Source organism: Danaus plexippus, chromosome 5 (genome assembly GCF_018135715.1).
Source record: "Danaus plexippus chromosome 5, MEX_DaPlex, whole genome shotgun sequence".
NCBI lineage: Eukaryota > Metazoa > Arthropoda > Insecta > Lepidoptera > Nymphalidae > Danaus > Danaus plexippus.
The window spans coordinates 7101500-7245678 of NC_083539.1; the positions used below are offsets into that span (position 1 = coordinate 7101500).

At 33.5% G+C, this 144179-nt stretch overlaps 9 protein-coding genes and 2 long non-coding RNA genes across 26 annotated transcripts in view; 6 read left to right on the forward strand and 5 right to left on the reverse strand.

Annotated features, from left to right (window-relative positions):
- LOC116769270 (double-strand-break repair protein rad21 homolog) overlaps window positions 1-5027 on the reverse strand; it is an 11553-nt gene extending 6526 nt beyond the window's left edge. For both annotated transcript variants that reach the window (XM_061527544.1, XM_061527541.1), the window contains exons 1-11: window positions 4899-5027; window positions 4380-4679; window positions 4020-4135; window positions 3526-3709; window positions 3260-3437; window positions 2893-3005; window positions 2453-2595; window positions 1811-1898; window positions 1411-1552; window positions 837-1057; window positions 417-533 (exon numbers count right to left, since the gene is read on the reverse strand). In XM_061527544.1, the coding sequence (XP_061383528.1) occupies window positions 417-533; window positions 837-1057; window positions 1411-1552; window positions 1811-1898; window positions 2453-2595; window positions 2893-3005; window positions 3260-3437; window positions 3526-3709; window positions 4020-4135; window positions 4380-4637 (1560 nt within the window). In that variant the 5' untranslated portion in view covers window positions 4638-4679; window positions 4899-5027. The remainder of the gene's footprint in view (window positions 1-416; window positions 534-836; window positions 1058-1410; window positions 1553-1810; window positions 1899-2452; window positions 2596-2892; window positions 3006-3259; window positions 3438-3525; window positions 3710-4019; window positions 4136-4379; window positions 4680-4898) is intronic.
- A 1713-nt stretch (window positions 5028-6740) lies between these two features.
- Window positions 6741-8972, forward strand: LOC116769094 (large ribosomal subunit protein eL15). 7 transcript variants are annotated; one of them, XR_009753613.1, is made up of 8 exons: window positions 6741-6871; window positions 7114-7306; window positions 7418-7554; window positions 7637-7747; window positions 7975-8320; window positions 8391-8424; window positions 8620-8656; window positions 8903-8972. XR_009753613.1 is itself a non-coding variant. In XM_032660093.2 (5 exons), the coding sequence occupies exons 2-5, from the start codon at window positions 7135-7137 to the stop codon at window positions 8167-8169; spliced, it is 615 nt and encodes a 204-aa protein (XP_032515984.1). In that variant the 5' UTR covers window positions 6741-6871; window positions 7114-7134; the 3' UTR covers window positions 8170-8972. The 7 variants fall into 7 exon arrangements, 1 of the variants encoding a protein (XP_032515984.1); XR_009753610.1 differs by having other exon boundaries at window positions 7975-8424; XR_009753612.1 differs by having other exon boundaries at window positions 8620-8972.
- Window positions 8973-10228: 1256 nt separating this feature from the next.
- Window positions 10229-18455, reverse strand: LOC116768991 (transmembrane and ubiquitin-like domain-containing protein 2). 4 transcript variants are annotated; one of them, XM_032659947.2, is made up of 10 exons: window positions 18315-18454; window positions 18101-18191; window positions 16100-16277; window positions 15698-15754; window positions 15412-15546; window positions 14260-14421; window positions 13447-13651; window positions 12626-12785; window positions 11565-11695; window positions 10229-11057 (listed from the first exon to the last, which is right to left on the reverse strand). In XM_032659947.2, the coding sequence occupies exons 3-10, from the start codon at window positions 16275-16277 to the stop codon at window positions 10910-10912; spliced, it is 1176 nt and encodes a 391-aa protein (XP_032515838.2). In that variant the 5' UTR covers window positions 18101-18191; window positions 18315-18454; the 3' UTR covers window positions 10229-10909. The 4 variants fall into 4 exon arrangements, 3 of the variants coding, with proteins under 3 accessions (XP_032515838.2, XP_061384468.1, XP_061384475.1); XM_061528484.1 differs by having other exon boundaries at window positions 14221-14421; XR_009753737.1 differs by having other exon boundaries at window positions 11039-11057; window positions 11565-11780; window positions 14221-14421; window positions 18315-18455.
- Window positions 18456-27718: 9263 nt separating this feature from the next.
- LOC133320347 (uncharacterized) lies at window positions 27719-29915 on the forward strand. Its single transcript, XR_009753734.1, has 2 exons — window positions 27719-28141; window positions 29580-29915. It is a non-coding gene; the product is annotated as an uncharacterized LOC133320347 (long non-coding RNA).
- A 457-nt stretch (window positions 29916-30372) lies between these two features.
- Window positions 30373-32920, forward strand: LOC116769271 (uncharacterized). Its single transcript, XM_032660312.2, has 5 exons — window positions 30373-30405; window positions 30489-30746; window positions 30869-30992; window positions 31110-31780; window positions 31860-32920. Exons 1-5 carry the CDS (start codon window positions 30373-30375, stop codon window positions 32442-32444), a joined length of 1671 nt encoding a protein of 556 aa, XP_032516203.2. The 3' UTR covers window positions 32445-32920.
- A 1203-nt stretch (window positions 32921-34123) lies between these two features.
- LOC116769204 (eukaryotic translation initiation factor 4B) lies at window positions 34124-42091 on the reverse strand. The gene is made up of 14 exons (XM_061528465.1): window positions 42026-42091; window positions 41447-41557; window positions 40474-40667; window positions 40277-40384; window positions 40117-40202; window positions 39083-39198; window positions 38258-38360; window positions 37232-37294; window positions 37074-37153; window positions 36793-36955; window positions 36460-36544; window positions 36338-36377; window positions 35490-36259; window positions 34124-35128 (listed from the first exon to the last, which is right to left on the reverse strand). Exons 1-14 carry the CDS (start codon window positions 42036-42038, stop codon window positions 35066-35068), a joined length of 1995 nt encoding a protein of 664 aa, XP_061384449.1. The 5' UTR covers window positions 42039-42091; the 3' UTR covers window positions 34124-35065.
- A 2382-nt stretch (window positions 42092-44473) lies between these two features.
- LOC116769203 (tyrosine-protein kinase Fer) lies at window positions 44474-73556 on the forward strand. 4 transcript variants are annotated; one of them, XM_032660233.2, is made up of 14 exons: window positions 44474-44963; window positions 45494-45684; window positions 63182-63278; window positions 64537-64738; window positions 66045-66182; window positions 66848-67102; window positions 67966-68152; window positions 68422-68604; window positions 69436-69636; window positions 70597-70773; window positions 71137-71350; window positions 71495-71770; window positions 72030-72152; window positions 72250-73556. In XM_032660233.2, the coding sequence occupies exons 1-14, from the start codon at window positions 44768-44770 to the stop codon at window positions 72384-72386; spliced, it is 2577 nt and encodes an 858-aa protein (XP_032516124.1). In that variant the 5' UTR covers window positions 44474-44767; the 3' UTR covers window positions 72387-73556. The 4 variants fall into 4 exon arrangements, with proteins under 4 accessions (XP_032516124.1, XP_032516125.1, XP_032516126.1 ...); XM_032660234.2 differs by lacking the exon at window positions 68422-68604 and having other exon boundaries at window positions 44476-44963; XM_032660235.2 differs by lacking the exons at window positions 44474-44963; window positions 45494-45684; window positions 63182-63278; ... (3 more) ...; window positions 67966-68152; window positions 68422-68604 and adding an exon at window positions 68795-69140.
- A 390-nt stretch (window positions 73557-73946) lies between these two features.
- Window positions 73947-76647, reverse strand: LOC116769206 (translation initiation factor eIF-2B subunit alpha). Its single transcript, XM_032660243.2, has 7 exons — window positions 76465-76647; window positions 76279-76380; window positions 75711-75850; window positions 75016-75132; window positions 74760-74872; window positions 74453-74597; window positions 73947-74259 (listed from the first exon to the last, which is right to left on the reverse strand). The coding sequence occupies exons 1-7, from the start codon at window positions 76475-76477 to the stop codon at window positions 73981-73983; spliced, it is 909 nt and encodes a 302-aa protein (XP_032516134.2). The 5' UTR covers window positions 76478-76647; the 3' UTR covers window positions 73947-73980.
- Window positions 76648-77142: 495 nt separating this feature from the next.
- Window positions 77143-98996, forward strand: LOC116769205 (NADP-dependent malic enzyme-like). Of its 3 annotated transcripts, none has more exons than XM_032660242.2 (12): window positions 77143-77204; window positions 86915-87122; window positions 93350-93508; window positions 94322-94503; window positions 95277-95437; window positions 95589-95793; window positions 96037-96163; window positions 96421-96646; window positions 96787-96929; window positions 97428-97601; window positions 97755-97878; window positions 98223-98996. In XM_032660242.2, exons 1-12 carry the CDS (start codon window positions 77158-77160, stop codon window positions 98357-98359), a joined length of 1893 nt encoding a protein of 630 aa, XP_032516133.2. In that variant the 5' UTR covers window positions 77143-77157; the 3' UTR covers window positions 98360-98996. The 3 variants fall into 3 exon arrangements, with proteins under 3 accessions (XP_032516133.2, XP_061385099.1, XP_032516132.2); XM_061529115.1 differs by lacking the exon at window positions 77143-77204 and adding an exon at window positions 81641-81653; XM_032660241.2 differs by lacking the exon at window positions 77143-77204 and adding an exon at window positions 82920-83158.
- A 225-nt stretch (window positions 98997-99221) lies between these two features.
- On the reverse strand, window positions 99222-114023 carry LOC116768941 (uncharacterized). The gene is given in 13 exon segments (XM_032659862.2): window positions 99222-99453; window positions 100039-100069; window positions 100631-100778; window positions 101131-101236; window positions 101464-101608; window positions 101856-101985; window positions 102406-102585; window positions 103293-103383; window positions 103824-103937; window positions 104257-104323; window positions 104768-104849; window positions 112092-113092; window positions 113095-114023. Coding segments are annotated over 13 exon segments (2940 nt in total). The 5' UTR covers window positions 113933-114023; the 3' UTR covers window positions 99222-99446.
- Window positions 109404-111718, forward strand: LOC133320541 (uncharacterized). Its single transcript, XR_009753812.1, has 2 exons — window positions 109404-110131; window positions 110225-111718. It is a non-coding gene; the product is annotated as an uncharacterized LOC133320541 (long non-coding RNA).
- Window positions 114024-144179: the final 30156 nt, after the last annotated feature.

Consider the following 144179-nt stretch of genomic DNA (forward strand, 5'->3'; position numbering starts at 1 on the left):
ATGAAGTAATATAAATTATTATGCATAAACACGTTTTATTTCAACACTATAAAATGGCAAATAATAAGGTATGATCAAATAACGGATATTTGAATCTTACAAACCCGTAAAATCAGTCAATCTTGTATCAGACTGTATTATATGATTCTTTTATATGGGAACAGACAATAAGCACCGTGTGTCTGTTAGAAAACTGTCTGTTAAAAATATCTATAACTGACAATCTTTACTATTTTTTTTACTATAACTTATAAACTACATACTATTTTGATGTCCAAGCTGAATTACTTTAAAGTTCAATTGAAATCTGTCACAGTTTTTGAGTGAAAGGTTAACAAACATATATACATATATATACAAAGCTACGCGTTTATAACATAGGTATATAAAAGAAATATATAAGGAGTGACCAGTACATCGTCATGTCTCCGCTTCCGCCCGGCCCTTCTCGCGACAGGCGGCTCGGGATCAGGTGAACGTACCGCCTCTTCAGGCTCGGGTTCCATACGTTGTGCTAGATACTGCTGGTACTTCTGTAAAGTGAACACAATCAATTATTAGAACATATGTAAGACGGCCCATACATCTACAATAATATTGCACAATATAGTTGATTGTACTATATTTTTTAAGTGTAGGGATAATATTGAAAAATTGAACAATGATTGAACAGAAGTTTGAGCGAGCTTATATTTTATTTCGCAATATTTTTTCAGTTCAGTTTTGAGCGATTGTGATCAGTTCGGTCCGTGAATGGATTGTCTATCTTATTGCATTAACTGAAGTTAGATGATGTATTGTTCACAATAAATTATGTTTAATATATAAAAGTTTACCTTAAACAACACTCTGGAGGGTATAGGGATGGCGGGGAGAGTGAACAGTTTCTCTACTCCTCCGGATTCCTTCCAATGCATCAGTCTTCTGGTGGGCGGAGCCAAGTCCAAGGTTATAAGGATATCTGACGTGTTACTCAATTGATTCTTCATTTCTTCCCCTGATATGTTTTTAGTGTCGTCTACAATGAGCTTGCGCTTGCGTTTCGTTTTAGTAGCACCTGGAAATATCATAGACTTGTTATCACATAATGTTGCCAAAGAGAAAGAAGCGAGCGGAACGCTTAACTGGCGCGACTCGGATAATTCATCCATGGAGATGATCTCGGCAACCGAATTTCTGATCTAGTAGAGGTTTTTTGTTCGACAGCCAAATTATCTGAGGTGGTTTTTATCTCAAAAATTTTTTGATCAGACCGCCAATTTAAATTTTAGCTATTGTCCAAAAAGCAGACCGCTTCAATCATATTGCACTGAACGTAATTTTTTTTGTCCGATGCGAGATGGAATTTCAAAAGTGCATCTTATAGTATATATTAGATGCATATATAATAAATAGATAACAATTACTGACCTTTAACCACAGTGGCGTCTACAGGCGCTAAGGCAAACGATTCTTCATCATTCTGTTGCTGAGCTGAAGACTCTGCGGCCGGCGCGGGAGGGACGGCTTCCTCGTTTGGAGTTTCCTCCGCGGGGACCTCTTGATCCACCTCCTGTTAAATGATATAACAAATTATATGTTGGCGTTTTACCATATATTATATTATATAAGAAATTATGCTTGTTTGAATCACAGACATAGCCATAATAGTTTTATAAATATTATTGTCAAGTATTATTAATTGAAATTAAAATATCATCACAGTAGTACATAAAAAAAATTATGCAAATAAATTAGCTACGTTTTTTAAATATTCGAGACAGGCATGAAAAATTAAAAAAAATAATCACTACAAATTTATCAATATTACCATAGGGCGGACGGAACTCGGTCTCGGCGCCGCTGGTGGCGGCATCAGTGCGTCGTCACCTCTCGCCTCCTCGCGGGGAGACGTCCATCTGATAAACGAATAAATTATACATTTTATGCAATTTAAACATTTAGTTTCGTCACACGTATACCGTAAACCAGGTATTCCACGTCTTTGTCGCGGAATCCTCAAGTATGTTAATGCTCTGGGGCTATTTATTTTTATACGTATATTAATAAATTACTATGAAGTTTCATAAAAAACGTCTAGTATTTTAATATATTTGTATATTTTCATATTAATAGTATTATTATAATTGCTACCCATCAACGCTTTGATCCCAATTTGTGTTAAACGTCACATCTTTTTGTTATTCTACTTCTATTATTGGAGCCTTCTCTTTAAACTCTCAATTTTAGATAAGAATTTCTTGCTCGTAAAATCAAGATTTACACTTCTGTGAATGTCATAATTGTTTTCCAAGGTTTCATCTTAGAGCTAAATATGGATTAAGGTAAGCTGGTAATTCATGCTGCACAGGTCCTGACAATGATAGCTATATAGTATATACGAATAGATTGTTTGTCTGTTTGTGCACCATTTTAGGAAAATATATATATACATATATATTAGTGTACAGACCCGTGCTGTTCGTGTTGTGGCGACGTCCTATCGTCTCCATGTTCGTCGCCGGTGGAGTGTGGTGATGGTGGTGCATCATAATGCATATCGTCATCCGAATCCGCTGCCTCCGAGCCCACGCCCCCCGCAGCTTCTATCTCCGCCTTAACAAATAAATACTTTAAAGAAACTCAGAAATTCATAATAACTTGTAAGTATTTATCTTTACAAAGATTTCCCTTTATAAACTAACGAATCTTGATTTTTGTTAGGACAAATGTATACAAGGCGATTGTACTATTCAGTATATTGTCTGAAGTTATTAATCCCCCCAAATATGTCTGGACAATATGGCGGTAAGACATATTGTGAGTATACCTAAAATATTCTTTTTAGAATTTTGTTGCCTCTAAATACATTTTTGTATCATTATCGTTAATAACATATATAAATATAAACACCTGCAATGACTGTGGTTGTGCAGATGTGCCAGGTAGACCAGCGTTAGCACCACCGGCAGAGCTACCGGCCGTTACATCACCAAACAAATCCCCTTCAAACAATCCACCAGCATCTGTAAAGGGATTACATTTGTGAACATTTAAGTATTGTATGTTAGAAATATTTTTAATATATGGGTTTAGTCTAATTAATGTATGAATATTTCAGGAACATCATAAACTAATGATATCAAGAATAGAATTGGCAAAAAGTAGTCTTTATATTAAGATTATATTGTAAAGAATTGCTTTTATTATAGTGTACATTGTATGTTAATGACCAGCTTTAACATAATAATTATTTTATAAATATATCAATAAAACTCACGTCCAAAATCTCCCACATCTCCAATAGTGCCACCAAAACCATCATCCATGGGTCCGTTTGGTGCAGCCTCCATACGCGGCTCATGAGACGCTGGTGCTAATGTTGGCACCCCTGCATTATTACTTGCGTCTTTTCCACCCAACTCTAAAGATGAACCATCCGCAAACAGTAGATTACTCTATGAAGTGAATTTACTTGTTATTGGGCCATTCCAAAATGAAATATAACAAAATAATGTTTATTATATGCTGGTTGAATAGTATTACCTGTTCTAAGCCCCCTTCATTGCCGATAGCTTCTCTCATAATATCAGGGTTATCAGTATCAAAACCCATATCACCGAATCCATCATCATGAGTAACAAGGTTCAATGAACCATAATCCTCTCTCATAGTAATCTCTTCAGCTCTTGATTGATTTAGAGAAAACTGGGCCTCAATGTCAACCTCACTGAAAAATAAAATGCAATTATTAGGAATACTATTTTTAATATTAGATGTTTTGAAAAGAAACATATGAAGTACATTTTAAAACTTTAAGACTGTCAAGCCCAAATCAGCACAATCATGTATAAGGACAATTTACAAACACAAAACATTATGAGAACTAAATATAGAGTCATAGAAATATATATTTTTTTGCAAAATAAAAAGAAAAAAAATATTTTTAACGATACAACACTGCCTGTTCACTTAGGTTTATTCTATTATAATCAACTTTATCAAATAGTTAACTCTTATTGGAAATAACAAAAACTTACTTTAACTCGGGCATAGCGGTGTCAAAGTCGTGGAAGACTTCAGGCAATGTAATTGCATTCATGGCTGCCTCTCTGTGTTCTTCGGGCAAGTCCACCATTCCCGGCCTAAAGGCCATCTGAAAATTACCCTCTTCAATATGCAAAAACAATGCTTAGTATTTGGTCATCCTCAACAAGACCATGGGAGTCCATAAGGACAATTTTGCTGCAGATTTGTGGTATAAAACGTTTTAATACCCATATTTCAAGTGCACTTACAACAAATATAAGTTTTCTTATGTTTGATTTCTATGACTAATACAAAGCATTAATAAGAATTAAAACTAATGTTCGGGTGTTCTACAATAACTAACAACTAACCTTGATCTTAACGAAGGCTTCATTACAGTCCTGCAGTAGGTACTTGGCTTTCCTAGAGTAGATTCTCACCACACCCAATAATAAATGGCCAGATGTACGCAATGCCATTTTAACTTTTGGCTTCAAAATGCCGTCCACCGACTTCTCAATATTCGTCTCGAATACATGAGCTTTAGTTAATTTCTTATCCCAGTGAGCCGCCAACCAAATTTTGGCCAATGGGCCTTTTTTGGCCAGCACAAAATGTGCGTAAAACATTGTATCACCTCACTTAATGTGAACAGTTACATCAAATCTGTTCTGGAAATAATAATTATCGCTTTAATAATGTAATTCTTTACTAGATACCCATTAACAAAACACAAGTTGATGAAACGATTATGGCCAATTTGGCGCCCATTCTACTTTTTTACCAACTGCAACCTATTAACAATATTTAAAGGGATAGTTATAAGATAATTCACTCTCTCCAGAAATTTCACAATATTTATAGAAAGTTTAGCAATAATTAAAACTCACTTTCAGCTTAAAAATAATAAAAGTGTTATTTCACATACAAATGAATAAACGTAAACATGACAACAATTACGCTTTCAAGATGGCGGCGTGCCGTTCTTAATTCATCGAACCGTTGTATTCGTTCAGAAATCTTGGATAAAGAGGGGGTATACAGATATCGATTACATTCGTCACTTTAACTTTGTAGCTAGATGTGAAGGGTATTATTTAAGGTTAAAAAGTGCGTATAGCCCATTCTTCAAAGACTTCGTAAGTTTATTGCAGCAATTCTGTTTTTGCTAATATTTTTGTTTATATTTTGTTTTATAATTTTATTGTTTTGTTAACAAAAGTATATAAGGAAACGTATTTAATTTCTCCAAAAACATAATAATACGCGCAAAAATTTAAATAAACAAAGCGCTTACCATTTTAAAAATATATATATATTAATTTTACTCACTTCGTATAGACTTTGAACTAATATTCTCGCATTGTAATACATCAAGTGTAACCGTCTAATCGATAGAAATGGACGCTTACATGATATACATTTTATGTCTATATAACCGTCAGACACTATACAAAACCAGAAACATATACATTACTTTCCAGTTACAAATATTTAGGATATAATTGTCTCTCGCTTTTTCATTTAAATGAAAATAATCACTCATTTCGTTTTATAAAATTATTTTCGGTAATATAAGTTTGTGAAACGATACGCCTACAGATGGAAGGCATTTTAACATGCGCTATTTTGTGACATGCGCAGAAAAACCTGGTACTTATCGATCCTGTAAACGCCTTCGACCATTTTTGTGGTATGATATAGATATAACAGTCTTCTCATATTGAACTTAGAACTCAATACAGATGCACCATCAAACACATTTTCCTTCTTAACCTACCCTCAAAATCTGATTTTGTTTCCATGAAGGTGTCTCTAAGGTCTGTATTTTGCGTTTGCGAATATTTTTAGATGCATCAAATTATTTTTGAATTCAAGATTAATATAATAAATTAGAAATAGCTAAAAAAAATGCTAGTATTAACGCAAAATATCTGGGTTAGAAATTTTAAAATGCCATTCATAAAAATAATATATAATATCATGAGAAAAATATCATTAACTTAATAATTATATATTTAGAAAAATGAACAGGCAGTTGTATCGTTAAAGTATTTAATAAAAATATAAAAAGATAGTACTTATAATTATTTTTTTTTTTATAAAATTTAAAAAATTGTTAAAAGTACTCACCTATTCCTAATAATATCATCGATAAATTCAATCACCTCTTCTTCAAGTAGCATAACGAAAATTTAATCTTTTCCGTCTTGTTAATGCTAATATAAGCCAGGAATAAAATTTAAGTGAAAACAAATTAAGATTCATTTAAGCTACTTTAATTTTAAATACTCTCTATCGTATCTATCTCTTATAAAGCCATAATTTTCTCAGGATACCGCTGTTGTACCGTCCGGTCCGTCGAAGCTCATCAATCGAAAGGACCGTAAATCATATCATATTTATTGAACTGCATAAATGTTGCCAATTTCGTTTAAATTTTAAAACTATTTTGAATATCGTGGACCACTAGAAACCATTTTGTTTTGTGACGTGACTGTTTTATAACGCAAATTTCCCATAATTGTTAATTTATTATAACTATACAATTTATATTTGTAATATGTTTTCTTAATTAAAGGGATTTTTTATAGAATGTGAGCTATATAATATGTCTTTGCATATATAACATAAAACTTTAAGTAATTAATTAAAAGAAAGAAAAATAACATTAATCGATATAATTTGTAAAAATGATCTTAATATTTGCAATTGTAGATATGGCTTAATTATAAATTTATAATATATTATAACTATGGCAATAAAACCATCAACGTCAACTTGTTCTGACAGCTAGCGTCCTCCATTTTTATATAGATTTGGTCAGTTCTCTTTTCCGGTTTACCTGTGGAGTACGCGAGACGTATGTGAATTTCTATCTTAATTTATCACCGTTTTGATATGAATTATTTCACTTTTTCTTATCGTTTTGGTGTCTTTGTTAAACATAGTTCTTATTTTAACGTCTATTTTTATTATTATTCTAACGGATAACCTCGATTCCAGAATGTTTCCATACGGCATGTCATTTGGAAAGGGTGATCCCTTTCTGTGGCCAGACCGATGATGTGACTTCTGATCAATTTGTATTGATTTTGTTGCTAGGTCTGCCACAGGCACGCCAAGATGGGCGCTTACAGATATATTCAAGAGTTGTATCGTAAAAAGCTGAGCGATGTTATGCGTTTTCTCTTGCGTATCAGAGTTTGGCAATACCGCCAGTTGACTCGCATGCACCGCGCTCCTAGGCCTACTAGGCCCGACAAAGCCAGAAGATTGGGATACCGCGCTAAGCAAGGTCAGTTATCTTTAACTTCAAAACATAGTCTCGGGATTTACATTTACGTTCTTTGAGGTTAAAGATGCTTCTTACGAAGATTTGTAGCTAAAACTAGATATTATCTTTCAGGTTTCGTCATCTTCAGAATTCGCGTTCGCCGTGGTGGCCGTAAGCGCCCAGTCGCTAAGGGAGCCACCTACGGCAAACCCAAGAGCCACGGTGTCAACCAATTGAAACCAACCCGTAACCTACAGTCTATTGCTGAGGTTTGTCGATCTCGATTGTTGGTTATTGTTTTATATAACCTATTGTCATAAAAGTATTTATGTTATATTACTTAATTCACAGGAGCGTGTCGGCCGTCGCTGTGGAGGTCTTCGCGTACTTAACTCATATTGGGTAGCACAAGATTCCTCATACAAATACTATGAAGTCATCCTCGTTGATCCTTCACACAAGGTAAATATTGGTAGTGCTTAACTTCCCACCAACAGTATAAATAAAAACTTGTCGGAACCACGTGTTAATTACATGGTTTGCGATATTTTTAATGATGATCAATTTGTCATGCACCAATCTGAAGATTCTTGCTGAATACTCACCTACCTGTATATCTGATACATCAAAACTCTAAAATCTTTATAAAATTTTGTCTTTTCCATACTATAATACCTCTATTATTACAGGCTATACGCCGTGATCCCAAGATCAACTGGATCGTGAACGCGGTTCACAAGCATCGTGAAATGCGTGGTCTCACTTCCGCTGGAAAGAGCTCACGTGGTCTCGGCAAGGGTCATCGTTACTCTCAAACCAAGGGAGGTTCACGCCGCGCGGCCTGGATCAGACGCAACACATTGCAACTGCGTCGCAAGCGATAAACAAACACACATTGTGGCTGTTGACTTGCTATTTGATTATATTTGTATCATCGAATGGCAAGTCAATGGTGTAATAAATATAATTAAAAAAAAATCGCATTTTCTTTATCAGCATCTCCTAATGTTGTATCCAAACTAAGAGGATGATATTGTAAGTATTCATAAAGCAATTAGTTATTTTATCTTAAGTATGTAGTATTAAAGTGTATTTATATTCACAGATTTTCAACACTGAGCTGCGAGGCTTCATTAAAGGTGAATATGAAGTTTTTGATGTATGATAATAATAGTTTTTTTCCTCAATCAATGATGATACAATGCGTTATGACTGCGCAACCATGATTACCACGCATTTTGTAACTTCCTTGGATGGCTGATTTTAAATTTAATACAAACAAAAAACTTACTTTGAAATATTACACACTTAATCTTTATTTTTATTATTTTCAGATTTAAGTTTGGTGTTTCGAGGATATGCATTGAAAAGGTAATTTCCTGAATTTACTAATTAATATTTAAAATAATGGCTATTTGTTCCAAATTCACATCAACATTCCTGTTAATGCTATGTTAATTCGAAACTGAATTTGGATAGATTAATTCCCGTCTAGGTGAGGCTATTGTTACTCTCATTTCCAATATTCCTCAATCCGGCGAGATACAAGAGTCTTAAATTACTTTTCTACATATTTTCTAATAACATCAATCTCATACAAGTTTTCTTTTTTTGCAGGTTTCACAGCATCTGCAGAATATTTCTTTTTCTTGTAAGCCATAGTACTAAATAAAGATTATTTATTAAATTGTGGGTTTTTATTGCCTCCACTCCTTATACCCGAAACATTTCATTTAAATGTATACTCGCGAAAGTTTTAGATATCATTTTGTGAACTACTAGTACGGACTCGCAATCGCTAGTGTAATCAGACATTTTCATTTCGTCTGCCCTAGGTCACGGATGCTGCAAAGTAACGGAAACATGGTGAATATGTAGCTAAAAATATTAGATTTATTTAAATGAATTATTAATTTCAAAAGAAAAATCTTGAAAAAAAAATTAGCTCCTTAATAGATCCGCACTGTTGGTGTTTCATGTGACATGCAAAGCCGAAGCTCAAGTTCGATGCTACTTATAAATCGTCTGGTATTGTATTAAATATTTTTTTTCTCATTTACCACTTCAAGAAAGATCATTCCAGTGCATTCGTTGTTGCAGCTATATTTCTCAAACCCGAGGCAAAAAGTACCTATATAATATTGTAATTTGTAACTGCCTATGGAATATGGAAACCTGCTTTGTGAGCTGAATGTCAAAACAGAATTTATTTATTATTATCAAAAGCTGATTCTGTCCGTCAAAACTTGACATCTACTCCATAGACAAAGGAAGAAATAATTCTTGTTTTATTTTTTATTCTATATCTTCATTCGCTCTGTAATCGTGGAATATTTTGCCACTGTCACTTGTTTTTTCAGATAATTCTCCATTCTAAGAAGTAAAAATAAAAGGTAAGGTATGTATAAACTCTATAGTTTCAATTTATGATATAAAATTTCGTGGACTTGCATATCTTTAGAGTCCAATTTTTTGTCATATAAACGAAAGCCACGGATCAATTAGACTTTAGAGAAACAGTAGACTAGAAAATATGCCTTTGATACGATCATGCACGAAGAATTTTAAATGTAAAACTAGGAACTACTTTCACAATTATTTTTTTTGGTTTTAATCTTGACTGTAGCTGTTAGACCTATTGGTTTTGACAGCGTCACCGGGAGGGGTGGGTGGCCCGATGGGGCAAACACATTTAATTCGGGCCCGAAGGGCCCACTTTCACAGTGCAAACACGTAGTAGTATGCATGAGAATAATGAATTTTATATGAGCAATATAGATAGTAAAATTCAACATTATAGAAACAGATTTGTGTTTACAAATTGCAATTCAAATAGACGTCAAATCTAAATAGGTGTCTAGTTAATTTGTAATTATGTCATCAAAATACACATCATTCCTTAACTTTAATTCGATAGTAAGTTTTTGTCAAGAAAAAACAACATCAAAAATTTTCAATTTATTTCATTACAACCTTATAAAATAAATAACGATAAAAAGTTAAGCTGAAATAAACATGAACTATCAATTTTTAACTATTTATGAATCAATAGATACAAGGTATAAAACAGAGTAAGTTTACCCTAACCATTATTTAAAAAATAAAATAAAAATATTAACGTAATAGTATTTACATTCAATCTAACACAAATTTTTTCGATATTATAAAAGCGACCCGGTTTTGCCGGCAAGTAACAGATAAGAACACCTATTATTCTTAATAAAAAAATAAGTCTCCAAGCTAATGTTGCAAGATGGTTATTTGGACGCCATTTTGTAACAAATGAAAATAATTAAATTGAGAACTTTGTGCTTGTTCGGAAACGGATATTATGTTGTACATTATTTTTACATTTAATTCTATATAAACTATTATACTATTCACATTTCAATATACTAATATATGTTTAATATTGTAGTATTACATCCGGAAATTACATCTATCACAAGATCTTTTAAGACATTTACATAAAGCTATGAAAGCGACATTAAGTATGTTATTGGGGCAGATTATATATATTGAATTACGTTAAAAATCTTTCACATTACAAAAAAAAATATTGAAAGTAATTTTAGCCCATGGTATAACATAATATAATTTTCTTAGGGATACTAAAATTTAAATTCAGTTGTTCGCTACTGGCTGCGCGGGACGTCGTTCGAAATAGAATGAATCGGATAAATAAAGACCGAATATAGCAACACTGTAAAACACCGTCAGACCGAATAAAGCGACGCTGGCGCTGGCAGTGAACATGTTCGAATACTCGCACCTGCAATTATAGATGTTATTATATTATGTTACATGTTAATTATATTTCTTGAAAATTTAAGAATTATATACATAAGAAATACAAAGGAATCTTTTCTGACTTATTTATATGTTCACATAAATATATACATATTTATATATTCGTATCTCCTTCACGCATAAACTACTAATTAGATTTTGACGAAACTCGATAGTTATGTACCTTAGATATCGAGATAGGGCAGAGTATAACTTATCCTTAGTTAATTTCGTTTAGTTGCTACGGGATCGCAGAATTATAGATGAATATTGAATGAAGTTACGTGACACGAGCTATAGAGGTCGCTGCCGATTGGTTAATATATCTATAGTTTTAACACCTAATAATTTTCTCTGTACTTGTTGAATTCCAGGAATAAGAAATCGCGGTCATAAACTAGTAGATTTATAAACATCTTCACAAGTTTATAATTTACGCAGCAGTTTTTTTTTACTAGAACTAGAAAAATAGATGTGATGACGTAATTACCTGAAAAACCATACGATAGTAAGAGCAATGGAGACGAGCGTCATTAGAATGTTCTCCAAATCCCAAGAACGTTCCGGGGCAGCCTCCGAGCCCACACTTTGACCCTCCACTGATGTAGGGTTAGACGTTTGCTGAGGGGATCAAAATTACCAATAGATACTTCTTAATTATTGTGTTAGGAGACCTGTTGCGGTGTTGTGTGCTATCCTGTTCAATCTTGCCTTGGAGATACCCAAATGAGAACAAAAATACATTTCATATGTAATAGGGAAATATAAAGTTTTCTAATAAAATTAAGAAGTACCCCAAACAGGAGACTGTTGTTATATAACTCGGGACAAATTTTTGTATTTAAAAAAACATCTCCTTTGACCTTACTGTAAGATCATGTCGAATGCATACTTTTTCTTGGGATGTGTTTTGTATATGCAAATGTGGAACAATAAGTCCATAGAAAGAAATATTACATTAGAAATAAAACCCACGAATTGCAGACATGCAAAATATAGCCATATGCAAAAACCATAATCGGGCAAATTTTTTATAAAGCTCAGATATAAGGAACTGATATTATTTATACAAATTTAATATGAGTCACTGGTGAATTTAAAAGACTAAGAAGCAATAGTTTTATTTTACATATTTTAAATATTTATTGACGAATAGCATAAAACAGTATATAAACACAATAACAGTCACATTTAGTGCAGTTAAAATATTGAGATTTTCTCTTACTCTAGCATTATTTTCTAGAAATTTTTGCTTAATCATTTTTAATATACAAATACATGAAACGTATCATAGCATAGGCAGCCTACATTATGACTTGGACAGCAAAAAATTATTTGAGCTGAAATAATAAATTTATTAAGTGCCACAAATATTATGTTACCGTCTGTAACTTTTTTGTTAATTTCGATAAACTAGATGCTCTTAGCGACACCTTAACACTATCCCAGTCTAACCAATCCATTATGCTATGGGTTACAACCTGTATAAACATATCAATTAAGCTCAACCAACGAATAGATCTACATGGAGGGTACATTAAGAGGTTCTACCTGCGCTGGTCTCTGTCTCTTTGGATGTACGAGGCAGTGGACCACGGCCCGGTGATGAAGACCACAAGCACGCAGCGTGGCGGCCTCGTCACCCAACACACGCCCTCGGAAGATCAGACGAACGACGCGCTCTGAACACAACTCCTCAGCGAAATGACGTCTTCAAAGAGATATATACACTTGATGAACTCGGAGAAGAATGTTCATTTATATAAAAAAGTTATCAAGCTTGGATCCGCAGAGAAAATTATGAATTTTTTTTATCATCATGGGCCCAAGTGTTTCATTGTCATGAGGCTTAATTTAACTACAACTAACTGTTTTTTTTTGTGACAGCTTCACTATTGTTTTCCAAATAGCATCTATTTTCACTAAATTATAATAATAAAATTCTAACTGCACATCAAAGCTGTTTTTGTGAGAAAGTATAACTTTTATTTTACAACATACTTAAGAGATTGTTAAAATAAAAAAATAAAAAATTGTATTATGAATCCATTTAGAGATCACTCATGGGTCAGAGAGTACGTAATAGATAATATTATTAGATAATTTTGCTCAAAAAATTTAAATTGAGGAATCTATTAAACCATGAAATGCATCAACAACGAGCTATGAGGCGAAACCTCTCGTCCATCGCGTTGCAGGGAGAGGAGCTTCAACAGTGGCTGGGACTTGCAACCCAGATGTAGGTTTAAGGGGCCCCTATGTAACGCGCGTTAAACGCTCACCTCCACCGTTCAAGCTCGTCTCTCTATCTAACCGAATTTGAAGCTAGACATTTAAGTAAACGAAACGTAAAAATTCCACGAAGTACGAACCTCTTAAAGTCCTTCAGGGGCTCGTCAAGACTACCCTCGACTTCTTTCAATGTATCATTCAGATATTTCAGCTTGATCAATATTCTGCTTTCACCTGGAGTGTCATCAACTGAGGTCCCAGCAGTTTCCTGTTCACCATTGCCAGATGTCGGTTCAATATTTTCATTATCTTCCTTCTTAGGTCCTTCTTTATTGGCATTTGGTTCTGGAATTCAGCTATTTCATTTACCATTACCCAAAAAAACGCCCAATGGATATTTACACAACAATCTAGAATTATTTATACTTGAAGAACCTTTCAGTTATAATGAGTTCTAAGATTTTTGCGAGTTATATTCATTTAAATGAAACTAGTATTTTTCGGATAAACTACGGGTGATTTATTTTTGTGAAATTCACATCTCGTCTGCCCGTGATCACGGTTGCCGAAAAGTAACCGAAACGTCGGGAGTATGTAGTTTTTTACATAAATAAATCACGGGTAGTTTATCCGAAAAATACTAGTTTCATTTCAGTTATGTTGGCACTGAAGTAGAGTCAACTTTCTTGTAGGTCCCATGTATGAAATAAATCATGACCAACTCATTATTACTATGAAATCAACATGAACAATCAATTTTGCAACAATATGACTTAAGAACATCTTATAGTTCAAGAAATAATAAATCATAGCACCTCTAAGCATATATCTCAATTTTGTTATTGCCTAGGTCCTAAATGCTTTTCTATATAACAAACCCTCTTCCTAGGTTCCAACAGGAGGATTAATCTTACTAATGTACCGATCCCAGAATAATACTAGTGTTGCCCCACCGTTCCGTCTGTAACATGTGCATCCTGGAGGCGCGTCAGCCTCCATAGCGCTGACGATACTGTTCATTTCTCTTATCTGATCGCTGCTCGCTGGTTCCGGTTCTTCGAGGCTTTCGTTTTCTTCACTACGGTTTTCGGACGTTGTCTGATTACTCGGTGGAGCTGGAAGACAAAATTACTCTTTATAACATAGTTACAATGAAAGTTATGTGATCTAAAATTTTCGCAAGTTTTATTCATTTAAGCACAATGAAAATTCCCTATCAGATAGATAAAAACAATTGATTTATTTGATAAAATCACATGCATAAATACACTCGTTAGCTCTATAGATACTCTGTGTTACTAACAATAAGAAGTACATCCATTGATCTGCCAGCAAATATTTAGAAAAAAAAAAAAATATGATGTATTTTAAATTTCTGAACTATAATAATGGAAAGTTTTTCTTAGCCTACGGCATACAGAGTATTACGAGATGAGTTCAACGTAACAGAAACTTAATTGATCTCACCTCATTCATGATGTAGCGATTAACTTATGTAAACGTTAAATATATCTTAAACTCGTAACTATTAGTGCATACAAAATTAATCAACAGTTTTAAGTGTCAACAGTCAAAACTATTCTTAATTAATATAAAATGTTAACTTTATCGCTTTAAATTGTTGTTCCAAACAATAAAAAAAGTTTAACTTTCACTGAACAATCAAATCTTATCTTAAATATAATCTTTTCGACAATTATTTTTTAAACTGTGGTTCTAAGAAAAATGTACGTATTAAATTTGAAATATTTTAATGCGTATTATTGGAGTTCACTACAAATACTACATTACCACCTATCTAAGCACCTGTTTACAAGTAATGTGGCAACCCTCACAATATTTCCAAATAAACTTACCGTTCCTACCAACCACATATTATCATGCTTAAAGAGGAATAACATATAATTTAAAGACATATGTGAAGACTAGTGCTTTAAGTGTTTAAAAGTAGGCTCATCAAGTTATATTACCAAAGTTAGCATAATATATTTAGTCCCCATTTATGATAAATGAACCTAAATGCCTATGCCTATTCACCCCGTCTGACGTCATGTGACGCCCGTTATTTGTTTACTGTGATGTAATGTCTATGGTATTCCACTAACAATGTATTCTGCGGTAAAAGTGTAGCCGATGGTTATCCAACATGGCCATATCAGCGTCAACAATGCTGTCCATTTCCTGTAGTGGTATAACTCTATTGTCTCTGGTAACACTGTTCGAACTGACGTTACCTGCCACTGGCGATAAAAAAAAAATAGTTATTCAATCAGCTCTTATAATATAATAATGCAAAATATCAGCCATTTTTATTTTAAATTTTTATAAAAGATTGAAGTGGAAAGGATATTAAAAATATTAATGATTTATCACAGCACAAATCTTACATACCTACAGCTGTAGATGTCGACGCCTGATTGGTGTTCTGAGACGTGGTTACGTTAGTTCCTATAAGCAAGAATATTTTTAACACAATTAAGAGTTTAATAATATGTATATAAATAAATAAAAATGGGACGTCTGTTCGAAGTTATAAATAAATGTGGATAAAACAAGGACATACAACAAAATATTATTTTTTTATAATTTTTGACTGTCTGTCTTTGTTCTGGCTTTCTATAGCAGATGGACTGATTTGAACGACATATTCACTGTCAAAACAGCTGATATAACACGTAACTTATATCATAATTATTTAAGAAAATTTTAATTGATATACAAAAAATAATTACGAGCGAACAAGTAGCGGGCAAACGGTAGTATAAAACATAACAATATGACGATGATACCAACGTGACAACATATTAACAGTGACAGGATGGGCACGGGATCTCATAACCAGTACGGTCCGGTATCTATTAGGTCTTGCGTTAGTCGACCACCAGGCTAGCATGGCCACCACCACAACCAAAACCACAACAGCAAACTGCACCACCTCATCACCAACACCCTCTATAAGAGGCATTTTCATCTAGAAGCGCAACAAACACATTTTTAACGGCATTATTACATAACATAACACCCACACTCCAAGAACATTTCTTATTACTAACTAATTTCCTTTGTTCCATATTTGAAATTTGTTTTTAAATTACATAAACAGATGGTTCAAACAGATATAAAATATATTTATATATAGTAAATTTAAACTTCATTTAAGTTATATTATGTAAATAAAATGTAGCTAGCAATTACACGCATCATATAAATGAAGGGCAGATCCCTAATGAGCAGTACTACTTTGGACATAACAACATTCCTATTATAAATAAATACCATTTAAATATTGCTAGAATATTCTTTGTTTAATGTTTATAATAATTAAATAAATTTCTTCAAACAAATAAAATATATATATTAAAGTAAACATTTTTATGTAATTTGTCTAACCATTTATAATGATATAATTTTTTACTATTATATGCTTTATGATGTAGCAATAAAGTATAAATTAAAGTGAAAATGATAAATCCTCTACACAAATTAGTTTCAATATAAACCACCATATAAAATCTCATAATTACAGCAAAATTAACTTGAACTAAGCTACTTTTACAAACAATTGATTTCAGAGGTCTATATTAATTTTTTGTAAAAATTAGTTTATGGTAAACGGAAATAACAATAAAAATTATTTAAAGGTCAAGATATGACAACAAGAAATCCCTAAAGCTGCAGAAAATATATTTAAAGTAGAAAATTATGTGACGAATTTGAGTTTTTAAAATCAAATTTTAATTTAATTTATATGAAATATTAAATTTAATGGCATTTTATATAAATACTTTATCTAATGCTGAAAATCTTTATTACTTGAAAAGCCAATAATAATGATTAAATATTTGTAGCCTACTCTTAATCACAAATTAAAGAAAAGTCATTGAATTTATTACCAAAAACTTAAAATTTCCAACATAAAATAAGCGGTACTAATAATTTTTTTTTCTATAACTTATATTAACATATATATAAAACTTTGGATACCAATTTGTGTTAAATTAATAGCCATCTGTAATTTTTTTTTTTGAAAAGCACAAAGGCGGGAGTCATTAAAAAAAATTAAAAATTATTGTTTAAATTTTATTATGCGGTTATCAAATTACCAAATTAAATGTCATGTTTCATTAAAACAAAGATCAAAAAATTTATGTTAGAATTTATAAATTTAAAACATTACTTAATAGTTACTCGTTAACAGAGCAAGCGAGACCATTATTGTAAAAAAAAATATTGAATATGTAAGGAAAGAAATTAAAATATTGTATTAATTATTACAACATATGACAGGAATATTTTAAAGCCAAGGTGTGATTATTACATTATTTTTTTACATACAGTAACCTTGAATTGGAAGTAAATTGTAAAAATGTATTTGTGACTTATTTGGAATGATCTTAATATCAGAATTTTATCACTTTATTTTAAAACCAATAGATTCTATTCATTTTTATAGCCCTACAATCGGTTTGTAATGATGCTATTTTACATGTATATACTTTTAAAATAATTTCAAGGGTCACTTCTAGAAAAATTCTCCAATACAATTAAATGTAAGCAAAGTTCAAAGCAGACATAAATACATTTAAGGAACTCTAAAAAATGTCTTCATATAGCAAAGGGTTAACCTTATCAGGAATGATTGCTACATAATTACCAACCAATAGATATCAGCGAAGACTACAAAATAGAAATTCGTCCATCACTTTTAACTTTAATGAAAATATTTGCATATTCAGCAATTTTGCTTTCAAGGTCAGAATCTTGTAAACCATACTATAGGTAATGTATACATACCTGTTGACTACAGCTTTATCAGTTGATGAGAAAATAAGACTTTAGTATATCCGCTTCAAATCAGTAACGTAATATGAAAACATCTCGGATTCTAAAAACAAATACACGAATAAGTGAGTTAGACCTTTACAAGTAGTGATGCTATAGGCCATAACAGACACATTGCGATTTTAATTAATATTCATTTATAAATATAATTCGCACTAAAACTCACTTTAGCCAACAATAAATATTAAAAATTCAATTACAATATGCGCAAAACTATTTAGTACTACCCTATTGACAAATTAAACAAATTGACAAATTGACAGTCCGACTCTCGGGACATAGAATAAATATATAAAAGAAATGCTTAATCAATTATCTTCGACTATATAATTTGAAACGTAATTAAAACCGTTTCGTGTATATTAGAGATTTTTGTTTCTATTCTTGATATAAACTTTTAGTAAAATTATATAGATATATATGATTACTATAAATGCGTAGGTTGATTTATTTGTAAGTGCCTTTGTTTACTTTAAGCAGTAATAATGATAAGTGTTAAAGACTTCTTTATATTTATTTCCATTTGAGATTATTAAGCGACACCCTAATCTAGACACTACACAACTATTTAAGTTATGGTCACGATCTTTTTATTACAAATGCAGTGGTAGCCCTAACCTAACTAACATCTTATCCTTATACACCCAAGGGCCAAAAATATCATTTTGAAATTTTCAATTTAAAGTTTTTACTCAACAAGTATTGACCAGCAATCTTTTATAAAATATTTTTATACCTTACCTCATGTCTCTCAAAGCTGAATTACATAATGTGTCTAGGTGTTATTTTGCAGAATTTAATAAGGTTGCTAAGAAGAAGAAGAAGAAGAATTTAATAAGACCGCTATTACCATTATCAAGTATAGTAGCTGAATTACACAACTTTAGTATGATCGAAGAGTTCCAATGATTTTAAAAGTTTAGAAAAAAAGTCAAGCCGAGTCTAACTTTTTACTTTACACCTACGGCCGGGCCTGATATTTCTGTCTCTATAATATAGAATAATAAACGGGAGTTATATCTTAAATATTTTCGTAAAAAAAATTAAAATAGGTTTTTTGGACTTTTTGTTGATAAACAAATTTTCTACTCTCAAGAACTATTCATAATAACATGTTGTATCTTCACGATATATACGTATGTTATTCGTATGTTTTGCTATAATGTTTTAAGCACATTGTTAATTTTACATAATATATATAATGTAGCCAGTATTAATTTTATCCCATAATTTCCACCAATATTGCATCATCTCAAAACGTGCTACAAACGAAATCTCTTTAATGTTTATTTCATTTTACGCATTTTCTTATGCTGACAATTACATTGTAATGGAATTTTTCAAAGCGATATAAATTAAAAAAAAGATTAGTGTCAATATTTTTAGATCGTAACATTACAGTATTTATTTATCATAAAATATACTTTCACTCAAAAGTCACCTACTGTAATATCACATAAATTGAAACAATTTATAATAGGCATAAAACAGATCGCAATATGTCAAAACGTCATTCTTGTGAAGCGATTATGTATAAGGTCTTCAAATAAGACGTCACATCGAATATCTCACTTCCACTATACTCTTTTTACATAACTCTATCTCATCCCGGACTTGTTACTAAAATAGCAGTGTCAAATTTAAAACGGTCAATACTGATATAACTAAAATTCTAGACTCTTATTTCGCATTTCATCACTTGAGTTAAATCTCTTGTGCAGACGAGTTATTGAATTTATACATACGTTTTTTGAGAACATAAAAGTGCGTTTTGGAAGTTAATTATTTTAAGTTTCAAATAATTTAATTAATCCTTAATACCGAAAACTGTTTTGTTTGATCATCGGTCTTGTGACTGTTAAATTGATTAGATCTCTGTGACTAATATTGCGAAAAGAAAGACAGGAGGACTTAAATGAAATTAAGTCGGAAGATTAACATGAACTTCTTTTACACACGACTTAACACATATCCAGCGGTCTACTTTAATCAGTGTATATTGAACATCAACCAGCTACTTACACATAACATTCGGAATCTAATTAAGTTTCATTTTAAGACAAAGGGCGGCATTAAGAAATTTAAGACAACATTTCTTAATAGAAACAACAAAATGTGAGTACCAAACTTTATACTCATTTTTAGGTATCAGATATTTTGCAAGTTATTCATTCTAATACTTTCTAATTATTATGCAAAACCCATTGGTAAAGTACTGGTTATATTCAAACAAAAAGTTCAATTATAATCTGAAAAGCTTGTAATTAAATAGATTTTACACTAACAAATATTTTAATTTTTAATTGATCAGTCAATGATTTTTTATAATTTTTCATTACACTATATGGGAAAATGGTTTTAAAAGTCTTTAAAACAATTCAGTTTCCATATGAGTAATTTAATAACAAAAAAATGTTATTAATTACTCTATTGTAACATTCTTTTTATGTATGTTCTGTATTTTTTGTGGTTAACATAATGACATATTTCTAAAATTCCTCATTTCCTCATTTTGTGATTGAAATCTATATAAAAAAAAATGGCTGTTGCTAAGTGCATACCTTGAAAATGGCTCGACCAATTGAGCTAATTTTTGTTATATGTTCTTTAAGGTCCACATAAAGTTTTTATGTTAAAAAAGAACCTAAAATAATATATATATATATATTTTTAATAAAAATTTACTATCAAACAGTTGATATAAATTGTCAATGTCGATATATAAAGAAAAATACACTTTTTTATGGAATTTACATTGAAGTTGATTGAATACACTGTTTTATATAATTTTAACGTGTAAAAACTGTTGTGTATTGTAGTGTTAATGCAACATAAACGACTATTGTTTCCACTGCGGTTTGTTTTTTCAATGATCATAGCAAATCCCAGGGTCAGTCGTCAAGTATTATGTTGGTTGCACACCAAATAAGCAAACAAAAAATATTGCATACCAATACCATAAAGCATTATTGTAATCTACAAAATGTAAAGCTTAGTTTTGCTTATTGTTGGGACATAAATAAGGTGATCGCTCGAAAAATTTTACATTTATTTAATTTTTTCTATTAATGTTTGACAAAGTCTGTCTGGGCAGGTAGTAATAAATAAAAATTCCTATAATCCATAACAATTATTTCAAAGCAAAATTATAGAAATAAATAAGGCTTTTGAAATAATTTTTGTAGTTTTGATGGAGCTTTAAATTAATTGTTCTATATTAGATTACAGTTCAGACTATCTTATGATCAAGTTAGTAAAGATTTCCGAGTATCTAAGATTGAAGAATTAAGATAATAAGTGTTTGTACCAATATTTATTATATCATCACTGTATTTAAATTTGTATTAATATGAAAACCTCTTACTTAAATTATTTAGTTCATAGTAAATTATTTCAAAAGTTTTTTGTATATAAATATAATACTCATAAGTCACTAGGAAATGCACCTTCACATTTTTTCGTTTGAAAAAAAAGCTCTCGGTATAAGTTGAATGAAGCATGTATTCTGTTTTCTGGAACTAAAATCGAAATTGGTGGTTCAATTTTTTTTTTTTTATTAAAACCACCCTCGAAGTTGTCAAACAAAAAAACCTGGACTTGATTGGACAATTATTTACTGAAATCATCTCCATGGATGAATACTCAAACTAATAAATATAGATTATAATTTGTTTCTAGTACAAACATAGATTATGTGGTGAGATAATATAAGGAGATGCAAGATTTTCGCGAGTTTTATTCATTTAAATGAAACTAGTATTATTCGGATATACTACGCAGATTTTATTATTTAAAAACTACATAATCCCTACGTTTCGGTTACTTTGCAGCAACCGTGATCACGGGCAGACGAGGTGTGAGGCTACTATAAGGCTTACATCTCAATGTACTTACAAAAAAAAAAAAAAAATAGTAATAATGCAAGAGACTATTTTCAATATAGGAGTATATGTTATCAGTGATGATTCATATCACTCATGTGACTGCAGGATGGATTTATTTTGCCTACAATATAATACAAGCATTGTGCATTAAATGTGTCATTGAATTTATCGTTACAATCTTGTGTATTTTATATACCTACATGAAAATATTGAAGTTGAATTTAAAGTTAAGTTAAATATAATTGATTAGACATTTAAGTGGAAAGTCACCACATATATATTTACTTGTCATTAAGAAAATAGAAACTATTTTATTTTAAACAAACCGGTTTAATGTTGAAATTTCTTAGTATAGAGGAGGCCTTTGCCCTTACAATGTAGATATATATTCTCAAAGCCAAAGTTCAGACTTGAGAATACTTTGTAATAAATCAGAGATGAACTAGTAATCTTTCACTAGCTCTTTGGAATATTATTAGAATTTATTTCATTATAAACCTAATTTCTACGATATGAAATGAAATCAATCATATAAATATAATTATTTGTTTTGCTTTAGAGGCAATATAAAATAAAAAAAAATTGCATATAGAAAGAAACAAAAAAATATGTCACGATTTCTAACAAGATACAATTTTCAACGGGAAGATGACATTTTTGTATTGAAATACAATATTTAGCCGATATTTAGCCTTGGGCATACGGGTACGCGACCCCGGATCCTCGAGCCACCACTTTCATACCTCTATCCTCAGTCCATGAAGGTGGTGTCCTGTACCTCCCCTCATTCCCCTTCCTAACCTCTTTTCCCCCTTCTCTATCTTTTCCTTTCCTGGTTTTACCCGTAAAACGGGGTTTTGGAGGTCAGACGGCAGTCGCTCCGTTAAAACCATTCCCGCCACTCTTATGGTTGCAAAAGATTATGGACTGGGTACGGCTAGGGCGTCGCCGATAAACGATGCGCAGGCACATCGCCCTACACCTGCGATAAGTGGGCAAGGGCTACCGTGTCAAGTACGGGCACGGCTAAAGACGTTAGTACCCCAAAGGAAACTCCGCTTTGCAACGTGGAATATTGGCTCTCTAACCGGACGATACAGAGAACTCGCAGATGTACTCATGAGACGTCGGGTCCAGTGTGCGTTCCTCCAGGAAACTTGCTGGAAGGGCAATAAGTCTCGGAACATCGGACAGGGTTACCGGCTGATATACACTGGGTCGCCTTCAGGTAAAGCTGGTGTAGCGGTAGTGCTATCTGAAGAGCTTCGGAATGGTCTTCTTGAAGTTGATCGTCGTTGCGACCGCCTGATGCGGGTGCGGGTACTCATCGAGGGAGTGATTACTAACTTGATCAGTGCTTATACTCCTCAGGCTGGATGTAGCGGGTCCGAAAAAGAGTCATTCTGGGAGCAATTTGAAGAGGTTCTACGTGCTATACCAGCTGCTGAAGTAATCATAGTTGGGGGGGACTTAAATGGCCACGTAGGTAGGGCTGCAGAAACGTTTGACCGTGTACACGGTGGTTTTGGTTATGGTCGCCGCAATGCAGAGGGAGAAAATATTTTCAGAACCTGTATTGCGTCTGACTTAGCCGTCGTGAACACGTTTTTCCAAAAGACTCCACAGCACCTTATCACGTATAAGAGCGGGTCCCACTCAACCCAAATAGATTATCTGCTGACCAGACGGTGTCATATCGGCAAGGTGACTAACTGTAAAGTCATTCCTGGTGAAAGCCTGACGGCCCAACATCGACTTCTTGTCATGGACTATGTCGTTACCCCGAAAAAGAAAGTGGCCGAGAAACGTAAGCCTCGCATCAGGTGGAGGTTGCTGAATGGAACGATGCAGACCAGCTTTCGGGCAGAGGTTGAGAGTCAAAATCTGTCGACTAATACCGAAACTGCTCAGGAAGTTTGGGATCGAGCCCAGTCAGCAATTATCACAGCAGGTAAACGAGTTCTAGGGCTTTCTAAGGGAGGACGGGTCATTGACAAGGAGACATGGTGGTGGGATGACGAAGTGCAGGAGGTGATTCGTGAAAAGAAGACTGCCTTTAAGAAGTGGCAGCAATCAAACTCTCCTGAAGACAGACTAGAGTACATAGCAGCGAAACGTGCCAGTAAAAGGGCTGTTGCCAGAGCCCGCAGTGATAGGTTATCACCATTATATGATACACTTGAAACTGCGGAGGGGCAGAAGCTCATTTACAAATTGGCACGAGCTCGGGATAAGGCGACGCAAGATATCGCAAAATGTCTTAGCGTCAAAGATTCCCAAGGCACGTTGCTGTGTAATCATGCCTCTGTGAAGGAGAGATGGAGATTCTACTTCAAGGAGTTGCTAAATACTCAGCACCCGTGCAGTCTTCCAACCGAAATACCTCCTAATCTTGGACTTATTGCCCCGATAACACCTGACGAAACTCGGAATTGTCTTCGACGCATGAAGAATCGGAAAGCGGTGGGACCTGACGATATTCCGATCGAAGCGTGGAAATCATTAGGCTCTCTTGGTGTGCTCATACTGACGGACCTTTTTAACCGCGTCTTGAACACCGGGACTATGCCACATCAGTGGCGTTATAGTTACATTACCCCTATATACAAAGGCAGGGGCAGTGTTCAAGATTGTGGTAGTTATAGGGGCGTTAAGATCATGAGTCACACCATGAAGCTCTTTGAGCGTATGATCGATCTCAGGCTCCGCCGAGAGTGTACTGTCTCGGAATGTCAATATGGATTTCAGCCAGGATCGGGCACCTTGGACGCCATCTTTGCCATCAGAACTCTGATGGAGGCATACAGGGAAAAAAGGAGAGCTCTGCATGTCGCATTCCTAGATCTGCAGAAGGCCTTTGACTGCGTGCCTCGTCAATGTATCTGGTGGGCATTGCGATTCAAAGGGATCCCTGAGGTCTATATTGACATCATCAGAGACATGTACCGCGATTCCGTTTCAATGGTTAGGACTGCTGTTGGCGATACAAAACCCTTTCCGATCTCAGTAGGGCTTCACCAAGGCTCGGCTCTTAGCCCCTTCTTGTTCAATATAGTGCTGGACACTGTCTCGGCTAACATCCAGGATCAGCCTCCATGGCTGATGATGTATGCCGATGACATAGCGCTCATTGATGAGAGCAGGTTGACGCTAGAGCGAAGAGTGAACCTCTGGAAGGGTACGCTTGAGAACGGTGGTCTTAAACTAAATGTGACGAACACCGAGTACATGGCTTGCGGAAGCCCGGACTCTTGCACTATCCATATAGGTCCTGAACCAGCCGTTAAGTCGGAAAAGTTCAGGTACCTTGGATCTATTCTGCATGAGTCCGGAGGCATCGATCACGATGTCCAAGCCCGGATCAGCGCTGCTTGGGCGAAATGGCGTGAGGTCACAGGTGTGGTCTGCGATCGCAGAATACCTACCAAGCTCAAGGGAATAATATACAAGAGCATAATCCGACCGGTTCTCTTATATGGAAGCGAATGTTGGCCAACACTGTCCAGGCACACTCAGGAGCTTCACGTCACGGAGATGAAGATGCTGAGGTGGATGTGTGGCGTAACGCGGGCTGACAGTATACGTAACACATTTATCCGAGGTAGTCTTGGAGTCCGTGACGTAGCGGATAAGCTTCAAGAGAGTCGCCTGAGATGGTATGGCCACGTTGCACGCCGGCCTGAGAATTACGTCGGAAAAATTTGCCTTGATATGTCGGTCCCTGGAGCAAGACCCCCAGGACGCCCAAGAAAGCGATGGCTGGACACCGTGAAGCAGGATATGAGAGCCAATGGACTTACCACCGCGGATGCTAAAGACCGTGCAAAGTGGAGGAGTTTGAGCAGGAAGGCAGACCCTGGCTAATGCTGGGATAATTGCCAGGAAGAAGAAGAAGAAGAAGACAATACACGTGGTCACTAGTTTCCATTGAATGCAAATAAAGATAATTATTTGAAATATATCAATTTTTCATAGTTAAAACTTCTATTTTTATGTTTTACAGCCAGCGTTCGCTCTAAAAAAATCAATAAATATAAATTTTAAATGTTATAACTATTTTATGTATATTTTTTTCTCTTTTTACATAACCATCTTTACCAATCCAATCCCATGAGTTATCAGTTATGCAGCGGCAAAAAAAAACATCGCATAAAATAAACAATTACATATTTTTAAACACAAGCCATGGTAATACAGAAACCTTGACATTTCAGGGGCCCGGATGGGTTAGAACGTTTACCTCTGAGACAATTATTATTTTTTATTTATCTTTTTAGGTATATGCCATTTTAGTACCTACGTCATATTTGCTAGGTAATAACACATAATAACTATATATGATATCTAGCGGAGGTCATTATGTGCTGTCGTTTCTTTGTTTGTAATTAAGAATTAGTCAGTTATTTAAGAAATAGTCACTTTAGCAAACAGTCCAGAAACTACATCTAGAAAAGTATGAACAAAATTTACTTATATAAGGATCGTAATTGAAACTGCCGGTTCTTTGACATCTTTTTTTTTTTTGTTTTTTATCTAGTAATATAAAATTTATCTAAAGTCTGTACCAACTTTTTTACGTTGCTGTTTTTTTCTATTACCTAAGTTTAGTAACTGATATTTAAAGATTTCGTTTCAAAACACGCCCAACATTTTTCTTTTTCTAAAGAATTCAAGGACATGATGAAGCTTTTTATATAATTCTATTGTTTTTACTTTACTTGGGCATATATCGTGTGTATGATTACAATTATTATAATTAACGTTTGCTCATGATTATAGTTATATTTTTTTACTCTGTATTTATATTTTCCATGATTATGAAGCACGCTAGTTTTTAATCGGCATATAAAACTAGTCTGTTATTTGGTAACAAAAAATAAACGTTTTAGACTGTCATTGAACTTTGATTTAGAGTGAATCATTTGTTTGCCGCGGTCATAGTCTTAATAAGTTTAAGCTGAATCACTGTTGTTGGTGTTAAGTAATACGTATTATTTCAATGACGCTTTTAATGCTGCGCTTCTTTGCGAACACTTATGGTCTTTTAGCAGACCGCTGAACGTTCAACTGAACTCTAGTCAGATCTGGAAATTGAAGACGGCCGCATCACTTTCTAAAATTAATGCTTATAAATTATAATATTAAAGCCAGCTCTCAGTTAAGTGAAAATGGCATAAGAGAATAAAACAATACGAAAATTAATATATCATCCTAATTTTTTATTGTCATGAGATTCCTTAATGGGCGTTATAGAATTTCAATTGTAATTAATTAAGGAATGTTATGTTAAACGCTTAATTATCTAATCTTATATCACTTATATTTATATGCAAATAGTTTTTCACTTATAATAGCTATACTTAAATGACGTATCAGTTATCTCTGGAAAATCTAAGAAGCGATTATCGAAAACAATGTTTTTCAGATAACATATATAATAATACATACCCTTTTAATAATGTCAGTCACTACTTACATAGTTAAGCATGTTTTTTTTTTGTTATATAATCAATGTGAAGAAAAATCCATTCTAACAAAGTAAAATAATATGCATTTAAATAATTTTTCTTTGATGATAGCCAATAGCAATATAAATATTTCAATATTTTTGTATAGCTTGGTAGAATTGCATAGTGTAAAATCCCAATGAAATCCCCCTCCATTGAGACATTCGTGAAACATGGAATTTGCAAGTTAAAAGTACATATTATAAATGTCTACATGTATAAGTAAAACGCGGTTGTCTCGTGATGCTTCTAACGGTGCTGTCTTATTGGTCGCTTTTGTTGACGTCATGTTAAGTGACCAATAGGAGATCGAGTATAATTTATTTTTAGAACATGAACGTGAATGGTGGGGATTAAGGAAAACTCTACGTTGTACATCGTTATTGGAGCCACCATTGTTGCACAACATTTTTGGAGCTCGCACAGGGCGATTGTGGTTTTCGTTGTGATTGAAACACATTAAATATTTTACTACAAAATCTATCAATATTATTAGTATACAACGGCTTTATATGTGTGTTAAAGTTACTTCTTTTTCATTAATTTTAAAGAGTAACTTGATATCTTTAGCGCTTGAGCCTACAAAAAGAAGACTTTTTGAGGTAAGTAGATAGAACAACATTCTAAATAAATATTGCGCAAGATAGTATTAATTTTAATATAATTTCTATTATAAATACTAACTATGTGGTATTTATTTTAATCTTATGTTAAATGTAATCCAGGTTAGATGGTTATTATATTAAGTTTCTATAACTGTACACGTGAACAAGTTCCGACTTGTCGCGCACATGTTGATGCGTATTCGCCTTGGTCCGATCAAGTATTTTGTAATATATGTTTTCTAGAACATCATAGAATGGTTTTATAACGTATGTTTGGTTTAAACGTTCCTAAAATATTTAAATTACTTTTACCATGGCTTTATTTGCCTAGAATGATAATAACTTTTTCCAAATGCCATTATCTTGTTAATTAATAAACTATTGTTACCACTAAGTCATTAGGCTAATAAGAAGTTTTTAATTGGCATTTACTGTGTAACGATCTCATAATGGTTTTTGTATACTAGTTTTGGTTCAATGCTTGATAGTTTTTTTTTCGTTTAATTAAGTACATATTATAGTGAATGTTGTATGTTATTGACGGGAATTACCGCGTACGTCACTCGTGACCTTTTGACGATACAATTTTTTTAAATAAGTGAAAGTGGTCTACGGATATTTTATAAACCAACTTTTTTTTAATACTGGAAACTTCTTTTCGTTTTTGTATTGTGGTTTCAACCATCAGTCCAACGCTGCCTTGGGTTAAATCGTGTTCTTTTGGATTTATCTAATTCGTGTTTGTGATAGATTTTTAGATTTAATCTTTATATTTACGATTTATTTAATAACTGCAGTATTATTCCCAACAATTGTACGGTTTTTAGTGATTCATAGGAACTGTCGATAAGGGCTATTCTGAAGTGGTTGTAATCGATAGACGTGGGTTGCTAATCGTCGGTTAGTTCGAGGTCGACCAAAAGTTTTCATGATTTTTATTATGATGTTTAATAGGAACTAATATACTCATTTAATATTTGATTTTACGAATCTTGATTTGTACAGTTAAATAGTGTAAATTGAAATAGAATTAAACTTTTGGTATGTGAGCTTGTTTGAATATTTAAAATTTCTAATATTTAAATTTTAAACCGGATTCCAAATTTCGAACGGTATTTCTAATGGGGTTTTTATGTGGGTACAACTGCATTGATTTAAATATATATTACATCGTCGGACTACCTTATTCAAATAAACATTCGTTAAAACTTGGTTCTGGTTACGTGTGATGATGCGGCAATTAATTTTTTACTTTAAATATGTTTGACTGACACAAAAAAGGTTTATTTTACCCAATAAAAATTATAAAACATTATTATGAGATACGAAGGAATTATTTTTTTCTAATTTATTGAGAACTGAGTTACTTTACTGCTATAACTAAGTTTTAATAGCTTAATCTTAATGTATAACGTATGATTTTCTTTTGTTACAGGCCTATTCCTGTTAAGAGAGTTGCTTGGTTGGGAGCCTAAAGGTTTACAATTTCCTTAGGGACTCAAGAAGAGTTCAATAAAGTAAGTACCACCGCTGTAGCGGTTCTGTTCCCCCTAACCCCATCTTATGTTACAGGATACAAACGTCGTACGAAGAAAGTCTAAATTGAAAACTACCCACGACGGCTATCAATGAATATAATTTGTCCTTCAATAGAAAAAAATAGGGGCGAAATTTGATAAAAAATTTTAGGCGGATATATCAATATTATTCCGATCAGTTTCCATAAATTTTTGTTATTGTTTATCGGTACATATAAACTTAAAAAATATAATACCATATAAGTAATTGTATTGTTTCAAATTGTTGCTATTTAAATCTGTTAGTTAATTAAAACCTTTGTTATTTTCCTTTAAAAACATGATAAAAATTTCTCTTCTTATCAACTCTCTGAATTCGCCTAAATCAATTAACTGCGTTAAATCATAAAATTTTCACTAAGAAATAATTCGAAACGGTGTTTTCAAGTTTACAGAGAAATAGCAACCATTTCATTAAAAAACCGGTTACATGACTTGTTAGAGATATTAATTTACCATTAAAACTCTCATTTTGTTTCTCGGAGAAATAATTATATTTATTTTAATCATATTTATGCCATCCCATACATTGTCATGTAAACGAGATTCTGTGTATCTATCTTTGTTTATTTGCAACTCGTATAGTTACAAAGATCATTTTCACTAATTCCTCTATACGGTTGCATTTAAACTTGCATATATTTTCTATAAATGATCACCATTTTCTTCTATCCCATTCACTCTGTCTTCCTCTGTCTCACCACCACAATCCTTGCTTCATAATAAAACAACCGCATTTTGTTACGTCGTGCCATTTTTGTTTGTAGTTCTATTCAAAATGGTTGCTCAAAAGATCACCGTCAGTCCGCGTCAAGGAGACGATAACGGAACAAAGTTCAATTCAAACCAAAGACAAGGTTTTTTCGCAAACGAGTCTCAAGGCTCGACGTTCTCTGAAACTAATAGACATAGATCGCTTAAAGTTCCAAAAGAACCAACAGGTGAACGGTCAGCGCGGAGTAATCCCCAACGCAAGAACAGAATTGCCAACATCTACTCCAACGCCAACAACCAGCTTTTCAGAGGTAAGAGGGGTCGTCGCCGGTCGTGAGTACTAATATATTACATTATTATATTAGTTTTACATGGAATTATATATTGAAAAATAGTTAATTCGTCAATTAACATATCGTATCATCGATTTCAGGAATTTTTGAAAACGGACCTGCTATTCACCAACACAATGTTCCACGACATGGATTGCGAGTTCTTCCAAGATCTGGTGCAATTGACTTCAGCATCCGCCGAGGAAGGAATAGTACAGTCCATTGGTAAGGTTTTGATTAAATTAAAAAAATGCAAACCACAATGACATTAATATTTCACTTATTAAAATCTATTTATGTTCCTGTCCAACATCTTATTGTATTTTATATGATTATCCACAGATTCTCAAAAAATAACCGAAAAGGCAAGGGCATACCACACAGACACACAGCACACACCATTCTCACCGCAAGGTTGGGATGTTTCGGACGCTAATTCGCCGTCAGCTTCGACTCATAATCAAACGCAGAGCTATCCCGTCTCTCCCACCGACGAGGGGATGGCTACTGGCTTTAATACTGATGTATTTTACAATTCAAATGCTATCAACGAAGTTAACATACCGTTCCAAGAACAGTTCTTAGACATCAGTACACTGCCGTTGACGATAGGTGATTTAGCGCCGGATAGTGTTGCCGAAACGAATCCGTGGCAGGCCGCGGAATTCACTTGGCAAAACACTGACGACTTAGACTACACAAAACCAACATCGAACATACACACTATGCCCTTCATAGACCAAGAGGACTCCCTGGACACGAAATTCATATCTGTTATACCTAGGGAGGTTGAGAGCAATGACGTAGTTATATCAGAGTACATCATTAATGAGACGCCAGAAACTAAACCGGCTGCCGCCCACAACTATACTGTCCAAGAGAGGCGGAGTGGTGGGCTGTCGCTAGATGTCGCCAGGTATCCACACAACTGGCAAGGAGAAGTCATCAGCACACCAGAGGTTCTTAGTTTTGTCGAGCAATTGGAGAGAGAGAAATGTACACTCCCAAGCTCGGTAAGAATGTTTTAAATTGTCACAAAATTATTTTTATGTATTTTGTAACCGTAATTGACATTATTTTTTTTATCCACAGCATACTTTGGCCACTGATCATACAGCCTTCACGGAGAACACGATTATTGAAGATTCCCCTCCGGCCCCCGTCGACTATGAACCTATCACACCCAAAAGTGAACCGCAAATTGATTCGGACGAGGATATAAAACCAGGACCGAGGAAGAGAAGGCGGAACGACAGCGAGGACTCGGACGTATCATACACTCCTTATTCTGTTAGCAGTTCACCTAGAAAGTATAGGAAACGAAAGCCTAGCATACCAATCAAAGACATGATCAGAGCTCTAGAAGGCGCCCAGCAACAAACCAAAGCTAGAAGGGGCCGACCACCCAAGAGGAGGGAAAGCGACGTGTCGGCTGTAAGCGAAAACTCGTCATCCACACACGAGATAAGTTACAGGAAACTCCGGGACAAAAATAATGAAGCATCCAAGAGATCGAGAATGAACAGAAAGCTGAAAGAACTGCAAATGGAACAAATGGCCGTCGACTTGGAAGAAAGAAATAAGAGACTGCGAATAAGGGCAGAACTATTAGAAGAAGCGACGAAGAAGCTTCGGGATGCCTTCATGTTAGCGGTGTCACAGAAAAAGGCTGGTTAACTGCTGTCGCGTGCGGGACACGATTGAAAAGATAAAAAATCTATATAAATAGATATTTGATATTAGATTGGCTGATATAGCTAGGAGTACAGGCCTTAGCATGTAATGTATGAGTTTTCCTACGCCATTCAGTACTTGGAATCCGATCACTGCAGCCTCTTGGTTCTGACATAGATTCCTGGATTTTTAACAAATTGATGTTGTAGATATAAGAATTGGTTTTATTAGGGTATATTGTAATGAACACATGAATTATTTCACTAGAAAAGTTAAAAATCTTAAGTTAGTTATGGTTAAGTCTAATGTCTTAGTTTGCCACAAGCCACAGCCATAGCTTGGCTTGAACTATGAATACAATATCTACACTTAAATAATTATATTCTATGCCTAAATCTTTAATATCCAGTCGGGTAATGCATGTTATTTGACTCGTAGAATTTATTGTTTTTTTTTAATAAACACTACATCTTGTTGTATTTGTCGTATCATTATTTGAATATTCTATATTTAAAAATATGTCTATCGAAACGGTGACAGAATCAAAGGTGGAACTCTATTATGAATATGAATTTTTGAGCAGAAGATTCTTGTATGAATTACGATCATTGTTCCGTTGGCGGTGATATAATAGAATATAGATAAAACTTATAAATCTTGAAGTCTACAGGCAGTCCTCGACTATACGTCAATAGTTTCGATTTCCGGCATAGGAAAAATCGCTTGTCGCGAGGTCAATGTCCACAGCCGGTGCGGCCCGGTGTCGGGGATTTCCCACACGTGCTTGTTTAGGTTGTTTAAAGAACAGGCCATCGAGACAATACATTTTTTTTTGCATCTGACAGTTTTTGTTTTTGCATACATACTTATTTAAATTAATTTAAGTCTAAACAAGACAGTCATATTAAATGAGAGAGAAAGTAAGAAAGACAATTACGATGGAGGTTAAGTTTAAGATTCTAAAGCTCAAAGATCGCGGTTGTGCGATTTCGTCTATTGCACGAGAACATAATTTATCTCGCACGACTGTACAGATTAAAAGATAAAGAAAAACTCCTAACAATAAATTACGTCGCTTCCAACAACACTATTTCACAAAAAGAATTGCTTTAAGGAATGGAAAAACACTTGTTCATCTGGATTCAAAATAAGGAACTGACTGTCATCAACACAGAATGCTATGAAATTTTTTGAAGTAAATAATGCTAATTTTGAGACATATTATAATGTTAATTAGTGCAGCCTATCCGTGGAACCGAAACCTGTATGATAGCAAGAAGCAATCTAGAATTGGTAATTTCTTTAAGTCGAGAGTTTATTATTTGTCATAACATATTAAAGATTTCTTATCATATATTATTGGAATTAATCCAATCATTAAATAATGAATCTTCGGCTGTACCTTATCCCTTAACCCACAACAAGTCCCGTAAGAACTCCTGCGCTGTTAATAAATTGTGGTAGTTATAAACAAAAAACCTGAATAAAATCCTTATACCATACATTCTTGTCGTTGTATAGGCTACGGTTTGTAGATGTTAGAGTTATACTCTGCGCTCTGTTTCTAAATTATAATAAGATTTTATTTCAAATGTTGAAACCGAAACATTGTACGTCACAGAAAATAAAACGACTAATCAATTAATACGAGGGTCAAAATAAAGAGAGAAATAAAAAATATATTTTGTGGCTGTAAAAAGAGTAATTTATTTATAATTCACAATTCGACAATAATATGTACCAAACAAATTTTGAAGTACACAAACAATATATAATATAAAGTCACGAAGACAACAGCGGTAGATCCTTGCGATCCATCTTTATTCAAATAATACAGTAACTTTCAATTTCTATTTCTCATTTGTATGTAGTAAGGCACTAAAATTTCAGAAAGCATGTTCGCGATCTGTCTATTCAATGCCTTAGTTACACTTGGATTGCTTTCACGAATTTTGAGTGTAAAGATAAATAATACAATTAACATTCTTATAATATTCTAAATGGACTAAATATTTAGTATAAGACTAAAGGAAAATAGGATTCCCGTTGGTGGCAATGCAATGTATTACAGTGAAATCAGCACAAATGGTATCAACATCACAACAATGTCAACTAAAACAAATTATTCACAAAATAAATCGGAGAGCACCTGTAACAATCAGTTCATTGCAAAATGGTAGCAAAAATTCGCATAGTAAGTTGCTCTTAGCCGATTTTGATGTAACCCACTTATAATTATTACAATGTAACAAACCCATAGAAAATTTACACCAATCAGTACACGGTTACTATTAAGGAGCCCCAGCCTTCACTGCGTCCCATACAGAGCTGGGGAACATGCGAGCGAAAATATCGATGGACAGGTCTCGAATACTGAATGAAAGCTGATCGAGCTCAGCTCCACGGCGGAGACAGTGAAGGCTGGGGCTGTCTCGAAGCGAGACGAGCATGAGCTCCAATACACACGTACACCACACCACCGCACTAACTACTAATGAGTTCTTCGCAGCACTATGATAGTCCTAGTGCGTCACTATCGACACTTGATACTCGTTAATTTACACTTTACACTCTAGTCACAGTAAACGGAAACTGTTGTATGAAGCGCGCCGGTGATTGTTCATCTAGTCGGAGCCGCCGTCGTCCGCGTTCTCCAGGAAGCTGAATTTATTTGATGCGACAAAGTTCTGGAAATAGATATAAGGAATTTATGAATATTCATATACTGAAATTAAAATAAGCTCAATAAAGATTTGTATACAACGACAAAACTCTCTGCTGGTTCACTATACATTAATGTTGATCTAGTATAAAAAAAAATTGTCACATCTCGAATGGATTGCAATTTAATGTAATAAAATTTTATCGAATCATATAATGTGAGCTAAACTTAAGGACAGAAATTACATTTTCAGAGTCCTTACATAAATATTTAACTATGAGATTACATGTAACGGCCACAGATATTTTGTGAAACGAATTATCGTGTCTGATTTTCATCTTATTACAGTATAAACAGCGGTTAGTTTAGTTTATTATTGATCATACCGGTTTTTCCTGTTCCTTAAGCTTGGGTAGCGGCCTGTCTTCCTCGTGTCTCTCACGACTACGTCTTCCATTACGAATGTCGTTGTCCCCACGTCTTTCGGGTGACTCTTGTCGCGGGCGGTCGGCGACGTCCCGCCGCGAGTCGTGATCTCCATCCTTGCGGTCACCGTCATCCCTGTACCGCCTATCCCTGTCCTCTCCCGAGTAGTCTCTTCTATCCTTATTATCCTCTCTGTTGTAGTCGCGTCGCCTGTCATCTCTGTTGTAATCGCGTTTTTCCCTGTCATCTCTGTTGTAATCGCGTTTTTCCCTGTCATCTCTGTTGTAATCGCGCTTTTCCCTGTCATCTCTGTTGTAATCGCGCTTTTCCCTGTCATCTCTGTTGTAATCGCGCTTTTCCCTGTCATCTCTGTTATAATCGCGCTTTTCTCTATCATCTCTGTTGTAATCGCGCTTTTCCCTATCATCTCTGTTGTAATCGCGTTTTTCCCTATCATCCCTGTTGTAATCGCGCTTTTCTTTATCGTCCCTGTTGTAATCGCGCCTATCCCTGTCATCTTTATTGTAGTCGCGCCTGTCTCTATCGTCCTTAGAATAGTCCCGCCTGTCCCGGTCATCCTTGGAATAGTCCCGTCTATCCCTATTGTCCCTGGAGTAGTCGCGCTTGTCCCTGTCGTCTCTGGAACCGTCGCGTCTGTCCCTATCGTCCCGGGAGTAGTCGGCGCGGTCACGGTTGTAGCTGCGGGAATCTCTGCCGCGGTCGCGATCATCTATAATATAATATAGTGACGTTAATAAGGAATGGAACACTTTGTATGTATCCCATATAAATATATATTTTTACTCACCACGCCTTGGACCTCCTCGACGATCACCTGAATGATCATTCTAGAGGAAAAGATAATTTATTTTATTAATTGATATCAAATATTATTAACAACATATATATTGATTGGTTAATATTTCTTACTCTGCGTCCCCAACGCTCCTTTTCTTCAGCAGCTTTTCTAGCTTCCTCTTCTTGTTTTCGTAGACGTTCCTCTATTTCACGTTCCCTAGAATTAACGACACGTCTTAAAATCCCTGAACAAATCTTAGTCTGAGTGGATAATAAATTGATTTTAGGATTGTGGGTATGAAGCGACCGAGTTGCGTACAGTACACTACACGGTGTCTAGTTGACCCTCGCTTTATTGTAGCGTATTAGGACTAGAGTCCTATAACAATCATTATATAGTATAATAACCATTATTTTATACGCATAGTGGTTAAAGGTAGATGGCGTTGTGTATTGTGCACTTACTTGGCAGCCGTGTCGACTGGCTTGGCGGCGCCGAAGACTTTCTCAGCGGGCACAGGTTTTGCTGTTGGACGATCTTCTGATGCCGGCGGTGCAGGCGCGGGCTCCGGCTCAAGTGGTACCGTGCGAGGTAGCAGGTTCAATTTAGGACGCTCGCGAGGTTTATCTGGATAAATAAAATTTTGTAAGCCATATAATTAAATAACTTTCAGTTAATAACTGGATCTATGCTAATGAAAATGTTTAATGCTTGCAAATGTTGTGGTATTCAAAAAGGTACCTACCTTCTCTGGGCGGATCGCGGTCGCGATCACGCTCCCGGTCGCCGAATCCTCGACCGCCGAAACCTCGTCCCTCGCGACTTCTGCGATAGGGAAACAGATCATGTAATATGGAACACATGAAATGACAAAAGTAAAACATTTAAAACGAGATCACACACCCATATCCGTCTCTATCTGCTGTGCGGAATCCATCACGTCCGCCATAGCCGCGTTCACGGCCTCTGAAAATAACAAACAAAAATACTTCTTAATTATTATACATTCAGTGGTGTTTTTTTACCGGTCTTATGTCCCAAATTTCACGATTGGGGAATTTTCCCTTGATTTTCGCCCATCCGCGTCGCCAGGATCAACATTAGAGGAAGAAAAAATATATTTTTTTCTTCTAATGTTTATTATATATAAAGTTTAATTTCCGTTGAACCGGTTCACGTAGTTGTTTCGGTTCGTTTCGAGTTCCGATTCAGCAGAAAAAAAACATTCTGGACTCCGGTTCACGGTTCGGAATAACAAGCCCATTCGTTCTGGTTTTTGTTCCGGTTTGGGTTCGGTTTAAACCCTTATTTATAATAATATATATGAAAATTCGTCAAAAATTAGAAAAAAATCCAATTCTTTTTAATTTTTTTTCAATACGTCAGCCAATTTTCGTTATCAGAAATCATCTTTAGTTCCGGAACGCGTTCCTATCCAAAAAGGAAGTACCGGTACGACGTTCTGGAGTGTTCCAGCTGGACAACACCACTGAATATTTTATTAAAATATATTTATATATTTTTTATTTCAAAGACTTAATATTACCTTCTAAACATCAACCCTATTATAAAGCTCCGCTATGTCAATAGTAAAACAAGACGGGTACTCGACGAACCGTTCAATACGAGGGGGACAATTATTCGACCATAGTGAGTTTGTTAACCCTTTTAACGTTCCGCCATTGAATATGAAAATCTGAGTTTGTGAATAGGGTCACAGAATCTTCACACGGGTCATTCAGTGGGACAACTCTCAGGCAATTACATTTTGAAGGAACTAGTATACAATTGCAAATCTATATTCCGAAACTTTTTGGTTGGAATTATGATTGTGAAAATGAAATTTTAAATGTATATTAACTACTTCGTTTTTAATTCAAATTCCAGCTTAACATCGCTTTAATATTACAATCGTATAGTAATATATACCCTTCTCTGTCTCGTCCATATGAATCCCGACCACCGTAGGGCGCCCGCGGCGGCTCGGGTCGCTCAGCATCACGCCAGCCGCCCGGACGGTTATCGGCGCTTGCTGTATTAAAAAATTACATCGTTACAATGTATACAAGTATATATTCACCCCCTTATTAATAAATTATATCAAAAGCTCAGAACGACAGGTAGGAGCAAGCCGAAGACTAGTCTGAATTGAGTTACGGATGGATATCCGTGTCACAGATTGTACTAAAATTGCTGGTCGCAGAGAATTCCAATAACTTTTAGGGTTAAATCTCCTCTATAAGAATCCTCGACCAGCCCTGAAGTTAGTGTTTCTTGTTTCTCTGCCATCACTATTAGCAATGCCTCCAGCTAGAAGGGACGGTGACCACTTTGCACCGCGACCTTTACTCAGACCTTCCCGGGATGAATAGAGTAACTAATTTCGCTACAGGTCTTTTAAAGCCAATAGTAATATTTTTTTATATTTGTACTCTGTATGTGCATCCCAAGTGTGACATTACAGCTAACTCCGACCATCGTTTCATCATCATAGCATATATTATATAACAGTAAAAATCTGCACGTATTATGTAGAAAATTGCATCACTAGATATTAAAGATTGAGATCAAAACATATTTACCAAAATATGACAATAAAAGCAATTTTAATATGGTTGATAAACTTACAAAAGCCATCACTAATAAATGTGTTATTTTTGTGGGCACTTAATGTAATTAAGTAAATTAAGTCTAAAAATAAATAGTATGGATATCCCTAAACAGTGTTGTTTGCAGTCTTATTTCTATACTTACATTCCCTTTCCCTATCTCTGTCTCTCTCCCTCTCTCTATCTCGGCCCCTTGTCGGTTCAGGCACGGCCCGAGGTCCAGAGCGCCAGTCTCCCATAGTACGCTCGGGGTCATATTCCCTAAAACAAACGACCTGTATAACTATATGTAAATCCCATAGTCCCATATAACTACAAGTCTTTTTCTGGAACCATATGGATTTCAAGCTAATGGATACGCGTGAATCATTGCACATATCTTAATACCACTGAGACAATTTTCTTATTCACATTAATTACAAAATGCAATTTGTAGTGTTAACTAACTTGGAAGTAGTGTTATGAAAGTTTTAGCACCAACATCTGGTGATAATGGTAGTTGTAATGCAGAACATTGTAAAAACAATAAGATTAAGTAAAGATGAGTTATGCTCATATTATAAATTATATGTATTTTATGTATTAAGACCATTACAAAAAGCATCTGATATTACAATATTAAGGCTATACAAATAAATTTACTGTTGTTACTTTGATACAATTCAAAAGTTTGCTTCCGCTGAAATATTCATGGGTTTTGTGAAAGAATAACTATTTCTGAGAAATGTTATTACTTCGCCGGCACAAACGAAATTATCTATTGTGTATAACACTACCTGAATGTGAACAAAGAAAACACTAACTATAGCAGGCAGTGCGAAAGTGATTTCGTACTTGAAAAAACCCTGTATTGTTATATATGTACTTCCAAACATAAAAGAATAATGTGGCTATGGCTTTAAAATTTTTCAAATAAAGACTTCCTTTTTTCTTAAATCTACACTAAAATTGTCATATGCGAAGATTTACGAATGAAAAACTTTAATCACTGTATCTATTGGGACAATGGAAACTAGTAGTAAAAGCAATGATTAATCAGGAAATTTGAATCAGACATATGACCTTAACAGGTTACTTAACTTGTCATACTACTTTTATGCACAGAGTCAATGTTATAATAAATAAATATATAATACACAGAACTAGACCAATTAACATTCAAGCACGATATTATCATACCTGTCTCGATCAGATTTATTTCTGCCCATACGACGATCATTGTCCTGATTCGATACTTCAATTCTAAGTCTCCTTCCGCTGATTATCTATTGAAAAATAGCTTTAGAAAGTAACTATGATTATAAATGATTTTGTGACTACATGGTGGAAGTGTACTCACCAAATCTGGCAGGTTCATAGCATTGACAAGACTCTCCCTGTCTTCGAAATCTACATCGCCAAAGCCTTTAAGACGGCCTCCCTCCTTTGGCAATCTCAAGTTATTGATCTGATGGCAAACAGAATCATAGTCACATTTAATATGATTTATATAATATGCAAATGCATATAATTTGCTATCTATACTAAAATATCAACCTTGAGTCCTGCAAAGAGCTCCATGATGGCACTTTCTTCGACATCATAGGGCAGGTTTGATATATGAGCGATGTAGGGTGGGCGCCGCGGTATGGACTCATCGTCCACAGCCAGACCTCCACGTGCTGCACGCGATGCTGACGGCAGTACCATCGGCCCGCGATTGCGGGACGAGCTCGAGTATGCGAAACTCTCTGAAACACATTAAACCCTTTCCATTGTATTGCTTTCAAGTATATTAATTGAATATGCCTACTATTATAAAAAAAAGTTCTAATTTTGTCAATTTTAAATGCTATCTCAATCTCATACTAGTTAATTGACTGTGACTGTATTCACTAGATGCAGATGTTATGTAATACCACACTTTAAAGTTATAAGTTTAAGAATATGCATACAGTAGGAACTAAAGCACTTATAATGAACAATATTTTCGTTTTTAAGACAGAAATAATTAATTCAATTAAATAACAGTAATTTTAACATAATGCAAACCTCGGTTTAGAATCTCGGAGTGATTGGAAATACTTGTTAATATTATTGATTAAAATCTCGTAACATTAAACCCTCAGTTCATGAAGGGAGCAAGCCAATGAGAGACTAGTCTGAATTGAGTTGTGACTTGGCGTCATCTCGTAGATTGGACTAAAAGTGCTGGTCATGGGGGCTTCCAACAAAATCCAAATTCTCTGCTCGATCTGAGCCCGAGAGCTCAGACGTCCTCGCTTAAACTTGACTTTGTATTTTCTTGTTCCCCCATCTTCCCGATAAGAGAAGCATCCGTCTAGAATGTTATTAACACAGGAGACCTTTCCTCAGACCTTCCCGGGGCGATGATAACGACGAACGTTCAGTATGTGCGCCCCAAGTACGAGATTAACATTGGCTCGCCATTTCCCTTTTAGTTTCATCATTGGGTCTTAATTACAATAAATAGATTTAATTGAAGCAAATGGATAAGTAATTTACTCACGTTCATCATCTACGGAGTCCGCCCAATTGTTTGCTGTTGGGATGTTGGTTGACTCCGCAATAAAGTTTGTGGCGTCGGCTTTGATCCATTTTATTTTCTTTGATTTCTTGCCTACAACATTTTTAGAAGTTCATTGAAATACCACATTATAAGGGACTTTTTTGTGCTTGTAAGGACAGAAAGGGCAATTTAAGATGACGCATAGCGAGTGAACGACCTACACCGATTTTGGAAAGTGGTTATTCGTGGAATAAGTAAAATGATATTGAAAGGATTGTTCTTAGTAGTAGTAAATTGGCTACTTGTTAGAGATAATATAGATAATGTGAGACTTTATGGAACAAAGAAAAAGTTACAAGAATTAAAAGTTAGAAATGTGGCCACGCGGTAAATCCAAACGTCCGCAGAGGTGAATTGATGACACGTTAGCATTACCTAATTAAACTCGAATGTTAGGAAAACTAATTTTTACATGGCGTAAACAATAATGAACATAATTCATGCATAAATAACAAAAAATCTATAGTAAAATTAAGAGAAATCGAGAGTTTTACACATGACAAAATTAAAAGAACTAACCTGCAGCGGCCATATTACAAGGCTGGGGCCAGTGTTGCCACTGATAGCACAGATTATAACTTTGGGTATACCATACTTATTGTAAATATTACCACATTCATCAAAGTTACCACCATAAAGTAAAATTTTGAGATGATTATGTTAATTAAAATATAGAATGTTTTAAAAATTTGGAAACAATAAATTAAAAAACAATAATGTTAATTTATTTAGAATAGAATTTTAAAGTAACAAATATTAACGTAGTAATTTAATTTAGAAAGGCCGACTTCTGATTACATATTACGTACTTGTTATAAATTTAATAAATAAATAATTAATCAATTATTTTAAGTTATATTAATTTCATATCTATTTTAAAGTTTCTTTTTTACTATGGTGTAAAAATCAATATATGTATTAACCCATAGCCATTTGCGGATATTGGTACCCATTCTTGTTGAATTCTGAAGTAATCATTAGGCAGTAAAATAAAGTACGAAAGCAAAATCATACTTTACTTTTCACGGCGTTACAGCTATTTGAAAAATAAGAAAATTAAATTTGATTTTTAGATAAACATTTATAATAATTCGACAGATAACTGATTAATTTTAATGAGTATAGAAAGATTATTGTTCTATAATCTATAGTATCGGTTATTAGGCTTTATGTGAGTAGTACTTTTATTAATGAATGCATTTTATTTTATTCTTACATTAAAGATGTATTTTGACTCATTTTAATTTTATTTTACTCTTATTTAGTGAGAAATACTCTTAAATCCAAATCCCAGGCCAGCGTACACTGTCTCAGCTCGATTATAGGACTTTTAATACTTTGTTTACATTACAGTTATATTTGTCTTGTAATTAATTAATTGTAATTAAAACTTATGCAAAAGGAAACTGAATTTTCTTTCGGTTTCTTTGTATAAGTCAGTGTTATTAACCGTTAAATTGTCATTCGGAAGTCTAGTTTCTTTAAAAAAGTAGCCTAATAATCTCACGCGCACTCTTAAAACGAATGCTTGCTTTCTGAAGTTGCTTTAATGAATAAGACATTATTTCTCTACCTTTTTATGTTAAATGTGGCAAACGAGTAGATGCGCCACTTGGTGGGCAGTAGCTACCGTTGCCCATGGACATCCGCAACGGAGATGCGTTGTCAAACTTGGTTATTTAGGAATAGGGAAGGGTAGGAATAAATGAATATCAGGAAAAGGTGGGAATAGGGAAAAGGCAACCGCCTCTCTCACTCAACGGACTAAACGCAGCCATTAAAGGCTACTTCACGCCGATCTTCTGTGAGAGGGTGGTATTTCCCCGGTCGAGCCAGCCCATGTTTGATCTGTAGTTACATGACTACAGCTAGGCTCTACCACCTACAATAAAATTACCAAGAATCAAGCCATTGTTGATACCTGGTATTTTTTTCTGAAGTTTAGGAATTTTCGAAATACTTTCTAATTCGGTTTTGAATTGCATATTTTGATAAAATAAACCACTTGGATAAATCGTCGAGTTTCAAAAAACTGTTTTATAAATTGTTACCTACACTGATATTTAAAAAATTTAACAATTTCATCTCATTATTATTAAATTTAAGCATCCAAATTGCATCATTATCAAAACGCCAGAGCCTAATGTAAGGTAATTAACCTTTAACACAGATTAATTATGTGTTCCATCTTAAATTTAAAATTTGTTCACATATAAATTAATTTATTTAAATTTACATGTAAACAATAATACATGATGTAGTTTCGGTGTAAATGTCTGATATGTATATACACTTTTCGTCGCCGTTAAATATATATTATGGAATTCCCTAAAATAATCTAAATTTATAAAATGGAAATTACTACACATCATTAAATTTTTAAAGAATATTATTTATTTTGGGACAAATACAACTACTTGCATAGTATTTTTTTTTAAATTTAAGTAAAGGTTTGGTAATTTAGAATAAATCATTACGGCACAACAAAATAATACAAACACATATTTTACATATGTACTAATTTTATAACCCTTACTTTTAGTTTTACTTTTTAAATTTATTTTTTTGTAGTCCGGTACGGAAGTCCATTTCTTTTTGATAATTATGACCGTAGTAATAAATGAACAAAAATCTTATTACAAGTCGTGTTCAAGGATCCAACTCTCAAAACGAAATAAAACGACTCGTTAAGCGTGGTGTTAAATTATATCGTTATTTTTAGGTTAAGATGTATCTCCAGTAGAAAACTAATAATTTATTGGATGAACAAAGGATCAGAAACTCGATCCGGCGTCTTTGCATAGACGGGTTCGATTTCTTTCACGTAATAAACTGAATATAAATGGGATCTGGATGGCAAGTACTAAAAACTTGTTCCGTATTGTGGTGACTGGTGAGCCGCCGTGTTTATCCTGTGAGCGCGGGTGACTGGGCCAGACACGGACATGACTCGATCTCCGATATTGCGATAGATGGCATTCGAGTCGTGCGCCGTTAACGTGTGGACGTCTCGCTCGCCCCGTCATTCTCATTTCATCGGCCGCTTTTTTTTTTAGTTCGACTTTTATTATTACGGCGGCACGGTGCTAACAATAAAATTCGTTTAATTTTAAAAAATTACATTCGAAAATTTTTATTTTTCGATCATTGAATGACGTAGAAGGTGCAGTGATAACGGGGAAATGTGAATAGTGTTTGTGTTTACGTTGTGATGTGCGTGCTAGACTGTCGTGTTGTGTAGTGTTAAGTGTAGGCTTTATAATGGGGTACGCGTCGAACGGTGCGGGGCGGGCGGCGCACGAGGCCCTGCTGGCGCGCCAGGACGCTGAGCTGAGGCTCATGGAGACCATGAAGAGAAGCCTCCAGGCTAAGATGAAAAGCGACAGAGAATATGCTCTGGCGCTATCCGCTGCGGCTGCGCAAGGACAAAAGATGGACAAATGCGAAGAACTGAACGGTAAATTTATTGGATTTTGATTATTGACTTAAAATAATATAATACAGGTACATAATCGACTCTATTTATTGTATATTAAATAAGTCAATGGAATATAAGATCGCTGAATATGAAAATGAAATAAAATATCAAATATTAATTAACAGTAATTAATAAATCATTATATATGCAAATTTACGAATAATGTGATGTATTATAAAAATGATGTTACTATTATAAATGTAGGAGATAATAACACAGATACCTTGTTCTTGCAAAACTTGTTTATTAGAATGAAACATAAGATTTTGGAATAATGATGTTTGAATGTTCGATTATGTAATAAAATAAATCGCTAACAAGCAAATAATTTTTATATAAATCGATTTACATATCAACTAAAAATAAGCAAATTATATACATATTTTTAATGAAACAGGAATGACAAAAAACATCCATTACGTGTTGCGGTTCAGAATAAAAGGTCAGATTTAAAACTTTAAAAGTCTGATATAACTTTATTTATGTTAAGTTTTATTAATTTCTGTTAGGTTCAGTGATTGCTTCTGCCTGGCGCACCATGACCGAGGAATGGGAGAACACTAGCCGTCTGATCAAGGCCAATGCTGAAGCTCTCGATTCCAGGGCGTTGGACCGTCTCAATTCATTGATGACGGAGAGACGGAAGGCCCGCAAGGTCTATCATGAGGATCATTCAAAAATATCATCTCAGTTTACACAAGTAAGTCAGCTTTCATTTTATATTTAAGTTTCATGTAGGTAGGTTCGTATTCGTTACTATCTGTGTCGTAATTTTGAAAATGTCGAAATAACAACGAGAGGGGCTTTAATTTATTTTGTTGAACTATTTCCTTGTAGATAACGTTATTTTAAACAAAAAAAAGTGATATTTACAATTTTTAACAAGTTTTAGATAAGTTTTTATTACATAGGTATTTATTACACTAATAATGCGATATATTATGTTTTTATTGTTAAAATTTAACTTGGACAGAAAAAGCTGAATATTATTTTATTAGAGTATCTGTAATTATTTTCTAAAGATTTCTTGTTTAAAAAGTTATTTGGTACCTAGGTACCGGAGCGTATAAATATTGTGAAAATTCTTATTTACCACGAACATTTTCTTATGGTTTACTTGATAATAACTTGTAAGAGTTATGAGAAATTCAGTTACAAAATAGACTACATGGTTATGATTTATGGTAAACAATAAAAAATATTTTGTATTACATATACAGCCAACAATTGCATATTTCTGTTGATAAACTTCTGAATCGGACAATAATTATGTTGTCTAGTAATTATTATTTATTCATACAGATTATATTGTCCTAGTCATAGATAAGATAAAGTTAACTATTTCGTTATCTTTATTCTTTGTATTATCTGTGGAATTGATTTTAAATCGGTTAATAGAATAAGTAGTTATCAGTTCGATATCACCGTATCCGATCACGTTTCCATTGACGATAAGACGCTGATTCATATTGTTGCATTTTCTATTTTCTCCTCGTATCGAATAAATCACGTTTTTGCAATCAATGTAAACTGTTATTTAAACATTTGTCGCTACTCTGGTCGCCAAATAGGATCATTTAGGTTGCTTCCTTATTTGTTATAACTAAATCGGTTCAAAGTTTTCCGTTACCGACCTGCTGAACACGTTTCCTTGTTCAGTCATCCGTTTCCTATCGCTAATCTACTCTCATTACCACGCAATTAGATCTTAGAGAACGGTATAAGAATTATCTGTGTCAGGGTCAGACGGTTAACTTTTCAAATGTCGTTGTGTTAAAGACAGGATATCGACTGGTAGGTACGTGTATGACGAGCTCATGTATATGTTTTTTTTTGTTACATATAAATATAAAATGTGTATGGTCTCCATGAATTCCCGATCCCGACATTTCAGAATAAGATTTAGCTGAAATTTTTACGAAAATTATTTGTTTAAAGGAAACTAAAATAACATTTTTAATCTTAAGTACATATTGGAAAAATAATATAATTTTTTAAATCAGAAGTAGACGACTTAAACAAATCTTTGTTAAGCGCATTGCAGTATATCTATCTACCCCGTATCAGTGCCCTGTTGTAATGCGACATGCGATAGATGGTAATGTACATAAAAACAAGTTTTGGTGATGCAATAAAAGTATCGTTTTAGCTTTTAAATAGTCGTTGTCGTACTTTTCGACGAGATTTCCTCATGCTTCCATTCCATCGATAGGCTTTAAAAATATTTTACTTTGACCATAAAAAATCTTTAAGAATGTATAGATAAACATTAAATAGGTCTAGTTAAATTTAAATAGGATTAACTTACAGACAATTTAGTATGTTTTATTCAAAACCGAATGCAGGGAAGTGAATAAACAATTAATATTATTTGAAATCGTTTAATGAGAGTGTACAGGCTTGCCGAAAATATTACTTACGTTGTTAAGCAAACAGATGTTCATCTATTCTGTAATGTATATTTCAAAAGCCAGAGATTGTATTACAGAAGGCTAGTAGACTGGCACGTGATCTCATATTGGGCGCGCGCCAATTTTTTAGCTCATTGTAAATAACACATTGGACCCGTTCGCGACTAACCGGGGCAACATCTGTTATAAGTTATTAGTGGAATAGGTTAAATAATATTATTAAACCATTTTTTGATACATTTAACATCGGTATTGCCATGTAACACAATAGAAATAACAAATGAATATATTTTATTATTTTCTGAAATAAGGTAACAACGTTTGTTTCACGTAATTTCTGTCCTCGTGTTGAATAGTACTTTCTAAATTTTGCATCTTAAGTACCAATGCATTATCATAGTAAGCAGGAAAGTTTACACTGTAAACAACGAAGCCAAACATATTACCTCGTAGAATTTTCTATCTCTCGCTCCAACATAATGCAATAACAATGATTAAGAGAAGGATGCAATACATAATTTCGTAAATTCTATGTGAGCCATGTAAAATGAGTGTGATCTGTATCGGGATTGGCTGGCACCTGTCACCGTTCATTGGCCCTGCGCCCGCGTCTTTGGAGCGTGTACGGCTGTTTTCTTACTTTTTAAAATTTATATTCTTTGTATTGTTGCCATTATTTTTAATCTATTTGCTTCAGTTTCTTATAAACTTTATTGCGACTTTAAACGGCGAGCCTATAGTTTTAAATATTATTTATAATTTAAAACACAATGTTTTGGAATAAATATGATTGGGAACGAAGTTTGGATGTGTGGATTACGTATTTACCGTCATCTTGGCTGTACCGGATCCGACCCAGTTGTGTTACTAGTGCTTGACGCTGATTGAAATTGAGAATCCATTCCGAGTTTGAATTGCAAAGTAAATAAAATACAGGAACTAGGCCAGAATTACCGCGGACGTTGCCTCGTTTATTTTTTACAGCTGTTTAATAATACATATAGAACACATATTTGTGGTGTAACCATTGTTTCACAATAATCATTTAACTTGTCCCGACGTCGGTCGTGTAAATTATCAACCCGCATTTAGTATCCGTAGTAGGTACCAGTTACGTATTATTTATCGTATTTGAATCATAAAACATTAGCTGCCGTGACGAATGTATAACAGAATGCTACGAACATTTAATTACACCAAAATAACGTAGCTAAAGACCATGGGAATAAACAGATTGGAATATATTTTTTGTTGTAAGACTTAAGTTTCAAAAAAAAAAAATTTAAATTTAGAATAATTAAATATAGTATTTATTATTTTATAATGTTTTGGTCTGTGTTATTCTGAAAAATATGTCACATTGCTAAGTTTAACACATTCAAGAAATTAACACATGCGATGTATAGTTTCTGAAATAGTAACAAATATACGTATTTCACACAAATATCATTTAAACATTTGTAGGATAATATAGGATGATATTTATGTTAGTATTCTTATTGAGCGTCTCACAGTTTTATCATTGTCATGCTATAAATACATCTCCATTTCTCGTTCTGTTAAAAACTATTTGATTAACAGCCAATATGGCTGTCTGCGTTTAATATACTGTTATAAATGATTTGGCACTCAATGAAACAATAAATGCGGATGTATGTGAATATATAATTTATATTAAGTTACAACAGAGTACGAAGTGTGTCGGAAATCCTATTGTTCGATATGCTATCGTTTGACGCGGGAAAGTGAAATTCACAAACAGTGAAAGTTATCTAAATTCAATAATGATAAGTTGGATTATGTCTTCACCGTAATCGCCGTTTGAACTAAATGACCGTTCTAAGAATCCCAATATTACGATGTTTGTTTTATGCTGCCATTGTGACAGTTTATCTTTGGAATTTCCTTTTACCGATAACATTATCTGTTTTGTCACTATAAACGCAAATACCAAGGTCAGACGATGTCTACTTTCAGTGTATAATTTACGATAATTGTTCGGAAATGTTATAACTATAGATTGTTGAAAGTTTAACTTATATATGAAAATATAAATTGTATGTGAGAATTTAATATATTTTAAATTTTTACCTGGTAAATAGTAGGTATTGTGTTCTGTATTTATATTAATATACTTAATGATTTTATTGTTTCCGTATATATTTCATTTTTATTTAAAGTCCCAATAAATTTGTAAAAAAATATATTTTTTAAATTAACATTAAGGTGTTGAACGAATATAAAAATTACGGTAACAATCTTCATTAACACGAATGTAAACAAAGACCGTAATAAGGAGTTCGTATACGAAATGTATAATTTTTTAATCTCGGCATTATGATGTAAACTCCACCAACCGTGGCCACTTGACCCTCGCCAATTTGTTCTTCCCACGATACCATTGTTACTTTTCATTGTATTAGGTACCATAGATCATGTTTCACAATAAGTCATTTACGTGAACTTGCTTTTAGTTAAAATGCATCATAAACGATAACTGTTTGGTGAGCAGAAATATATATTTAATAAGTTGATGATAACAATTATTCTGGTGGCACATTTTTTTTTATAAATACCGTTAATTTACAGTGTTGAAATTACGTCACGTCACTATTCTGGGTTTACAAAGAGCTCGCTGAAATCACTACGTGCTATGAATTTGTATGTAAATACGGTAAATTTGGTATTGTTTCTAATCTTATCGGTTATTTTTGAAACGTTAGTCGTGAGTCATTCACTGACCGTTTATTTGTTTATAACATACATATTGCTTATTAGTTTCTGAATAAATACGATGTAATATAAATAAAGCCACATATGTTTTAATTTGCTTAAACTTCGATAGAAGCAATTATTTGAAATTTTTGTCAATAGATTATTTCCTTAAGCCTCGTCCTCGGATTTAAAAACTAAGTATTTAATTAAAAAACTTATTTTTTATTAATGAGTTTTTCAAGCGTTACTGCTCGTACCTAAGAAACATTTATATAACCTGTCATACAAATAGTATTATTGGGTTTCCCATTTATTATATCACCAATATTAATAACTAAGCTATGACATACAATTTATTGTAGCAACAAATCGATTCAACGCTGGCCTCATCCCAAGCATTTGAATGATGTCGCACTGTCCTAAATAGTTCGTTGCACTATCAACAGTTTCACAATCATTGCACGTGTTTCTATGTTTAAATACATTGTAATTAACAAATACTTATATATATATATATATATATATATAATTTTTGTTTTTGCATTATAGTTTGTTTTGTATGAGACATTATTACTTTGAACTTTTATAATGGTTAACGATTTACACAAATCAACAATTCGTCCTGTATGTTGAAAGTTGTTGGAATCGCCAACAAACATGTCGTGTATAATAGAAAAAAAATTGTTATGTGGCAACACTGATATAATCTATGCGTTATACGATTGATACATAAAAATATTATTTTATCGAAAGCTAAAAAATGTTAGCTTTTTATAAGTTTCTTAACATATTTCAAAAAATAATGTAATATATAGTTCCAATGACTATTAATGAAAGCGTTAAAAAAAATTACTTAAAACATTGAGCAAGCATCAGTAGGTGGTGATTGTCAATTGTCAAGTCAGCTGATCGTGACTTAGATTCAAACAGATTAAAACTGAGAAAGCAAACTTCTATTATATATATCAATAGTGTTTTTAAGAAATCAATGATAAAACAAATGACAGTGGAGGTGTTCTTTTTTTTGCATTATGGCAACATAGTGTTTATTTCTTTCAATTATTACATTATTAGGTATTATATAATATATTTAAAGCCAGTCTGGATTATATCATCATCTGTGTAGTTTAGTTTGACTTCTTATCGTTAACCTAAATACAGATGGTTTCAGGGTTATATTCCTATAAACGTATGCTTTTTGAAAGGCTCAAAAACTGTTCGTTATTTAGTAAACAATTCTTTTTCGGTTTTTCATAATATTAATACAATTTTTTTTTTATTACTATTTTAACATGCTGCGTATACCCTATTATATATTATATCCCAGTAATTTATTTTAAATTCAACCTCGGATACTAAGACCGTGGATGATTTTCAAACAAAATCCCGCTATAAAAGTCAGTAATTAAGGTACAAAACATGTAATTAATAATGAATGTAATAATAAAATTGTTTCAGTATTTCGAATACTTAAGTTGCGTATTATGATATAACGTTTGAAAATCTTGACGCTTATCGTGGGAATGTGAAATTGTGCCCTCAATGTATGTGGGTCACTCTTTATTGTTTATACGAATTAAGTGCTTGCAACACTTAAGACTATTAACATTTTATCTGACATAAAGCTTAACAATAAATAATAATACACGGAATAACAAATTTTAAGTAAAAAAAAACATTATAAAACAGTAACACGATGAGGGTTTTATTCATCATAATTCCATTAAATTTTCAATACGACCACCATTCACTGATACAAAGAGAATTTATATTGATTTCTTGATATTTTTTATTGCATTATTTTTTACGTATATACGTAATAAATACGTACGACTTATGAGTTTGAGAACTAAGTCTGAGCTCTGAGCGTTCTAATTGAAATGTCAAATGGTGGGTCAATTGGCAATTTCCTTTGTGATTGTTTTTGTCTAATTGCTTCTAAGCTCACGATATAAATCCCTCGTATCATATTCATAGTTATAAAGATTTTGTAATATATTTAAGTTTGATATAACTTTATTGTTGCGGTTTCATTTGTGCCGCAAACTGGTTGTGTTTTTTATAAGCAGAAGCCTGGTTTCCCTGTGGTTTCATACCACCTTCATAATTATAGAAGATAAGGTATGATCATGTTTTTTTTTTATCGTATTGAGATATAAATACTTTTTGTTTTATTTAAAAAACGTAGTCATGTTTGTTTCTACAAGCGTCGTGTTTTCGTTTTACGTGAATTACCTTCTATCGAGTATTCCGTCGAAGCTTTGTCTTTCTATGTTTTTATGTAAATGCGTAATTTGTATTGAGTTAAAGTAGCCATGACGCATGCAATACGGGGAACTTAATGCAAAATAGCTGTAGGGAAATGTTTTGTTCAGTACCATCACTAAAACAAAGTGTGTGTAAGGTTAGGACTTTTTCGTTATTACCGCACCGCGATCCCTTCGCCTTGACAGAGACGACCAGCTTCAATGAAAATGATTTACCTCTGACATTGTTTAACGTTTAGCGAAACGTTACAATACAAAGGTCTAAGAATATTCACCAGTGAAAGTTAATCAAGGTATAAAAACTCCTTTCGAGAACCTTTTTGTTACCATACGTCATTGCATTTAAATGTTTTATTAATTCCAACCGCCAGTGTTAGCCGCTGGTAATGTGTCAGTCTCAGGTACCTAATTCTAGTAACTTAAAAGAATGACAGCGAAGCAGCGAACCAAATATATTAATGAAAAGGTAGACAAAAAAAAAAAGATTAGAATCTTAAAAGACGGCGCGTTCAAGCAACTGTGCCGAGACGTATTTTGTTCGAGTCTTTGGAAAAGAAAATAAAACCCTTATGGTTATTTTTTCCTATTTGCTTCTGACCTCGGCTGTTATTGACAATGGCTGCCAGAATGAAATATGGTGCGATGCTAACGAAAAACAGATTAGGTGGACGTTATTATTACTCTATTGTGAGACATCCTGCGGCACTGTTTGCTGTGTTAGAACTCTCGACTTGGTTTTTTACGTACATTACGAAGGTTTACATTTTAAAAAAATATTAAGAATTTTTTAAATTGGATATATATTAAAATTATTTTGTTACAAAAAAGCCATTTAAGTTAAAGAATACATTTCAGTAATTTAACTAATGCGTTTAATACGTAATATTTTTGTGAGATGTTTAAATATGGCCGTGAAGGAACGTGTGCTGATGGTCGGGTTGTATGTAATAATCGTGGTAGAGGGCAGACACAATAGTCGTTGAGTCTTCTAAGAACCGGTCTTGAGGCCAGCGCTCTGCCGAATTTCGCGTCGACCACCCATATCCTTTACGACCGATACTATCGGCTTTATATTGTTAGAAACACCGATCCAGCCGACGCAGTCGCCGACATAAGGTTATGACGGGTTTCGCACTAAAACTTCTGTATAGAAATAGTTTTTTGTTGATAAAATTCTAACAAAAAACATTGATTAAACTCGAGCAACACGGAATGATGCACTATCCAGTCCAACACCCGCCCACTTAACGCTCTGATATAAAGGGTAGAGTTGTCATTTCGAAATCATCGATTATAAATAAGTATCGATAACATTATGATCTCGATCTTTAAGATAACACGACATAGATTAATATTATATCGATACAATAGCGGTTTGTAATTCGAATATGTGAGCTACATTCACATAGTTCTTGCTAAATGGCGTATTGAAGTCGCCTTGTCGCTACATTTAACGATAATGACGCATCTACAAAAATATATTGGCAATGATTCTTAATCAAAATTAACATATTAATATTGTTATACTCTTTCATTCGAAGCGATCTAAAATAACTGTGATATAATCTATCAAATAGCAATCTTTTAATAGAAATACGCACATGAATATGTCAATTAAAGTGGAAATAAAAAAAAGGTTTAATCTGTTTCGAAACTAGAAACCTTGTTATGAGCGTGACATTATCGATAAGTGATTGTGTTCGAACGTCGATAAATACAAAGGCAGTCGATAATTTAGTCCAGCCCTGACCACAGTTCATTGAGTAAACCTGTGTCCGCGTTACCACGCCGCCGGCTGATGGTTTGTATGTGTGTGTTATAAACAAGTTACTTCGAACTTAGATCACAATACAGCTTATTTATTTCTGATATATAAAATATAGTATATATTGAATGATTATGGTATAATTTAGCGTATAGGAATAGGAATGGACATTAATGTAGCGATGAGCCGGTCCGCAAGGGAAAGTCGAAACTTTCTGAATACTGATCAATAAAAAGTAAAAGTATCTGTGTATTTTAAGAATGGTCTATTTAAAGTATAATGACGTTTTAAGAATTCATTCGGACGTCGGACGTTGCGTGAACAAAATTTTATATTATTATATAATGTTGTATTGTATTAAGTGTTGTTTTACATACAAATGTAACATATTAAATACAACTAACTCTCTTACTTTCACAATATGAAAAAGCTATAATAAAAAAGATATTTAAGATACACGTACAAATATAAGAGTACTGATCTGATAGTCTTGTAAATGGTAGATCTTTCATATACATATTATTGTAAAAATCACAAAGTAAATAACAGATTGATATTCAAGCGTTATCGTTGACAACAAGGCTATTATTTTACTGTTTTCTTTAAATTTGTAATGTCATTATTCTTTGATAATACAGCCATTTGCGCAAGATCTTTTGTATTACAATGTCTTAATGTCGATATTACACGGCGATAGCGTTGAAAGAGCTCATTTTACGTTGGCGACTGATAATAACAAGTTTGTTTAGCTGTTTAAATAACGCTGGTTTGATAGGTACACGCGCCAATACTAAGAAATTTTCATTTGAACTAGGACTGCTTAAATATTACTTATAATATATACACATATACATACACACATACACACATACACACATAGACACATACACACATACACACATACACACATACACACATACACACATACACACATACACACATACACACATACACACATACACACATACACACATACACATGCACATTAATTAATAATAATTTAGTTTTATTTGTTTGGAATAAAGTATGTTAAGTATATTGATATACTGGTAAAAGTGCATTCGTAAATCCTACGTGTCGGCACGCCATGGTGGTGTCAACGAACCGTGATGGTGTCCCCAACAAAGCAAAATTTTTAATATATCTAATTGATATGTTTCTGATATAATTAAAGCCATTCTGTATTATCACTCATCATTTCTTAATATACAAACGTTTCTATTTGTTTTCCTTTACTTTTGCTATGTTCTCGTTACTTAAATTTAAACAGGAAAGCTCGTTAAGATGTTTCCCTTGAAACGCGTGAGTCATGTTTATCGATAAACGATTTTTTTTAAAGCGGCAAATAATATTGAAAAGTCAGAGACAGAAGTCAACTCCGGGAATTAATAAAGCGGTTAATGCGGTCTTTAGAGTGACGTATATTGTATGATGAATATTGGTCAATTTTATAAATTAAATGTTTGTTCCATCCGTAAGTTCTGGTTATATCTCGTACGATATATGGTAACATTTAAAAAGATATAAGGTATTCAAAAATATTAAAAAAAAAAAACCGTCGAAAGTGTGAATAGAACTGAAATTTATTAATTTTATGACATTTTATTCATGCTATGAAAGTTGAAAATTATATTTTAATCCCATTATAATATTTTGCTATATTTATGCAAATTACAATATCTCCCACGATTAATATTACGTAATTACTAACTTTGATAACATAACATAATAATAAGCACAGATTATAATATAAAATATATTGAAGGCGTTGTGCATCTAATTGGCAGAATACAGCAAGCCGTGGGAAGATAGCCCCCGGCGAAACGCATCTTGAATGAAACTTAACAGGAAAAGTTCCTCATAAAACTATATTTATTCGTTAATTTATATTATTATATTACAGTGTATTCGATTTGATGTATGCGATTACTTCTGTCAATGTCTTCGTTTGAAAGATTGTCTATAATTTAACAACAAAATATCTTTTAATCAATTAATTCATATAAAAAACTATTGTTTATTCATAGGTAAAGGTTTTTTGTTGTAACCGAATCAATATGTAAAACGCAATTAAATTCATTATTTCAAATAAGATCACATGGTTTACAATTGGTCATGTATGGCATATTTTATATATTTTTCATCTATGATAAAATCTTATTGATCTGTTTGTAATCAAAATGTTCTTAAATCGAAAAGAGTTTGGACAAAAAAGGATTTAATATAAACAATAAAACCTTTATACAATATAGTTGTCGATGTTTCAACACGATGTAGAAAGCTTGGTCGGCCACACCTAGCTAACCGCTTTTCTGTTCACACGTCTGTGGTACATGTGTAGTTTAGAAAGACAAGCAAATAGACTTTATGATTTGTTTGAGACAATAAATGCTTTAATAAATACAAAGCAATCTACCGCTCTAATATAAATCACGGCGAGGGAAAAACTAAAAACTTTATGAAGAGAAATGTAATGCGTTATGATTGCCGACGAATCAATTAGGTATATTAAATATTTATCGTTAATCACTTAATGAATTATTATTTAAAATGACGTCATACGATAAACATTTCACCGTGAGTAAGTATGTAGACTTTTAGTATGAGTTTTGTGACTGCATAGTTAACGTAGAGCTTTTTGTTCATAGACACGTAAATGAATACATGTTTACTATCGTTTATGGATGAAAACATAGATATTGTCGGTGTCTAGGTTTTATAGAGCTCGTATTAGGGTATAGTTCATATTATCCACGATGACCTGTTTATGTCTTATGCACATATTTCAACATATATGACTCAAGCTTCAATTAAAATGACGAGGGTAATTGGAGAAGTATTATACAAGTATGATAGGAATTCTTACTCATACTTTGTTATAGTTTATCGTGTGTAAGCCGTGGGATAGATTTCGATACGGTTACATATGTTTATACTCATATATATACTGGTTTTTGTCAACGACTCCCGCGTTAACATCAGAGTTGCGATAAGAGGAAATGTATCGTGTGTTAAAATAATCCATATAGTTACCTACGTCACAGCCATTTTATATTGAATAACGTAGATCACGACTGCAGTGCCATCTGCCGGGCTGATTTGTGAATCTAAACCTTCTAAGACGCCATCTAAATGCATATAAAAATATTCATTCAAATCGGTCCTGTCGTTTAGGAGGAATTCAGTGACATACACATGTACAGAATTATATATATATTAATATATATCGCTTAAAGCTCACCATCACTTAGAAATGTCGTGTGAGTAAGTGCCTGACATGGAGTCAAACTTTAAATATTTTATAAATACTATTATATTTGTAGTTTTTTTTGTTTTAATTGTATGACAGTTTTCACGTCACTAGTTGACATCAAGGGATTCTCTGTGTTGGATAAATGTTTTAAGTAATCGTAGCCTTGTCTGGTTGCTGCTTCTGAGAAATAGCTTTCTCCGCAGGTAGCAATATATTGACACGAAATTACGTTTCTAGTTGACCGAAGAATGACGCAAGTATTGTCATTATTAAATATTATGGTGAAAAAATTTTTAAGTGTAACGTTCAGAAATCCTTTATAATTGCTTTTAAAAGGTTTGAAAATGTGCTATCCACAGTTATTATTCGATTATTAGATAGATTATTTTAATGAAAATTTTTACAATTACTATATTTATTGGAAAACAATAATGTACATCCAAACTATTTCATTCGTTTCTATTGATATTTATTATCTGTTGTCGCATTGTGTAACAAAATACTCTGTAGATTTAGACTAATTGACTAATATATTTCTGTGAAGCCATAAATATGACGTAAGCCATCAAATAGTCTGTACCTATCAATGATTTAATGAATTTTGACATTGGCAAAATATTCCACGATTCTAGTATCGATCCAGCAGCGAATTAAGCCTTAGTATTAAAAAAATATATATAATGAATTACGTAAAAATTGTGAAATAATTTTTTTATTTTAACATAACTTTTTATTTAAAAGCAATATTAGTATGTATATTTTTTAATACTCTTTAGAAACAACAAGTCTCTTTAAAGTATTTATTTACTTTAAAGTTATTGTCTTTGGTTTGTATTATAAACGGTATATCAACTGAAGAATTTTATCTCACAAGAATTTTTAATTATTATCGATATTAAAAACAGACGTTTACACACTGTGAGTAAATTACGTATAGTTATTTGAAAAATTACATTCATTTATTAAAAATAAAATATTTTGGACAAGGCTATTATTTTAGTTTGCATATTAGTCTATGGTCGACTTTATTGTTTGAGTCTGTCAGCATATTTTGTAGGTTGTCAGCATATAAATATGTATATATGAAACTATTCAAACGTGTTATGTTAGAATTCTTTACATTGAATTTCGACAAAATGTATGGTTCAAAAAAATATAAGAAAATTCGCAAATACACGTGCAGTACCAAAATTTCGCATCAACAAACGGGACCTGTGATAATCAAGATTACAGTTTCGCCACAAATTGCAGTTTTTTTTTGTCCCGCTAAGAGGTCATCGACACGGTCGGTTACACTTGTCAACCGCTTTGAGTACATAAATATTTTAACCGCGTAAATAGTTTTAGTTGTAAAAGAAAGTTAGAATTTTTCTGGCCATAATTACTAGTAGCTGTGTATATTTAAATAACACGGTGATGTCATAATATGTTATGATCGATGACGTTTAGCGATGAACGCGCATGCCATCAGCTATGTGGGTTATGTGGGTCACATGGCAACATTGAGATAAATAACAGATTATATATAAATAAAAAACATATGTTTACCTTTACTTATTACATGTACATATGTGTGTAAATATTTTTAAACTTATCATTAAAATTTAATATTTTAATTGTGCCAAAAAGAAATATATTCGAATCTTTAATTCTTTATGATATTTTCAGAATATATTAGGTATATAACAAGATATAAGAAAAACTTTTTTGATGTAATAAAAAAAAATTGTTTATTATTTTTTAATAAGTGATTTTAAGACTGGGTTAGGAAAACCACGAGACATCGTGTTGTCAGACAAGTTCTACCAGAGTACCAGACAAGGCTTGCACAATTTTGCTTTCTCTTTCTATAATAAATTTATTAGCTTTTCATTTTTAATTTTATGCACGCTGTCTATTAAATGTCTTCAAAGATATAAATTAAATTAAATATTTCGTATCCAACAATTTTATTGTTTTTTTAATCAATTTTATAAAAAAATATTAAAATTTAATCCTAAATATTCACACTGTTATATCACACTAAGATAATTTCAAGTTTTCTCTTATAAAAAACCCTCTTAAAGTATTCGATAAAATTTTATTACGAATAAAATAACTTAACTGCAAAGGAAACAACAAAGTTAACAGGAACGAAATACTAAGAAAGTTATAAAAAATATCTTTATAACAAGCAAATATATATAAAATAGCGTTCTTATAAAGCCTTCGTATTGTGCTGTCAAAGAATTTATACTTAAAACTGAAAAGTTAGTAGTTTGAATAATAACGCGATGAATTACAAGTGATTACAAGACGTTTGCGGTCGACCACTGACAGCAAAAACTGCAAAATTATTACCTTTTGTGTCCCGTATTCCCATTTGAGTCCCTATAAAAAAATTTATCTTAAAACTCGCATTGAATACACGGAACTGTAAAGTTTATACACGTAATACATATACTTAATGTTCGTTTGTTTGTTTTTAAGAATTTTCAACCTTCATACATGTATGTGTGTGTTTTCATATGAATGAGCTGTTATTATAGAGAGAGCAGCTTTCGCATGATTGTCCAATTATTGTCTATCACGCATATTATTTTAAATTCATTTGCAATTGCTGTGTCATTGCGATGGATTTATTCCATACCACTATTCTTACCACGAGACAGCATCGTCACTTGGAAGGAACTTTCAATAACCTACGTTAATACTAAGTAATGTGCGGAAGTTTAGGATTCAAGAACCCTCCCCATTCTCTCCGTATTCAACATCTCTCCGTATGTAGTGTGACGTAGCCAACTATGGGTAAGGCTACAGAAGTTCTCAAACTGCATGTTTCGACGAGTAATACGTTATAATAAATTTTCTCAATAATTTATAGACGATTTTTCATAAGAAAAATTAACTTATAATCCTAATTCAATATTTTTGATACATTACTAAATAAAATAAATGAATGAATAATACTTAATTGAATAGTCTTGTAGATCGCAGAAAAATTATCATTCTTTAAAAAAAAAACACTTTCTAAAGACAGCAATGGATAAATAAAGTTGTTAAAGTTTGAGAGGCTCTTATCTGTTGTAAGGATTATGTATATCAAAGCTATATCACCGACATGACAAAAGACCGTTAGGACATACAATACAATTCACCGTTAAACAAATTAAATGGCACCAATCATAGGTTTACAAAACCAAGAACAATCCCCTTTTATTGGAAAATGCTCTACAAACTGAATTAATAAAATAGGATTTTTTTTATGTGCACATTTCATGTAAATTTTACTGAAACACTACAAACATTGTTATTTTATGCTTAACTAGTTTTTCGTCTTTTGGTATAGCAAAACTAATGGTCACGTGACTACAGTATGACGTCATAGTACAATATCACCTTAGTATTCAAGGCACTGGCACAGTATATTATTTATGATTAAATAAAAAATTAAATCAATAACAATGAAGTTCCTTATATGAGGACTATAATAATAATAATAATCCACATTTTTTAAACATTTTTCCACTCCTATTTATAAGTGTAATTTTTTCAATGGTTAAAGAAAATGAGGCCGACGAATATATTTATAAATGTTTTATTTTTTATTTTACAATTATTTAATCCACCTTTTTGGTTGCCGTTGTATTGTAGTAAGCTGTGTAACGTAAATCATATACATACCTACATATATAATATATAACTATACAGTATGTATTACGGTCAATTGATACTAAGTTTTTACACTGCACCGCCCTGTTTTTCTTTGCTAAATATTCATTTAAGTTATTCTAACTGGAACAATTACTAGTTACAATACAATTGTTTTTTTTACCAATGTCAAAGGAAGTTTCTCTTCTTTCCAGTATTTTTATTTGTAAATAAATTTACTCCAGTTTCATAAATTTTCGTTTAGTAAAAAGGTTATATTATTTAATATTTCATAATGTCTGTAGAATTATAGACGAAATTCATTTTATATTAATTTATATCTCGTTTAGTTTTGATAATTAGTTTTTATTCTTGATACAGTTTTTTTGTAGGAACGAAATGCAATAGCAAAGAGATTCTGTGTGGGTAGTTATTAAAATTTTGATGTTATACCTCTGTCACGGTGACGCAACACTTTAGAACGCTATTTAAAATATTTCCGGTAACGGTCTAACCACCAAGGCTGTCTACATATCATATATAAAATATATTAATGATATAAATAACATACAAAAATCATATATCATGAACATATTAGAAATAGAAAGTTTATTGAAAGTTGAATTGCTGTTTCGAAATGTATGGAGATGTTTTGAAAAATCTTGCATATTTTATATAATATATTCTTATCTACTTAGTACGAAATTAATTTATTATATACAATAATTATTATTTTCGTTTAACTTGACAGTTCTATAGAAGAACAACTGAGTTGAACTCTTTTTTGGCTATACTTATTTGATTTAGGTTATTTACGTACGGAAGTATACGAGTGTTAGTATATATTAGTTTATGACGCAAAATGTAGTGTAGTTTTCACTTACTATTTTCCAGCGCATGAATCAGGTTAACGACTTTAGTGTAAACTCAGTTTAATTATAACTGACTAGAGGCCGTGAGAATTTTAATATTGATTACTTACAGGTCGTTGATTTGTATATGTTTGCATGAATACATTGATCATATTTAAAAAATTCCAATCTAGAAATCTATTTAAATAAAACTAATATTTACGGATTTACTACGCGTTTTTTATTATTTCGAACTAGGTACATACTTCCGACGTTTCAGTTACTTTGAAGCAAGTTGATCAAAGGTAGGCGAGATGAAAATGTCTGTCAGATGGTCTTGTTATTTTTTAGTCACAAATTGTAGACTTATAATTAGCTAAGGTGATCATAGTTAAAGCAGTAATATGGTAACATTAATATGTTTTTTACAACACTACTGGGACGTTAACCACAACTTCGCCCCGTCACTACAGAGGTCTTTTTTTGTTTTTTATTCATAAATGTTCGCACATGATGGCATCAAAAAGCTAGTTCCTTATACGTGTTAGAAATATTAATGTATCTTTTGTTTCTCAAGCTACCATTGATTAGTATTTTAATGTGCAACAATCTGAGGGGTTGCCATACAAGATTCTTTTTTGTTACTTACTACTACTTTTTGTTAATTACTCCCAATAAATAAGCTTAAAAAAAAGACATATTTAGATTCTATTTGAAGTCTGTACATAATTGTATAAGCTAGTCATTCATGAATAAGATATTTTAACGTTCAGTTACACATTTTTTCCTTGCAGTTTGTTTGCGTAATCAAAGCTCCGTTCGGAAATCGTCTATGCTATATTTACGTCATTTCGATCGTGTTCGACATTTCTCGTCGAGGTTGCGGATGCAGTTTATATCTCGTTAACGTATTAAGCGTGTTGTATATTTACGCAAGCATTCAAAATATATCACTCAGACGCATTTGATATAAGATTTTTTAATTTCGATTCCGAATTTAAATTACATTCATGAATAATATCACGGATTGATATTAAAATATTTATATATTATTTTTAATCGAAAATTTCTACGAATTAATTGTTTTTTTTGTTAAGTGTTCTGGTAATATCAATACAGTTGTTGTAAGAAATTTTATTCTGTTTATTACATGAATAAGGAAATCAAACTTAAGTCTTCGAAGCTTGCGCCTACATTTAAAGGTGTATAAAAGTCTCCGCAAATATCCTTGTAATTTTTCAAATACATACATATACATGACATTACGTTTAATATTTCTAATCCTATTTCCTTTTTCTTTTCTAGCTCTCAGAGGAAGTACAAAGAAAACAAAGTGAATATCAAAAATGTTTAGAGTCATACAAACAAATGAGGGCTAAATTCGAAGAGAATTATCTCAAGTGTAAGTATGATTTAAAATTTTAATCGTTTCTACCATCCTTCTGATTATTTTTAATTAAAAAAAAAAGCTGATAAGTAACATTATAAGTTCATAATTTACATATTTATTTTAAACAGAGGCGTAATCCTCTTTTCAAAAACAGAACCGTAATTCAAAAATAGAAATTTAAATTATATTCTAACAATTCGTGTAAAAAGGTTGCGATGAATAATACTTGAAAATAATAAAAAAAACACACTTATATTTCGTACATCACGTGGTGGTCCATTCACCGATTCCATTAACAGATTTTGACCGTTTTGTTTCACGTCTAATTCGCAATTCGTTTTCATTGTGTGTAAACAAACAACACCCACGCATCGGCCATACAAACACGTGAACGCGGTCCCGAGGTAAATGTTTACGTCTCTAACACTAGCACAGAAATTTACTAATAATTGTATGATTTCCACGTTTGTGTTTCATCCGGATAGTTAGGGTTGTCGCATCGATGATCAAGATTTTTCTTAAATTATTGTATTTTATTAACTGTTTGAGGTGGAAGACATTTCTTAAAACTGTTACCAACTTATAATTGAGTTGGCTTACCTAATGTTTTGTTAATAATTAAATCCTATGCGTAATTAAAATTTGAATTTAAATTGCATACGCCCAGGTCGTAATTTAGATCTTTTATATACTAGAAAAGCGGGTTGAAAAGAAATTTCATAAAAAAAAAGCAGAGATACAATATTTTTAGAGATACAATATTAATATTGAGATACAAATATTTTAGTGATTTGATTGACCATGATTTACCCAATTTACTTATTATTTCCCGCAACCAATCTTCAAAATTATTTGGAATTTCGTTGTTGTCGGCGCCTTATTAAATCAACCTAATGCATTGAAGTAGCTAATCGTCATACATTAACTCCGGTATCAGCAGACCTACCACCCGATGCTCCGCCGGCGCCAGTATAATTTCGCATACGCTATTTCAATCAATATGCAACCTCAAGCATCAATACATGCAAGTTATTTTAAAACTCTGTCGGGCCGTATCAGTATCCCTATGGTGGTTAAGGCTTATAAGAATCGCGTGCATGCTTCACGCGTGCTGTGCCTCATCAATGATCCGATGTCATTGCACTCGTACACATTTTATGTATTTATGATTATACCTATATCACCTCTTCATTATTGTATTAACGTCGCTTTAAAGCTATCGACCGAGCAACCGTTTGCAGAGAAATAATTTTAGTGAACAACCGTACAGGTCCGACGAGCCGAGGGGGTCGTAAATTGGACGAAACGCGTGACAAATACGGAAAGGCGTGTCGCAGGTTGCATAGAGCACACAACGAGTATGTATTACTGTTGGCCGAGGCCACGGAATGCGAGCGAGCTCTGAGAACGGCGTCGCTACCAGCTCTGTTGGACCAACAGAGACGACAGGGAGAGGCCACGGCATCTTCATGGTGAGATTCTATACAAATAACGTTTAAATATGTTCTTAGATTACAAATTGTTGCAAAATAATAATAATGTACTACCATTAACGATATTAAAGAAACAAATATTAGAATTCATTTCATTATAAACGAGAGCCTAACAAAATGTTTTAATATATATTTTGTTTAGAGATTAAAAAAAAAAAAATACAAAGCAAATACATAATAGTATAGACCGATGACGTACGTCATAACATTATTAGTTCTAAGGATACAAGAGCTAATGTTTTAGAAGGGCACCTTTGACAAGTAATCCAATATTGTTCAAGGTTGCTAGCTTTGTTAAAAGCTGCCTGGCGGGATTCGAGCGATTCAGAGAACTAAAGTGATGTCTTATACTCATAATGCATCAATTTTTCTTTGATTATTGTATTTATTATTGAATTATGCTACGTATCATAAGAAATGTGTGGCATTAAGTTTTGTGTTTGAGATTTAATTATAAATCAATATTGTAATAACGATACGAATGTTACATATTATCTTTATATATAAAAGAAAGTCGTGTTGGTTACACTATTTACAACTCAAGAACGGCTGTATGGGTTTGGGCGAAACTTTGTGGGGAGATGGTTTAGAACCAAGAAAAGGACGGGATACATTTCATGCATCGAAAATAAATAAGTGTATAAAAACCAAAATCTTCTTTTTAATTCCTTTTAAGGAGGAACAGAGTTCGCCCGGTCAGCTATACAGCTATATTTGAAATTCGCAGACGAAGTCGCGGGAAAGAATTAGTTTCCTATAAAAATGGAATCATTTACATTATTTTTTAGATATTTTCAATAACTTTAGAACGTTAACTCTAACTGTTCTTCTTTTGAAAAATAAAATTATCTGTATAAATGAGTCTGGTAACCGATTGAAATAATATATCAAAACAGCTCCTCTTATTTTTTGTTACAATTATTTTGTGGAGAGAATAATGAAAAGGAATGATCTTGATTATCTCTCTTTTACAAAAAATATAAAAGACAAAATTAGGTGCATATACATCAGATACCTGAGTAAGCGAAGTGCTGTACTATGACGTCACTTGTGTTGGCGACTTTCTTCACACGGACATTGTATATGCCTGTTAAATAATACAGAATACATATTATGAACAAAAGAGGAATTAATGTATCTAGATAGCATTATCTCCAAGGACTGATAATGATTTTCGATAATTTTTATTTATTGACATGTTTATTTAAATTATTTAATATCAAAAATTAATCTCATTAAAGATTTCTATATCTGGTTTTTGTTCTGATTAGATGTTTAATTTCAGGAAAGGGATTTTGCTGGAGGTAGTTCAAAGAGCTGACTTCACTTCAGAAAAATTCAGAGAGATCCAGAACAAGGTGGAGTCAGTTGTCCAGAATCTGAGGCCACAGGAGGAATACAAGGAGTTCATAGAAAAGTACAAGTAAGGAACCATTAAGTCCATATAAAAACTATTTTTGAAAGAGCAATGGGAAACCTTTTTTTGGGTTAAAATAAGAATTCTAAAATTTGGACACTGAGGTTATTTATATTATTTATTAATTAAAACAAATAGTAATTATTAAGCATGGCGTCAAAGAAATTCCATTCGTTATAATGTTATATCACATAGTCCCTAATATGTTTTCAAATAACGTTTAAAATATAAGTAAACGATGCTTTAAAGCGAAAATCTTATTATATTTGCTGACACTCAAATACATATAAAATATATAATTGTTTACGATCTAGAAACGGCATTTTTTAATCTTACAACAAAATATGTAAGCGAAGTAATACAGTTAAGAAATTTGCTAATAAGAGACCGTAAACAAGTGATGTCACACTAATTGGAAGACTTAATTACCCCCCACGACCTCCCCCCCACTCAATTACGGTTAGTCACATTTTCAGAACACTATCCCTTGATGTGACGTCACACATTTTTCATTTTAATGCCCGAGCTCTCAAACACACGAGTCTCGCAAACTATTATAAATTCAAAGTATTTACTCATTAATAACATGACTTCACATAACTTTTGCTACCCTCAAACGTGACGTCATTTCCGGATGTTTCTTAAACAATACAGTATGATTATTGTCGCAGATCGCCACCACAGATGCCGATAACATTCAATTTCGATGAAAGTCTGGTCGAGGATACCAGCGGTAAGCTGCAACCCAACCAGCTGACTGTCGACAACCTCACAGTGGAATGGCTTAAAGAAAAGCTCACAGAACTTGAGAATATACTACAGGAGAACAGAGACAAGCAGACCACACTACAAGGACCTGAGATTATTGGCAATGGAGTCTGTAAAAATAATAATACAGGGATCAACGGAGTCAATGGCGTGGATAGGTGAGCTCATATTGATTATATACTTGTCACAATATATATCGTGGTGGCCTGGAGGTTCAAGGCCCGCCTCCCACACGTGAGGGCGCGGGTTCAAAACCTGGCAAGTGTGATCTTTTCATAAGTACTTTCGAAGAGTATTTAGACACCACTGACAGACGGTGAAGGAAAACATAGTGAGGAAATCTGGTCTCATAATTTCAAATTATAAGATTGAAATCGCCAACCCGTCTTGAGCAAGCGTGGTGATTAATGCTCTTACCTTCTCCATGCGAGAAGAGGCCTTTGCTCAGCAGTGGGCTCCGATAGGCTGACGATAATGAATATTATATAGAACAATATTATTATTAGAAATATCTTGTTAGTTTTTAACAATACATAGTACAGTACAATACGTAGACGTATAAAAGGTCATGTACTCACGTCCGCGTAGAGTAAAGGTTGGAATGCTGGCATTTCCATTCTTAATATCAACATTATAAAATTCATTATAACAGTCGCTTATAAACAATCCATGTCTTTGTTGCCGCTGCAACCCAAATGAATTTCTCGTCCCCATACTATAATGAGATCTAAGATTTTCGCGAGCGTTCATATAAATGAAACTAATATTTTTCGGATTATAACTAGTATTTTATTAATTTAAAAACTACATACGCCCGATTTTTAGGTTACTTAAGGTAAAGTAATCCGCAAAATGTTAGTTTCATTCATGTCTCCATAATATATTTGCTTCTAGTTCGCGAACTATGGCAATATCTTATAATATTCGTTACAAGACTCCGAAATGCTTGAAATGCTTGCATTAGACGCTTCACTACCATCAAATAAATCTTAGTTCTTATTACACGGACATTTCGTTGCAGATATTCGCCTCCGCCGACGGAGCCTATGAAGCTTCTAGAACTGCGTGTTTCTGAACGGAAGTGCGCGAAGCAGGCCGAGATGATACGAGCGGCGTTGGCCGAGCTCGGCTGCGAGGAGGCCCCCAGCGGCTGTCCCGACCTGTCCGCGGATACAGTCGGCGTCGACTGTCTCGAGCCTGATGTACCGGTTAGTAGAGTAGTATACAGCTGACAGTCTATATTACATGTTACTGAGATGAATAGGGTGTGGAGTAGAACGTGGATGACGCAAAGGTACTTGAGAGTTTAATGGCTCTTAAGATCCCGTATGTGGGTAGACTATCAGGTCCATCAAGGTACCTATTAGGAGTAGAATTATATATTGTCATTGAGAATCTGTATTTTTAAAGTTATATATATATTTTGCCTTTATATGTTTTTTATAGCTATCATTTAAATTGGATATTGATTTATCAGGACCGTTCGTCCCTCGGCTCGAAAGCGTCGATGGATACGTTAAAGTTGCATCTCCACTCTATAGTACCACCAAAGCCATTCTTTCGTCTATTCACGCGTCCCTTCAGACGCAAGTCCGCCCCCTCCAGCCCCGCGCTACCGCCAAAGACGTTCCGCAGTAGCAGCGAGGGCCCTTCAGACTCGGTAAAGCTCTTGCGGACCCTCCGCAAGCAGCGTGTGATATTAAAAAGGCGTTTCCGCAAGCGTCTGGATGTCTATGTGCAATGTAGAGTTCAGACTATAAAAAAACGAAAGAAAACGCGAGTCTGTAAATGTCCTAACGGTGTGGTGAGTTGCGATCTAACGCACGGCATGCATGCACACGTATCGGGGGACGAGCACGCTGGATGGTCTATTTTAGTAAAAGCACCGCGCGAACTTCGCACCGGAACGCGCTTTCATATAACATTAAAATAGCACGAGTTTGTACTAAAAACCAATTTCAAAATCAAGGTGACGTCGCTTGAGACGTTCCAGACATCAGTCGTTCGCGAGACGTCCGTCCGCGTGAGACTCGTCCGCGATTATTATCACGTTTGTATTGGACCATGTAAATATGTAGGTTAGTGTTGACGATGGACCCGTTCGCGATGTACATAACTAGTGCGGATTTGTTGCCGCCGGTGCCGCTGCCCCGCAGGAAGAAACGTCTGAAGCAGTTACAGGAGCAACGGCAGGACGTAATGCGTTTTAGACGACCATTGACCATTGACGCGTTCAGCTTTATTGCATGATGATAATGTGTGACCAAAAAATATGTGTGTTGTATTGAAGTAATAAAGTAACGACAGTCGAGTTATGTGTGGATTGATGACAGTTCTAATACAAAGTAACCAGAAATCAGATTTCAGAAAGTTGAATTATTTTATGGTATATAATTCTAGATTGATGTGACGAATAAGCAATTGCCTACGCATGAATGTGTCACTTAGGTTAAAAATACGATGTACGTTCAATGTATAGCTGGTGTTGCAGGTGAGTGTGAGCGAGACGGAACGATCCCTGGTGGACCAGGAGTGGTTCCACGGAGTACTGCCTAGGGAGGAAGTGGTCCGTCTGCTGAGAGCGGACGGAGATTACTTAGTACGAGAAACCACGAGGAACCACGCGCGGCAACTAGTGTTGTCCGTCTGCTGGGGACAACACAAACACTTCATAGTACAGACGACGCCAGAGGTGAGACATGGATTATTAAATAAGTTATATATTACAGAACATTTATAGTCTACGCCTATTAATTTTATTATTATTATTTGCAATAAAATAATGTTATGAAGAAAAATATTAATTTTGTTTTTTTAGTAGGATATGTTTTTATATTTATTGGATTCGTGAATAGAAAAGTATTAAAAAAATTTGCTATGAGTTGATCAAAATATTAATCATTATTATATCTTCGCTCACAACTTTTATTTTAAATAAACTTATAGGAAATCCACACTAAATATATTTGTATAGAAAATTAAAGGAAACAAATCTTTATAATTTTTTTAATATCTTCGATAGTCTATGTTATCTTTCCTATCTTTATTTCACAAAACAATTTTCATTTTTATATTTTCCACCACTGTTTTCTCCAACGAAGCCCTCGTTTGCCTAAATCAAATCCTGGTCGTCTCTTTTCTAACTACCCTCCCATGACATTTCGCATGTGTTATCTGACGTCACTCCATATATATATATATATATGGTAATATCTTAGATTTTCTAATGTACACATTTAAATGAAATAAAGATTTTAACTAAATACCTCCGACCTTTCGGTATTGCGTCAACCGTGATCACGAGGAGACGAGACGAAAACGTACATTTAAAATAAAAAAGGCGTAGTAATATCTAAAAATCATAATTTTATTCATCACTAGGTTTTGCCCGCGACTTTGTCCGTGTTAGTTTCATAATTAGAAATTTATAGCGTACCGGGCGAACTGTTTTATTTTAGAGGCAGTATATAAACAGATTTTGGATTTTATTAGGAGATTTTTTTTTTGGTCGAACGAATTCATAAGTATCCTATGTCCGTCTTCTGATTCCAACCTACCTCCCAAACCCATACAGCCGTTCTTGAGTCATAAATAATGTAACCAACACGATTTTCTTATATATATAAAGATGTTGATGTATTATGATGTTCAGGGTCACTATCGTTTCGAGGGTGCTTCGTTTCCTTCAGTGGCTGAGCTGGTTGCCTGGCAGCGGGCGTCCGGTGTTCCCGTCACAGCTCGCTCTGGAGCCCTACTAAGACGCGCCGTGCCTAGAGAGACCTGGGAGCTCAACAACGATCACGTGCAACTGCTAGATAAGATCGGACGGGTCAGTGCACATACAAAAAACATCTATAAAACGAAAATGTCCTACCAAAAAACCCATACTAACTTTGAAACTAGTTGATGAGAGATTTATGAGATTTATTTAATAAAATGTTATGTTTGTAAAAAGCAGTTACGTGTTGACAGTTTATCGGCTGTTTATGAAATACAATAGATTTTAATCGCTGCCGTCTCTTTGTTGTAAGAGTACTTCATACTTTCCGGTTCTGTTATATGCCTCATTAATATAAATCGGTAGTAAAAGTTCAAAATACTATTGGCCCATGATTTATAATGCAATACAAAGACTCGTATGTCTTATATTAACTAGCAGATTATTATTAACATCCGATCTATATGATCGCAGGGTAACTTTGGCGACGTGTACAAAGCTCGCCTCAAGACGACGGGCCAGGAGGTCGCCGTGAAGACGTGTCGGGTAGCTCTGCCAGAAGAACAGAAGCGGACCTTCCTACAGGAGGGTAGAATACTAAAACAATACCAACATCCCAATATAGTGAGACTCATCGGTATAGCCGTCCAGAAACAACCCATCATGATTGTCATGGAACTCGTGTCAGGTGAGGCCAAAAAAAAAAAAAAGAAATATATATATATGTATATGTATATATATACAGACATGTACATATGTATATATCTACTAATATTTAACTTGATTATATGTATGTATCTGTACTCTACATATAACATTTTTTTCATTACAGGCGGATCACTCTTGACGTTCCTTCGTACTCGGGCGTCCAACCTGAGCTTCAGGTCGCTCCTGGCCATGTGTAGGGACGCGGCCGCTGGTATGAGATATCTGGAGTCCAAAAACTGCATTCACAGAGACTTGGCTGCGAGGAACTGCTTGGTGGGAGACGATAATATAGTCAAGATATCAGACTTCGGCATGTCCAGAGAGGAAGAAGAGTACATCGTGTCCGGAGGCATGAAACAAATACCTATCAAGTGGACTGCACCAGAGGCACTTAATTTTGGTAACTAAATATCATCTTATACAAGGTCGATAAAGGAAATACCGTTTTAAATACGTGAAAAATGTAATGTTTTTATTTATTGATATTTGTTGACCAAAAGTTACTGAACAGATTTCTATGGAACTTTATTTTAATATAGTCAGTCAGTTGGACTTCTTGGTTCTTTGCCGGTCTTCGGATGAATTCCAGAAAACATTTATTTTCCATTTCTATTAATTATCGAGTTTACTTTAGTAATGCATGTGTATGTAAAAACCAGGTAAATACACGTCTCTCTGTGACGTGTGGAGCTACGGCGTCCTCATGTGGGAGATCTTCTCGAAGGGCGACACGCCCTACGCTGGTATGAGCAATTCACGGGCGAGAGAGAAAATTGATAATGGTTCGTATATATATGAAGTGTCCTCACTTCTTTAGTACTAATTGCTCTGTCTGACCTTTTTTTTAAATAGTCAGAAAACTAATGTTATGTCTTTTAGGTTACCGCATGCCGGCACCAGAGGGTTGTTCCGAGGATGTCTACGCCCTGATGCTGCGCTGTTGGGAATACGAACCGGAGAAAAGACCGCATTTCCATCAGATATACACGCTCATAGACAACATTTACAACAGATGAGGGGAACAAAAACGATTCACACCATTTGTTCAAATATAATGAAGCGGACGGCTCTCATTGGTCGATATTTTTTCAATAATTTTCTTATTGGTCGAAAATACTTTGCATTTCATTTGAATGCAATAAAATCTTTAATCAAATATATATAACGTCTGTGGTATGTTTTGTTTTTTTATAATTTACTAATAGGGATGCAAGATCTATACTATTCAAATATTTTAATTCAACCTTATCTTGATAGCAGTACTAAATAATCGATTTTTAGTTTGAATAGAACTAAAAATATCGATGTTCTTTAAGAGAATATATTATATAAATAAAGTTTAAGCTTATAGGCTATTTGTCACTTAATGATCGACTGTGTATATTGTGTATGTATGGTTTGTCTTCCATTTAATGTTGCATGTATTGTTAAGCTATGATTTATAATAATTTTAATCGATTCTCTTTAATTTTTTTTTCTTGTATATTATCTTTAAATTAAAATTATAGTATCGATAGAGCTATAGAAGTATGGTTTTGTATTTTTGTATCCGATCTTAAAAATGTCAATCGTGAAATTTTTATGTAGAAAAATCAATGGAAATTTTCATTTATAAATTTGTATTCGCGTAATCTGTAAACGAAGTGTTGATCTCTCGAATAAAACTTTTCTAGGATGTGAAATGGCCTTAGTGATATAGATATAGCCAAGCATTGGCGTAATAAATCATTTTTGTGTCTGGGAGCTATTTCAGTATTTTTATTATTTTAGTTGGAGTAAAATATCAACGAATTTTTTTTTATTATTAATGTATTAGACACATTGGACTTTCTGATGACTTCATAATATAGTATTCTTAGGAGTATTTCTGTTTTGTATTATATAATTTTAATAAATAAAAAAAATGCACATGAAACGGTGATATACACGTTTCAAGTTATTATTATGTTAATGATCGTAAGTACAGATTATAACTGTCAAGTTTTTTTATATGTAAAACATTTTTAAAGTGATATACTCTGTGCTTCCATTTATTTCGTATTTCGTCTTGCCTAGTTCGTAATTATCAATACTTAATGAAGTAATTGTTGCCGAAAGTGATATGATATTCAGTTTCTCTTTTACATTATTGTAAATATTACTCACATGTTATATCATTAAAAGTGCCACATAAAAATTACTTTTCATTATGGTGTTTTTATTTTTGTTAGATCTTATAAAAATATGTCAAGAGCGACCGTTTTGACAGTTCTTTAGAATTTCACAAAAATTTTAATATATGAATAATAAATGAAGTAAACAAAGAAACAAATAAAGTATTCGGTTTTCAAGAAATACGAGAAAATGTTGTTATCCCCGTTTAACGAATAATTCTTTTAAACAAATTTGCACATATTTTCAAATTTATCTTTGACGTTATACAAAATAATTACACTTAATAAACAAAAAGATCATTTTATACATTATAATATTTTTACACTAGTCTTTAAGATGAAAAATAATATGATTATTAAAATAAGGGAAACTTTAAGGTAACGATTTAGGGGTATAGCAAAATATGTAATAAAACAGTCCAAAAAATTTAAATATTTTTTTATTATATTTCATAATTTACAAGTATAATTTGATGAGCTCGTCGCTGACGGCCGACGGAGTCAGTAGTCCCAGGTCAGTGAAAAGTAAAGTTATGTAAGCCGGGGGCGTGTAGTCGACTAAAGGGTGCTGTTTTGATAAATCACCAGATTTTAAAACGCTAGATAAATATTTGAACTCATTCGGCAGGTCACGCTGATTCAAAGGATATATTCTAGAGAATTTGAAACTTTCCGTCAGAACGTAAACCGGTTTTTTGAGTTCCATCGCAGCCATTGCTAGACCGTATGTACCGATCTGAAAACATACGAAGCAGATGTAAATAAAATCGATTCAAAATAATAAGCACGTGGAGGAATTAAATAAATCTTACAATAAACAGCTAATAACGTAAAATTCAGATAAGTGCTTTGATTTTAAAGGACATGTACCAAGTGATTTGACATTTTTCTTTGGTAAATTGAATTAATTAATATAATTTAGTTTGTACCTTATTAATAATGCCTCCACTCTCAGTAACGCCCTCAGCGCCCAGCATCACAAGGTCCGCGTGTTCCAGGATATATCCCAAGGACGCGTCCAGGATTAATGTAGCATCTATCCCGGCAGCTTCCAATTCTTTGTGCATACGAATACTGAAAATGTTATACATATTTTTACTTCTTAATATATTTATTACTTTTTTTAAATCTCCATTGCGTATTTGGAACAACACAGTAATGCAAGTTAAATGTTTTAATTGGGATTTTTTTTAAGCATAATCTGTGTTACACACCACACACATCAGTATCACATACCCGCTATTATCCGGACTTGATATGGTGACATAAACTTGGAACCTTTTATTGGCTTTAGCAGCTTCTATCATAGCTTGAAGCACCACCCTCGATCTTGAGTGGGTTACTATTTTCTGAAACGAGTAAAAAATTTTTAAATCTATCCAACTGTAAAGGAACAAATTAAATATAACATTAATAAAGCAGAAGATTGGATTGGTTTGCTGACGCTGAACTGGAGCAAACTAGGAAAAATAGCTAGTGTTCTTGTACTTACACAACCGTCGACTATGAATGGGAGTGCTTGTTTGGCAACTTTTCCTCTAGCTTCTAATAAAGTTTCTAAGAATATCCGTCCTCTTTGTAGCATTATTTGTTCGCATTCTTCAAATGACTGGAAAGAGAAAATACACATTATAATTCAGTTATGTTGGAATTTGTAATAGAAGAAAACAAAAAAACTAGGCAATTAATACTGTGATTTATATTATTTTTTTGTGTAATAAAGAAAGAATGGTCATAATATAAAAATTAAAATGGCGTCTATTACGCAACAATCAGAAGTTACCCCATAGATAATAAAAAAATCTAATATTTATCAGACAGCCTCAATCTAATTATAATAACTAAATGTGTAACTAATATATAATACACCAATTTCACTTATTAATAGATAAGCTTTAAAACCTTAATATATTGTATAGATCTTTATATTTCATTGAGAGCTTAAAATGAGAAAATTATTTTGCAATACATTCAAAAGTAAGACTTTGTGGTTACTTCATTAAAAACCCTATCTATTGTTTTCATTTTCATTTCATTTAACAAGAATAGCTCCGGTACAACTATAATGCAGATTTTAATGTAATTACTGCAATGAGCATAATATATGTAATAATTTGTTGATTTTAAAGCATACTTAATATTTAAATTGCAGTGTATATACAATCAACTTGTATATAAATTTCTTACCTTAACATCAAGTTTGGCTAATGTTATAAACCTCATAAAGAGTTCACATCCTGAGGATATGGCGGCGACAGGCTGATCGCAGTGTCTCATCGCATCAACCGCCAACTGAAGGTTGAGGTCCAACTCGCGAACTGTAGCCACTAGAATTATTGATTTTCTTAATGATATAGGTATTTAGATGTGTTTTAAACCACACATCTTTATATTCTATGTATATATTGTATAGTAATTTAATTTTTGTTCGGTTTATATTAGGGACATTTATTTGTGATGTGGAACACTTAATCGCTAAACCTAAATGTTGTTAAATAATATAATTACTGTACAAGGTTCAGTTGTTGTTAAATGTTTGAATCCAATAAAAATTAATCAGTCTGTACGCAGGTAATCAGTTTTTTAAATAATGTTAATTTGAAATAAACTTTAGAACCTTTCGAAAATGACAGTTTTCACTTTTTCAAACCACTTTGTGTTTTTCAATTATAAATTATGTTATATATGATATGAATCAAATACTTATTGTCTACACTGCTTTACTCTGTTTTTATGAAATATGATCTGAGCTTACCTTTATAATTTTCAATGACAGTCAACAACGTTTTAATAGCCGCCACTCCAGCGGATACATCTTCTTCTTCGCGGAGAAATTTAAGAAATATTTCTTGTACCTCTGAAATAAAAAATATTAACTTTAGAATAAAATTTAAGTTTATTACATATTGAACAGAACCAGTATTATTCTTAGAAATCTTACCTTCTTTTTTCATTTTTAATTCTTATGCTATGTCCCGTCTTATGATTTAGGAGTAGTTTGAAGATGTAGAAATAAATATTTTTAATACCATTTAATTGCCTTAAGTGTAGATCACAATAATAATAAAGTGCTTTTTAAAAATAACCTAACATGTATATTTAGTAGTTTTCGTAAACGTCAATGAAACATGAATTTGACATTTTGTTTTTAAACCTATCAATATTTAAAGTCTATATAAATATAGAGATTTAATAAATCTTTCTATGAATGTTGTACATATTATAATTTAATACTAATAAATTTTATTTTTGAGAACAGTTAATTTCTTTCAAGACAATAAGTACAATAGTGCCATCTAGTATTGAAGGATGAAAAAGATAACGCTCTTGGAAGTTTAATTTGTTGTTAACTTCAAATATTATGTCTTTTCTTTTAATAAATTCTTAGACTTTCGATTTTCATTCTGAATTAGAAATTCATATCTATGATAATTTAGAAAAAGTTCGATAAAAATAAATTACAGTTTAATTGAGATAAGCGAAAGTCAGGGTCAGCAATTGCTTTTACCTGTGCGAATACAGTGTCTCAGAAAGTCTTATGGCTTAGACGCGTTTCTTAGATAAATTAACCATCTCATTAACAATCGTTTGTTAAATAAAAGTGTCAAGTGAATAACATCATTCGTGTTCAAAGATGGGAAATTCTGCCTCCCTTAAAGTGAATGATAAAAGAAAATGGAAGTAAGATATATGTATTTGATAATAATTATAATCTTTTATTTCTCTAACGATGTAATGGAAATGTGTGAAATGTTTTTTTAAATAAATAATGCAGTTGCGTTAGCAATAAATTAAATAACAAACACGAGTAAGTGCTAATAAGCTCAATAAACAATCACTGCTAATATTATATAAAAAAAAATATTATACCTACGTCTTATACCTTTTTAATAAAAGAAGTGTTTACTTTAAATTTCTATTTAAATAAAACTAACATCGAATATTACACAAGAATATAGTTTTTCATATATTGAAAAGTTTTACTTGTATTATTTTTTAAATATGCAAAAATGTTTTTGAATCGCACACTAATAGATGTTTTTAATCTTTATGCTGATATTTAACACAAAATAAATACAACGAACAAATGATTTTTACCTAAAAGGTAATAAAATTAGCGCTAATTTTTTTTATCAGAATTAGTAAATCAGATTTTAAGTGTGTTTTTCATGGCTGTTAAGCATCAGTAATTTCGCATTGTAAAAAAATATTTGTAAGATCTTAAGAACGGTGAAATACAACACAAGATTTATTTGTCATGGAAAGTAAAAGTCACCTTCCTATGTGACATTTGACACTACCAATTCTAACGTACCTTCATTAAAATTTCTTTACTGCAAATGTTACAAATAAATACGTTGATATTGGCAAAATATTTCGCGATACCATTGCGAAAAAAGCCGTAGCCTTAAAAAAAATCTTAGTCTTTTCAAGATTAAGGAAAACAAAAACATATTGCAAAGGGAAAAAATATCAATTGATTACATTTTAATTTAAAAAGTCTTAATATGTTATACGGTATCATCTTCAAAGCCTCTGCAAAAAGGTATATGTGCATAAGTATAAATAAATATTCAAACCGGATTCATTACACAATTTTACGTTTTGACGTAGATTTTGAATAATTTCAATGGTGAGTGGAACACTACGTGACACAAGAAAACTAAAATAAATGGTGATGCCCTCGTTAAATAGTACTTATTTCATTGTTTCAGTATGTTATTTATTTCTAAGAAATAAATATTCAACAGTTGTTACAAAAACGGGCGAAATTAATGTATCAGTTGATTTATTCTGATTATTTTGTAAAGTAAGGACCATTGAGCTAGATTAGATTATTGATGAGTCTATTGGAGAGTCAAAATTCACAACTAAATAAATCGACAAAAAGCCTCTATTGTTTTAAATTTACGTGAAAAATATACTTAGAAAGTAGCAGATGAAAAATCATACATTGATTTTTTTAAACATTTTACTATAAATAAATAGTATTTTAAATATAAATACAGCTAAGGGTGAATGTTTTGTACTCTAAAATGAAAACAACCGTATGTATTGTCCATGTTTATACTGTCACCTACTGTCACTGTCACATACGAAGCGTTTCCTGTACCACTTTCAATAAGCTATGTTTATAATAGTATCGATACTGCAATGCGCGACGATTTATACACTAAAAACTATTAAAACTCCGTATACAGTTTAACTAACTATTCGAACGTTGGAAAGTTTTTTGAGAAACTATGGATATAAGTGCTTTACAACTATATTAAAAACATAGTCCTTATGAGATACACATTTCTTATGCCAATCCAAACACTAAACTAAAACCGCCTTTTTATACCTAATTTTATAATTTTTGTCATATATTTAACATAAATTTGCAAATTTTATAGCGAAATATTAAGCAATATAATTAATGTAACACACAGCAAATAGATATAAATTATAAACTATAGTTAGTATTTTGGTAAGTAGATAATGTAAAAGACATTAAGACATAGCTTCCACTCGTTTAACATGTGGATCAAGGCCCAAACCGTGAATTAAGTTCGTAGCTTTAGCAGTGACAAATTGACAATAGTTTTTTATGACGACGACCCCGATTACTGTTTCGCGAAATCTCAATGACGTCCCAGAACTTGACAATGATGAAGGCATTTGATATGTTAACCTTATAACTTGAAAGTAGATCGGTTGTATGTTGAGGTCGCATGTCGTTGTCTCGGTATTTACCAGTTGATACCTTGATATTAATGGATTTTTAAGGTATTTATAAGTTTAAACTAGCGTACAATCTAGTAATACTTTTGATTGTTCAATCCATGTACATTTGATTCTTGAAAGATCGCTTCAGGTATTTTTCTAATAGAATTATGGATAGGAAAAGGAAGCGACGCGATAAGAATAAAAGGTTCAGGCGATTGAAGAGTTCAGCTTCCAGGAATCTAGCTCAATGCACGAACCGGTTGTATTAGCCCAAATATGATTTGTAATATTGATAGCAACGAATGGTTTTTTTATTGTTAAGGAAATAGAAAAACGACTAACTCGTATGTTACATAAAACCATTTCATATATATTGTTTAAAAGGCGGTTACTTATTTTCGTTCTATACAGTAGGTATACACTACCGATATCACAGGGAATATGTTTTTTTTTACATTGAAGGATTTCAGAGTCGAATCTTTTTGTACTCGTTTTAAAGCGTCACGGTCGTCTGTGGTGCATCGAAGTGATTGCAACAACATTAACATCCGCAGACTGAGTTGTTTGTTAATAACTACACGCCCTTGAATGAGTAACCTCATAAACTAAACAATCGTATAAAACTTAACATAATTTTAAATGTACTATTTTATAACGTTTACTAACAATTATTTATTTTCCGTAGTTAGTTTAAGGTCTCGTTCTTTATAAACATCATGGCTTTTTTTACTAACCTTAATATTAAATATCAACAAGGCTCAAGTGGAGTCATTAGTTACGTAATACGCATTTTTAATTTAATTTAAAATAATATATCAAAGATAAACAGAATATAATTGTGAACTTTTTCATTTCATGATTACAATTTATCTTAACCTTGCTTGTTCTCGGCTAGGTGAGTTAGTTTGTGACAGCGACCAATGCAACGTGCTCCAACTGTCAAGTGTCAACCAAAGTAGAGAATAGATGAATTATGATGCTGTTAATAAGTAAATTTAAATTTTTATAACTCTAATATATTGTTTCCAGAACTGGGAACTGTATTTGGTTGAAGTATTCAAACTCGTGGTATTGTATACTGTAATTCGATCTTGTGTCGACAATTTTAAGGCTTACCAGTAAAAAGGTTTTATATGAATTTTCTGATAATATTATATACGAAGTAATTATCGTCAATGAAAAATACGAAACCGTTCGGATGAAACTAAATATATTAGTTTCATTGAAATAAACGTGTGTTCCCTAAATATATATTATCTGTGAAAACCCTTTTTGAGAATATTTTTATAGATGTGTTAAATTTATCAAGTAAAAGCTAAAAACTATAGTATATCTAATAATATATATAATTGCTATTTTTCCGATATTTTATTTTTTATTTAAATTTAAACAGGATTAATATTAAAACTAAATTATTAATTGAGCAACAAAATCAAAAGTCGTTGTGAAAACGCAACGGACATACCTCTTTATTGTTACAATAGAATTTCAATTAAATAATGGTTCTTTAAGTAACGGATAATCATTACAATAGAGATCAGAACGCTTAGTAGAAGTTTGCAACGTTTCACTTCGTACGTCGCGTTTTATGTTTCTCATACAAAAAACTCCGTTAATACTATGATGTGGGATGATTTATCAACGAAAAACTGGAGACTTATCGTACGTAGAGACGATGCAGACTCGTGGTAGGCAGAGAGTTCGAACATTTCTGTTTCGTATGTAATGCCTTTTGTAAATATTAAACTTGACTTTGTTTTGCTTAAGTCAAAAGCGTTTAGCGATTTTTGTTATATTAGAAGTTATACTTAAATTATTTAATATGTAAGAAGAAAGTATAAACATTTCTTGGGGTATTTTAATTGGGGTTAAAATACCCAAAGAATTATAGTAATTAGTCAACAGTATTTATTGAACCCCAATTTAAATACGGATCGATTTACAACATATTTTTGTAATTAATATCATATACCATTATGGAAAATTTGAATTCTTTCTTTGAATTTTGAAATAAAAGCATTAATATGCTATAATATGTCTATAGTTTAAGTCATGTATGAACAAGTCATAATGTCTTTCTTTTTACGCTATGCCTTCATTCGCACTGGAATCGTGGAATATTTTGCCAATGTCAACGCTTGTATTTATTGGATAAATTATAATCTTGAGTACTGTGTGGTGAAAACACGATCATAATTTCTAAAGCCCAGTAAACGTGCCCTTGCTCTGATCTTGTCATCACTCACGCACGGATCATTCGTTGCCAGCCAGTGACTCACTAAAACGCGGTTTGTACTATATTCTGTTACTATAGTAAATATATGCTAAAAGTAATAAATACTTTTATATAAAAAAAAGGTTAACAGTGAATTAAATTTTAACTACATTTTATAAATATAGCTTTAATATTTCAAGTAACAGGCAAGTATTATTTTTATTTGTTTAGCATTTAGTTGGTAATCTTCATAATCTAATATTTTTTTATAATATTCGTTATATTTATAAGTATTTCATTAATTTGTCATCATTACTGGGACATTACAATATGCTGTGCAATAGATATTGGCCGGTATTATCTAACAACTAAGCACAGGTAACCTTTATGTGACATTCTGTTACAAATATATTGTTGACAGATTATTAATCGATATATTTTTTAGGATGAACAATATATCAGGAATTTTGTTTCAATTCACGTTCAGAAACTATTAACAAAAACTGTACATTTGTTGAATGAATTTTTTGTTTTAAATCCGGCTGAATTCTATAAATCATTGTGACCTATAAGTTTTTTTATCATGTAACAATCAAACGATAAAGTTTTTTATCTGTTTCAATATTTATAAAAAATATAGATTGACTTTATAAACTAATATAAAGATAAATATTTACCTAATGTGTAGGAAATTACCGCTTGTGATAGCACAGGTCGTTGGGTTCATGATTGTAAATATAGTTTAAGATTTATTAAAAATATTCGTAATAGCTTTGATTGTAAGTCCGTTGCATGAAGGCATTGTTATTGTTGTTTATATCAAATAGTTGACAGTGATACTTTAGTTTTAAGTTACTCTTACTTTGTTTCAACGACGTTTTTTTTTAAAGAAAAATAATATAAACATAAAAAAATGCTGTTAAGTTTTTCAGACAGCGTTATTACTTCTTTATTAATAAACCAATATTTTAGTACGTATATATATTATAGTTATCAAAAAGGTACAAGTAATTGTCACTCGTCCACGTGAAAATATGTTTATCTAATATGTGATTTTTATCTATCTCTTTTTGTACTGTGTATATCAATAAGTTAAATTAATTCATTTATAAAAAGATTTATGTTGTGTTGTATTCAATGTTTGTTTTGACTGGGCATTAAAAACTCAATAAATCCTCAAAAGATCATTGATAAGATCACGTGATTTTCTGGTGATATTTTTTCTATCTAACTAATATGGTTTGGCTGTTAGTAAGTTATTTACACCCTTATATGAATGTTTTAAGTAGACATTAGTATAAAAAAATATCTTGCAAATTATTATGTAGTTAAAATATATTTGATATTTAAAAACGAAATGCGTGTATGTATGTATCTCATTGTTTGACCTTCACCCCAGTTAATAATTCGCCATAATACACCAGATAACCGCAGAGCGTGATAGTATTTAAACTGATCATCCAACGCCGACCTCCAGTCGTCATTAAGGAGCCTGGGCTCTTTGACACTCTCAATCTCATTCATTCAAAATTTATAAGACCAAAAAGATTTTCAATTTCTAATTAAACAACGAAAGAGGTTTTAAAGTTATACATACTCTGTGATATTAAATCATTTTTCAAAAAATGGAATATCTAAATCGCAAAGTCAAATCAAACGGACAGATTGACACCCGTCAAATGAATGGCGCGAGTAACGCGAGGAAAAAACTGTGAGTATATATATATGACGTTACACATTTATAATTTAATATAAAATAAAAGTAATTCATAGTTTTACATACATTTGATATAGTAATTATTGAAATTTATCCTCTATATAACTACTTATTACCAAGAACGTTTAAGCTCTTGCAGAAATTGTATGCAAAATTAATTTTAAATAGGTGAATTGTTGTCTTTGTTAATTAATATGAATTTGAAATTTATTATATGTATTTCTATCACATTAATTTTGATATAAGAAAAGAAAGTGGTATTCGTTTTTATTTGAATTTAATGAAAATAATAAATTGGGACGTGTTCATTAATAATTTTAATAAAATATAATAGCATGTAAATGATTATAAAAAATCGCAGGAAACTCAATAAAAATATATATTAAAAAAAAATATATGTTCATCTGGTACTCATGATTGATTAAGAAAATTATAATATTTATTTTATTATAATATTTAATACAGTTGAAATTTCCCATAGAATACTACTTCGTACATTTTAAAATGTCCATGTTATCGTCTGATATCATATATATATAGGCAATAGTATTTATAAATGTAGTGAATATTTTTTAAGAACATGATATATTTTTTTAAACATGTAGGTAAACTCGACGAAATCTTTTATGATTTATAATCTTTTAAATATCAATTTATATTCTGCATTCGCAAAAATATAAATAAAGTAATTTACTAATATATTGTATGTTCTTACATACAGACTGACAAAAGAGATAAGTTTTGCCATTTGGTTGTACGGACCTTGAGCGAAAATTACAGATTCATTCATTTAAATATCTGAATAATATTTGAACGAAAAGTAAATATTTAAGTCAATTAAACAGCTCTTTATATGATGGTCGGCTTTTTATGTTTTTTATTTATACCTAAATGTGAGTGTCCTTAGAATTATGAATGGTTTTAGTTAAAACTGATACAAGGACCAGCTATTTTACATATTTCGGTTATATTCACGTGTTATGATGACTCTCGTAATATTTCCACTCGTGTGGTCGGAAAAATGTTCGGTTGTCATTACTTATGTATATATTTTTAAATTTGGTGTCAATGTAAATGGCCGTCCACTTGAACTTGAACTTCACCCATGGAACTTATCATTTATCAATAAAAGGGCATAATCTAAAAGAATTGTTGCTGGTTTTATTGGTTTGACAAGACGACAATGCGACCATATCAAAATACCTTTGAACACTCTCATTGTACGGTCGATAGAAAATACATGAGTGTGTCCACTTCTTGTGGATGGATTAAAGTTTATAGATTTTCTATGAATAATACTTCCTTAATAGTAAACACAAAACTGAAGACGCAAAGATTGCAATGTATTGATACATTGTTTACGTAATATCACAAATCTGCGTCCAAAACCGTTGAAAGCGATCAGTTTGAAATGTATATTTTAATTATATTTTGTTTTCTAGCTATTCTGCACGACATTAAAACCTTTTTCGTGGATAAGAAACTGTGGTATGATTCTTTATTATCTTCCCATAGTATTTTTATGCAGTAGTTAAATAAAGATCTTTGTTTATAGGTATATTGCTGTATTTTATTGTGTAGTTGTACAGAGAAAGTGCATTATATTTATAGATTTTTTTAAATAATTGTTTGAAACGGTAAGTAAAGTAAGAACAAAGCAACATTATTATACATATATAATATGATAAATGGATTGGACATTGTTCCCAATCTATTGGATATTGTTTCCAAGGACGGACAAATTACTATTCGTACCAACAAAGCACTTAACTATCCTTAGTAATGTAGCATATATAAGATTGCTCTTAAATCTAATTTTCATAGTCATACTCAATCCAAACAGTTTCATAAATCTTCGCACATGTATCCTTACTGTTAGTTACCACCGTCACACTGCTAACGCTGCGTTTCCAGTTTTTTATTTTTAACTTCAATGTCGCTATCATGAGCGAAAGTTTCTGAATGTTTGCATACTACTATTATTCAACAATAAAATATTCTATAACATTATCGGATAATAAAAAATTATGTTAAGTTAGGTATGTACATTAAACCGCTATATATTTTTTTTCATTATTATTGCCATGAAATCAGTTTTTATTTTTAAAAAAGTACAAAAAAAAAACATGATCGTTTTCCTGATTCTACAATAGATACATTTAAATGCAATTATATAAATAACTTAAGAATTATACATAACTCATTGAAAGAAACTATCTTTCATAATTTTATTATAATTTAAAAGATTTTTATATATGGACTAATTACTGAATATAGCTGTATCGTCGAAAGTGAAATGTTAATTCTCGCTTAAATCCGTTAGACGTAACTTCCAGTAGCAAAACTCTTTGCTCTAAGTAGTATAATATAGTCATTTGACCGTTCGTTATTAGTATGAAATGAAACTAATATTTTCGAATTACTACGCGTATTTTCAAAACTACATACTACCGCTGTTTCGGTTACTTTGCTGCAACCATGAACACGGGCAAACGTAATTAAAATTTTAAATGAATACTCCCGAAAGTCTTAGATCTCATTAAAAGTAGTAAGGTAGGTAGGTAGGTAGTATAGGTAGTCATTGACCCTTGTTCAATGTGTCATCTTTCAGTGATGACCTGTTCCTGCGAGCGCGAGGCGGACTGTATACTGGAGCTGGTATCAAGTAGGTCCGTAGGTAGTCCGTAGGTGATGTAGAAAGAATAGTTTTTAAAACTATCTGACAAATTTGAATGGTAGTGGTAGAATTAAAGTATAACATAATAGGGCATAGATAATGATCTGTTTAATCCAACATATAAAACTCATACCATAAATACAGATGATAATACGGTATACATTGATGCTCATTAGATACGACGCAAGGACGTGGTATTAACGTTAGTAAGAAAATTGTTTGTTTGTTACTAACAGCTTCGATAACAGTTCAAGTTATAACATGCAAAAAAAAACAGACGATGTCGCCAGTAATAGCTAGTTCATTTAAAAGATTTTATTTTATAATGAAACGAGTAACTAGTGTTGCGATATCGTTTATGCATCATCGAAGGATAGCTTTGTTTGCGTTGAGATTAAATAAAATAAATATATATGTAGATTAAGATGTTCATTATTGAAGGAACAGCTTTTTTCACGTCACCAGCAACATTTAATTTATCACTAAAGCCTGATTATTATATTGTAAATCATAATTTCAACAATTTCATACATTTTAGTCGTAAAGCAGTAGTTTCAGACGATGATTATTTTATTATTTTCCATTGTATATTTTTCTTTCAGTTTTATATGTTTTGTTCATGAAAACCACATGCTCTCGATAACAAAGATAAAAGGTTACCGAACCTTTCATTCATTACCGACACTATTATAACCACAGGTTAATAACCTCTAACATGAATTATGATAACACATTTTGAAAATATTGTGTAATTTTGTTCATTATATTTCCTAATAATACCATTGTTAAATGATTAAAGAATTGACTTTGACAGAATACAAACTGACATTTATATTTAACACTTTCGCACAGACGGAATAAAACAAAGCAATAACGCAATCTGTTCTAATTATGCAATACATGTGTTAAGTAAAATATTCATTATAATAAAAATGTTATCATATTTTTCTTTCATTTTCATCATACGATAACAATCGTTCAGAAATTTAGGTCAAGGCTCCAACGCCATCTATCGCCGGGCGGCCCAAACCGCAAGCTGATAGCGTACTGAAAAAATTTTCCCGTTTTCCCAGGAGCGAGACCGCAATGAGCCCGGCACCCCCCGCGCCGTGTGACAAAAACACGAACAAGTCAGAGGTTGGCAAGCAGTCGCTAGTTGGCAGTCGAACAAGCAAGTACGATATGGAAAGAGATCGCATCGGTGTCTGGGGTTCCGGGGATGGGCAGTCCAACAGCCGACTGTCGGGTTTGGACCGGCTCAAACATCCCGGACTTAATAAGGTAATTTTATATCCACTATTAAACATCCGTCGAGTTAAATAATACATACACATAACATACGTCCTTACTCAGTACACTCTTTCAATGTTTTTATCTGTTCGAACTCTGATTTCAAACATTAGTTTCGTATGGTGCGATCAATTTCCGCTACTGGTACGTAGTAATACTTTCGATCTTATTGAGTTCGGTCACATGTATTTTGTTCTGCATACGTAGGTACATAGTTCTTATATGTTAGTACAAAGTAAATTGTATTATAATGTCATTGTACATAAAGTTGACAATCATTTGTCACTACACACACCCCTACGTATTCGTTGGACTGAGTACAGATTCGACTCAAATTAAGCTTAGATTTGTAGGGGAATAATTTGAATATCGCCAGTCTGTGAGACCTTGGAAACAAATTACCCTTTCCATACTTCAATAAAATAGATATTAAATTTTATTTCGTCATCACACAATTAATATTTTTACTACCTCATTGCTCTTCAGAATGACTTGTGTTTTATGTGTATATATTTATATTACTGATTACGTATAAAATGTTCCGTAAACACACACACACACACCCATACACGCACACATACATATTCGCACATATATTTTATATCATATTAACATATTTTTTATCATTGATAATGAAATATTAAGCTATCTACTGATATACAATCAGAGTGCAAGTACTTTGTGCACTGATTTATTTTAATACGTTTGTATTGCTCTTAACATTTTTTTTCATCTGTATGTTTACCACAAGACAGCATCGTGACACATACGTGATACGAACCGTTTGCCGTTTCGCATTCAATAAACTACGTTAATACTATAATGTGAGCATATTTGGTGGTGTGACCATGCGAACTCGGGCTAAGCGTACAGAGTATAGATTAAAGAAAGGTTTAGTTTTTATTTATTTTTAAAATGTTTTGAATACTATGAACATTAATACGTCAGTATTTTATATTTATATTTTCTTATCTCAAAAATCTGAATGTTATTTTAATGTAAATTTTATATTTACATTTGATTTTAATAATTTTATTATATTCCCGAGTTTAGAAGGAAAACTCACACAGTTATGCTATGTAAATAATAAATAAATACATCTAAGCGTTTCCCCAAAGTGTATTAAATTAATTTTATTTATGTATATAAAACTATATTGAAACTTAAAAACTGATGTGAGGACTTTTAAAAATATTTTACTCGAATTAACACAAATTTATATTATTTATTTAATTTCATTTAAATTAATAAAACTTTTATATCTCTCGTATACTATGCATTTGTCAGCTACGGTTGCTACTCCTGCTAGGTAGTTTATTTTTGTACAGAAATCAGAATTGTAAAACATTAATTGTTATAAATTTTTGCTATTTTCATAGTATTTAAATTATAAGTAAAATTGTTTAATTGAGATTTTTAAAAAAATCTATTGAAACGACCTCAGGTTCAAGGGTTGCAGGTTATGTTCATGGAGACGAAATTTTCGTTCTAGTTTATCTATTAAAAGTTTAATAAAATTAAACTTTGGTAAATATAAATCAATGATATCCCAAAAGGTTCCATTGATTGTCTTCAATCAATAAAGAGTCGGTATCAGTATCCTTACTACTAGTTTCCATTGTCTTATTAAACACGGAGAGTTGCGTCGACATATCACGTACTAAGGCTTTTGAATTAAAAACTAGGTACTGTCTGTTTACTTTGACGATGCGAACCTAAAGTAAGTATACAGAATATTGCAATCAATGATAGTTTGTTACCTTTTAAATTTTAAATAAAAAAAATTAATATTATATAAAATATATAATTAAAACGCTGAAAATGTTGTAACTGTGAACATTTTAAGTAAATTACATATCAACTACCGAAGATTACACTCAAACGAGTACTCGATTTTTATTTATGAATTCTTTAAAATGATTTTATTTATAAAAAAATATTTAAATTAAGTTATATTTCTGTATAATTTGTGAGAACGGAACAGAATGTTATGATACATTTTCACCTGTGATCCAAAAAAGTTTTAACCGACTTAAACCACAGTTATGTTCCTACGAGTACCGCATACATTATATTGAAATGGCAAGCAACATGACCCGTGTGAAAAGTTATTTATAAGAATTTTTTATTAGATACTAAAACATCACTTTATAAGCTATTAAATCAAATAATCTTATACGTATGATGAATGTAATATGTATATTTGTTACTATCGGCGTCCGTATCAACGTTGCCATGACAATCGAGTAAACTTCAGATAAACAGTTTTTTTCCACTTTCCCAACACTTACTCGGTCGTTAGTTCGCGGAACTGGGATACCTTTGTGTTTTATACAGCAGTGTTTCATCATATTTCATTTTATTTATGCATTATTTAATTGTTAATAACAATTTCATTTTAAATCTACTTATGGAATTGGAATATTCCAGATCTATTTCCGTTCAACGTTACAACCGTCAAGGTAATACGTAATAGTGTAATGTGAGCATAAGATCAGTCCAATCAATCAACCGCGAAACCTTGCCGGTAGGTCTCTTTAACCTACTTATTTAAGGTCCTTACCCTTGCTTTAAATTGAAGGTTGTTTTATCAATACATACAATAAAAATCAATAATGTTATACTTACGTTCAATAGAACTCAATGATACGTGATTAAAGACCGCGTCGTGTATAAATGTATCTGTTACCATATTATTATGGTTAAAAATATAGTATTTCATAAAATACTTTATAATTTGTGTTATCATATGGCTTGGTAGTTGTTAGAATTTCATTTATAATAAGTTTTTTTTTCCATACCGTGCTGGACATAAGACCTTATTACAAATAAAACCCGACATTCCATAATGAGGTAATAAGGAAATACTTAGTCATAAATCGAAATTTCTATGACGCACGCTCTATGGTTTTATAGATAAGTAACATTTGGGTAATTCTATTTGAACTAATGTTTTCCATAATATTTTTTTTGTTGATAAATTTTATCCTTAATGATATATAACAATTTTTATTTATCTCGTTAAATGTGTTTTAAGACATATTATTAACAATCTGAGGAACCAATTTGATTCTTCCAAATAAAAATTGAATTATACAAAACTTCTAAACAATTCATTTGCTTCAATTTCTTATTTAGTTTAATTCTGCAAATATTTAAAACATTGATTTACTGTGATTATAAACACAATAAAAAAATAATACAATGCTTGTTATAATTTAGTACTATGTTAATTAATGAAACTACTATACTTTCTTAAACAAGCATTTGTCAAGTTTCAACTTAACAATGATAACATAAAATTCAAAAATTGGTAGGCACATGAATTGTATTTTAATAGTAGTTCAATTTACTTAATATTGCAATTATAAAATGAATTGGAACAGAATAAATCGATCAAGTAATATCATATTTGCATTTTGCGTGACGGTCATTTAATAATTTATAATCTGTGGCAACTGACGCACCTGTTGCGAAAAGATTTGGCGGTCAAATAATTACTTACAGTTGTAATTGTCAGTGTCAGTGACGTAGATGTACATTAATACAAATTTAAATAATGTATAAACAAAACTAGGTTTATATAGTAGTATAAGTTTATTAAATAGTTAATTAAAAAATATCGATAATCCATAAATTAGTAATTTCTGATATCGATAAGTCAAGTACCTATATATTTTACAAAAGGCTCACCAGTAGCCTATTTATTCCTCCCTTACAATCGCTTAGAAAATATGATATTGAATATTAGTAAATGTCGTATTTACATTGAAGCAATTTGTAGAAGAGACTTTTTAATTTTCTCTCATGGTTTCGTTATTTCTTACATACATTATCTCATAGTGTATATTATTATTAAATTGAATTTTATCATAGGGCAAGGGTAAGGAAGAAAATTATTATAATATTTGCGTTAAGCGAGTGTTGTGACCGTATTGATCGACCATATTGCCTCCAATGCAATTTTTTAATAAGTTACGTGTCCGGTAGTATAAAAAAAAGGAAGTTTACATAATACAACCACGAAAAACATGTAACACGATTAGGACTTAATTCTGTGTAACATTCATTTCGGCTATCGAAGATTAAAAATACTCCGTAAATGAGTATCTTTAATAAAGTGAGAATAAAAATCCACAAGAACCAGCGTAGTTGATAAAGAAAAAGAAAATCTCAACCTAAATCATTTAAAATTAATTTGGTGGGAATTTTAATGAATAAAATTGGTCAAGAAAATGGAATTTGATTGGTGGCAGTTGACTCCTCGACGGGAATTATTCAGTGTACCAGACAGCTTAGCGGCTCTCGACTCCAGGGTAAATACATTTAAAAACATATTAGACAAAGTAATGTTTGTTTTCAATTGTGACTTGATGTCCGTATAACACAGATATAGTGGCTTCATTCCAACACGTACTAGTTAATACCGGTTGGTAATCTGAAATGTTAAGTACCTATAATTTTTTTTTATTATTTCGCTCTCTTAATTAAAAGGTATGAAAAATGTCTCGAAACTGAAAATTTTAATTGCCCCAAGTTAAATTCCTCTTGAATATTATACATATTACAGAGTCGTGTTAGGAACTCGCTTGATAATATGTAGCGTATATACATATATATATTATTATATATTTATAATTCTATTTAATGAAGGTTTATATATTATTCGTGTTCCGTGACGTCACGACCGCGCCCCCTCCCATTGTATTCAAACAAACGTTCACCCGCTGTCATTGTTATTACAATTATTCAGATACTGTTTGATACGAACGCTTGTATTCATTACTACTGTTACAACTATACTATACTATGCACATTATTATGACGATACAATTCTATATACATATACATATATATTTATTACACGGCATTTTAAAAGACTTTTTTTTGCCTACGTCTTTATTTACGCAGTGAGCAAACAACTATTACATCAATTAAAACCAATGATTTAAAGGAAATTTACAAAGTCCGGTTATAACACAGACGTCATATAAACAATATTCTATTGTAAATATTTACATATATTTTATTTTAATCGTTCCATATAATTGCTGATTAAATTAACGGTTTGTACTTTAACGAAGATTACAGAGAGGTAGATAATAGATATTATACTTACCAGAGGTCACATCGACGAACTAAACACAGACAGTTTAGAGTTTTTCTGTCTTAAATCTTCGCACTTGATGACATCGTATATGGATTTAAAATAAAAAAAAAATCTATTTAATTAGGAAACGCAAACAAGTATTAAGAACAACTTAAGATTACTTCAAATTTTCATCTTCACATCACTTACGAAATACCTATTTCTGTCGTAAACGTTTTCTAATACAATATGCGACGATTTAAGAAATAACATAAAACGGTGATGCTAAATAGTTATAGGGATAATTATGTAAATAGTTTAAGAAGAAAATTTCCTCGATAGGTACCTGATATACATATGTATAAGTATAGATTTGTTTTATATAAACACATGTACACAATGTACTGTGGAATGAAGTGAGGTCTGAAGTACCGCGTCAAGTAACAGAGGTTAATTACGCAATGCCACAATAGTTTCATCGTGTGGATTATGTATTCATATATACTCGATACTTGTATATTATATATAGAAACAATATTTATTTAATAAGCATGTTGCATTACATCCGCGGCACACACAATATATATGTATATATATGTATGTATGTATAATAATCATTATTTTATTATATTAAGCCTTTAGAAAAACTCTTTTTATAACAAAAAATTCCTTGATAATTTTAACTACAAAGTAATTTTTGTAGAATTCTCTGAAGCAATAAAGTGCTTTTGTTTCAACAAGACAATATAGAAAGTAAACAAATTTATTGATTAAATATGTAATATTAATATGAAAATGTAAAGAAGGAGAACAGGTTTATATTTTTAATAGTCAATTTTATTTCATAGTCTTATATTGATGCCTGAACTGTGACAAACTGGTATATATAGTATTTTGATCAATTAAAATATCCATAGTTTTAGTACACTTCATACATTTCCCTCATATGAAATCTTGTATGGCACGATAGTTTAGTTGGCAAAGCGATTTCAATTCGACATTCAGGAGGCTGCGGTTTCGAATCCTGCTTGTGTCGGTGAATTTTTAGTTCTATATTCAAATTTAAAAGCTTTGCACTTTAAAATGAGTTTAATATCAATGTATGTATACATCGTTTCTCATACAATAGGGTATGGCGTTTTCTATAGAGGAGCGTCAGGCGATGGGTATCCATGGCCTGTTGCCGCCCAGGGTGAAGACACAGGAGGAACAGGTACAACTGTGCAAGCTGTCCATAGACCGCTACGAGGATCCCCTCAACAAATACATCTACCTTATGGGCTTGTTGGTGAGTAAATGACCATTACCCTGTTACCCGTGATCTTAGTTTAATATTTCTCAAACGAGATCAAAACGTTCTTCCGTAATTGACTTTGGAAATTTAATTAAAATTGTACACAAATTAATGCGAAAGTGTGATAACTAGCCATTGTTATACAGAGCGGGCCTAATTACTTTTCGACTTGTAATCATTAAAGAGATCGGACTTTTTTATTATAATGTATGGAAAACATATTTTTTTTAATAAATCGAATATTTTTGGTACTATTTATATAAAATATATATAAATGTGAAACATCTCGATTTCTGTATCTTTACTACAAGTTTGCAGCTAAACTAATATATAAAGCTTCCGATTTTCATTCAAAAGTCTTATAGTTCACGATTATACTATCCGTGTCGAGTTAGAAGTAAACTAAGTACGTAAGGGGATAAATGAGATATTCCAAACCGTTTTGTGATTAACATTATCGTTCATGGAACATGAATCTCTTTGAGAACTCGACTAACTGTTATCAATCAACATTAAACGACACTTAACCCGTGACCAACTTGGTGACGAGATTTACAAGATTGAGAACAACTTAATGAGGTGGTCCCTGGAAGATTCAATGAGTAATACATCACGGAGACATGAATGAAAAAAAAACATTTAGATTACTACGAAAAACTCCATAGAAAATGTATGATTCAAATGCTTAGGTATAAATTTAGATATTGCTATACGATTGCTAACAATAAACTTGTATGAAAATCCAGAAGTGGCAAGGTCTTTCCAGCTGCAACATTTCCAGCACAATAATAGACGTGTAACGTTTAGGACCGTAACGAGCACCTGTTCTATCGCTTCGTCGGCGAAAACGTGGCAGAGATGATGCCAATAGTGTACACGCCGACGGTGGGCCTCGCCTGCCAGAAGTACGGCCTCGTGTACCGCAGGCCTCGGGGGCTCTTCATCACGATCAACGATAAGGGTTACGTGTACGATATACTTAAGAACTGGTGAGTAGACTATGTATACATATGTACTGGTTCGACTTTTCTACTTAGTAATGACATTTACCTTTGACCTTGGAAATATCATATAGATCTGCCTGCTATTGTTACTTTTTATAGTAAAATTTTTGAAGATTATCTACTGTTGTAATTGTAGTCGTTCCAAAATTATTCTAGAATTGGTTAAATATTCAGTTAAATTCAATTGTATACTTCATGCTTGAAATCAATAATGTAACAGATGGAACTCTACAGTATTATATATGTTAAAGTGTAGCTTAACGGTTCCATTACAAAGTCCGAGTGACGTCATCGGTTACGTCATCAGACGAGCGCCGCGTGACGTAACAGATCGTGTGTTTCCCTAATGTATGATAAAAGTAAACAAAAACGTTTCCTTAACTCACACGTCGTTGGGTTTCCAGTGTTTTTGTCGTAATGTTTATTTTAATGATTCGTTAATTTTTTATCATTGCCAGTACACAAACAGAACGCCGAATAACTTAAAATGAAAAAATTGAAACTCTTTTGTAAATACGAGTTTATGTGGAAGTTCGGATGTATGGATGTTTGTTGCATTTTTACGCTGAAACTGCTGCACTTGTTTTGAATAAACTTTCCAGTAATGTAGCATAAAGACATGATAGTAACATTGAGGCTATAAACCCTGAAATCCGTGTACTCGTAGAAAAATAAAGCTAAAGTCCATGGTCGAGGGCGAAAGCTAGTTAGTATGTGATTAAAATATATTAAATTCAAAGTGTATTTTCCAATATAAGGCCGGAGACAGACGTGCGTGCGATCGTTGTGACCGACGGTGAACGTATCCTGGGTCTGGGTGACCTGGGAGCCTGCGGCATGGGCATCCCGGTAGGGAAGCTCGCTCTATACACAGCACTGGCCGGGATCAAACCACATCAGTGTCTGCCCATCACTATCGGTGAGGATTAGTATTCATATTATTTGAATTTCGCGCCTCTAAATATCGACTCACGCTTGACTGGTCAGAAATGTCGGTTTAATCGTCTTCATTAATGAATTTCAATTAAGTTAAATTGTTTATTAATGATTCGTCTTCCCGTCGTTTCCAGACGTGGGCACCAACAACCAGGGTATGTTGGACGACCCCCTGTACATAGGTCTGAGACAGCGCCGTGTCCGCGGCCCGCAGTACGACGAGCTCATCCAGGAGTTCATGGAGGCGGTGGTGAAGAGATACGGACAGAACTGTCTCGTACAGTTCGAGGACTTCGGCAATGCGAACGCCTTCAGACTGCTCGAGAAGTACCGCGGGAAGTTAGTGAGAGTTACTGATATTAAGAGTTGACCGCTTCTGTTGTAGCACCGTGTGGTTGTGGAGGATGAGGCATGAAAGAACTACATTTATATATGAACAAAGGAGAATGAGGGTAGATGGAAAAGTCACGTGGCCAATGTGTTCAGGCATTTATATATGTTAGATGAAAATAGTTTTCAATCATAGAACTTGATTCTTCATCAGTTATATTATAATATAGTGATTTGTGAATTAATTTCCAGATACTGCACCTTCAACGACGACATCCAAGGCACGGCTGCCGTGGCTGTGGCGGGTCTGCTGGCTAGTCTGAGGGTCACCAACAAACAACTGTCCGATAATGTTATAGTGTTCCAGGGAGCGGGAGAGGTGAGAGACATCGGATGTTATAATAATATATTAGAGTGTAGAGGAACAACTTCCAGGTGAGAGGAGCTGGGGACGAAAACTAGTGTTAATAAATTCAATATTTATAAATAATTAAAAAGTAAATAAATATGTTATTTGGAGCAATTCTTCTTCAATAACGCTTGTATAAAACAATCTCCATAATCAACAGTATTCTTAACAATATATACAGTGAGGGACTCAAGAAATGCCAGTACTCACGAGTGTATGTGTACCAGGCCTCTTTAGGTATCGCGGAGCTGTGCGTGATGGCGATGAAGGCCGAGGGTACGTCGGAGGAGGACGCCAGGGGTCGCATCTTCATGGTGGACTCCAAGGGCCTGATCGTCAAGAACAGGCCCGAGGGCGGACTCAACGAACATAAGGAGAAGTTCGCCAAGGACTGTCCGCCAATCAGGACACTCGCCGAGGTCGTGGAGGTCGTCAAGCCGTCCGTACTCATCGGTAATGACTACATATAATATATAGCAACCGGACGTTTTGGCTTATACCGATGACTTTGAGCTTTATCTATATCACAAAGTCATTTCACAATCTATGGTCCATCAATAAATCTTCTGACCCCCCCCCCTCCCCCTTCCCAGGTGCCGCGGCCATAGGTGGTGCGTTCACTCCGTCCATTCTCCGCGCGATGGGAGACAACAACCAGAGACCCGTGGTGTTCGCTCTCTCCAACCCGACCAGTAAGGCGGAGTGTACCGCCGAGGAGGCCTACGTCAACACTGATGTATGAACTCACCTTATATACTGTTGTATACAACCAGCCGATACCTTTTAATATAGTTTATACGATAACTGACCGTCAGCGACATCTAGCGTCTGTCTCAGGACTTACTGCATACAACTTTTATATGTTCTGTTTGAGCTACGCGGAGTTTCGGGATAAATTGTAGACTATCATTAAAATAAACCAGCAGTTTTTGCGCGTAAAAGTAACAGACGTCTCGCTCGCCAACTATTAATGTTCATTGCAGTAACTATTGTTTATAGCATTAACAAATAATAACATTTAAATGAAACTAGTATTATTCGGATAAACTACGCGTGATTTATTTTTGTAAAGAACTACATACTCCCGACGTTTCAGTTACTTTGCAGCAACCGTGATCACGGGCAGACGAGATGTGCATGTCGAGATGTCGATCCGAATAATACTAGTTTCATTTAGATGAATAAAACTCGCGAAAATCTTAGATCTCATTAAATAATACCATATGTGTTCCAGGAGCGTGCGATCTTCGCCTCAGGATCCCCGTTCCCGGACTACCGCACTAAGGACGGGCGAGTGCTCCGCCCGGGACAAGGGAACAACGCCTACATCTTCCCGGGGTTGGCGCTCGGGATACTGTGCGCTGGACTCGTCGACGTCTCGGAAGATTTCATGTTGCTAGCTGCTGAGGTGATTACATATCTCATGATATGGAGACATTAGTTAAACAAATTTAATGAGCCTTTAATTTCAGAGCTCAGTATCTTTCTTTTTATACTAAAACGCTTATATTTCTGAAACACACTATAATATAATATATTTTATATTTTTGTGTTATTTTAGGCTTTGGCGGACATTGTATCACAAGAGAACTTGGACCAGGGCAGTCTGTACCCGCCCTTAGAGGACATCCAGGAGTGCTCCGTCAAGATCGCCAAGAAGATAGTCGAACACGCATACGCCACTGGTAAATAATATGATATATATAACAGACAATATAATATAAAGTTAGTTACATACATATTGTTACTCGTATTGCGTTCGTAGTTAATTAATACATACATACAAATTCATTAATTGGATAAACACTTTATTTTTGAAGCAAGGTAATCATACACAGAAGCAGACAGTCTTAGTCTAATAAAGATTAGTGCTGCCATCTACTTAACTTAACCACACATAACAATACAATATTGTTTGGTCATGTATGAGACTAAAACTATTCAGTTCAACTTTGACAGTTTCGAAATACGTATAAAATTTTGATGTATATTCATATAAAGACGTTTCTTCATATACCTCTTCCTCCAGGCAAGGCCTCTGTGCAGCCTCCGCCTCTAGACACAGAGGCTTTCATCCGCTCTCAGATGTACGACGTCCGCTACGGCCGAGCGCTGCCGCCCGTCTACGACTGGCCTCACGACGCGCCCAAAGTTAATGTTCTCTAATTATATTATTTTTGTTAAATTTCGCTTCAATGATGGCAATTCGATGTTATTTATATAGTAATGGCAACACACGATTCACAATACTTATTCCAAAGTTTCGGTTTATAAAGCGTTTCTTATTTAAATCTCTTCATCTTTTGTAGACGTTTGTTTTAAATGTGACATTAACTAGTCTCTGTATTTTCTTGTGCAAACAGTTGATGGTATTGGCGAAGTCGTCTCTCGAGTGATGATGACTGTTAATATATTATTTTGTGATAAAACGTGATATAATTTATTAAGTATTTAATTTGCCAAATGTTTGTACTTTAATTTTTTATTTGACAAAGTGTTGCTCTCATCGCGCGGGTGCGTTACCAAATAATTATCTTATTTAATACCAATATTTTGTCTAAATTGTGGTTACATTACATTCCAAAAAAAAATCTTATTGTATGTAAGGTTAAAATTACTTCTATGGCCTAGATGAAAATACCAACATTTAAAGTCAAAGAATATTTTAATATTAAAAATATATTTTCCATAAATCCTATTTATTCGTCATTTTAAGGCTTCTAAAGCTAAAGTTATGAAATAGTCATAGAAGCTGTATTTATTACACCTTATGCAAAATATAAAATAAATTATGAAACGCAAATATTGTTTCGTTATTTCCTTTGGTAATTGGAATAAACTACCCCCTTACTAGTTACTTTATAAGTTTTACAAATGACTCGGTTATTACTTTCGACATTTTTAAATATAAGTAGTGTCCAGCGTACATGGAGTTTTTAGGAAAACCATAGATGGATTCTTTTTGAACTCGCTTACACGAGCTCCTCCTTCTCTACATAATCGGATGAAGAAATGAAACATGTTGAGCTGAGACTGACAGTCTTTATTTGAAATATTAATTATTTTATAAATACAAATTGAGAAGTACCGATTCACAACAAAACATAACCTAGATTACAATGTTCATAACATATCACTTGTCACTGCACCGCGGCCCGCGCCCGGCCCGCGCCCCGCCCGCGGGTCGACTCACCGGCTCAGTGAGTGAGATCGCTCGCGGGACGCCGAGCTCTCGCCGTTGCAGCGCGCGCGGTCATTGCCTACAAACAAATAGAGGACTTTATATAGAGACGAGACGCTCCCCGACGGGCCCTCAAACGAACAATAATATTACATGTTTACCGAATGCTCCTTTGTCTGGTAGCATTCCTTTTAAAAGAAATTCATCATTATAGTCATTTCATTTAGAGTCGCCACATACAACAATATATAGATACAAAGTTAAAATAACAGTTACATTATACAAAAAACAGAATAGAAAATAATGTGTTTTGTACATTTGATGAAATCGCGTGTGAAAAAACTACAAACAATGAAGTGATGCGGTCAATATATTGTAAAGCTACACAGTCGGTCACGCTGCGCCCGCTCGGACGACATAGACATATATTAGAAGCACAGGCATACAGACGGGAACATAAAGAACAGAAAGTATATAAACTATTATTAAACTAAACATTTAACTCGTATTTCCAAACAAGGTTACACATTTAAAACCTAATCAACTATTATTTGCACACGGACGTTAACAGAATAATTCGGACATGTCTCAACATGTGTTCGAAAGGAAAGTAATTAAAAAAAGAAAGCCGTTAAAAGCATCTAACATATATAATGGGCCTGACCTAAAGAACGACGGCCTTGTAAACTGGTATCCTATAACAAACAATTCATATCATACAGAGGCGACACTCGTCACGTACATTATCTTACACAGTATGAACACTCGGCAATTTATTATATTTGAATGTTATTGTCGTTGTGCTTAAAAACTATCACACTTCTAAGTTCTAATACTAAGTATAGTCGGGTGACGACACATAGTGAAGGTTTTATCGTGAAACTTGTAATGTGATATTTTTAGATAAATGAAAGTCTGATGTGATGTGTGCGGGGTGGGGGGGGGGGATATTGACAGAAACGATAAGTACTTTAAGATTACGACATATCGTTGAAGTTTCATAAGTAACGTCTCACCGTCATATATAAATGTTCAGCAAACAAAGTGGTTATTAATTCTATACATCAGTGTCCCTCCTAATATAATTTCACAAAAGCTAGTTGACAACTGCACAGATCACAAATAAACCTAATCTGGAGAGGCGTGTCTCGAACAATACGTAATTTATTTTCATAATGTTTGATGTTGTTCATTCTGTGCGTGTGTGTGTGCGTGTGTGTGCGTGTGTGTGCGCGCGTGTGTGTGCGTGTCGTTACCTAGTCTCTGGTTGTGCGGTAGTTTGCTGAAGAAGGGATGCTGCAGCGCCTCCCTGAGCGTGATCCTCTGTGAGGGCTCGTACTCCAACATGCGGCCGATCAGCTCGAACAGCTGACGGAGCTCCTCGCTGTTAGTCTGGAGATACCTCTGTAGACAAAAAGGAAAATTGTTAAGTATTATTATGATTATAATTTTAACCGCACTTCACTGTTGTGCTTAATTAAGTAATGCATTCAAATTAGACAGAGAAATATTGGTCAATAACTGTTACATAATACAGACACATCTAAACAATTTAATAAGGAAGTCGTTAATTTTTACAAATGATTGTGATAATAGTAATTTCTGTACTATCCAATATAATGAAACCTTTACCTACTCTCTCTACCAGCCGAAACAATTATAAGGATCAAAGTGTTTTTTTTCTACAGACACTACAGGGACGTATTTGTCACATGACTGATTTAGTTGAGTATAATCTTCATCAATACAAACTCACTAATAACGGTTTACAATTCTCTCTAACGTATCTCCCCGCCGATGACTTTTCATCCCAGTCTAATTTGCCATGATAGAAATATTTCGTCCTTGTTTTTCTTGCCATTCTGAAAAAAACAATATATTTTAATGTAATGTTTTATACCAAAGAATGAAATAAACTTTCGTCCGTGTACTTTATAATTTTATGCATATAAGAAAAACAACGAGAATACAGTATTTTTTATCTGTGCTATGTAGTAATATTTTTCATCTTTGGTGAGTGAGTAACTGTGATTTTCAAAATAATACATGTGTGAAGTTTTTGTTAGCGATGTCGCAGTGTCAGTAGTACCTGTATGGTATCGGTCCTAGTATCCTCTCCATCATGGCGAGGTGTTCTCTGTTGTCGTGTGTCTGGAACAGTGTGATGCCCAGGTGCAGCTCGAACATGATGCAGCCGATGGACCACACGTCACACGGCTGAGACCAACCCAGCTCTGGAATCACACATCACGTCACATCATTATACGTCATCTTGTTAAAATCTTCACATTTTTTTTCCAGGTACAACAATTTTAAAAACTTTTAAACAATTTTTAAATTTATTTCGTCCTCAATTAAAATGTGTAGCGTTTATGTGTATTGTGACAGAGTTATTTTTAAGACATTTAGTTTTGTGTAATTTATTTCTTTACTCGTTCCAATGAATTCTATCACATGTTATAAGTGTCATTGTCAGCGTACCGAGTATGACCTCTGGTGCCCTGTAATGTCTCGTGGAGACTATTGTCGAGTGATGTTCGTGGTCAAAGGTCGCGCTGCCGAAGTCTATCAGGCGGACGTCACTGCGCTTCACGCGACGGAGGTCGTGCTTCTGAAATATTATAAAAACATATTATATGGAAGTTTATGTAGCTTGTATGACGAAAAATATTATAACAATATTTTAGATTTTTTTTTAGAGATACCACATATAATGATATCAGAATATATGAAGATTTAAATGTATTTTTGTACAACTGTACGTGTCAGAGCTATTGGTCTATTGTCGACAGGTTTACGTCTATGCGACGCGAGGAATTTATGACTGACAAATCATAATAAATCTCATCAAACTATAGAAAAAAATAAAGAAGAAACTAATTAGGATTACGTGTCATTTTACAATCTTTAAGCTTCTCAGGTCGGACTATTTTTATTAACGATACAGCCGTTTGAGAATTCATTGAAAAATTATATATATATTGTGTTTCATTATCGTCTATTGATGTATTGGCATATTTAGTATACTAACCTTCTTGGAGGTGTTGTACACACTGACGACCTCGTAGTCGCTGTCCACGAACAGTATGTTCTCGGGCTTGAGGTCGGTGTGTGTGAGTTTGTTGTCGTGTAGGAACAGCACGCTGTGTATCAGCTGGTAGGAGATGTGTCGCACCTGCTCCAGGGGATACGGCTGGTAGTTGTTGTCTTTCTGTTAATCAAACATACATACATGTAGCATAGTCTATATTGAATAAAAAATGGAAGTTACTATGATAAGTCTCCTGACAAATGATAGGTTAATTTGTTGTATAGTAGAGATGTTTGACAAAATTAGATGAAAATATATGTACCATGGGCTAAAATACTTTGGAGGAAAATTCTTTTATTAGGATTAATAGTTCTCATAATGACAATAATTGTAAAATTAGTAACGAAATTAATTTTTATTTCATATTCATATATTTAAATTCAGAGTGAATGTTTTTTGACTGAAGCTATATGAAGCAAATATTGGGACGATCCCAAAGTCTATTCATGTCTTATATAAATAAATTAAATCTCATCAAACACATATTTGTTGTGTGTACAGTGTTAGCTCGCTCATTATCTGTCTTAACACGTCATACTAAAGTTAACATAACGTAATCCTTTTACAATCGGTGATTATCACAACAATGGCGTCTACAAACAATTTGAAATAAAACATTCACCGATATTGGTCTTATGGGCCAATGTTTGCACCAACTTGTAAGAATTTTAATAATATTTACATATTAAATTAATGTATATTTGGCACTTCATAGACTGCACGGACGTTGGTAGAATACTAAAATAAGCTATAAAGATATATACTTGTGTTTATATTATAATGTGTATGTATGTATGTATGTATTTATATACAAAATTATTACTCACCAGGAAGTCAAATACACTTTGTCCGAGCATTTCAAACGCGATACACATGTGTCCGTGATATTCAAACCAGTCTAGCATCTTCACGCACAGACTGTAATGAGAAAACACATTATTACTGACGGGTTATGTGCTGGGACCTGTTTGTATGTGTGTGTGTGTGTATGTATATTTGTTTGTTACACTGTAATGTCTGAAGTCGTCGTTAAGCTTGTATTTAGTTATCTGTAGCGCTGAGATAAGTAATGGTCTAGTTTCTGTGTCATAGGTACCACAGGATGTTGATCACAGGTACCATACTTGCTTACTACACAATTTCACTTTAATATAATAACGATCGTCTGTGAAAGTGTTATATTGTATTAATCTCTTGTATATCTCCGAGGCCGGACTGTGCTGGCCGTACGCCAGGTCCGTATAACGAGCAAGGTCACACGACCGTCCGACGACAAACACACGTCTTATTATATTAATAACTCTACACAACAGTGTGTTATCTTGTGTTTTAACTAACTTAATCAACACCATACTCACTTCTTACAATCGGGGTCAATGTCTGCTAATTTTTCTAATACGTTTATTTCTAATTTCGCAGCCTCTCTGTATTTCTCCACATTTTTTATTATCTTCAGAGCCATTCTGTGCTCCCTGAAATTCATAATTAATAGGTTGGTATTATATCTTTAATAGTTAAAACATCACTGCCGTTGGAATCGAAATAAAAGACTCTACAAACAAATGAAAATAGAAACCGGTCGCCAGATTAATCGATAATTCTATGCCAGATATTTTTAAATATAGCTTCGGTGTTTGCTGTGAGTGCAGGTTAATCGACTAACAAACACGACGTGAAGATAATATAGTTAAAACATTCTTACTGAGAATTACATAGTGTGGACATTAAAATCATTATTTTGGGGGTTCATTTTATAATAGTTTTTATATGGTATTCTATGTGTAGACTCACATTTCGAGATCCTTCACTTCGACCACCTTCCCGAAGGTTCCCTCACCGAGCGTCTCGATGATTTTGTCTGTAATAAAGCAACGCGTCGCCGATTAGTGATATGTCCGAGTGTTAGGGTCTACACGGACGTAACAGGAACTGTACGACTTTACGTCCGATGTGACTTTATTCGGTTGCTATTCATGACTGACGGCTGTTCATCAAAATAATAATTATAATAAAATCACAAGCGATCAAAAACTATGTTAACATTTAAAATCTTCGAAACTCAAATCTGTAAAAGGGCTCGAATGATGGAAGTGATACGAGTAGTCACTTCCCACAGTTTTATTTGTATGAATCTTTTTTGATGTGTGCTGTGGATCATTTACTGTATTGGTATGATGTGTGTATACATGTGTGTGAAAGGCTATACTGTGTGTATGTTGTGTGTTTGTGTGTGTCTTTCTATGTGTGTTACATAATTATAGTCGTGGAATACAAGTGGTTAAGTTATGTTGTGGACACGAACATCTCGCTCCCATGACATATCCGGGCCAGTACACCAGATGTCCGTCCTTGTCGTCCTTGACGGAGGAGCGTGCCCGGGAGCTCTGCAGGCGGCACCACACCACACCACACCGCAGCGTCCGCACCGAGCACCGAGCACCGAGCGCACCAGCATCAGCAAAGGCCACACGGAGAGCGCCACACGATCGCCACGACCCGAGTAGTGTTGTACCCAACAATCAGACAATGGAACGGTTGCCCGTCAGACAAGCGACAATTGGTATGGTCATGGTGTGTCGTACATGCTGTTAGAGGGCGGACGGGTGGGCGGACGAGGGGCTCGGGCGCCAGCCTCGGGGCGCGCCACGACCGAGGGACCGGGGACCGGGAGACCGGATGGGATGGGATAGACGGATGGGAAGACAACGGGACTGAATCCAACGCATCACTCTCATTCACTCACAAGGCACCCTTCTAGCACACGTCCACAATCCGCTACGATTCATTAGGTATTACGGCTGTGTCCACCCGAACCCGTCTTATCAATACATGTTGTTATTCAGAAGCAATTCCATTTTTACACTTTACTAACATTTCCAATACTAAGCTTATTGAATCTTCGCCTATTTTTGTTGTTAGAAAATATTTTAACACAAAACAGAGACATCTTGTATTCGAAAGCACGCACAATAAAATCTAATACATGCACTATCATTTCACAGTTTTATAATATGATACCAGTAGTTCGATTTCTTCGTACACGATTGTTACGAGTATTTGAACTTACTGAAGTGTCTATAAATTATGCATCCTTCATTGTCGATCGTAATTTTTATCAACTACCCTCATATGAATGTTATGTCAGATGTTTACGCTACAAGTTGCTAAAATACATGCATTTCTATTATTATTTTTGTTGACGTCAATGAAGTCAAATTGCAAGTCGTTCGTCCTTTACACGTTTGTTTTTTTTTTAATATTTTGTTCTATAAATATATTATTTCAAATCACGGACCATGTAATGTTAGCGGCACACAGAGTCGCAAGCGGTCGGTTAGCTTGTGCTTACAGGCGGCGTGGCCGCGTGCCTCATGAGGTGTCGCGGCCGTTGTGGTCGATGGCGACTCCTTAGCTCTGGTGGCAACGCTACCACATCGCCGACTCCGATAGGCTCCAATTTCCTCGGCACTAAGTCTTTGGTGACTCCGTTGGGTTCCTTTTCAGTAATCCGAGCGTATACCTCATCCAGATGTGCATATTTCATGATCAGTCCCTGTATTTCTTTCCTTCGCGTCTCTCGTTCCGTGAGAGCGCGGTCGCCCACCGGAGTCTTATCGTCGTCCTCGTCACTCGAAGGGAAGTATATTTGTTTTTGCCGGCCTTCGCAGACCGGGGAAGAAGCAGGCGTTTTTGTCGGCTTATATTTGATTTCTGGTTGTATGGGTGAGATTAAATCTCTTGTACCAGATTGTAAGCTGATATCAATCGGCCTTAAAGATAACTTGCCACTTCTCTTATCACTACTGCTTTTTTCTACTTTCAGTGATCTCCTGTGGTGTTTTCTATAAATACTATCCCTATCTTTCATAAATTGGTTTCCATCTCTTAGAGACGCATCGAAGCCATTTTTTAATTCGTTTTTAGAGCTTTGTTTATGACTAGACGGTAAACGACGATCAGTCGTATTTCTGAACGGCGTCTTATCCCTTGTTTTTTCTCGCGAATAATTATTTCTTTTAAAAGAATTCTCTCCGAATACAGCGGTCGTAAAACTTCTCATTAACCCTCTAGAAAAAGAAGCCGGTTCAGGTTCTAAAGTTTTGTCACGGTCTTCTTTCTCTTTCTTAGCTCTCTCTTTCTTCTGAATAGCTATTTTGTCTAAAACCGAGGAGTATTTATCCTCTAAACGGCTGCGTGTACTACCTAAAGCAATTGTACTTTCTAATGTGTTATTATTAGTTTCCTTGAGAGGATATCGTTTGGTGAACGGTGATGATTTATTATCTTTCTTGGAAGCCCTGCGAAATGAGTCACTGCGAGTGAGAGCGCTCATACTGGGATTCGATAGCACAGGTGATGTGTCTATCCGGGTCTTGGGCGAGCTCAGGTAACTTGAGTATCCGCGATCGTCTCCAAACTTTTTCGCAGTCACTGTTATAGGGGAAGTGAACGGTTTGTATGGGGATATTTTTCTATTGTTTTCGTAACGTCGGACATTTGTTAATACTGAATTATTGTTCGATAGTAATTTGTCGTCGTAGCGACTACGAGCAGCTGTTAACTTCGTATCAATTATATGATCATTTTTCTCGGAGGGTCCTCTTCGAGTGAGTCGATTCATGATGTTGGAGTATCCATCTGATAACAGCTGAGTAACGCTGGTCGTGGACGCTCGTGTGTATCGACGACGAGGGCTGGTGGTCATGTTGCCACTGCTGCCTATGTTGGCCATTTTTGTTAAATAATAAAACAGTTACAATATACAACTCAGCCTGGGTACATCACATAAATGTTCTCACAAATCATATTTTAACTAACATCAATTTCATGTATACTGTTCACTTATTCACAATATTTGCACAAATAGCATGATATAAGCTTTTCGCGAGCGGGAGGGAGCTTTCTGCGGAGGGATTCGATGCTATCACTAGCTTAGCCGAGTGCGGCCGTCGGTGCCAAGTATTGGTCGCAAACTAAAAATATCAGCAACCCGTGGGAGCGCCCTCCCGCGCACTTCGAGGTACCGCCCGCACGCGCATTTTCGTCGCATTACATTGGCTATACATACATATATAGGTCTTCCTCTTTATACCTTTATTAAAAAATGTATTTTCATTACATTTTTCGTGCATCATCATTTTGAGCGCATACTTCTTTAATATTTTTTTTAACATGGTCTATATTTTTTTATGCATGCATGCTTTATTCTTTAGGAATATGCGGCACGTAAAAAATATTTACACATTTTTATGTAAGGATTTGCTACTTATCATGACACACAGAAAATTATAGCGGACTTTTTATTCGGGGAAGAACTCTGAGAAGTATCAATTTCATTCTGTGTTAATTCACATATATATCGTGAAGGTGCCCCTCTGTTAAGTGAGAGCTTTCTTTGGCGTTAGCTATGAGTTCTAGAGCCAAGATAGTACTGTCAATGTGTCTTAACTAATCGGGTCAGTGGAACGCATACTGATGCTGAACAATACTGTTCACGTGCAAACCAAAGTAGCGTTTACCGACCGGGAACGAACAAACAAACTCATAACATCGTTGCATCACATGTTGAGGTAGCATTAAACTTGCACGTTTCACATGTTAGACGTCTCCTCCGTGTTATTGGTAATTTAAATTAAGATACTATATAATTATCTAACACTGGCATCTGTGAAATCCTCTTTAGTCTTACAAGACACGATCAGCGCGCGTGTCTTACTGAGATTTATCGTGATCGTACACAAATATTGCACGATTATCTTTAATATGAGACTTGTATGCAATTTCATATTTCACTTTAACAAGTGTTCATATTATACTATTTACAATCAACCATTAACATTGACTACTATTAACTTATCCCAATAACGAAGTACATATAGCAGTGTGCAGATTGTATTATAATGTTGTATTTGATCACTTATTGTTAAAGTGACTTAAGTCTGCCGGAACCCGTACGTCCGTTCAAACAGCCTCGTTCGACGGAAGCGTCGCTGAATATACAACATTCTGTTGGTATTATTATCGCGAGCCGATTACAAAGCACGTTACTTTCACCGGCAAAATATTTTAACAAAACATTCATATTTGTGTACATACCGTGCTAATTATGACTATTTAATGTACACATGGAACGAATAAAAAATGCGACCCACTCCAAGAACTTTAATTAGAAACCGACGTACGACACTCGAATAGTTTTTTTTTATTTATTTTCTATAACAATATTAATAATATTGCAAGACATACCTCAGATAATAAAAGATTTTCGGACATATTTAATATACACAGGTAAATCATGTCGAGAAAGATTTTTAACGTCATAATTTTATGTGATGCTAAATATAAAACAAGCAATAACGACAAAAACACTGATGCCATAGATTTATAAGCACTTATGACGGAGAAAATACTACTGGCTGAGTGCATTGGTATTAAACACGTTCATCTGTGGTATATAAACGGTGTACCACGGTTATAACAGCTGTTCCGGGTGTCTAGTTAAATAACAATAACATGGGCCAGGTAGCTGTCCTTTCTACGATTCGTTTAAAATTCGTTCAAGGGGTGATTTCAACGTTGTATTCAGAACTATCTTGGCGATCTCTCTATTTGTTTATTTATCTAAATAATAAAAATGCATGTATTCAATATAGCATTAATTACAGACCGTCCTAGCTTTACCCGATCGTTATCATGTTAAAATAAATTGCACGTTTATATAATTTTATCTTATAACAATTACTAACCTTGCCCGCTATCTTACTACATGCACCGTCCACATCAAACAGTAAATCCGCCAGAACAGATAAAAGTTTAGCGACATCGTGCCACTTGCAACCGTGATCCTTAAGGAATCTCTTATACAGGTCGTAGAACGAGGACAGGCGTAGCGGCACGTGGTGGCGAACGTTTTTTAAAACAATCTCTGTCATATTATATACACTGCTATCACTTCACCGGTCTAGCCGTGGAGCGACGAGCGTTAGGGGCGGCTTGATGGACGCCCGGCCGGCTTACAACTGTGCTGCGAGTCCGCACTACAGCCCAACGCGCCGCCGATATACTTAAGCGTCGTATGAATGTGAACTTTAAATTTATTTAAATAAAGAATAATGAAAAGAATTATAATAAAGACACAGATCGCGCCCGACGACGTACAAACTGGAACTGAGTGAACAGTCTTCGCCGCGCACCAATTAAACTGAGTAAACATTAATGAAACACAATTTGTTGAAGCTTTCGGTTCAAACAGGATCTAACCGCAGACACTCGCCACTTCTCGTTAATGACGATAATATTCTTCGAAAGACATTTGCATTAAATATATCTAAATCAACGTGAGTCATATTATTTTTACTGTAATTGATCTCGTTATTGTACATTCTGAGAATCATCAGTGTTATAATAACTTCAGAGAAGTTAGGGTCGTCGTGTGCGAGACATGATCGTCGATAATATCTTGTAAAGTGTTCAATCTGTGACCCCATGGGGTCTTCATACTATAGTGTGTACGTGATATGAGAGCACGCACCGGCCGTGTGTACTAAACGAGAGCGACTCATTGATAACACACACTAGTGCCGGAACACCTACATAATACGGACTGAAGTTTTGATGGAATTGAGAATTATATTAAAACGACAAAGGCATAAAACTCATTGTTATGGTAAGTCAATTTGAAGATAAGAAACAATATAGTGTTCATTTGGTTCTATCACGAGATCGACTTAAGATACATCCGGAATATATCTTATTCCAGAATCTTTATTATAAAGAATGCCTCTCATGAAAGTCGTCGTTATATATCGATTAGCGATTCACGTGAAAACATGTGCATGATCGCCGTTCGTAAATCATCGGAGCGGGACGGTTGTTGCAACGCTGGCGGCAATACAAGGCCGGCCGGAAGCAGCAGGGTCTTAACGAATAGGTGAACTAAGGCGGCCGGAGCTCGGAGAAGTGACCTTAGGAGAAGACCACCAGAAATGGGACCAGCCACGGATAACACGAACTTGACCTTATTAATCACATGTTGGTCACTATTGAACGAATGTATTTTAACACTTAGCTATCGTTAAACGAGATAAAACATTATAATATATACATATATAACAATCAGGTCTATTCACATTTCTAACAAATGGATTTATAGAATCATTGAAAAGTATTTATAAAGCGTACGACTATATATATGGTAAATGAAAAGTAATTAAAACTGCCAGATTGTTCATGTGGGTGGTAGGAAATTTCATATATATACATAGCTATTAAATCCGTACGTCAATGAAACACAGACCGTCAGAAAATATTGATATAAATCAATTGGAAATTTAATATTATTTACTATAAAGGATCACGTGTGAGTTACTTCCACCCGCATCATACTTGTCTTCATGTATTGTTAACACACAAAATATTTGAGGCGAACTTATTCAAATGGAAGCAACGTCACTTGCAAGGGCTATTTAATTTTTTAGAAATTTTGGTATTTATTTTCTTTCGGACATATATTTTAATAAAGAAAATATTTCTTTATCTTTTAAGCTTTTAGCTTCTCTTTAGGTATATAAATATTACAAAAATCGTTATATTTAATACAAAGGAATTCAGAGTAAAGTTTCTGTACGGTGACGTGTCTGGTGACCGGAGCCAGCTAGATGAAACGAGTTTCAATTTAAGTGTTTTACACAACGATACAAAACAATTAAATAGTAAGCATACACCGAACGCTCCTCAATTAGGATTAATTCAACAATCCCAACTTTATAAAATATAAGACATACTAATACCTAACGCTTTCACGCTTTTTTTATTATGTAATAATTTTTTACAGAATAAAAAAAATAGGCAATTGTAGCCTAAATAGTATTGTAAGTAATATATTTAATTTCCATTTTAGACCAAGCCTAAGCCTAATATCATATCAAATTAAATTGGGCATACCACCAATTGTTTGTAAAAGAAACAAATAGAATGATATATATATATTGATGCTATTTAGTTATTGGTAATGTTATTTAAATACCTAGTTATAAATTGATCTGAGATGGAGATATGCTCTCCTAGGTGAAGGTGATCTCATCTATTTCCGTATCATCATAAGCAGGCGATGAGCACACCATGTGCCGCCATCTAGCGCTAACTATTGGAGTGCCACAGCTAATGCCAGCTGCCGGTCTATTTCAGTCGGACGTACCCTCGTATTATTTGTTTACCGTATATAATGTAATAAAATTGCGTTTCATTTGATTAAGGTGAGCATGTTATTTTGAGAACTGTTATTTTGTAAGTACGAACATAAGGTGAAAGAGACGTGTCCGGTTTAAGCATGAAATATTGTTAGCGTCTTCCAAACCTATTAATAATAATATTAACACACATATGGCAGTTTAATGAGTCATTATTTGTTTGATATATTTAACGTCATTTTTCACAAATCTATATACACAAGGAACACAAGACGTGTTACTGAAACCCTTGACCCAATAATATAATTTAAAATAGATTGCGCTTTGCTCTCGATATGTTCGTTCTGAATGCGTACTGAACGTTATCAAATAAGCCTTTTCTAATATATTAAATACATTTGATTGTATTGTTATATTAATATACGAGAGATGGCTGACCTCTACATCTTTGGGCTTCAGCTGGGCTGGAGGCGGAGGTACTGGCGGTGCATAAGAGCAGGAGGGCTGAGGGTCTCCAGGATCAGTCGACTTAGTTGTTATTTGTGTGGACGCAGTACTCTTGTCGTGTTTGGTCTCATCTACATTATTTATAAGTATTTGAGGCACGTCTTTGGTAACTTTCTGTTTATTTCCACCTGTTGTACTTTTTGTCAACCACGCTGGCGGCACAGACGGCGGTTGAGGTGCCGCTCTCATACATTTTGATGAGTCGTTTACATTAACTGCGTTAGGAGCAGTTGTTTTTGCAGCATGTTTGACATTATTATCTTTAGTTGTTTTATCACTTTGAGTTGTCGATTCACACTGGACAACACTAGCGTCTGTATTTGTAAATGAATTATTATGTACATTTTTATTATTACACATCACATTATTCCTCTGAGGGGGGAGCTTTGGTGGCATTTGCTCGTGTAATGGAATGGAAGGTAGTTTACATAGTGGTAAACTGGCCAGTGGCTTATTTGTTTCAATGTTGTTGGGTTCGTTGTTATTGTTACTATTTACTCTGCTTTGTTGTTTACAACTAGTTGTTTGATCCTCCGGTATAGGAGAGACTTCCTCTCGACTCTGCGAAAAGTCTGTGCTGCCAGAACATGAAAGTTCATCTAAGCTTTGAGCTATGTCAAGAGCCGAAGCTTCGTGGTAATCAGTGGAACATGGTGACGTGTTATCACTAGTATTGTCAGTTCCTTGAGAACGTCGGGAGCTTTTACTACTAGGCATGAAAGCTAAACTGGACGTCACATCAATAGATATATCCGCATTAAAGGATTCACTGCATGAGGATTCTCTGTTCGGTAAAGAGTCTACACTATCAGTTTTATCTAAGCTTAATGTATTTACAACAGTAGCGGTTAAAGGTTGAATATTCTCTGTTACTAATTCACTGCAAACATTTTCATTTTTTTCTGCTTCTTCATCCACTTTAGTTTCCTTATTTCCTGTTCTTTCTCCATTTGACTACAACAATCTGAGCACGGTTCACTATGAATCTTTTTTTCGACTAACGGAAGGCTCATATACTGAGGTATGGCGTAATCTAAGTCACTGAGGCGCATATATTGTACTCCATCTTCCGTAGGTATTTCAAATTGGGGTGTGTAATATTCAAAACTATTGTTATTGTTGCTATATATCGACCATGGATCATTGGGTGGTATGAGAGGTTGACCGTCATAGTATAATCCCTGATCACCCACAACATTTGTTTTGTAATTCCATGTGGGATCAAACGAATCTTCAAAGGCCAAGTAATTTTCGGGCAACATAACAATATTTTCGTTTACATCATCACCAATTAAAGCATATGAAGCATCATAAAACGGATTGTTTAGAACGAGCGGAGGTGGTTGTATTGGTTCACATTCAATTTCAGTTTCAACAAAAAGACCATATTTATTCAAGTCCGGTTCAGACCTACGATGTTTTAAGCCAATTACACCTCCTTCTATGACACTATCATCTCTACAAGTATAAATATCTAACACATCAAAACTTCGAGTTCTTCTTAAATTATTTAATGTATAGAACTGTTCTTGGTCTGATGGTTTGTAAACTTTTTGATTGTGATCTTCACCATTCACAGGCACTGTCTCGTTGTTTATTTCGTCGGAGACATCCGCATCGTTTTTCTGGTCAAGGTCATCATCGCATGCGCTTTCTATAACGGGATTATTTGCAGCGGTGTCACTTGGCAAGAAAACCACGCGCGGTAAAGATGGAGGAGGTCCGCTGAAGAGCAGGTTGTTAGGGGGAAGGCGCGGCGGTTGGGCAGCCATGGCTCGCGCGGGCCGCCCGCGGCGCCTACTATACGAATTTTAGTTTTCAGGCAGAGAAGCGTTGGGCGGCCGGCTGAGCTTTTCAACTGACTGAAGGCGTTCCGAGTGACGAAGGCGAACATAAATAGAACTGGCGCAAACGCGAAGAGGTCGCCGTCTCTCGCGAGCTTCTTCACGGACGAGGGCGCATGCGCACGCGCAATCACATGCCAAACCTGTCTCTCACATACAAAGCAACAGGCGCATTGACGTATTATTCTTTATTGTGGTTCCGCGCTTAGTTCACGACTAATATATACGTTATTATACATACGTATGTAGTGCATCTAAAGACGAGATTTCGGATGGACACATTAACTTCGGGAAGTGATCGCGAACGTTGGGTTTCATAGGATTCATAAACCATTCAAACCTCCTCAGAAATAAAAATTTCGAAACGGCCAGACTCACCTGTTCGGGTGGGGAGCGCGCTGATGAATCGTCGCGGTGATGTCTCCTCCGCCGGTGTGATGTCGGTGAGCGCCGGTGATGAGATCTTTTAGATCGCTCATTTCGCCGCCTCCATGAATGCTCCGAGCTGTGGAATCAGCGATCGGAAGGCTATAGGGTTAGTGAACGGGGGAAACTACCTGATGGTGAATGTGCAAAGAAACGTCGTTGGCGAGGTTCGGGTGTGTACAGGAAGCAAAAAAATTATTACTAACGTAACTGAAACTTCCTCGCAAGCGGAATGCGGATTTATGAGTTCATTGAGGCTGTCGGGCGGCGGCAAACAACAGACCCGCAATAGTGCCCTAACAGCCGTCCAATATTCCCGTCTCGTAGCTATCCTTTCAAATCGTATAACGAAATGTACTAGCTAAGCAACTATTTATATCCTTTTAAAGCATTGTAAACGTTTGTTAACATGGTTATAATGATGATATCCTCAGTGTCGACAATGTTATTATAATAACTTTTTAATTGAAATCAAAACGTTATTAGTTGTCAAGGCGTGTGACAAACCGGCGTGCGCTGCGACCGCGGTATGACTGCGGGTAGGAGCCGTCTGCGAGTCACTAACGACCAGAACAAAGCTATACAATCAATACAACATCTTTGGTCTAATAATGCAACAATCAAGGGTCACTATGGCAATAATTCACATTTAGATCATTGGTTGAACGACAATAACGTCAGAACATTTATATTAAGCAGGACGTTCCATCACTCAGATTTAATTTGTATGAGGTAAGATTTCATTTACATATATGAAAGTTATCATTATCAATGTATTTTCGCAGTACACGGCAGTAAACTTCAAGATGTCGTTATGAACGCGAATGAATAACTTAGACAACTGAAGTTGAATCGCGGACGAGAACAGTAGCACTAATAGCATTATGTTCCATGCATCTAATTGGTTTACGTAGGTAGACAATAAGATAAGACAAAATACGTAAAATAGCGAACACGTAAATATCGCTTTTATTATAATTATGTTAGGAAAAACATTTATTTAGTCCGACTACAGTTTGTTTCGTATAATATTGTTATATATCTCGTGTCTGAACAATGAGTGCCATGGACTGTTGCGATCGTTTTCTGTTGACATTCCACTAATGATCCATCACCTGCAGGCTCGCCCGAGGCAGGTGTAACCTTACTACATACGAGTGTAAATTTTCAAACGAAAGCTGGTGTCGTATTGTACGGCGCCGTCACGTTGAACTTGAGAGCGTAACTCGCAGACCTTGGACGTGAACGACTGTTACATAAACCTCTCACAGTATTTTGCTATAGAAAATTTGCAAAAAAATTTTTAATTATAATTTTGTTTATTCATTCAATAGACTTTTACTTCCTATTGGAAATCTACAAGTCGTAAAACTTAGTAGTAATGAAATCAGAAAGTATAATATTAACACATAATTTTCGTTATGTTATTATAAAAAGTGCGTTCAAAATTCATCGTACAACCAGCAATAGAATTTGAGGATAATATATACATATATATCGCCTTATAATTATGCCATGTATACCCTATATATAACAGTTTTATCATAAAACCAACAAGCGGGACAAACACAGACAGCGGGTGACATATTTAATAATAGGAAAACGCGAACAAACTTCACGAGAGGAAGTTTTATCGTCTATCACAATAGGTCTGAACGGGTACAAACCAATATAATGAATATTCTATTGTATCATATGAATACAATATATAACTTTTGTAATATATATATTATTTAATATATTTATATTCTATAGATCCAATATGTGAAACAAGTGAGTATATTTATTTTAGTAAGAACAGCGCCATCTAATTTTTTTTTGACGAGTTAATGCATGTCGAGTAGTGGAACGGTATGAAACAGTTTTAACATTACTAAAACAAATCTAAAGTAATTATAGTCGTTGTATGTGTTTAGCTACTTTCATTTGTACACTATTTACATTAAATTCATATAAAATTTTGTTTATTTCCATCAAATAATTTTAACTTTCACTACTAATGTTAATTGGTAATCAAACCCTAGAAAATATAATATTACAAGTGTTTATCTCTCTGAATTATGTGAGGTAGTTACGTCGTACAGTCTGTATCGAGTTGTGACATATGTATTGTAAAATATTTGATTGCTTTATATGATAAATGTTTGAGACATGTTCGTATCGTCGCGTCCGTGCGAGGGATGGTGTAGTGTCCAACAAAGACACTATCACGCGTCACACACGACACTATCTGAATAACAAATGCCTGTACGTTCGCTTTCGACCGACGAATATTAAAATTCTATCGGCTCACTAATGTTACATGTATTTGCACAACACGGTGTAAAATTTCTATATGATAATACAAGGATTAGAAAACTGACAAAATTCATTGACGTTATTTACATTTGAAAAGGGTCAAATAAACATATTAATTAAAAACAATTTACAAAGACAATGTTTCTCTCGTATAAAAAAAAAACCCCTTTTTCATTTCCATATCTAAATGTAAATGAATTAATAAAAAAAATGATTAAAATGTTTCAGAATGAAAAACCTATAAAAAGGAGAACTTCTTGATAATAAATAATAATGTATTGTGAATAGATTTAAAATTCAAGCGTAATATAATATGGTCCAAACATTTCATTCGTATAAAGTAATCTTGTATAACAGTAGGGTAATGGACTGTCCACATCGGCGTTCAAATGCTGTAATCATTTAATTCAACAAAAGTAATATCGAGATCCCATTGTATTTTTCGTTTTTCGTTATTCGGTAACTCGAGTTAAACCTCCATTTAGCTGCAAAGTGATAACTCGCCAAGTCAATATTTGTTGAAATAAAGAAAGTGATTGGACCCGTTTTTCTTGTTCAACACAACGCCTTTATTATCTAATTTGTGTTACTTTTTTTACTTTCGCCACTTTTCAATATTCGCCGAATTTGTATTATGACTTGTATCGTTTTATTAAACTTTTTAAAAAACTTAAATAAACATATTTTTTCTACTTCTTGTTCTTAAATCTTGAAATATTTATCGAGAGTATAAAATACCGTTCTGTGAAATCTAACCACAATATGACATTAGTCTACGGTGATTTATCGTTCCTTAAAAGCATCGAGCTGCTGTATCCATTAAGGAAATTAATCAAATACGGGTACGTATAATAAAATTGAACCGCAAGCCGGTCAACGTTCAGACAAGGTGCGTTATGATATGTATAAGGGTTCTTTATTTAGACGTATTGAACACGTGTATCCAGTTATAACACTACTATTGAATCATCCGTACTCTATTTGCAGTGCCATCGGTCGACTTCCTCATTTCATAATATCGGATTCGGTTAAGACATTGTACCCGTTGCAGGTTTTAACTCGTTGATATTTAATTCGAGTGGCGCCATAATGGTTTAAAAATACAATGTAAAGGTCAGATTGCGTGGAGAGCAAAGAGTTTTTGTCACAATGACCATAATCGATCTCGACCGGTGCTGTGAGGTTTTGTTACGAAATCGAAAGCCAGGGTCCACGGTGCGAAACTAACCGGTCAAGGATGGTACGGTCGGCAGTGTTATCGTGACGTCTCATAATGGGAGAGGACATATCCCTTTAATGTTAGAGTTAAATGATGTATTGTATTAATATCGTGATAGATGGACAAGGTCATGCCGGGTGAGAGATTACTGCGAAGCGTGTCAACACTGCAGCGAGACTAATCGCCCGCCCGCGCTCGCTCAGGTCAATGACAACGACGAGGCTCTCACTGGCATTAACAAAAAATAATGATCATATCGGACGACGATTACTATTAAATATTGTATACATCATGTTAAACTATTTTAAATAAGAAAGGTTTTTTTTTTTTTTTAATAATAGAATCGCCAAAACTTAGTACCAAGTTTTTATATTTTGTTTAAACATCGTGTGTTGAGAGCGGTGTTAGTAGGAAAAGCTCACGAGTATTAGTATAAACTACAGTCCCTGATCTGTTCGTACCGCTGCAGTGAAAGTTGATTGCACTGCGTACTGTTGACAACCAGTGTCTTGTTCAAAGGAGGGTTTTTAAAAGCATTGCAACGAGAAATGAGACTTCGCTCCTGTTCAAGTAAACAAAAGTTATTTAAAACAAACTGGATAATATAATTATAACTATATTCTCTTTGCATGTTGTGGCTTGTTGGTAAATCATACGAGTATGATCAAAGTTAACAAGAAACTTATTTAATAGAAAAAGATTTATTTACGAATCCCAATAGTATTGAATACGAAATTATTTGAATGAGATATGAAATAAATTTGTATCTAACATATCATTCGAGAAGATAAATTTATTTGTGTTATTCATGCTTTCTTCATAATATATTAAGGTGTTATATTATTAAGGCATAGCCATTAATAAAACATCGGAAACTCGATACTAGTAAAAAAAAATGTTTCATAATAAACAACTACCAATAAGTTTTCTCTAAATATGCTTGAAAAAACTCCGTTTCAAAGTTGGTTTAAAAATAATTTGTAAAATTATATTTGACGGCTCTAATTAATGAAATAACTAGTCCAACTCATTGTTCGTTTCACATTAAAAAAATAAGCTGATGCTATTTTAAAAAGCCAACTTTCTTTTTAGCATCGTCACTCCGTCATTTGAAGAATATTAGCTATAACTTGTCATGACTCATACCGACTACATTTTTATCTTGATGATTGATGTTTGTTTTATCTTTCCGTAATTACATAGAAAACTTTTATATAAAAATAATAGAAACTCAATAGGAACTTTACATAGGAAGTCACCAATTTCAACCGCACAAACGGCAAAGGCACTTTCTCTCTTGTAGGAAATTATACGTCACCCTTAGTGAAATTATATTAGCTACGACTGTGTTTGGATTCTGAGCGTTTTTAAAACATAAATATTTGATTTTATTAAATAATAAGTGACGTCATTTCGCTGTAACCAGGTTGACAAATCCTTAGCGAGCGTACAAAGCAGGACGGGACCTTGAAACATTCACTAAAATGCTATCGCGACGAATCTCTCAAGTTATAGCAGCCACAGCGCCCACGGAGACGAGAATTCTGGCTTATTATCTACTGAATTGTGTACGGCATTACAATTAGTCTTATTATGGTATACGTTTAAAATTTATATTATCCTATTATATGATCATTATATAACTTTGACCGTGTAAACATATATGTATATAATATAAGTACATATTAGTATAAGAAGTTTATATTATTAGCCAACAAGAAAAATCTTGAAAAATATTTTCCATGGAAAGTCTCGTTACGATGAGGAGTGCCACAAAGAACTATACATGTATAAACCAGATTATTTTTTTTAAAATAATAATTTACTTATATCTTAGTTCTAACCATAAAAAGTATATTAATTGATATCAATTTACATTTAAATATCATGTTTCCATAACAGAAGTTAGTGCCTACCTAGTCTTTGTAGTTTTGCAAAACTAAATAGTAATATTGCTCTCTGATGGCACTAACGTAGTGCACTCCAACCTAGTGGCAAAGTCGATGCACTCCCGGCAATGAGGCCGACAGGTTTACTTATTTTTTTCTACTTGTGTGGAACGAGACGCGCGCGGCTTTAGCTACATAAATAGGTTCAATTTCCTCTAATAAGACCAGTGCTCCCGCACACACCCTCACTCGTTCAGTGATGTGGGGAAGTGGGAAAGTGTTAGTCAGGTTTATATGTTCAGTACATACGATACGCTCCACTCGTGTTCGCGCATACTCTTCTGGAAAGCGGCTGATTTGGGCGTCCAAGAATCTACTCCTAGGTATAGAGCCGGTAGCTCGGCGACCTTCACTTCCAATCGCTCGGCCAGCCTCTGTTCCACCACTGACTTGGGTCCGCTGGTCAGCGGTCGCTGGTGCTCCTTGCCGTTTCGACGCTCAGAGTCGCTGAAACCGTTCAGCTTCTCTCCGTTGCAAGACGCCACACTCTTCGGACCGTCCACGCAGAGTAATTTGCTCTTAACGGTTTCGACTTTACCGTAACTTTTATATTGCAACGATTCCGTTGCACTCGCGACCCGATACTTTGTTTCATATGAGTCGCCATTGAGACTACTATATTCGACGTTATTTAAATTGATGTCTCTCTCTAGACGTTTGGATGTGCTATCGTATCCGTTCCGTTTGCTATAATGTTCATCTAAGTTTTGTTTGAGGAAACTGTTTTCAAAGCTGGTGTTACATTTAGGAACATTGAGATAGTCATTATAGCTGTTGTCACTGTGTAGTCCTTTATCACAATTCCTTTTGAGCGTCTCCTGTATGTCGACGCCGCTGCCATTAAACCTGCCGTAAGTGAAGCTGGCCGGTTGGCAGTTATCCATTTTGCTATCTAGTTTTTGTGTGCGCTCCGAGTCCTTGCTCTCAAACTCATGTTTCACTAATGCTACTCGAGATACTTCTTCGCCTTTCGCGTTACTTTTGTACTGTGTCTTCATAGCAAAATCAGCAGCTGTGATCCCAGCTCTGCTTTGCTCGTTCGGTACAGTCCACGTGTCATGTTTTTTCTTTTCGCTGCTCTTAGAGGACCAAGCCTTCGCCAGCGCTGCCTTCAGCGCTTCTCTTCTCTCGTGCACGCTGACCCTGGGGTACTCGTGTATGGGCACGATGGCCGGCGCGTACAAAGTGGAGCGCGGTGTGGCTCGCGTTATGCGGAAACTTCTGAACTCCCGGTTGAACTCCGAATTCAAAGAATAAGCCGGTATTCTCGAAGTCACCATTTTGAGATCAAAATTTCCACTTTAATGTTATAAATAACTTATTTGTTCACAACAAAACTAGTTTCATTAACGAGCTCACTGAACACATATCGATATTACCTGCGTAGATAAACGGAACATGAAAATGTGTTTAATGTATGTAAATAAAAGTGCGAGTCGGAGACCCGTGATGTCGGTGCCGGCGCTTCCGTAACCGTGACGGTATTTTAGTGTTTTACTTGTTTTAGTATGGAATACGAGTGTGGGAAGCGACCTTCGCGGTGGGCGGTGGCGTGGCGGGACAACGCACTGGTCATCGAACCGCCCCGTTTGTTCCTATACAGCTTGCATAATCGTGAAAGGCTGTGCCTTATCTCTTATGCAGCAATGGTCTCATAGCGTCATCGACGCATACATCATTATAAACTGATTACTAAAACGGATGACTTAATAGTTTGAAGTATGAACCGATTTAATATATTATATTAAAATGTCTTCAATAATGATAAGAGGTTGCTCATATTTTAAGACTGTTATATGGAGCAAGTATGCCGTATAAGTGCAACAAGTGTCGCCTTGATGGCGTCCCAAATATGGCCAGTGTCTGGTCTGCAATATGGCCCGCGACCGACACATCCTCGCATGTCCCGCTTCTGATGTGTGGCCGCGACAACTATCTTGATACAAACATGTTTTCTGGGCCAATTATACAAACTGAGTACAATGCTAACTATTGATAGCCAAACTTTATTAAACTTTAGAAACAATTACTAAACATCATAATGAAATAATAAGAAATAGATTTAAATTTAATTGATACAATTGAAGGCCAACACTTGATGTTTATATTATTAAATAAATTATGTATGTTACAGATAACGGCACAATCTGTATTTGTCTAGTCGTAAAGTATAACAATTAACAAATTATATCGGGGTGTTAGCATCGTGCACTGCATCTATTAAACACATTTCCATGCTCCTCTTTAAGACTAACGGCACTTTATAATATAATCACTGCACAAAAAAATATATATATAATTAAAAAAACACACATACAACACGCTTAACATCGACTGCAACCTGTTGCAACGTACCGAACTGTTGACAACAAACATTCGTTATCCAAATACTGGTTAAGATAATGCGACGAATCATTAAACGAGAGCAGTCACCGGAAGCTGGGTGCATGCGCGCGTGTGTGTGTTTGTATCCGTGCGTGTCCGTGTCAATGTGAGTGTGAGGGTGTACCTTCTCGTTGCTCGCGCGAGAACTGCGTGCGGTGTGCGTGCACCGCTGCGACTGAACTAACTCAAGGGAGGCTCGCCGGCCGCCAGCGAGGACCCCACCGCCGCCTCTCACCAGCGACACGACTTGTGACTCTAACACGTAGCAGCAACGACTAAAACGCAGGAGCACTGACCTTCGCCAACTAAACCGTGCATCGACTCGCACCGTGTTCTCATATCATACAATATTGCTCTACTCGCACAATCAAAGCACTCACTGAAACCTATTTCTCGTATTGCATTTAGACGCACTTATCTAAAACTAAATTAACTAATCGAATATAATATAACGTACAGACGTATGTGTAAACATATCTTTGTTTCCATATGAAGGTGTATATACATATTTTCGTCACGAATGTTAAGTGTCAGAATAAAAAAAGAGTAAAATATATTTCGCATAATTTAGAGCTGTCTTGACGCTAGCGAGAGAGTATTTAATAATAGAACATTTATATCAATAATAATAAATAATCATATAACTTAGAGCTCACCATAAACATTTCTTTGCACAAGTATTATAATATGTCACGTGTTCTTACCTGAAACAAAAAGAAAACAATATAATAAATAATTATTTATATTAATATAATATGCAAGTGGTTTGTTTAATAAAAATATCATTTAACATAATAACAACGTAGTAAACTTATTAAAACATTTAGGCCTTAATTTAAAAAAAAAAAAATTAAGCATAGCAAGATAAGGATATTAAGTGTAATAATTAACGCCAAAATAATACTACTGTTTACTTTATCTGTAACAAAATTTATCACTCTTAAACTAAACACAGTCACTTTCAATAGACTATCAGATACTAGATAGAGCCTAGTAACTAGACGAAAGAGCAAGACGAACATACACATGGTATGTAATGTGGGTAACTTAATTTACTTCAAATATTATGAATAGGTAGATAACTATAGAATTATTAAATTACTCGCTAAATACTATATACAGGTTGTGTTTTAAAAACAAAACGTACCTTCATTTAAATAAATTATTGACATTTCCTAGACAATTAAAAACATAAAATACCACGGTAATCGAAATCCGTCGAGATTTTACGGAAATATGACAACTCTGTAGGAAATACGATGTGGTTAATTTACAACTAATTATATTTGTTGGGGAAGTTTGAAGTAGGTACTTTAGGACATATTAATAAACTGTATATAGCGTCCAATCAACGACAACTGTGATCGCACGCAAAGACAATTACCCAAAATGAGTCACAAATTTTAGAAATATAACTATAGAAACGAAACTAGGACATCCTCCCATAATTGCAGTAGGTATAATCATCATCAACCTACATTTAATGATATGATAGACGATGATGGAAGGCGTATCACATAATGGGACAAGTATAGAGTTCCTAAAATGAGTGAAAGTCGAAAGTATATAAAGAAAACTAATAAATTGATGACTGCGAACATAGCAGCGGTGTAAATAATGACTACCTACGTACTGTTACCGAGAAACAACAGCTCCCAATCAATAAAGACAAGCAGGCCGCGGAGCGAGACTAATAAAAATCCTTTCGATTGGAATCCTTTCATTCTCAGAATATTATGACGTTTTACTCATTCACAACGTTCGTATTGTAATATAATCAATTGGATATTTCCTTATATCGGAAAAAATATTCCCTTATACATAAAAAAATAAGGATAATATATTTCGTATGTATTATTCATTATGAGCCGGTAGTATTGTCTGAGTGTGTTTAATTCCATAGAAAATATATAAACAAAATCGGAATGACTAGGAAATAATTACATGGCATACTCTTAATAACAAATTAAGAAAATATACCTAATAAAAGTGAGTTTGTTAGGAAATATAATTCCAACAAATCACATAATATATTTGTATATTTTTAATTTTACAGGAATGATTTGATTTCTCCGCGCACTAACTGAATACATAACCGCACGCTCCGACATTAAAACGGTCCGTTGGTTAAATATTTATAAACTTGTGTGAAACAAAACAACATGTCTATATATGAACGTTATAACATATTGCTAATACAGCAGAGCTTTTTATGTCACTGTCAATTATTATTCGCCACTAAGACCTTAATCACTGCTAGGAGACTACCCTACACTAAGAGATTATTGCACAATTTGGATTTACGGACAAGTCAACTCTTGTTCGAGAAAGTTAGGAATATTTAAAAATAAATATAATGTGTAAAACCCTATTGGATATCTTACTTTTATTATTGTATGTATTTCAATGTTTATATCTAATTTAATGTCTTTCCACTCTCGTTTCTTTCGACATAAAAGACGATTATTTTTTTTTTATATTAATAGGTAAAAGCTACATTGGATCCCGTTAGATATTTTTCCGTTAGTTTTTCAGATAGAAAACACCGGATATAATTATGTATGGTAAGTTTTAATGTTTTTACAATGAGCTAAACGGTGATTCAGTAGCGCACGGACTGACCGACAGACAATGTAATTGTAATAAACTAGCAAAAAAAATATATATTGTCATCGGAGGCGGCGGGCAGTCGTCAAACGGCAAGGTCCAATGACCCAAATGGTAAATAATACTAAATCGCCTAGAGTCAGACGAACGAAAGAAAAATCGGTCGTCACTCTACCGCGGCATTGCTTCACATCTCATTGTCTATGTCTCTTAAGAAATTGTAAGTTGACAGTTTGACAAAGAATAAAAACAACTATCATTTCCCCGCTCTACAAAACACAATCTAGGTTTCAAATTCAACATCAGATCATATTACATACAGTTTTACGAAATCATCTTAGACGTATCGAGAAAATAGAAGAATTAAACTATAATGTAATTTAACTAAAGCACAATTAATATGATATATAATTTAAAACGCGGAACATTATCTGTTTAGGTCATCTAACATTTAAGTGTTCAAAAAGGAAGTCAACCTATCTATGTAGCAACACGATTGTATTGAAATAATAAAAAAAATACAGACACACATAATAGCCAATCGTTAAAATATTTCAAAGCATATCCGTGATTCAAGCAATGGCCACGGTGAATTAATCCTATGCCGTAAATGGTGCTCCCACAGAAACCTGATCTGACAGCTACAAGACCAACACAATCTAAACAATTTATCAAAATAGCACCTCCAAATGGATTTCCTGGGAATATGTTTTCGATTCCAATTCAAAAGCTATCCAAGACTTCATCTTCCCTCGGCACTATTATGGTAAAATTATACGTGAAGTTTTACTAAATTAAAAACCTCAATGTAAGTGGAAACTGTGACCCCGAACAGATCGTGCAAGTGATCTCACATTAATATCAAACGGTAACAGCATCTCCGGTACATACATTTCTCGTTAATTATGACAAATTAGTACGAGGCGGTGATGTTCGTGTCTTTCAAAATTTAACACAATAATAACTGACTTAAGACTAACGGGTCTCATTAATCATCGAGGTCAAAATTGGTCATACGCTGACTTAAAGACTACTTACTACCGTGTCATCATCATCATTACACATACACACACATACACACAAACATAACACTATTAACTATTAATAAAGATATTCTCTTGTGATGTTTTAAATACTAAATGAATGTAACGTCTTTGTTTTCATACGGTTGAGTCCCACCACCGTTGCTCCGCCGTTTGATTTCCAAGCATTGTATAAAGTTGTCCTTTATAAATCATTCTAATATGGTTTTGGTGTACAGATGTATTGTGAGACAGTGTTTTTAATTACGTCTGTGTCGACGTTAACCGGGACAGGAGAAATCAGTCCGTCGACCTGCATTAAAATACCTTTCCCACGAACACATATCCGATGTTCTTCCGAGAAGAACAACAAAGATCCTCAACAACTGACTCACATATGTCTCGTAGCCTTTAATCCTGACAAAAGCATAAAGGATTTGTTTCAACGCGTAATTCGATAACACGTCCTAACACAATTTCATACAAGACGAATTATCTGTTACAGAATGTAATATATTATTTAATAAAAAAGTTTAATTGAAGAAAATAAACTCAGTAGAACGTAAAAAGTATATGGCGAGTGGTATCATCTCATCAATAGAGATCCTAGCCCTGGAGGCAGTCACGAGCGTCGAGGCCCGGTTGCGGCCGATGGGAATTTTCCAAGTGCAAATCCCGTTATCAGTGTTAACATAATTGGGGCAGAAGGCTGTCGGTACGATGGCGTTGGTACAGTTCGTTTCTCCGAAGAAACATACCGCGTAGGTGTTACATTACTGACGCACGTCATATATACTTTTCATACACGAAATTACTTGTTCCCATAATTTGAATTCGGGGTCGCCGTGACACTTTACAAGGTAAATTAGTAGGGGAACTTTAATCTAAACAGTTGCTGAAAGAAAATGAAATATAGATTTTAGATAAGTGCATTTTTTTTTATTATTAACAAGAATCGGCTCACTATCACAAATTACAAGTAAATTAATTATTTACTCATATGCCGTGAATCATCTTTTTTATCACTTTTTATTATTATTAAAAATAAATGCGACAATTTAATTAATTTATGAGAATGAAAGCCAATAAAAAAACCATTGGGACGATTAGTAGTAATATTCCTTATGCACTATAATGAGCTTCCTTTTAAATCGCATAACTAAGCACTCATTAAGCATATCAGGCTGTAAAAGTCAACACAACACCTGCCTAGATTTATATGACTCAGAAGAAAAAATTAATAGAAAAACAATCAGTACCGTAGTACCGTTGTTTAAAAGTAAACCAATTGTTATTGAGGAAAAAAAAAACATTGTCATCGAACAAAAAAGTTTCCATTAATAACGATATAAATCAAGACAATGTACTATATTAATTCACTGACCGTTTCCTTTATCTTGTATTACTTCGATAATCTCAATCCTTAACTTTTACTTTGATAACATTAAATAAAAGTGAAACCTGAAGAGTGTAGGAGCGCCAGTCGTGTGCAGACAATGTGCAGTCGCTGTATTATAATCAAGGTCACGAGGTCAGATGACAGACGAACGAAAACAAAAGTGATCTCTCGGTTTACGCACTCTTCGACATTTTGTTATGTAAACAGACACAAAACTCACAAGCTCTAGGAAATACATTAAAACACCTACTCGTATAAAGAGGCTTATATTTATATTATAAGTTGGGCGTTCTGTGATACAATCATTTGCATCGGAATACAAATTGATTTTATTACAATATATAGATCATATATTATACGTATGACACGATCGTAATAAAAAAAATATATTTTATATAGTTTAGTAGTTAACAAACGATAAACGAGATAGATGTTCAGCAACAAATTTCAGAGAGAGTTTATTATGTTAAAAGTATTTTAGTGTTATGTAGGAGTAGGGATTTCCAAGAAATACCAGCAGCCTATAAAGTATAAACCATTACCTCGTTTAAGAACTCGTCTTACCTCTAGGACGGACGATATCGATTCAAGACCGATACAAGGCCTTCATTAAAATCCGACTCTCTTTAAATATTTGGAATGCAATTCAACCGTACATAGTAATCTCAACTATCATTAGCGTACATACAATTTAGTCTTTTTTTGCCACTAGTAATATATACTTCCGCAAAACGTCGCGGGTATTCTGTATACCAATAACTATTATACATTTTTAGCAGGCGATACAACCTTCGCTACTATTTAAATCTGTGGAATAACTAAACTATAATATTACCATAACACCATAATGGATATCAGTGGTTGTCACACGTTAAGCGTATTTAGTATGAGAGGAATATAAATGGTGTTCACTGTGCTATATCAGTAACATTACTGTCTCTAATAAAATATCAATTAAAGTCATATAATCGTGCCAATAGCCTTTGTTTATGTGCGGGTGCTTGGTCATTATACCTACTACCTAGATGATACGAGTATAAAGGTCCATCACTCGTATGTGATGAGTCAATGAACGATCCTCATACTCCGTAGTTTTATGACACGACTTCCGCACTTCATAGTTACGAACACGTGTATTGAACACAATAACGTATTGTTTATATGATTTATACATTGTTTAACTCATGGAAGTCACGCTTTTAATATTCGATATTATTTTATTTATACTTATGTACTATTATTTGATAGAATTTTCTTTGTTTTGTTTTAGGTACTTGAAGTCTATATTGTTATGTTTTAAAATAACATGTTATATAGCCGTTGTTACAATGTATTGCGACACACACATTTGTTTAATTTAATGAAATCGGTAACACGTATGTATTTATTTGGGTTAGCACTAATATTCGGCCTTGATGATTCAGTAACAAAACTAACTGTACATGTCTAGGTATGAGGCTCGGTCTAATTACCTACTTTTTGATGATCACGTTACCTACATGAGAGACTCGTAATTTTCACCAATATAATATAACGAACTCGCTTAAAATTTTCGCATCGATACAAAAAATATATCAAACACATTTTAAATCGAACGGTTGTAAACCAATTTGATTGACCTTTTACCAAATACGCTCACAGGTCTACCTACTTCTATGATATCAACGTTTAATGTATTTTGTGATACATTAAGATGAAATTCCAAGCTGTAAAAGAATGTGATACATAAATTATAATTGACATTTATAATACAACGTATTTTAATAAATTGATGTAAACATATTTAATTATATTAAGTGACTTGCGTTTATTAACAAAAAAAAAATTGTTCTCATTCAATCTCTTTAGTAAAGAAATTACTTAAGAAAGCTGTATCATAAGAGTTCAGTCCAAGAAAGTCCTATGATTATCTTGATATGTTGGGTGATATCTGATACATCTAATGACAAATTGTATATCATCTTCAATATTCAATATGTGTCACGATACACACTTTCACTAAAGCATCCGATACATCTGAAACGTCTGAGACGTTCAACAAAAGCCTTATTGTCAAACAAGATCCAAACAATACCACTTACTGGATATTAATTATCGCTATAATGACAGTCTGACCTAGTTGTGTGTGTGTCGATGGAGACGCCACCCACACGTCTCGGTATACGAACACAAACATATATTGTATGGAGAAACTTAATACAAACACTCTATTGAAATATTATGCATCGAAATGTTCATTATGTATTACAACCAACATCGAGACGAATTCATATTGAAGTTATAAATCACAAAATTATCATCATTACAGTTATAGTTTGATGTATTGTTAGTGTGTTCGGGTTAGCTGTTAGTAAAAGGTTAATAACAAGGAGTTTAACGGTACATTTAAAGTGAACACCTATACACAACTGGCTAACAAAAAAAATAATATATGCGCATATTTAACTTATGTATGACTGTATACAATACAATTGCTGTTTCAATATGACCCACATGGAGCCTGATCGAGAGACATCTATCTCTTGTTTTTTTAAGATTCTTCACTTCTTTAAAGAACAGTCCTTATAAAAGCTTTAATTAAATCTTAATTATAGGTATAACAAATCCAATAGAAAACTAAGTGTCCAGATTAATTAATCTCTCATAAATTAAAAACAAAGTTTCTTAATTTGATTGACATAGCCGAGGGGAAAGTTAACAATTATTGCACGCTTTATAATTATTCAGACGGAGAAAGGCTGATTAAAGTTTTCGGGGATTTTGTAAATTAGATTTAAAAAAATATCCATTCTAACACTGTCCGTGCTCTCAAAGAAGCAAGCCTGATGTCGTGTGTGAACATAAGAAAACGATGATGGGCTTCTAACTTTACTTCTATGTATGCAAGGCAAAGTAATAAAGTTTGTTGAGAGGTTTTGCTTGGATTTTAAGTCAGATGCGTATTTTTTTAAAATATCGTGGATTATGTTAAATAAATCTCGAAAATATTTAAAATAAAAATTATTTGATATTTCTAGAAGATTTTATACATTTCAAATCAGCCTTTCAAATTATTTATGTTGAATAATTAATGAACTTTATAGGTTTTTTAAATGTTCCTATTTATATACGACAGCCACTGGTTTCACGGCTTCTTAAACAAATCGATCTTATATGGGGAATCGGATGAATGCTATTAGCGTTAATTAATACATAGTTAATAAAACTAGTGCATTCTCTTAATACAATCACAAATATTTATTCTCAAACAATACGTTTCAAGTTATTTTAGTTTTTGTTTTATCATAATGTACTTTCTACGTTCATCTTATGTTCCACAATGAACAATCACATCATTATGTTTCTTGTTTGTGTTCAGCACTGAGCCCGTATACCATATTATGTAAGCTGAACATGTTAGTGCTTTATTGAAGACAAGGCTCGCGATATATAAAACCAACGAAACCTGAACTTTCTTTCTTTTAAAATGTTCTTTTACTGTGTTAACACACAGTAGTCGTTCGAAATACAAGTAAAAGTTTAGTAGATTGAGGCGACATAACGTCTGGAGACAGCTGGCTAGAGCTAAATATGGGTTGTTACTTGTTAGTGACCAAGTGTTTAACGTAGTTTTTTATCCGACTGCGATGAGACAAAAGAGGAGGGTTATCATTTCAAGTTATATGATACTACGTTAAGATTTATGTGAGAGAATTTAAATATTATTTCGTAAGTGGAGAATGAGCGAATCAAATTAAAAAAATTGTACGTCATTACATACAGGTTAGTGCTGTCACTATAGAAGTAAAAATGTAATATATAAAAGTTCAATATACAAAAGGCTTTGATATTAAAAAAAAAAAATGTATAGAAAATAATTCAGACATATTTTAAATTTTCTGTCTTTGTAGTTTCTTCATCTTAGCCTTCGAATACTGTCAGAAAACCAATAATTTTTAATGTATCCGCTAAGTAGACTTTTTTCAGTTAGAGACAGATACAAATTGATTCCCAATACATATTAACTAGGAAAACCTCTTTATGTAAAGAGTAACTTATATAAGATTTCTTGAGACAATTAATTACGAGCGTCACATAAAACAGATTACGGCGTATTTTTGCATTTCTTATCTAAAATTCGATGACAAATTAAAGGATTTACTATTATTCCTTATATTCCGTGATAAGCAAATATAATTAGCATTTCTCATATTCATTTTTAATAATTTTGTTCAGCTTTTCTTCATTTTATGAACTCTCTCCTGGCACGACGTAAAAAATCTATATGAACAATAATTTCACGCAACGTCGACTTTATTTTTATAAATAAATATTGTTATATTTATATAAATAACAGTTCTGTGAACAGTCCTACGCTCAAATAAGTGCTCAGTGAGCGTGAAACAAACCGCGGCGACGACAAAGGTCACTCATGTGTACCGATCGACCGTGTATTGGAAAGTGTTAAGAATAAAGACTTACTGGGGAGATGTCATTTTTATAAAAGTAAGTCTCGGTAATATTCATATTATATTTACCCAATAAAAGATTGAATAGTTTATGATAATCTTTGCTTTGAAATAATGTATTTAAAGAGGCTTTATATATTATAAAGATTGTTGTTATCTTTTAAAAATGGAACTTAAAGGTATATGATCGCTTAATGTTTTTTTTTTCTAGAATATACTGTGTAAGATATTTTTGTATTTGTATTAAATTTTTATAATCATTTTAATACAATTATTGTTCTTTATAAAAAATTCTTTTTGTTTTATTTGTCTTAACGCTTAAATAAATTTTTATATCCTTATTGATTTTTTCCTTTTAAGTTTATTGCACGTAAATCGTTTATTTACATGTTGAGTTTAAAGTAACGGTAAAGTGAGGGGGGGGGGGTATCCCATTTTATAATGTTCTGTACAATTTTTACAAATGACAGATTATTTTATTTAATAATAAGAGTAAGAATTGTATGCAACTTTTAAATAGGAAGTTTAAAATATACACAAATATGATTTATAATTTAATATTTTTTCAATTAGCTTTCACCTCAGATTACTAGAAAATCAATACTAGTAAAAAGAACGTCAGTTGTCATTCACTAAGGACCCCAAAAGTAAGGCGAATCGATTGATATATAATTTCTTCTCAATATTATTTCTCATCCATTTCAAATAACCCAATGTCCAGTCTCAAATTTCTTAGAACCGCTCAACAATACAGCGAAAGTGAAAGGATTTGAAAACTTCGTATATTTTTCTAATTTATAGCTTCGGCCATTATTATTGTATTTATCCTTTCGCTTATCTTCAAACAAATAATTACACAAAGAGACGAGATGTTAAATGTGAGCCTACACTCGCTTTCGTCTTCCAAAAATGGTGTTAGCAATAACAATGAGTAATGGATAGAGAGCTGGTGCTGGTTTAATTTACGCCGCTGCCTGCGCCCACGCAGACAGCACAGTGCATCCACTCGGAACAATGCTCGCTGGTTTACTTTCTCGATTGACTCATACTGATTCATTGTCTACGTCTAGTTATTTGAATTAGATTAATAGTTGTCAATTGCTCTCCGGTTATTTCGGCGAATCGATGGCAACTTTCGTTGACACAAATACGCGTTCTTTGTAACTTAAACTATGACATACTAGGTAGAAGAGTAGTAGTCTTCGTTTAGTACTTACACATATTGAAAGAAAAAAAAGGCGATAAAAATTGTTTATTTCCTTGTACTTTGTGCAATAACATTGAGATTTTCTATATAAGCGGTATACATATAAAAGCTGTCGATGTTATCTTAACAAAGCTCCAATACACAAAAGGTGTTATGTGGCTGTGTTGGTGCGTTGTCCTCACAAATCTCAACATCTACAATAGTCATACCGAATGAAATAATTCAAATTGTCATTGTTCATTTGTAATAAAATGAGTAATAAAACCCAAACTGTGGGTTAAAAACCTACCGAAGGACAGACTTACACAAATAATTGACGTCTTATAGCATTTTATAACGACAAGGTTCTGAGGCCAACGGAAATCAAAAATTTACAGCTTCCGTGATGCGATCTCTGCACAATATCGACTCGGCGACCTCTCTTGATATTTTGTTGTTTATTGTCTAATTATGGCGTTGTTTTTCTTTAGTAGTATGATCTGTGTCGTGCGCTGGCGCATGTCATTGCTAATGAACGCCGGTCGCGCCGCTGACCCCCGACCTACGTCGAGTTCATCGACCGCACCTCTGTTCCTCCCTCCCACCATCCCCTCCTATCCCCGGGCCCTTTTGGCCCTTCGGACGATGCCAACCGACTCTATCTCGTTTAATCAGCTCGGCAATTTAGTATTTCACATCAATTTCTATATGAGAATATATGAACGGACATGTCACAAATCATTTTAGTGTTGAATATTGTTATTTTTACAGACCGTATGGCACCCTTCTATGTAAAATTAATTTATTCGTGATAAAAGAAATCAAAAGTACGTACGTCTGCGATGTCGATGTGCTGTCTCAAATTACGTCGTAAACAAGACCACGTATAACAGATGTCTATAGACGGGTCTAACAAGATGTGTGTCTAATTGGAAACACTTTTGAAACCTGTTAAAACCTTCCCTGACAACCTTGTAGACATTCAGTAAAAGTAATGTTCGAAAAGTAATTATACAGGAAAATATAATTTCACAAATCGACATTGCATAAATGGTTAGATCTTAACGAGGGGAAATCTCATTAGCGGTTTCTGTATACCTCATATACGAGTTGGCTTAAGGTAACAGATAGCTTACAAGAATATCGTGTCCAAGACTACTGTGGTCGAGGGGGTGTGGTGGGGGGAGTCGGTTGTATTGCACTAGCGGCTGGTGCATAATTCGCGTCGGTGGGCGCAGGCGGCTCAGGAGTCAACGTACTGGAACCGGTTCGCTAATCTATCCCGCACCAGACCCGCTCCCGTCTCCGTCTATACACTACTATAACGGAGACAACACACACAGACCCGTCTGTGAATAACATTTTTGCCCATGCATGCATATATATATTGAGTAGTGACCCGTATTCTATTTATGTGTTTGTACATACATATTGCATATAAAGACGTATTCTAAATAACTATGCTCAATCATCGCTCACGAATTCGTCTGCATCTTAAAGAGCGTAATATTTTAAATTCAACATATCACATATATTTCAAATATATATTTTTTGTTGCTTTAGAAGAAAGCTGACTCTTAAGAATTAAAATTAAAAAAAGAACACCAAATGTAGCGTCACAAATTGCGCCGCACGAATGAATGTTGCAAGTCTTTCTTAGTCTGAATTATTGCTAGCGTATTATAGTATTAAGACTGGAGTGGTAATAACAGTTTGAAATTACTCTTATTTAGTAGTTAAATATATTCAAACGGCATTTTTATTACGGAAGTAAGTGAACACAATGAAACAAATGATTAACTGTAAAATTGATGTTGAACCAAATATACACACAATTATACATAGATGAGTCAAAATGTATATAAATAAAAATACTTTATGAGAACAAAATTCAAATATGATGTTATTGCGGTGTGCATAATCATTTAGAAGAAAACAAAGCTATTCCTTTCCCAGGTAAACTAATTGCCCTGAATTGGTATTGAATCACTGCTACACAAGACATGTGACGATACGGAAAAATTGTAATGTATCTATAGCGATAGTTGACATTGTAATAAAAATGAAGTTATACATAAAAAAAAATAATAATTTGGGGTAGTGGGGGTTGTCATTAAACACTATTCTCAGATTCGGGCATGCTTGTCGTGACACAGTTTTAAAAAAAACGAATGCGAATTTTTAACTTTGTCTGATTCAAAATTAAGTTAACGTTACAAAATAACAACTCAAATGGGCATTCAAGTATCACACATAAACTAATAGACTTATAAAAATACATAAAATAAAAAAAATTATAAGTCTGTAAGTTAGAATATTCAAGATATTTTTAAAAGAGAATCCATTAATAATGACCCAGACGTTGATCCCGTTAGTGTCCGTTGAATTGAAACATCGATATATAAAGCGATTTGGCACATTTTTTTATATAATTTAATTTAAGAAAGGTATGCAATGACGCGTTAATATAGTCTGTCTGTGTTCCAAATGATGTTTCTTTAAGAAGATCATTGCACGATGTTTACATAAAAACATATTATTTTTACAATTCCTGGTATTCAGTTGTTAAAATATAGACAAATAAATGACCGACCGCGGTTGCCCAACGATTGCCTATAGCCGGTCGATTGAACGAACAAATCATAAAGGCAATTTATAATAAGGCATTAAGCTTACAGACACGGACACGGACGAATAAATTTTAACTAAATTATTATTCCAATGGATATAAAGGTCGAAAGGATAGAGAAACAGGATTTATATGAGTAACATTAACGAAGCAATAAAACAAAGACAAAAACTATTAGCATTAGGAAGGTTTTAGAGTACCTAATATATAAACTTGAAATACGTTTCGTCATAAAAAAAAACAGTGAGTTTTGAATAAATGATGAGCACAGAACGTGCAGTACGAGACCCTGATGACGTCTCTGGTGATGACGGTGACGAGGTTACTGTGGGTCTTTGTCGAGTTAGCAGGATATTAAAAAAACCTTCACGGATGAAAAAAAGATACATTTGTCGAAGTGAGGAAGCGGGGAGGGGGAGGGGGGGTAGTGAGGAACACAGGAAACGATCATCACCTTGCGTTCAGAACAAAAAATAATAATGTTCCAGTGACACATTATAAGATTATTACTATGACGGCTTATATGAAGGGTCTAATTAACATTGAGAGAATATAGCACGTCATGTTTGATGGATCGAGATATTTAAACTAACGATACAAAAGATATATAGTCGTCTTTTTATCTGTCTTACCTCGGGTTATTACAAATAATATATGATATTAAGTTAATAATATTTCTAAAGGGTAATACATGCGGTCCAACATATGGAACCGCTGCTGATGATTTCACATTGTGTGTGTACTCAAATACATATTAAAATATACAAAAATATTAATAAATATATTAATATTATAAGTATTCAAGTGAGTATTCAATGTAACTTTTTTTACATTCAATATATGTATCTGTTTCCAGTAAAACCAGTCACTTATTTTTCGAAATGAAGGATAAAAATATTTACTATAATATATATAAATAAATTTTAAGACTGTAATGCCCTTTAGCGTGATTGGTAAAGGAGAAATTGTGGGTATATACCAACCCCATGTTTCTGAATAATCTAACACGTTAATGCTAAAGCGTGTTATTTAACATTCCATAAAAATTCCCGTCATAGACTTACAAGTATTTCTATCACAAATACAATAACCCCAGGGGATCCCTCGACACCAAAGGTGGATATTATCAGCTTTATGTCATTCTTTGATGATTTTAATGATTTGAAGGATATATGAAAGTAATCAAAAAAAAAAAATAATCTTAATAGACTGTGGGAAGTTATAACAAGAAACACCTCAGTGATTCCTCGGATCGATCCCATCTTGTGGGTACATTATTATACGTTTATAATTATATTTCAATGCAGACACAAATATAAAGCAGGTTAACTTCGATACTTTCACTAAAATTTATAAGAGCGTTATAATATATAAAGACAATCGAGGCTAGAGATATTAAGTTTCATATTATGTAAGATTAAGATTGTCGCCCGGTTAGATCGTTTCCAGTTAGAGCGACGGGTTACCTAACACAGACTGCAGCTATATTGAAACATTATTATTGCTATGGGCTGTACAGAGTTAAGCTTTACGTGTTCTGTAATCTTACTACAAGTGTCCATGCTTACACTATAGACGGAGCGTTTAAAGTTAGTCTTTCGTATACCTACGTTAATACTTATAAGGGAAGATGTATCGATGGAAGACTGGAATCGCTCTTAATGTAGTTTTACGATACAAACCTGTGCTAAGGGTATAGTTTGAATTTGTCAAAACGTTTATACAAATGTGTTTTAGTAAACAATGTGGTTGTCGCGGCATGACAACGTCGTTGTGTCGCAACAGCTCGAATCCTAGACAGAGATACAAGCCCGCAGATAGTCGTATTTGCGGCTTGCAAAAAGCTCGGCGTGGGTCGGCTGCACCTACTGCACTTCTAGTTTTACTGTGTCAAGAACAACGCCTCTCGACCCCCACCACCCCGCGGCTATATCAACATTATTTTGTCACCTGCGATCAAAAGCCTCCGAAAATATTAATATATACAGCTTTTCGTTGTATATGTGCCACGAATGCTTCATACCACATACCGCACGCAGCTTAAGTGGGCTATAGCAATAAAAAATATTTGCTAAAACCCTTTAGCATTTAACATGCAAATAACGATCAGGTATTCACAAATACATGTCCCGTTTAGGTTTCGCTAATGCGGCACGAGAGAATATCAAAACGATGACGTGAATGAAGTTAGTGAAAAAATAAACAACTTCTCTTTAATTTTTGACCTTCCTTTGGTCCTTGGCATACAAAAAAACATATCAGCGGACAAAGTGATTCAGTCGCTTTGATAATTCCGTTTTTATTTGGGAGCAGCCGACGTTTGTTTTAATTTACAGTTAGAATGATGCCGCAAAACGAAACAAGCGTGACTCACAAGAGGTGCGATTTGAGAGAACATGGAGACAAGTACGTGCCGATTTCGACGGACAGACCGCAATTACCGACGGCCCTTTGTAAGAATATCGGACATAACGTACTGTGGTGTATTTAAGTCGCTAATTATACAGTAAATTGGCCATGCTGATTGATACAACACTGTATTTAACACAATACCTTGAAATACAATAGCATTTTATTTCAACTATATAATTTGTGACCGCAATTATGTGTGATTTTTGCATTTTGCATCAAAGTACAATAAGAATACTGGCGACTTATACGAGCCTTAATTCATTTCTTTGAATATCGACATTATTTACCTCACGCCTGATGATAAATGAGCTTTGGACAATGACTAACTTGGTAGACATTCTATTTTTAATATATAATAACATCACTTCTTATAAATCCTCATAAATCAAAGCGTATTCATATAGGCTGGACGTTTCACAACATTCATAGTAACCACTAGTACTAATGGCGAATCAAAGTTTTTGTATAAAACGTGTACAAATAATAAGTTCCTTGTTGTGATTACGTAACATACGATTACAATATGTTGTATATCGTGATGGCATTAAATGCCATGTCATTGTAAACGGACAGACATCGCCACATTACCATATAATATTTGTTAAGTACACACGATAATCCTAGTAGCAAAAAGCTAGCCATAAACGTTCTATGACAGGTTTACGTAGACGTATATGGGATGGACGTGATATTATTTAAACATTTTGTTGAATTCATTTGTTATAATTTGGGAATGATATTTTTTTACAACGATTGTAGCTTTGTCAAAACTTTTTTGACTTTACCTATAATTTTTTTATGGTAACAAAAATATCAAAGCAATTATTACTGAATTATGTTACATGCATACGAGATAATCATTGATTATATTGTTGAAAATTTACTTCTTATAAATGCGTATAATTTCCATTGTTATTGTCCTCGATTTTATCTTTACTTTTGGTTTTCGTATCTTTAGATAACGATATACAGTGACAAGAGTTCCGTTAAAAATAAATGAGTAACTTTTTTCACGGCTAAACATTAAGTTTAAATTTTTTTATTAATATTATGTAGTTTAGTAAAACAAGAATAATTTTAATTGATTAAATCAGTATAATAATGATTTTGTGTTCAAATCATTTTCTTGTTAGGCCGTCATTATATTCAAAATTCAATTTACCAACTGGTGGTGTAATACGAGCGTCAAATAATATTATCATACAGATAAAACATTACAAACTGGAATTCAGCTAGCTTCTTATAGTCTACACGAAGTAATAAAACATTTTTTTATTATTAAAACATTATATAAAGTATACCTGTTTCTAGGCACGTCAATTACTTTACGGTTACTATGGGCGATTCAGAATCGAACTTGCGACCTGCGGTATATCGCACCCCAGACGCTTTTCAAATTCTACCATCATGCCCTTACACGACGCTGTCAATTTCATATGATTTTTTTTTTATATAAACTCAAATTACAAAAAAAATAGGTTATTGTACTATACTAAAGATGTCGCTTTTAATAATACTAATATTAGTTGTAATAATTTTGCTATTCGTCGTTTAGAAAGAAAACTAAAACTTAAAATAAGGCGTTTTAATCAAAGATAATTTAACGATTACGACTGTACGTGTGTGTCCGTCTGTTAGTTTCAACAACCATTGAACACAGAAACGTATCTCGCCCGTACAATAATGTATTACAATAAAATTGATATGTCAACATTTTACTGCCTCTCAGCGGCCGTGTGTGACACGATGAAGGACAGATGTCACTTTCACATAATTACGATTAATTATAAACAAAGTTTACGATATTGTTATTATCTGTTAATATTTATATGCGACGTTACACGGAAAAGGATTTTAAAAATATATTCCATCGCTCAAACTTACCGGAAATTTTTGTATTTTTAGATATAAAATGTTAAAGTATCATGTTTTCGATGACACACTTGAAAATAAAAACGTCGAAATGCGAAAGTGTCCCGTATAATTAAAAATATACTAAATAAACATATTTTACGATTGATACAATATTTTTTATAGTTATTTTATATTTATACCTATATAAAATATGAAAGTAGTAGTATAAATCTATAATAATGTCTCAAATTTAAAAAGTATTTAGGATAAATTAATGAAAAAGAAAATTAGGATCCATTCACACTGGATTAATATACCATCATCTGTATCAGCCCTTATTGATGTAAAGAAATCGACAGACATCAATTAATACTCATTAATATGTGGACGCATTACTCACCCAGGAAAAAACTATAAACAACTGTTATTAAAAATTTATAAATTGATTTATTATTAAAAAAAAAAAACTTTAACAATTCAATTAGCGTGTTTTTATTACACAGATAATAAAATTTATTAATATTATTCAAGGAAAAAAATATACAAAAAAATTAATTAAAATACTATACAATTAAGATAACCTTTAGTCAGTAATCAAATATCAATGCGACTACTAAGGAATACGAGAGAATTATCTATAGTATTAGTTACATCAAACTAACACAGTATTCAGTTTTAAGCCTCAAACTTCCCAAATCATAGTATAAAAGTAGGTATAATCTGAAAAATACTACTCAATGTTTAGTTCGACGGTGCGAACTCGTGGTAGGGGCCATGAACGTGACATTTGACATTTTTTTTACCGTTACGTAAACAGCGGCTTGACAATTGGATCGTGCTCATAAATTGTAGTAACGATACAGATCTAACACTCGCTTTGATGTCATACGATAAAGAAAATATAGTTTACGTAAAAACTAAATGTATTTCTTAAAATACTAAACAAATATAATTTAAACCTTTAAGAGGTTAGAATTGATGGGGTTAATGAAGTGCGCTATTTTTATAACTCCTCTTATTATGTTTTGAATGCTGACAATTTTATACGAACATAAAAAGAATACTAACATTACAGGCGAAATAAATTAATACTGAATTTTCCGATAAAACATTATAATTACTAGATATAATATTTTTATAAATGCAATTGAATAGCTGTGATACAACGGATTACTCAATAAATTATTATTATTGTAGTGAAAGTAACTTTTTACATGTACATTTTGTAATCAAATATGTACACACATACATCAATTTAATTAAAACAATAATAAGAATTATTTCCGGACTAAAATGAAATATATTATATTAAAATTTAAATCAGTTCTTTAAATAGTAATTAACAAGAGTTTAACATGTTATAACGTCATATAGTAAATTAGTAATAACGCCATCTGCCGGCAAATTCTATAAATAAATGCGAACTACAAAAGCACATGTTTGCAAATGTTTCATCTCATCTCAATAGATGGCGCTTTCTCACAAAATTACACTAATTAGCCAAATCTTTTTGCAACAACATTGTTAATTGAAAAAAGTTAGTGACTGGAAATCTTGTTGTAATTATTGCTATTACGGTAATAAAAATATATGTTACCTGTCACGTTCCCTGCTGCGGCTTCGTTTTCTATATGAGTCCTCCCTGCATGCCTCGTCTAGACGTCGTCTCTTGGCCTCGTAAGACCTAGACCGTGATCTTGAGTGTGACGCGTAGTGCTTCCTACGAGTACGCGGCATCTGTAAACGTAGGATGAACAATTGTAATATTATATAACAAAAACCAAAGAAACATCCCATTGTGTACCATGATTATGGTCTATTATTGTGAGCCATAATGTATGCAACTGTTGAATCATATACATTTAACAATTGCTTTACAAACAAGTGGCAATGATGTTAGACAAACCAAAGCGCGAAATTAAAGTTTCAGCACAAAGTGATCTTTTTGGTTATATTTATAACATATTATTAAATAAACTTCTATATGAGATCGGCAGATCTCTATGTAAGATTCGTTATTTGTAAAATTACTACAATGAAAATACAAGAAACAATAATTTCTAATTTAGTTATAAAATTTTATAGGCCAAAATAATTACGGCATGGAGTATAATAATGCATTTAAGCTTTTATACTGAATTCCCTCTAAAAATATAAATTTATATTCATGCTTATTTAGAAGAAGTCATGCGATAGTATACAGATATGTCTGATAATGGATAACCCAATTTTAGTTATGTTATGAATTAAAATAATTTAGATTAATAGTAGAATTGAGAGAAAATGGCATTTGCATGTTTTTCTTTTCTTTCAAAAATTAACAAGTTTATAATACCAAAAAAAAAAAAAAAATTTAGAAAAAATTTAAACAATCATTTTTCATAACTTGATGTTGCTCTTGGTGTATTTCAAGAAATTTACTTGATATGATAGTTATTATAATGAAAAATAGTATAAAACCATGACTATTAAATTATTTATCAAAATAATTAAAATAAAAATAAGCTATAGGATTACACTGTAATAATTCTTATAGCAACTTTGTCTGTTTAAAAATTTTGCAACTACATATATGTACATGCAAACATTTACCAAGAAAATGAAGTGTCACTAAATTCTTCCACATAATGCAATCCATGACATATTTTCATTCTCATAAAAATTTCTTTTATTGTATTAGACAATACAATAAGACCAAAAAACTGCTTTTCTGTTTATAACATTTTATAATGTACATTTATAGAGTAAGAATTGATATTATAAATGAAAAATTGCTATACAATTAAATCTCATGTAATATTAATTTAAAGAAAATACAATTTACTTCTCAGTCTATACTGCCATAAAAATCCATCTTTTGATAAAAAAAAAATTCTATATGAAAGTCAAAATATGTTTAAATCATATATATGTATATATTTGTATATATATATATATATATATGTATATATTTTATAAGTGAACTTTAGTTTTTACGAGGTTGATAATTTGTTATTTTCAAGGTCACAAGTATTGAATTAAGGAAGTTTTTAACAAAAAAATATACACTAGTTTTATGTTTTAAATAATTTATTGAATTACAAACACGGTCCAAGAGAAGATCAAAGCTTAAGAGAATATTTGAAAGTGAAATTAGGTTAAAGGAATTTGTGTAGTATGAGAAAGTTTCTTCCAGGCTTAATTGTTCTTCAATTTTATATACAAGTAAATTAATGAAGCAGGAAATTTGGTCACAAATATTTGCATTATGTGAAAGGAGATATTAATCTAAAATGAAGCGGTCATGCAAATGTACATTATAAGGATACTTCTGCCACATATGTATTATAAAGTCAAATAGGAAGGCACATTAGGTACTTCCACTTACCATAACAAGGATACCAAAACTCGTATCCAAGCAGTAAAAGCTGAAAAACATTAAAGTGTTTAGACCGCTGGTATATGGTCATAGTATTTGTTATATTAACCCACATGCATATAGGACCAGAACTATTGTATGTTTAGCGTTGATATTGGCCACTATCATTAAAACAGATTCCACATATACAGTGGTTATAAATAATTATTATACCTCAAATTAGTTAACATTATCATATACATCAAGTATTGTAAGGTATAAAGTGCATGTATGAGATGTTAAAGATATTGTATACAAATTAAACATAAAATAAGTTCTAAATATATACTTTGGTTTGATTCTGTGAGCACTGTCACTTCTGTAGACCTTAGCTAACACGCCAGCTGTATTTTAATATATCGAAGTATGTTTGGTGCATAGAAGCTACAAAATTTTACTACAAATTGTATGAATTAAATCACTTTTTATGTAAATTCCTCTAGGTAAAAGTAATCAATAATAAAATATCTCATGCTGCCAAAACTAGATGTCACTAAAGTTATTTACATGCTGACGCCATGTTCGTTCTACGACTTAAGGAAGCCCTATGTTCCAGAAAAATATACAATAAAAAAAAACATTCTAACTTACCCTCAATTCACGTAAATATTTCAATTTACACCAGAGCAGTTGAGTAAAATTAGTTAAACAATTCCAAGTTCGCGATGCAGAACCTTGAAGAATGCTTCTCCGTAATAAAGGCCCGAACATCGATCCAAATGCGAGACAGCCAATATTTGAATGTTGGCAATACTACTTTGGCGTTAAGTTCGCCAAAATAGCTTCCTGATAAAAAAAATAACTAATTATTATATAAAAATACAGTATTAAATAGGTGATTCTTAATCATCGTAAAATAGGAATTAAAATTGTCAAAAAATATTAAACGCATATCTTAAAGTTCGAACGCAAGAGTGCCATATTTAAAAATTATAAGTTGTGTA

Excerpts from the sequence above, each read along its gene's own strand:
- LOC116768991 (XM_061528484.1), bottom strand. The coding sequence starts at position 16,277 with ATGAAAATGCCTCTTATAGAGGGTGTTGGTGATGAGGTGGTGCAGTTT. Across the intron at positions 15,547-15,697 it reads GTCGACATCTACAGCTGTAG|TGGCAGGTAACGTCAGTTCG; the intron begins GTATGTAAGATT and ends TTTTATCGCCAG. Across the intron at positions 11,696-12,625 it reads AGAGACAGAGACCAGCGCAG|CAAACGTCTAACCCTACATC; the intron begins GTAGAACCTCTT and ends TGATCCCCTCAG.
- LOC116769094 (XM_032660093.2), top strand. The coding sequence starts at position 7,135 with ATGGGCGCTTACAGATATATTCAAGAGTTGTATCGTAAAAAGCTGAGC. Across the intron at positions 7,307-7,417 it reads GGGATACCGCGCTAAGCAAG|GTTTCGTCATCTTCAGAATT; the intron begins GTCAGTTATCTT and ends ATTATCTTTCAG. Across the intron at positions 7,555-7,636 it reads ACCTACAGTCTATTGCTGAG|GAGCGTGTCGGCCGTCGCTG; the intron begins GTTTGTCGATCT and ends CTTAATTCACAG.
- LOC116769271 (XM_032660312.2), top strand. The coding sequence starts at position 30,373 with ATGATCACCATTTTCTTCTATCCCATTCACTCT. Across the intron at positions 30,993-31,109 it reads AGGAATAGTACAGTCCATTG|ATTCTCAAAAAATAACCGAA; the intron begins GTAAGGTTTTGA and ends GATTATCCACAG. Across the intron at positions 31,781-31,859 it reads AATGTACACTCCCAAGCTCG|CATACTTTGGCCACTGATCA; the intron begins GTAAGAATGTTT and ends TTTTATCCACAG.
- LOC116769206 (XM_032660243.2), bottom strand. Across the intron at positions 75,851-76,278 it reads TGTCATTGAAAATTATAAAG|TGGCTACAGTTCGCGAGTTG; the intron begins GTAAGCTCAGAT and ends CAATAATTCTAG. Across the intron at positions 74,873-75,015 it reads CATTCATAGTCGACGGTTGT|AAAATAGTAACCCACTCAAG; the intron begins GTAAGTACAAGA and ends TACTCGTTTCAG.
- LOC116769205 (XM_032660241.2), top strand. The coding sequence starts at position 83,073 with ATGGAATATCTAAATCGCAAAGTCAAATCAAACGGACAGATTGACACC. Across the intron at positions 96,930-97,427 it reads AGGCCTACGTCAACACTGAT|GAGCGTGCGATCTTCGCCTC; the intron begins GTATGAACTCAC and ends TATGTGTTCCAG. Across the intron at positions 97,602-97,754 it reads TCATGTTGCTAGCTGCTGAG|GCTTTGGCGGACATTGTATC; the intron begins GTGATTACATAT and ends GTGTTATTTTAG.
- LOC116769203 (XM_032660233.2), top strand. The coding sequence starts at position 44,768 with ATGGGGTACGCGTCGAACGGTGCGGGGCGGGCGGCGCACGAGGCCCTG. Across the intron at positions 68,605-69,435 it reads GCGAGGGCCCTTCAGACTCG|GTGAGTGTGAGCGAGACGGA; the intron begins GTAAAGCTCTTG and ends CTGGTGTTGCAG. Across the intron at positions 71,771-72,029 it reads ACCAGAGGCACTTAATTTTG|GTAAATACACGTCTCTCTGT; the intron begins GTAACTAAATAT and ends TGTAAAAACCAG.
- LOC116769204 (XM_061528465.1), bottom strand. Across the intron at positions 37,154-37,231 it reads GCAGATAGAGACGGATATGG|AAGTCGCGAGGGACGAGGTT; the intron begins GTGTGTGATCTC and ends TCCCTATCGCAG. Across the intron at positions 36,378-36,459 it reads AGGAGCGTTGGGGACGCAGA|AATGATCATTCAGGTGATCG; the intron begins GTAAGAAATATT and ends CTTTTCCTCTAG.